Source organism: Rhyacophila brunnea, unplaced genomic scaffold (genome assembly GCF_057557595.1).
Source record: "Rhyacophila brunnea isolate RB1 unplaced genomic scaffold, BYU_Rbru_1.0 scaffold_9, whole genome shotgun sequence".
Lineage (NCBI taxonomy): Eukaryota > Metazoa > Arthropoda > Insecta > Trichoptera > Rhyacophilidae > Rhyacophila > Rhyacophila brunnea.
The window spans coordinates 20060745-20204923 of NW_028233361.1; the positions used below are offsets into that span (position 1 = coordinate 20060745).

At 31.9% G+C, this 144179-nt stretch overlaps 1 protein-coding gene and 2 long non-coding RNA genes across 3 annotated transcripts; 2 read left to right on the forward strand and 1 right to left on the reverse strand.

The window, feature by feature from the left end:
- The first annotated feature begins 17776 nt into the window (after positions 1-17776).
- LOC147063371 (uncharacterized) lies at positions 17777-29135 on the forward strand. The gene is made up of 2 exons (XM_085960035.1): positions 17777-19010; positions 29125-29135. The coding sequence occupies exons 1-2, from the start codon at positions 17777-17779 to the stop codon at positions 29133-29135; spliced, it is 1245 nt and encodes a 414-aa protein (XP_085816161.1).
- A 1577-nt stretch (positions 29136-30712) lies between these two features.
- LOC147063372 (uncharacterized) lies at positions 30713-111522 on the reverse strand. Its single transcript, XR_015072064.1, has 4 exons — positions 111360-111522; positions 33695-33775; positions 32162-32330; positions 30713-30915 (listed from the first exon to the last, which is right to left on the reverse strand). It is a non-coding gene; the product is annotated as an uncharacterized LOC147063372 (long non-coding RNA).
- LOC147063373 (uncharacterized) lies at positions 78850-81944 on the forward strand. Its single transcript, XR_015072136.1, has 4 exons — positions 78850-79124; positions 79335-79421; positions 79517-79656; positions 79789-81944. It is a non-coding gene; the product is annotated as an uncharacterized LOC147063373 (long non-coding RNA).
- Positions 111523-144179: the final 32657 nt, after the last annotated feature.

The following is a 144179-nucleotide window of genomic DNA, read 5'->3' on the forward strand; positions in this document are numbered from 1 at the left end:
CAAAATCTTGCAATATTTTGATTATCCGCATACCGATTTAGAGCAAATATATTCAAAATATAGTTTAATGGAGCAAGAATATATCTCTGATTTGGCAAACTATTAGAGTTTATTTCTTCAGTTGGCAGAGTGTGAGTTTTATATCCATTTAATAAATTGAGATCGCCTATTTTATTTTTATTTTTTTTATCCATTTCTAAGACGTACAGAGACCATTAAATTTACGTACGTACTGAATCGTCGCTATATCAATTCCCTTTCGTACCTACTTTTATTTCTTATTGTAATATGTAATTTTTCAATGACTGTATATGGGATATCAATAATTAATTTGTAATGCTTCGAAGTAGTTTCTTTGTGTGCTATATTTAATTATAGTAATGCTGTCTATTATCATTTTCATCGGCGAAGTAATTACTTGTATGCGTAAAAATAGGAAAGTACATAGGGGTAGTACAAAATAAACCATTTTTTCTCGATGCTTTCGTGGATAATATATATAAAAATGAAATGTCTGTTTATAAGAATTTTAATGGTTTTAAGCTTTGTCGTTTAAGTCTTTAAGTCGTTTTTTGCGACCCGGGTTTCGCCTTTCAGCATTTTCATTCGCCGTGTACACTCACCAAAGGTAAACACACACTGACGACGAACACTCTTATCTCTAGCTTATATAATAAATCAATACAATAAAGTAGGTAAAATCTCCATTACATACCTATCACAAACCTACCTATCACTGACCTAAGGTCACAAAAAATACCACAAACAAATTATGAATACTTCAAGCAGTAAAAAACCTAATTAGTAAAAACCCTATCTTATTAATAACAATACACTCGATAGCATATTATAATAAATCGTCAAAGCCTAATAATAGATCATTATTCTTTATATGAACAATAAAAATACTGCACTCAAGAGGTGTAAAGCATCGATTCTAAGAAAAATGGTCATATATTGGAAAATAATTAATGAAGTTAACTAATGAGATATTAGTCTTTAATAATACTCTTACATGGTACCTACTTTTTTATAACATTATTTTTAAAACTATACATATAAACTCACCTAATAATATATATATATATATATATGTATACACATATAACTAACTAAATCCTCATAAATACATATATAAATTTTAGATTTATAACATTGACTATAATCGCCTGAAGGTGCCGAAAGGCGAAACCCGGATCGCAAAAAACGACTTAAATGGAATAGTACAAAGCTTAAATCCATTAGAATTTAAATTCAAATTCCATCAAGTACCTTCAGTCGATAGTATTAATATCAATAAGAATATTATCAAACTATTGCTTAAACTGGGCTTACAGAATTTGATAACTCTTTCCTGTTGTCACTGTACATAGTACTATAAATTATGATCAATCTCACGTATACTATAAAAAAATCAATTCATTCTTCAAAAACAAGTATTCATTCTGTTTCCAATTGTTTGGGTGCTCAAGCATTCTTATAAATATTTTTTTTGAGTACTTAACTTAACTTTTAGAATTTTAAATGTATTTAAATTTTATATTTCTATTTTTTCGAAAGATAACATGGTATTTTGTTACCTACCAAACCTGTTATTATAAAGTTTATGCGCTATTTATCAATAAAGTGAGAAGAACAACTTCGTCAAAAGCAAACCATTGGTAGATTCTGTAAGTCTTTAAAAAAACCATGCCCTTGGTTTTTCGTACAAAGTGGCTCACAGAGATAATTACATTGAGTTATTTACATATTTGTTGGTTAGGATATTAAAGAAATACCTACTTGTTTTACAGTTTTTAGACGAAGTATTCATTTAATTATGTGCTTAAATTGATTTTTTTTAATGGCCAGAGTAGTATAATTTGTGTAGTGTTCTTGTGTTATTTTGTTGTTTAGTATTTTGTGAAATGTTTGGAGGTCAATTTCGTGATTATCTTATCTATACGGAGCTCCGAGAGTCTATCGCTACTTTTATAGTATTGGGCAGTCGTTGATGACATTACACACTGATTAAGACGTGTAGCCGTTACATAAATAGCAGTCATCGTCCCTCAACTTAAATCTTTTTAGATAGGCTCTCAGTGCTCCGTGGCCTGTTAGTATCTGTGTGAGTTTGTGTGATGTTTTTATGTTCCTGGCAATAGAGGTGGCAAAGATTATGTATGAAATAAATTTCCGCGCTCTTGATCATGTGGCGAATGTTGTACATCTGCTGTTCCAAAGCTCTATTGTGACTTTGTTTATATTTAGCGGGCAGTGGTGTAAGTTACAAGTATTTTGTCTGTTGTGGCGTGTTTAGCATATTTCTCAGCTTTCTCATATTCGGCTATCTTTGTATAATTTCTTATTCACTACTACCTAGATATAGGGATTGTTTCTATCAATTAGAGCGTTATTGATAGAGTTAAAATGTGTCTTATTAGTGAGTGTAAGGATGAGGGGTTTTGAAGAGCTGCCAGACTGGATTGGTTATCTGAAAAAATGTAAAAAAAACAGAGTTATATTCGTTGCTGAGTAGATAATGACTTTTTAATTAGCACCTTTAAAATGCACGTTAATTACATCGATCGGCCGCTTGGTCATTACGCGTATGTGCGTCTTCAGCGTCCAAAGTATTAATCTTTTGAGTATCTACTCGATAGACTTCTGAAAGTCAATAGTTCTACCTGGAAAATAAAGCAGTAACTTTTGAGCTTGAAATTTTGTGGGGTAATTAAGATTCCATTGTTGTAGGGTATAAAAACTGCCTCTACTTTTTCATCGATTAGACTACCATCTGTATGTACGAGTATCTCCAATTTTGTGATTGGGTGTTTTGTTTTAGTGCCTTCGTTAGTAGTTTCTATGTACTCTAAATTTTCTAGATGTCTGGTGCTGAAATGTGGAAGTTGTGTGTGGTATATTTTTTTGTACGTTTTGTTGTCGCAAAAAATACAATAGGCTGGACGTATTGAAACAATGGCGGATTACAGGCTATCAACAATACTGACCAAGGGCAAACCACGGAAGAGACGGATTGACTGTGGATAAGCCGATTGACGCTCGATGTAAAGTGAAGATTGGGAAGGGACAGGAAGCAATATAGACGACACTCGTTAATGATACAGAATCCCGTACTAGGATAAAGCTTTGGGATAGAAGACAAAAGATAATAGTGTCTTAATAATATTTATTTCATTAATTTATTATGACAAAATCTGACTATTTAACAGAGTACACCACTGTATATCGCGTAATTATATATAAGTGAATACTTCTGCTAGAATGCTGGACATATTGAAACAATGGTGAATTACAGGCTATCAACGATTCTGACCAAAAGCAAACCACCGAGGAGACGGATTGACTGTGGAGAAGCCGATTGAAGCTCGATCTAAAGTGAAGATTGGTAAAGGACATGAAGCAATATATGAAACTCGTTGATGATACAGAATCTCGCATTGGGATGGAGCTTCAGGATAGAAGACGAATAATACTAGTATCTTAATAATATTTATTTTATTAATATATTATGAAAACATCTGAATATAAACACAGTACGCCACTGTATATCACGTATAATAAATTGTCACGAGCATTAATACGTGGAGTATTATGTATAAAGTGTCTAAATATAATTACTTAATTCACTCTTCAATTTAAAGTAATCGATCACGTCATATTGCTACCTAAACCAATAAATATAATTATCGGTTATTAAATTATTTTACATTATTTTGTCGAATTAATTTATTTGAACACATCATGTACATACACAAAATAATCAGTTCAATGCATTTAGTATTTTAGATATTTAGTTTGTGTTTAAATAAACAGTAAATTAAAAATAATAAGTATTGAAGAATATGATTTCCAATTTCCTTGACTTTATCTGAAGCGAAAATCGATTTAGTTGAATTCTCAGACAAGCAGCTGTAAAAAAATATGATTATATAATAAACGTAGAGGTCAATGATTTAGTATAAGATAGAAATAAGATCGCCCTCAATGCTACTTTTTCGGGGAATTATTTACGTTTTTGGGAAATGCGACAGATTTTGACAGAATGACTAGCTAGGAGAGTAATGTAATGGCATATTATGTACAAGCCTATTGAATACAGTATTATAAGTTTGGGAGATTTTGTAGGCGTAATAATTTGAACCAATTAGCATAAAGCGTTTCTAATCTAAATATAAAATGTTTAAATTACATAATATGCATTACATTTTAGATTATATATATCATATACATACATTTTTACTACTCAATTCAATAACTTAAATTAAAAAGACTACTCGGAATATTTAGGATAGGATAATAGGATAATTTAATAAACATAAATCAAGAGATACTGAACATGTCTACCTGCATTTACATACCTCATATTAAAATATATAAACATAATCACAACTTTAGACATTCGACGCTGCAAAAACTGATATTATCGATTTCAGTTTATCTTTAAATAGTGAAAGTGTATAGTGCAAAATGTGTTTTATTGTATTGCTTATAATACAATATGGCCTCACTTGCCCAGCACTTATGTCGGGTCATACTTTTCTTAGCAATCTGGAAATATTTTCACCATTTTTTTCTGGAAACAGTGCGGCAATGTAAAATGTTTGATGCTCCTACGAAAGCTACGCAAAGCCAGTATGTTGGGATTATACTATTTCAGACTCCTCGTATAAGTTAGCTTTTGCAAAACATATTGTATGGGTGGCATCGAAATGTATATGTCAGAAGCTACATCAATACAGCCACGACAATATCTTCGCAAACTGGTTGCGTGACACGTAGGGTTTGGCAGTATGCCACCAGATTGTAGCGTTACTAATAACACTAGTAACAAAATAATTTTGACTAAGCATAGTAAACTAATGATGTGTATAATTAAATTGTCATGAAAATTGATGCGAGTCTAATTATAGTTTAATAATAAGTCATTGTTCAATTCTACCTAGACAAAGAAAATGAGTTATCGATTATTAAATAATAATTTAACATTTTTTGTTGGTTTGTTTTTTTTAACACTTTGTGTACATTGTAAATAATTTATTAAATGTGTGTTTAGTGTGATATTAAGTTTATAATATATTACAAAGGAAAATATTACAATGATCGTGACCACCTTTGAATTCTGTCATCCTTTGAGCGACCAAGACTTTTCAAGCCTAACGAACTTCTGCCTCTCTCGGGATAGAGGGAATGGTGCCCCCAGTCTCCTTCACTTGGTCGCTCTAGCGCGCTTTAAAAACCGTTAAAAAGCTACCGTTTAAAAAAAATCGGTTAGGTAAATGTTCAAACACGCATGTTAACATCATTTTACTCCCTACTTAAATTATAGTTTGTCAATTTATGGCTACGGCCGTATGTTGTAGCTTAACCACTGGGGAATGCCAAAAGAAATGGCGTATTTAAAAAAAAACACTACCTTATTCTTAGGTCAATAATTATTATAAAGCTATCATTATTTGTAGGATGTTTATCACACTTGAATGGTCAAAGACATATCTTATAATTAGTATCTTTAGAATAATTATCTTCAAACGTGTTAATCTTGCCCATTTTTTGAATAATAAAATGCCTAATTCTTGTCAAATTTGGGATCCCAGAGATTATCAATATAATTTTTTATCGTAAATATTTCACTATAATAATGTCGACATAAATTATACTGATGGTTTTATAAATGCGTTTAAAAATTAATAAATGTAAAAACTTTTAACATCACTGCACATGCATGTACTGAAATATGACTATATTCTTTTTTTCTTTCTTTATTTGGAAGCAATTGAGCTCTTCTCTGAATGGAAGGCTATTCTGCTTTACAATGGTTTACAAAAGTATACATACATTTTTTTACGACAAGCATAAATAGTTACATTATTAATGATACAGAATTACATTTTTGTTACACTATACACTAGACATTTACGTTACATTTTTGGAGAAATTCATGTACAATTTTCATAACTGAAATATTCGGTTTTGCCAGGAACGAATTAATCGTAAAAGGAGGGTATAACCTGCATTTTCCCAACTTATTCAATAACACTTCTCTCTCCTGGTCATAGGCATCACATTGCCAGACAATATGGTTAAGATCTTGAGTGGGATGTCCACACTGACACTGAGGGCTATCTACCGCTTTAATTTTGTACAATGATTCGTTGAGACTGTAATGCCCTGTCCTGCTTCTAGCTATTGTCACTATTACATCTCGCTTTATTTTACAATGTTTACTAAACCAAGTTTTAGAAGATCTACTATAAAAAGTTTGATAGTAGTGTGTTCCCTTTTCTTTCCCAATATTTTCTAAATATGTACCGTTATTTTCGCTCATTGTTTGTTTAAACTGGGCTTTAAAATCTGTGTATAGAATTCTTATATTTTCTGATGGGTATTTTACAGATTTTTTTGCCAATTGATCAGCAATTTCATTGCCATTAATTCCTTTATGTGCTGAAATCCAGTATATCAGTATATTTGTACCGTGTTCGTTACAATTGCTAAATTTGGAAATGTTGGTTCTAATATTAAAAATGTAGTCATTAGTTTTGATGCTGAAATTTGGATTTTCGAGCGAGTGAATCAGACTTAAGGAGTCAGTGAAATAGTTGATATTTTTATTTTTGTAATTAAGTGCAATTTTAGTGGCTTCGCATAAGGCTAAGCATTCTGCTGTACAGATGGAAGTGAATCTGTGGACACTTTTGGTAACCGACGTGTTGGATTGGGGGAAGAACACTACTACACCTACTGAAGGTGAATCGGGAATTTTGCTTCCATCCGTAAAAATTTTGACTACATTCTGATTGCTAAATTTGGACTTGAATAATAAGTCGGGAGAGTCGGAGTGCGATAGCTCTATTTTATTTTTGTATTAGTTAAAACCTTATATATAATATCTTCATAGGTATAATTAAAAAAGTTGTAGAAGTCTCTTTTTAAAATCAGATGATCAATACAATTTACAGCTTGAATACTTTCTTTTAAAATTTGAAATCTCTTCGGAGTACTATCTCGCATTATAGTTGTTTGTAGAAATCTGTTGACATTGTATCTTGTATTAGAAGTACGATTTGACATACATTTTACCAAGAAGTTTTTACATAGAAATTTAGATCTTTCTTCTAGTAATGTTATCTTGGCTTCGGCAAGTAGTATGTTAGTAGGGGTACTTTTCCTTAGGCCAAGAGACAATCTGATAGCTTGGTTCTGTAGTCGTTCTAACTGTAGCTTTGCTCTTTTATTTTTTGGGAAGTAAATAAAGCTTCCATAGTCCATTATGGATCTGATGTAGCTTTTATAGAAAGTTATTAGAGTAGAAGGGTGTGATCCCCACCAAGTACCTCTGAGGAACTTTATAATGTTGGTGGCTCTTTTGACTTTCTGGGCAATGTAATTGACATGTTTATCAAAAGAAAGCTTGAAGTCAAAATAAATACCTAGAAATTTGGCTGAGTCAGTTGATTTAATCATCATATCATTCAATTTAATTTGAAGTTCTCCCGGCAGTATTTTGTTTTTGTTGAAATGTACAAATACCGTTTTCTCTGGAGATAGATCCAAACCCAGTTTAAATAGATTATTTTTAATTGTTTCTAGTGCACATTCCATTATATTTTTATCCTGATTAGGTTCTTTAGTTTTAAGGAACAAAGATATATCGTCTGCAAATTGGGAGACTGTTATAGCTTTCGGTATATTGCGAACAATGTGGCTAACGTATATAATGTAAAACAACGGACTTAAAATTCCTCCTTGAGGAACGCCTTTATATAGTGTTTTCGGGAGATCTTTGATTGAATTAGTATAGATTAATCTCTCGTTGACAAGAAAAAAACAGAATTTAACGAGTTTAATGGGGCACCCTATTTGTGCTAATATTTCAACGAGAATATCTGATTGAACGTTATTGAAGGCTCCAATCACGTCCAAAAAATACCTAGCGTATGTTTTTTTTCATTAAAAAATTCTTCAATATACATTGCAACATTTGTTAGGTTATCCGCACAGGAAAAACCTTTCCTGAATCCGGTTTGTGTATCTGGGATAATTTTTTCTCTTTCCAGCCACCAGCGAAATCTATTTGCAACCATGATTTCTAAGATTTTGCAGACACATCAGGATAGTGCAATAGGTCTTAAGTTATCCGAATTAGGTTTATTAATATTATGTATAAATATGCTTTTCCATTCGTCAGGGAATTCCATGCTATGAAACATGAGGTTAAAAATGTCAAGGAATATATGTTTTATTGGAGTGGGAAGCATATCAATGACTTCATACGTTATCCCGTCCGTTCCAGGTGCGGAATTATGTTGACGAGAATTTAAAGCTATGCTGAATTCTATGAAACTAAAGTGAGTGTCGAATAGCGTGTTATTTTTGGTAAAAGGGAAAATGTTAGGGTTACTTGGAACCCACGGTGGACATAGTTTTTCAAGAGCAGCTTCAATTTTCTCTTTATTTTGCATATTTTGTTCAATACTATCGGGTCTAATTTTTATCCATTTGTTTTTAAAATTTTTTGCTTTTTCCCATGTATACCTACTTAAGGTCTGTGTTAAAATTGATGGTCTTTGCAAATTTTCAAAAGCAGTCACTCTTTTTCTTTAAAAGTTTTTAGCTATGGCAGCATTCTTTTTGTATTCAATTAAGTCTTTAAAACCTAAGGTAAATTCTCATTTTTTTAAGGCAGCTTTTCTTCTTCTCTTTGCCTTATCACACTCTGAATCCCACCATTCTACTGGATTGCTATGGCGAAATTGGGGATTATTCCCTTTTTTTGGGGTGCAGTCTATGACTGCTTGTGTGATTTTTTTAATGAGGAATTTATACTGCGAGACTGAACTTAAACTGAGAAAAAAATTTGATTTGAATTTATTAATATTTTCCGCCATTGTATTTTTAAATTTAACGTAATTGGTTTTTTTGGTCTGCAACTTGAGTCTTTTAGAAATAAATTGCTTTTTGTACAGATAAGTTAATACGCACTGGATAGTGATCCGATCCCTGGGGGTCTTCATCTTTATTTATTACTATCTGTTGTAGAAGTTATGCGAAGCAAAAACTTAATCAATATTTGTTTTTGTACCTCGTCGCAGATCAATACGGGTTTTAGTATTATTATTTATTAAAACTAAGTCGTAATCAGCTAAAGTGTAGATGATTCTAGAACCATTTATATCATTTTTATTGCAATTTCACGCGACATTGTGGGCATTGAAGCCTCCCACCAATATGGTTTTATCATTTAATAGAGTATTACTAAAAACTTGATCCCATTTCTGAAGCGACAGATTTGTATTATTTTCGCTATTGCTAGTGGGCCTATAAACTGCAATGATATTAATTTTATCTTTAAGGTAAGTCAGTGTAATGCCCAAAACCTCAGTGGATATGTACGGAATGATGAGGTTGTTAATAGCTTTGTAAGCTATAGTATTTCTAATAATGAAAATTATACCTTCTCCTCTGGCGTACGTCCTGTCTCGCTGAAGCACCATAAAATCTGGGAAGCTAATAACTATGTGAGAAATGGTGTCGTTTAACCATGTTTCCACGCCTATAAAAATACCAATTTCATCTAGCATCACTCTAAGCTCCTCTAGTCTATTAAGAATGCTCCTTGTATTCCAGAAAACAATACGTATATCAGATTGAATAAATTGGTTAACTTTGTTGCTGGAATTATGCATTATGTTATTGTTCCTCTTGTCCTTCCAACGAACTAATATCTTCACTGGAAACTTTCAATTGTGGATTACTGAGTCTTTTTTTGATTCTTGTTATTCGACTTTTAATACTGCGTTCTTTTAAATAGCTGTAAATTTCTGTGAGCATGTTATTAAAAGCTTCTATATCAGTAGTAAATTCATTCGCAATCATTTCGGTATTGGGATTTCCATGTATTTTTACGAGGAAACTGAGTAATGTTTCATAGTCCATGGGAAATCTATGACGGTTACTTTCAACATGTTCTTTCGCAGGTAACAACAGTTCATTTGTATCCTCAGTGGATACTTTTTTCGATTTTTTGGGTGTCTGTTGGAGTGCAGGAATGCTTGAGATTGCATTCCTTTTCACTGTTTCAAATCCAAATTCAACGCTGCTGATATCAGTTGGACTGGTCAACGGCCTTTTTGAACCGATTGGCGTATCCTTGTTGATAATAGAGTTGTCCGACTTTATATCTGCGGCAAGTTCATCCTCCTGGAGTGTATTTTCTCTCTCTAATGAAAGAGAGGTTAACACCTTTGGTACATTGAGAGAGTTAGGCAATTGTACAGTGTGAGGTTCATTATTTCCAGTTGTTTTACAATATTTGGCCAGATGGCCCTCTTCTTTGCATATAAAGCATGACAATTTTTCGATGGAGAAGTAAATCTAGTACAGGGTATTATCAAAATTAATTTGCATTGACTCTGGCAGTTTTATTGTGTCATGACTATATTCTAAAACATTAGAGCGAGAGGTTTAAAAGAATACTATTTTATGTAATAAAAATACTTTATGCAGTCATCAAAGATTTAAAATAAATATAAATGATAATAAGGCTTCAAAATAATATAAATAGATTATCTACAACGTTTAAGGTATGTCCAGGATCATGCTTTGAAAAAAGAAAAAAAGCTCCATTTTGACCCACGCTGAGCACGTCCGCCCTTAAGATTTATTTTATTATATTTATATATATTATTTTATATATTATATTATAATTTTTCGCAGGTGAGACACAAAAACCATTTTTTGTGGAAAAATGAAAAATAACTAAGATACTAATACTTAATTGTCTGTCATGTTATTTTATAACATAACACACTAAGTCAAGGAAGTCTTTACGAGGGCAACACTAAGCAAAAGTACGACCGGATCGCGCCTGCGCACGGAATAGTTTGTACGGAGTTCGTGACACTATTTCCGGCGCTATACGAGATAGCGGGCTTTTTACACGAAAGTGAAGCGGGAGTCGATCTCTCAGTCTTGATCGTTCGAAGGAAGCAGACGTCTTGGCCAGTTCCGAGCCTCGGACCCTGGGCACAGGGCTTTCGATTTCCTGACGTTTTGGAGACGAGGACGATGGCCATCTGAAGGACGTCCCCCCCACGCCAGGAGATCGGAGGAACTCCACGGTCCCCACACGTTTGAAGACGCACTCCTCGATTCCGTCCTGGAAGGAATCGAAGGCAGCGAAAAGGCTGGAGAGCCTTTTGTGTAATTGGTATTTATTGTTATTTTATGTTACGGTCCACCGAAGTAGTCTTTGTTTCGAATTAGCTTTTGGGTCTTTGTTCTTATTTATTTAAATATTGTATCGCATTAGGTGCTCGTGATTCACTTAAGTAATTATACATTTTTATACACTGTAGCCCGCAAGTTATCTTATTTATTAATATACATTCGTTGAAATTTCTCTACTTGCTTTTCATTTAATTATCCTTCACTATTGTCTCTATGCATCATCATAGAGTGGCGCTCAATCCGAGATACTTATATTTATTCCATCTTTATGTACTTTATTATAATACAGGAACATCCAACGAATGAGTGTAGTAACCGGACAGGTAACTGAGGTCTTAGAGGTAATAGTCAACCATCCACGACCCTGCTTCATCCTATTTCCCCGAGTCTCATGCTTATCCCCAACCTATCCCTATCCATCCCTATTCCTTACCCCCGCACAAATCATTCCATGATATGTCAAAATATATAAATATTTTAATTTATTGCATTTTCTTTTATAAAAAGTAGAATTTTTTCTTTCGAGTTGGTAGTTAGAATTATTACTGTTATATTTTTTTATTTTTCGGGATTTCGGCGTTCGAGATTTCGACCATTTGGGATTTCAGCATTCGGGATTTCGGGATTTCGGCCTTCGAAATTTCGGCTTTTGGGACATAGGCTTTCGGGATTTCGTTCGACACCCGTACGATATATTACAATATATCAAAAATTAAGATGTCGATTCTTTCGTCGCAGCGTTTGCTAACCTGAAAACACCCACTGCTCTAAAAAGTTGTAATATTTTTATTTTCTACTTTATTCGCCACCCATTATAATATGCCGCTCCTATGCAAGGTAAGGCATGTATTAATAACCCTACGTGACGTCACTGTATCTACAGCTACGAGTATTACTAGGTTTGCAATTACCTATGCCTAATAGATGACCTCTTATCAGTTAACACAGCTATAAATAGTATAATTACTATAAAGTTATTTTTTTTTTAATTTGCCCTACAGACCGATGAGGATCCTGGCCGCCTCACGAAGAGGTTTCTTAACAGATTTTGTTTTACGAAACATAGATGTTACCCACTTGCTCAACCTATTAAGGTCTATCTAATTATATTTAATGAAAAATTATAAATCATTGAGTTGCTGCCAACAGTTGGTATGTCGATAGTTTATGTATTTAAAGTTAACAACGGATTATGTGTCTATATTATATAAATATGTTTGCTAGAAAAAAATCAAGGTCATCTGATATATAGAGCATGTACACAAAGCACAAAGATTTTAAATTTATGTCTGATGTTAGAGCGGAATGCAGAAACATTTGTCATAACTAAAATTTCCTTAGCAGAAAACACTATGCAGAAACACTGTCCTTAGTTAAGATCATTTTTATTGAAAATAATACCATATTTAAAAATTCTCGTAAGGTAAATTAGGTAAATTATTTTATAATCGTTAAACGATTACAAACATATGACAACTGCATTTTATAAATGCAATAACTATAAATACATATTAATATTTAATTATACTACTCTTATGTTTCCGTTATGAGTCATTATACGTGATTCCACAGGCACCACAAGATTTTTTTTAACATGGTAACACTAGCATCAAGTGTCATTCTTCATCTGGTATTTTATATTTCTGCGGGCTGGCGTATAAAAATAAAATAATATTCTGCAAGTACATGCCAAACGAATTAACACTATCAATATCCATATTGAGATACATTGTCAAATGAATTTGAGTGTATGGACTGTGTTATAGACATGCGAATTTATTTTGACAGCAGCTGTCAGTGGTAAATGGTAATACAGAAGGGGGCGTGTTCATAACAAAAGTAGTCTATGGTTAAGGATTCCTTAACTCTATACTCAGGATTGTCTATAGTTAAGTCATCCTTTTCGGCGACTTATCCTTAGGAACGAAATCTTAGATTGTGCATTCCGCTCTTAGAGGGTATGTCAGACTTCATATTGCAATTAGTCCATAACATGATTTCATGACATACAAACCTTTGGCAGTGTATTTTTTTTTCTTTATTTGGAAGCAATTGAGCTCTTCTCTGAATGGAAGGCTATTCTGCTTTACAATGATTTACAAAAGTATACATACATTTTTTTACGACAGGCATAAATAGTTACATTATTAATGAAACAGAATTACATTTTTGTTACACTATACACTAGACATTTACGTTACATTTTTGGAAAAATTCATGTACAATTTTCATAACTGAAATATTTGGTTTTGCCAGGAATGAATTAATCGTAAAAGGAGGGTATAACCTGCATTTTCCCAACTTATTCAATAACACTTCTCTCTCCTGATCATAGGCATCACATTGCCAGACAATGTGGTTAAGATCTTGAGTGGGATGTCCACACTGACACTGAGGGCTATCTACCACTTTAATTTTGTACAATGATTCGTTGAGACTGTAATGCCCTGTCCTGCTTCTAGCTATTGTCACTATTACATCTCGCGTTATTTTACAATGTTTACTAAACCAAGTTTTAGGAGATCTACTATAAAAGGTTTGATAGTAGTGTGTTCCCTTTTCTTTCCCAATATTTTCTAAATATGTACCGTTATTTTCGCTCATTGTTTGTTTAAACTGGGCTTTAAAATCTGTGTATGGAATTCTTATATTTTCTGATGGGTATTTTACAGATTTTTTTGCCAATTGATCAGCAATTTCATTGCCATTAATTCCTTTATGTGCTGGAATCCAGTATATCTGTATATTTGTACCATGTTCGTTACTATTGCTAAATTTGGAAATGTTGGTTCTAATATTAAAAATGTAGTCATTAGTTTTGATGCTGAAATTTGGATTTTCGAGCGAGTGAATCAGACTTAAGGAGTCAGTGAAAATGTTGATATTTTTATTTTTGTAATTAAGTGCAATTTTAGTGGCTTCGTATAAGGCTAAGCACTCTGCTGTATAGATGGAATTGAATCTGTGGACACAAAAACTGTGGACATGAAAATATCATTAAGGGTATCGGCCTGATCACAAGCGATCATGTAAACCTTCGTTAACTGATGTCTCCCTTAGCGGTACTAAGTATCTTAAAAATATCTCTTATATATCTTCGCATATGTTATATTAGTAATGTAACTGTGTATTTAAAATGAGGAACTTGCTCTACAAGAAGTACATCATGAGCTTGAAATTTACAGACACTAACGTATTCATTGTCGTCAGCAAATAATTGACAGAATCAAGAATAGCGTGTGTGATATCGTAGCAAGTAGCTCACGTAAAGCAGTCATAAGCAGAGACTGTAATTAGTACAAAAAAAATACTGTACATATGATTTTGGTCACCAACTTTCTTCCACATTTGTAGTTGGTATGTCTATCAATGAAAAGTAGTTAATCTATGATGTCGAAATTTTTATAAATCATTGCATATTTTTTTCTAGAAGCAAACGAACTGTAAATAGCATTATTTATACTCATAATATTTTGATTGTCTGCTGACCGATTTAGAGCAAATATATTTAAAAGGTAGTTTAATGGAGCCAGAATATAATACCTTTGATTTGGCGAATTATTAGAGTTTACTTCTTCAGTGGGCGGAGAATGAATTATTTTATATCCATTTAACAAATTGAGATCGCCTATTTTATTTATATTTTTTGTATCCATTTCTAAGCCGTACAAAGGATATTCAATTAATAGTATACTGAATAATAATTATATTAATGTGACAAGTACATTTCCTGATGCTGAAGAACCCATGTTGGATATAGATAAGGATGCTGCTGGTTTGCAAGAGGAACAATACCCATTATAATATAGGCTTTTTTCAACCAAACAAGGACCTATCTGACTTTTGTGAAAAATATAAAAATTGCAGTAGCGAAGAGAAAAATATAATTCAAGTTAAATAATATGGGTTTGGGTCGAAATCCCGAAGGCCGAAATCCCGAAGGCCGAAATCCCGAAGGCCGAAATCGCGAATGGCCGAAATCCCGAATGGCTGAAATCCCGAATGCTGAAATCCCGAATGCCGAAATCCCGAATGCCGAAATCCCGAAAGCCGAAATCCCGAAAGCCGAGATCCCGAATAACCGAAATCCCGAATGGCCGAAATCCCGAAGGCTGAAATCCCGAAAAATAAAAAAATATAAACAGTATTAATTTTCAACCAGCGGTACCCCAAAAGGCGGCGCTTTTTCTCGATTGTACAATTTAACTAGATAATTAATATAGATAGTCGTATTAAAAACTATTATTAATTATGGAATGAAGCAAAAACATAATTTTCAACCAGCGGCACCCCAAAAAGCGGCGCTTTTTCTAGAATTGTACAATTTAACTAGATAATTAATATAGTAGTATTAAAAACTATTATTAATTATGGAATGAAGCAAAAACATAATTTTCAACCAGCGGCACCCCAAAAGGCGGCGCTTTTTCTAGAATTGTATAATTTCACTAGATATTTAATATAGAAGTAATAAAAACTATTATTAATTCTGGAATGGAGCAAAAACATAATTTTCAACCAGCGGCACCCCAAAAGGCGGCGCTTTATCTCGATTGTATAATTTTACTAGATAATTAATATAGTAGTATTAAAAACTATTATTAATTATGGAATGAAACAAAAACATAATTTTCAACCAGCGGCACCCCAAAAGGCGGCGTTTTTTCTCGATTGTGTAATTTTACTAGATAATTAATATAATAGTATTACAAACTATTATTATTTATGAAATGAAGCAAAAACATAATTTTCAACCAGCGGCACCCCAAAAGGCGGCGCTTTATCTCGATTGTATAATTTAACTAGATAATTAATAAATTAGTATTAAAAACTATTATTAATTATGAAATGAAGCAAAAACATAATTTTCAACCAGCGGCACCCCAAAAGGCGGCGCTTTATCTCGATTGTATAATTTAACTAGATAATTATTAATTAAGTATTAAAAACTATTATTAATTATGAAATGAAGTAAAAACAAAATTTTCAACCAGCGGCACCCCAAAGGGCGGCGCTTTTTCTCGATTGTATAATTTTACTATATAATTAATATAGTAGTATTAAAAACTATTATTAATTATGAAATGAAGCAAAAACATAATTTTCAACCAGCGGCACCCCAAAAGGCGGCGCTTTATCTCGATTGTATAATTTTACGAGATAATATAATATAGTAGTATTAAAAACTATTTTTAATTATGAAATGAAGCAAAAACATAATTTTCAACCAACGGCACCCCAAAGGGCGGCGCTTTTTCTCGATTGTATAATTTTACTATATAATTAATATAGTAGTATTAAAAACTATTATTAATTATGAAATGAAGCAAAAACATAATTTTCAACCAGCGGCACCCCAAAAGGCGGCGCTTTATCTCGATTGTATAATTTTACGAGATAATATAATATAGTAGTATTAAAAACTATTTTTAATTATGAAATGAAGCAAAAACATAATTTTCAACCAACGGCACCCCAAAGGGCGGCGCTTTTTCTCGATTGTATAATTTTACTAGATAATTAATATAGTAGTATTACAAACTATTATTAATTATAGAATGAAGCAAAATCCTAATTTTCAACCAGCGGCACCCCAAAAGGCGGCGTTTTTTCTAGATTGTATAATTTTACGAGATAATATAATATAGTAGTATTAAAAACTATTATTTATTGTGGAATGAAGCAAAAACTTAATTTTCAACCAGCGGCACCCCAAAAGGCGGCGCTTTTTCTCGATTGTATAATTTTACTAGATTATTAATATAGTCGTATTAAAAACTATTATTCATTAAGGAATGAAGCAAAAACATAATTTTCAACCAGCGGCTCCCCAAAAGGTGGCGCTTTTTCTAGAATGGTATAATTTCACTAGATATTTAATATAGAAGTAGGGTGACGCACCCAATTGTTGGCACTCCACCGATTATCAGCACCCTTCAAGTAAACGTAAGAATATAAGATATGTGAGCATAGTTAAGTTTGCCAAGTATAAAAAATGTGTTCAGCAATTAATATTGTTTACGACAAGCAACATTCATCACACCAGGATTAACAAAATAGCGGGAAAATAGTGCGTCAAAAGTGCTCTGTTGTGTTTTGTGATTTTTTCCGCCATTTTCTTTGTGCCACGGTAAGAAAATGTTTCAATAGCCTTGCTGTTTTGTCTACATCTAAGTGTTTATCAATAAACTGACGATTTAAATGATTGCGGGATAGAGCCAGGCATTTGAATTTAAAATTTAATTTAAGGTTAATTGTTCGTTGTCTTTGTTTAAAGGGTGCCAACATTTGGTATCGTGATTGAGTAGTTTTCCTATTATTGGCACATGTGCTAATAATTGGTTATTTTGATAAAGTATTATTTTTAACAGATTTTAATTTCTATAGCCTATATCATTAAGGCTCTAAGTAATTCCATTGATATAAATGTGTTACACTCGTTTTTTCCAAATGTTAGCCCCATGCTAATAATTGGTTTTGGCTTGTGCCAATAATAGGGTTAAATTATAGCTTGTGTCTTTATTTTCAGACTGAAGTATTCAAAATGGATCCAGTTAATAATAAAAAGAGGAAAGAGAAGAAGAAGACTCTCGACAACACAATAATAAAAAGAAAAATATACAACCATGATAACTTGGTAAAAGCACTTGAGGCTGTAAAGTGCGGTATGAGTAAAAAACTGGCCGCAAAAACCTTTCATGTGCCGAGAGGAACTATTCAGTTCAGGTTACGGAAAGTAGATCATCAAGACCTTCCAGGACCAAGTACAGTATTAACCAAAAACGAGGAAGAGACTTTGGTGAAATGGATTAAAGACTGTTGCCGCAAAGGATTCCCTAGAAGAAAACTAGATGTTCAATTGAGTGTTGCACATTTCATAAAGAAAGCAAATAGAAAGAATCCATTCAAAGATGGAATACCTGGTAATAAATGGTACCAACTCTTTTTGCATCGTCATCCCGGATTAAGTATACGTGCACCTGAGGCAGTCACAGCATCAAGTGCGGCAGTGTCAGAGCAAGATATAAGAAACTGGTTCATTGGAATTGAAACCTACTTAAAAGACAACAGTTACTTTACCATTCTCTCGGATCCAAGTCGCGTGTTCAACGGTGACGAGTCAAACTTTCAGATATGCCCGAAAAGTGGAAAGGTTATTGCAATGAGAGGTGAGAAGGATGTTTATGAAGTAGACCATGCATCTGTCAAATCTGCTCTAACAGTTCTATTCACGTTTTCTGCCAATGGAAATACCACGCCTCCAATGATCATATTTCCGAATAAAAGGTTACCTAAGGATATAACATTAAATGTGCCAGGAGACTGGGGTATTGGTTTGAGCGATTTGGGATGGATGAAGGCAGAGGTATTTTATGATTATATAAAAAACGTTTTACACCCTTATCTATTGAAAACAAAAAGACAACTCCCCGTTTTACTTTTTGTTGACGGACACAAAACGCACCTCTCTCTGGAAGTGAGTGAACTGTGTAAAAGCTTGGAAATAGTTCTGGTAGCTTTATATCCAAACGCAACAAGATTGTTGCAACCAGCCGATGTTTCAGCATTCAGGCCACTTAAGCAAGCTTGGAAAGAAAGTGTATTGAAGTGGAGGCGTGAAAACCCCTTAGCTGCACTCACAAAAACAGATTTTGTTCCTGTGCTCAAGGAAGCTGTCGTAAACGGCATTAAGCCTTCTACTGTTATAAATGGTTTTAGAACCACCGGTTTATGTCCATGGAATTGTGATGCAATCAATTTTAACAAATGCCTAGCACGTCAGAAAACTGTTGAAAATTCAAATACCGAACAGAAGAACAATGACAATTTCAAAGAAAAGTCTCTATCAAAAGATACGTTTTATAACATAGTGGGAGAGAAAAAATTGAATGCCTTACAAACTCTTACCGAAGACTTTCTAATAGAGAGTGACAAAATCCTGAAAAAGCTTTTGAACTATTTCCAACATGATGAAAAGCACCAAGAATCAGAAATATCACATGAGGACAACCTTACGAAGAGATGCCAATTTTATTTATGGATATCCTTGATAACTCACAGTTTGATTTAGTTACTGTGCAGAAATCTATTGAAGAAATGGGAAAAAACAAATTTGAAAGAAAAGAACACAAAACTTTGTTTGAAAGTGACTTAGTTACTTTAGATAAAAACGAAATGGAGATTCCAGAAAGTGATTTAATAGCAACGCAATTTAACTAGATAATTATTAATTAAGTATTAAAAACTATTATTAATTATGAAATGAAGTAAAAACATAATTTTCAACCAGCGGCACCCCAAAGGGCGGCACTTTTTCTCGATTGTACAATTTAACTAGATAATTAATATAGTAGTATTAAAAACTATTAATAATTATGGAATGAAGCAAAATCTTAATTTTCAACCAGCGGCACCCCAAAAGGCGGCGTTTTTTCTAGATTGTATTATTTTACGAGATAATATAATATAGTAGTATTAAAAACTATTTTTAATTATGAAATGAAGCAAAAACATAATTTTCAACCAGCGGCACCCCAAATGGCGGCGCTTTTTCTCGATTGTATATTTTTACTAGATAATTAATATAGCAGTATTACAAACTATTATTAATTATGGAATGAAGCAAAATCTTAATTTTCAACCAGCGGCACCACAAAAGGCGGCGTTTTTTCTAGATTGTATAATTTTACGAGATAATATAATATAGTAGTATTAAAAACTATTATTTATTGTGGAATGAAGCAAAAACTTAATTTTCAACCAGCGGCACCCCAAAAGGCGGCGCTTTTTCTCGATTGTATAATTTTACTAGATTATTAATATAGTCGTATTAAAAACTATTATTCATTAAGGAATGAAGCAAAAACATAATTTTCAACTAGCGGCTCCCCAAAAGGCGGCGCTTTTTCTAGAATGGTGTAATTTAACTAGATAATATAATAAAGTAGTATTAAAAACTATTTTTATTTATGGAATGAAGCATAAACATAATTTTCAACCAGCGGCACCACAAAAGGCAGCGCTTTTTCTCGATTGTATAATTTTACTAGAATATTAATATAGTCGTATTAAAAACTATTATTCATTAAGGAATGAAGCAAAAACATAATTTTCAACCAGCGGCTCCCCAAAAGGCGGCGCTTTTTCTAGAATGGTATAATTTAACTAGATATTATAATATAGTAGTATTAAAAACTATTTTTAATTATGGAATGAACCAAAAACATAATTTTTAACCAGCGGTTCCCCAAAAAGCGGCGCTTTTTCTAGAATTGTATAATTTAACTAGATTATTAATATAGTCGTATTAAAAACTATTATTCATTAAGGAATGAAGCGAAAACATAATTTTCAACCAGCGGCTCCCCAAAAGGCGGCGCTTTTTCTAGAATTGTATAATTTAACTAGATAATTAATATAGTCGTATTAAAAACTATTATTTATTAAGGAATGAAGCAAAAACATAATTTTTCAACCAGCGGCTCCCCAAAAGGCGGCGCTTTTTCTAGAATTGTATAATTTAACTAGATAATATAATATAGTAGTATTAAAAACTATTTTTAAATATGGAATGAAGCAAAAACATAATTTTCAACCAGCGGCACCCCAAAAGGTGGCGCTTTTTCTCGATTATATAATTTTACTGGATAATTAATATAGTAGTATTAAAAACTATTATTAATTATGCAATGAAGCAAAAACATAATTTTCAACCAGCGGCACCCCAATAGCCAGTGCTTTTTTTAAATGTGTAATTTAACAATATAATAAAGTATTTGCATCATTTGTTTAAAAGTTATTGTCAGCATGTTAAATTATTATATTATTTAATATAAAACAAATACCGCAAAGAAACGGAATTAATTTTCACTTATATAGTTACTTTAAAAAACTACTCAGTAATTAAATATATTCTAAAATTTGAAGTACTTATATTAATTTTGATTCGCTTATTTAAATTAATTCACTGCATGATAAATACCTCTTTAAGCTCTCTCTAACTTTTTTCGGTTGATTACTCTCCCACATAGATAACCAACAACACAATGAAGTAAAGTTTAAATTTGAAAATTTTATATTATTTAATAGAAAACAAATATCATATATAAAACGTTATTTATATATAATTATATTAAATTACTTTGCAGTTACTTACTTAACTTAAAATTAGTTTGTAATGTTCTAATATATAAATTTAATTTACATAAATACCCAGTAGAAAAAGACATATTTTAATTAAATATTACTATCACTATAAAAACAAATATTTTGCACCTGAAAAGGTAACTACCTAAAATATTATGTTTTAACTTCAAAATGTTATTTTATCATTAGTAGAAAATGACATTACATATTTTGGTTAAATTATTCTTGCACAAAGATAATAAAAAAATCACTATATTATGGTTCAGTTTGAAAACATTACTAATTGCGGACTATTTTTTTATGATCGAACCAAGTTAAACAATCCTTTTCATTGCGAATGCTACATTTTGCGTTTTATTAAATTAAATTAATATTACAATGCGTTTCACCATGAATTGACAGTTAACACAATAAAAGAAACACTATTTTTTAGGTTAACCAAATAAATGAAGAGGCAAATAAATGTTATTAGTATAGAATATAGATACACTTATTATACATATTTAAAACATTAGTATTTAAAACGGTACTTCATTGAAACGGCAAATAATTTTCAACTATAGGTGCGACGAAATTTCCGACTGGCTGGCAATCGGAGAGCGAAAATCAAGCTGTGAACACGACAATTTGTTTTGTGATGGCGACGGGGGAATTAATTCTTAAATTGTGTAAAGATGACTAAAAACGTTACCCATTTACTTGAAAAAGAAAGTCAATGAATATATTATAATTATTAGTAATATAACACTGAATATAACATTAAATGGACGCATGTTGACTTTTTATGACAAATTATGTTTTGTTCTGCTAGCGTCATTTGCACAATCTTCGTGTCGCGTAGTCACGATCGTTTTAGACCGTGCCCCAGCTGAAGTATAGCCTTAATAAAAACAGATATTTTTAATCCGTCTTAACCATTCTCGTCGACATAATAAACTAATGAAGTTGTTGGAATCCTGCAATCAATATATTTTTTTTTAAATTCAGCATACTCATTCGTATGTCATCGATATAGAGTTGATACACGGGTTATATTAATTATTCAATGTCACAGTATCAATATTCTCATTAACACTTTTGAAATATCTTTATCAAAGCTTAATTATTAAAGCAGAATTATTTATGAATGGCTTGCTTTGGAAATAGTATAATAATAATGAACTTCGTCTAAATATCATTAACACGTGTCTACGTAAAACATTAAATAACGAATTATTTTTAGTGAGGGAATCTATAATAGGAGATAATAAAATTTTCCTGTTCACCACAAAGTTAAATGTGGAGCGGCTATCACGTGCCCAGTATTGGATTATGGACGGTACATTTAAGACTGTCCCAACCATATTTTATCAGTTATATACAATTCACGCACCAGTCGGTTTTGAAAATTATCGATGTTTACCGTTGGTGTACGTGCTAATGACCAGCAAAAGCGAAGAATGTCATAAACGGATGTTTCAAGATTTATTTGACTTTGGCGAAGAACATGAAATAGTATTGAAGCCACCGACCATTTTAACAGATCTAGAATTGGCTGCAATCAAAGCATCAAACAGTGAATTTCCTGACACATCAAATAAAGCTTGTTTCTTCCATTTAGGACAATGTATTTGGAGAAGAATCCAAGCAAATGGTTTGGCATTTTGATACGGCACAGACGAAAAATTTAGCCTGATACTGCGCCATTTGTTTGCATTGGCATTTTTACCAACAAAAAATATTCCTGAGGCATTTGACGCCATTAGGCCTCATTTGCCACCAGAAGCTGCTGATATTGCCCAGTGGTTTGAAGAAAACTACGATCACGGGCGAATACGACGTCATTTACGTAATGGTAATGCTGTTCGCGCCCCACCATTATTTCCACCAAATCTTAGGTCAGTTTACGACTCAATGCAAGTTGGAATACCACGTATGCAAAATTTAATCGAATCTTGGCATTGAAGGTGGGAAAACTTTGTCGGACGTGCACACGTTGGTGTACATAGAATTATCGAGGAGTTTCAAAAAGAACAGTATTAAATAGAAAGCCAAGTAGAATCCATACTTCGGGGTGAACCCCCCCCCCCCCATAAATCGGAAGAAGACAACAATCGATCGGGATTGTAGAATAATGATGGTTGTAAATGATAGGAAAAATCGATCATTAATGGACTACCTCCGTGGAATTGCGCATAGTATTTCCTTTTGAAATTAGTGTGAACATTAGTTTTTATTATTATTATTATTAGTATGTTTAATAAATATTTTATATAATAGATGTGTACTGTGTATCTATCATGAATAGCTCTTGTATTTGCCAAATAAATAAGAAAAATGTTTTTATTTGATATTAATATCGTTACTGTCGGCAGAAACACTAATTCAAAAAAATATCATATTGATTTAGTACCAAAATGTTCCTTATTTCAAACTTGACTGTCTGAAAACCTTCTTAATAAATAAACAGCCTTTATTTTAAAGTCATCCTTTTTACGATAACTTAATAAACTCACATGATAGACCATTATTTCAAACATTTTAACAACTTCAAAGTCAAATTACTCAAAACTAGTATTCTCCAGTTAGTGTGTTCCGCCAGAACAGAGACGATATTCTCATATCATCTCTTTTATTTCGATAACATATTATTATTATGACTGTTATATTATACTATTATTATTACTATCCATAATTAATAATGGTTTTTAATACTACTGTAATTATATAGTTAAATTATACAATCGAGATAAAGCGCCACCTTTTGGGGTGCCGCTGGTTGAAGTTTATATTTTTGCTTCATTCCATAATTAATAAAATTTTTTATTACTACTATATTAATTATCTAGTTAAATTATACAATCGAGAAAAAGCGCCGCCTTTTGGGGTGCCGCTGGTTGAAAATTATGTTTTTGCTTCATTTCATAATTAATAAGAGTTTTTAATACTACTTTATTAATTATCTACTAAAATTATACAATCGAGAAAAAGCGCCACCTGTTAGGGTGCCGCTGGTTGAAAATTAAGTTTTTGCTTCATTCCATAATTAATAATTGTTTGTAATACTACTATATTAATTATCTAGTAAAATTATACAATCGAGAAAAAGCGCCGCCTTTTGGGGTGCCGCTGGTTGAAAATTAAGTTTTTGCTTCATTCCACAATAAATAATAGTTTTTATACTACTATATTAATTATCTAGTAAAATTATACAATCAAGAAAAAGTGCCGCCTTTTGGGGAGCTGCTGGTTGAAAATTATGTTTTTGCTTTATTTCATAATTAATAATAGTTTTTAATACTACTATATTAATTATCTACTAAAATTATACAATCGAGAAAAAGCGCCGTATTTTGGAGTGCCGCTGGTTGAAAATTATGTTTATACTTCATTCCATAATTAATAATAGTTTTTAATACTACTATATTAATTATCTAGTAAAATTATACAATCGAGAAAAAGCGCCGCCTGTTAGGGTGCCGCTGGTTGAAAATTAAGTTTTTGCTTCATTCCATAATCAATAATAGTTTTTAATACTACTATATTATTTATATAGTAAAATTATAAAATCGAGAAAAAGCCCCACCTTTTGGGGTGCCGCTGGTTGAAAATTATGGTTTTACTTCATTCCATAATTAATATTAATTATTAATACTAATATATTAATTATCTAGTAAAATTATATAATCGAGAAAAAGCGCCGCCTTTTAGGGTGCCGCTGGTTGAAAATTATGTTTTCACTTCATTCCATAATTAATAATAGTTTTTAATATTAATTATCTAGTAAAATTATACAATCGAGAAAAAGCGCCGCCCTTTGGGGTGCCGCTGGTTGAAAATTAAGTTTTTGCTTCATTCCACAATAAATAATAGTTTTTATACTACTATATTAATTATCTAGTAAAATTATACAATCAAGAAAAAGCGCCGCCTTTTGGGGAGCTGCTGGTTGAAAATTATGTTTTTGCTTCATTTCATAATTAATAATAGTTTTTAATACTACTATATTATATTATCTCGTAAAATTATACAATCTAGAAAAAGCGCCGCCTTTTGGGGTGCCGCTGGTTGAAAATTATGTTTTTGCTTCATTTCATAATTAATAATAGTTTTTAATACTACTATATTAATTATCTACTAAAATTATACAATCGAGAAAAAGCGCCGCCTGTTAGGGTGCCGCTGGTTGAAAATTAAGTTTTTGCTTCATTCCACAATAAATAATAGTTTTTATACTACTATATTAATTAACTAGTAAAATTATACAATCAAGAAAAAGCGCCGCCTTTTGGGGAGCTGCTGGTTGAAAATTATGTTTTTGCTTTATTTCATAATTAATAATAGTTTTTAATACTACTATATTAATTATCTACTAAAATTATACAATCGAGAAAAAGCGCCGCCTTTTGGAGTACCGCTGGTTGAAAATTATGTTTTTACTTCATTCCATAATTAATAATAGTTTTTAATACTACTATATTAATTATCTAGTAAAATTATACAATCGAGAAAAAGCGCCGCCTGTTAGGGTGCCGCTGGTTGAAAATTAAGTTTTTGCTTCATTCCATTATCAATAATAGTTTTTAATACTACTATATTAATTATATAGTAAAATTATATAATCGAGAAAAAGCCCCACCTTTTGGGGTGCCGCTGGTTGAAAATTATGGGTTTACTTCATTCCATAATTAATAATAATTATTAATACTAATATATTAATTATCTAGTAAAATTATATAATCGAGAAAAAGCGCCGCCTTTTAGGGTGCCGCTGGTTGAAAATTATGTTTTTACTTCATTCCATAATTAATAATAGTTTGTAATACTACTATGCTAATTATCTAGTAAAGTTATACAATCGAGAAAAAGCGCCGCCTTTTGGGGTGCCGCTGGTTGAAAATTATGTTTTTACTTCATTCCATAATTAATAATAGTTTTTAATATTAATTATCTAGTTAAATTATACAATCGAGATAAAGCGCCGCCTTTTGGGGAGCTGCTGGTTGAAAATTATGTTTTTGCTTCATTTCATAATTATTAATAGTTTTTAATACTACTATTATATATTATCTCGTAAAATTATACAATCTAGAAAAAGCGCCGCCTGTTAGGGTGCCGCTGGTTGAAAAATAAGTTTTTGCTTCATTCCATAAATAATTATAGTTTGTAATACTACTATATTAATTATCTAGTAAAATTATACAATCGAGAAAAAGCGCCGCCCTTTGGGGTGCCGCTGGTTGAAAATTAAGTTTTTGCTTTATTCCACAATAAATAATAGTTTTTAATACTACTATATTAATTATCTAGTAAAATTATACAATCTAGAAAAAGCGCTGCCTTTTTGGGTGCTGCTGGTTGAAAATTATGTTTTTGCTTCATTTCATAATTATTAATAGTTTTTAATACTACTATTATATATTATCTCGTAAAATTATACAATCTAGAAAAAGCGCCGCCTGTTAGGGTGCCGCTGGTTGAAAAATAAGTTTTTGCTTCATTCCATAAATAATTATAGTTTGTAATACTACTATATTAATTATCTAGTAAAATTATACAATCGAGAAAAAGCGCCGCCCTTTGGGGTGCCGCTGGTTGAAAATTAAGTTTTTGCTTTATTCCACAATAAATAATAGTTTTTAATACTACTATATTAATTATCTAGTAAAATTATACAATCTAGAAAAAGCGCCGCCTTTTTGGGTGCTGCTGGTTGAAAATTATGTTTTTGCTTCATTCCATAATTAATAATAGTTTTTAATACTACTTTATTAATTATCTCGTAAAATTATACAATCTAGAAAAAGCGACGCCTTTTGGGGTGCCGCTGGTTGAAAATAAATTTTTTGCTTCATTCCATAATGAATAATAGTTTTTAATACTACTATATTAATTATCTAGTAAAATTATATAATCTAGAAAAAGCGCCGCCTTTTGTGGTGCCGCTGGTTGAAAATTAAGTTTTTGCTTCATTCCATAATTAATAATAGTTTTCAATACTATTTTATTTATTATCTAGTAAAATTATACAATCGAGAAAAAGCGCCGCCTGTTAGGGTGCCGCTGGTTGAAAATTAAGTTTTTGCTTCATTCCACAATAAATAATAGTTTTTAATACTACTATATTAATTATCTAGTAAAATTATACAATCTAGAAAAAGCGCCGCCTTTTGGGGTGCTGCTGGTTGAAAATTATGTTTTTGCTTCATTCCATAATTAATAATAGTTTTTAATACTACTATATTAATTATCTAGTTAAATTATACAATCGAGAAAAAGCGCCGCCTTTTGGGGTGCCGCTGGTTGAAAATTAAGTTTTTGCTTCATTCCACAATAAATAATAGTTTTTAATACTACTATATTAATTATCTAGTAAAATTATACAATCTAGAAAAAGCGCCGCCTTTTGGGGTGCTGCTGGTTGAAAATTATGTTTTTGCTTCATTTCATAATTATTAATAGTTTTTAATACTACTATATTAATTATCTAGTTAAATTATACAATCGAGATAAAGCGCCGCCTTTTGGGGTGCCGCTGGTTGAAAATTAAGTTTTTGCTTTATTCCATAATTAATAATAGTTTGTAATACTACTATATTAATTATCTAGTAAAATTACACAATCGAGAAAAAGCGCCGCCTTTTGGGGTGCCGCTGGTTGAAAATTAAGTTTTTGCTTCATTCCACAATAAATAATAGTTTTTAATACTACTTTATTAATTATCTAGAAAAACGCCGCCTTTTGGTGTGCCGCTGGTTGAAAATTATGTTTTTGCTTCATTCCATAATTAATAATAGTTTTTAATACTACTTTATTAATTATCTCGTAAAATTATACAATCTAGAAAAAGCGACGCCTTTTGGGGTGCCGCTGGTTGAAAATATTTTTTTTGCTTCATTCTATAATGAATAATAGTTTTTAATACTACTATATTAATTATCTAGTAAAATTATACAATCTAGAAAAAGCGCCGCCTTTTGTGGTGCCGCTGGTTGAAAATTAAGTTTTTGCTTCATTCCATAATTAATAATTGTTTTTAATACTACTATATTAATTATCTAGTTAAATTATACAATCGAGAAAAAGCGCCGCCTTTTGGGGTACCGCTGGTTGAAAATTAATACTGTTTATATTTTTTTATTTTTTGGGATTTCGGCCTTCGGGATTCCGGCCATTCGGGATTTTGGCCATTCGGGATTTCGGCTTTCGGGATTTCGGCTTTCGGGATTTCGGCATTCGGGATTTCAGCATTCGGGATTTCGGCCATTCGGGATTTCGGCCATTCGGGATTTTGGCATTCGGGATTTCGGCCTTCGGGATTTTGGCCTTCGGGATTTCGTCCGGCACCCAAATAATATATGACATTCATCAAAAAAAATAAACAATTATCGAGAACACAGAAGGCGAAAGACGAATAAAATAGTATGTTGCTATAATCTGCAGGCCGTATTATCAACACCAAATGCCCAGATATCAGTGCTATATTATAAAAGAAAGCTTTCAACCTATAACTTTACCATCTTACACACATTAATAATAAAAATGGTTACTGTTTTGTTTAGCATGAAGGGACTACAAACAAAGGGGCCAATGCAATTGGTTCTTGTGTTGTAAAATTTTTGGAAGACCAATCAATTGGGAAGGAAGTCATTTTTTATTCGGATAATTGTGCCGGACAGAATAAAAATAAATTTATTACAGCAATGTATTTATACGCCGTCCAGAATTTTAATATCCCAAAAATCACACACAACTTTTTGGTCGTAGGACACACCTAGAACGAGGGTGACTCTGTAACACTCTTGCATAGAGAAACAAAAAAAATAGTCTTGAAGTTAGGTCCAATTTATATACCAATACAGTGGATTCCAGTGATTCACTGGAAATTGGCACTGACGAGATTTTTGATTTTCACAAGTTAATCAACTCAACTCAACGAAAATAGTAAAAAGGTTAGTTGGGTAGACATTCGCGTCATTGAAGTGAGGAAAAACAATCCTTATTGCCTGTTCTATAAAAATAAGTATGAAACAGAAGTGTTTGATGTAATAAATATTAGAAAACGTCAGGGCGGACGTCAATCAGTACAACCTCTACTACACAAAGCATTTATAAAACCACCTCGGATCTCCGAAGCAAAATTAAATGACTTGATTTCCCTATGTTCACCACAATTTTTATAAAAAAAAAAACTTTCATCTACACATTTAAATACAGATTGAGATAATAATTGACGTCGATAAAATTAATTATAACAACATTACAATTATTGTAATTTGCTATTTTTATTTTGGTTTAAAATTGTATGCATATATTTTAATAAATTATAGTTAGTAAGCTTAAAATATCAAAATATTATAGGTAAATATCATTCTTGATTTATTTAATAATAATATAATATATTATATTATAATGGTATTACCAAAGTTCCCAATAAAAATCTTACTGCAATTCAGGTAACTGCGAAATATTAACATTTTCTATGCATCATGAAAATGTAAAACCATAGCAACTGCTAAAACTTGTAATCTTGATAGATTTATATGAAAAAAAAAATAAAAGAACATGTCATAATGTATACATACACTAAATATTATGGTTTTATTTTAGAAACTCTATTTATCCTGACCAAATGAAAACTTCAAACCCTTATATCTCCAAACTATGTAATTTGCACATACGTTGGTTTTACACTCACGATGCGATGTTTTCGAGACTTCCAACTTTTGGCAGTAGCCTAATGATTATTTTGATACCCCGGTGTGATAATAATATGCAGTTGATCTTGAACATGCAGAGATGTGATTTCATCTAGTGCGCAGGAATTTGGGTAAGGATAAAGTGATAGTTATTTCTTTGGCATTCGTCGACTATATACGTCTTACATCAACAATAATGCATCACTACTGCAATGCTACGCTAATGCAATACTACCAAAAATATCGAGTCTTACACTCATGTGGTATGTATATAAAATTAAGTATCTCTAGCTCTATATCCTTACAATTACCCAAAGTATCACTGTGAAAGTGGATGATATGTAAAATTATGCTGAATGAGGAATCTATGACCTGCCAGTGAAAGTGGAATACTTCCACTAATGGTAAGTACACATAGTGCTTTTTTTCCTAAAATGTAATGGTGATTGGAGATTTTGACTTCTGGCCACTACACTAGTCAATTCTTGACTACGCATGATAGATTCGCTGCCATGTTCTTTGATTTTAAACCATTACCCGACCAACATTTCTATCTGGCGAAGAACTACAAGATGAAAACAACATTCTCTGGAGAATGTCATAGAATGTGCTCTGAAAGGGAGGAAATCCTCAAGTCCTATATCAAAGAATCATTTAGACATGGTCAAGTGAGAGTTTATTGAGTATATTATTAAAATAGAGTTTTATTTAAATTGTAAAATAATAATCAAGTAAGTCACAATGGTACTGAAGATATTAAATAGTAAAGAGAAATTAATTGGAAATAGAGAGCATGCGGTAAAGTATGGGGTTCGCCTGCTTGTCATCTGTGACCAGGACTCTAGCTTCCGGTGGTTTTCTGAAAGCAAAAGAGGTTTTGTACATAATAATTTAATTGCCAAGGTAATTTTAGTTTAGCTATGTTATGGCGTAGAGCAACGATATGGTCTACGCCACCTGCTACGGCGTAGGTGAAGACAGTGTATTTTGGGTTATTTATTAAAATTTATATTTTAAATACAAAATATTTAAGAACCCAATATGAAATTTGTATTTAATATAAAATATATATCAAAATAAATCAATTGTAATATACTTTTACAAGGCAAAAAGCTTACTAATTGAATTATCAGCCCATTTCTATATTACCATAAAAAACAAGGCAAACATAAACCGACATATCCAACCGGACCTGAATTACACTCGGTTATAATAATTGATTGTATCACGAGGTATTACGAGGCATTCGACCGAAGGTACTTGATGGAATTGGAAATTAAATTCTAATGGATTTAAGTTTTGTACGAGTACTATTCCATTTGATTCGTTTTTTGTAACCCGGATTTCGCCATTCAGCATCTTCAGGCACTACGTGCACTCACCAAAATGTAAATACATACTAACAACGAATACAATTAATTCTAACTTATATAATAAATTAATACAATAAAGTAGGTAAAAACTTTTTCACCCACTTATTAAGTCAACAACTTATGAACAGTTCTGTAAAAACTAATAATACAATCAATATGCGTGTACATAGACAAACGCTAATAATAGATCATCAAATAATAATCAATAAATCGTCAATACTAGGAATAGCAATAGGACTAATGAGATATACCTATCAATAATACCTATCAGTCTTTAAAAAGTTATATTAATGGAATTTAATGGAGTTAACTGATTTATAACAATAAAATCTTATTTTCTTACAGTTTACGGTTTTATACAATTTAAAAAGTGGTCTGCGGCGCAATTTTGTTTGCTTAATACATTCACTGCTGAAAATTTAATTACTTGTTAATTACCACATTTGAATATCATATTAATTATATCTAATGGACAACTAGTGCAAACGTGCCAGTCGCGCTAAATTTAAAAAACTTGGTCGATGAAAAAATAATCAACATTTATAATAATTATTCCTCGCAAAAAATAATTATGCCCATTACTAATTTTTTTATAACAAGTGTACTCTTAGTAAAATGAAATTGAGTATCCTAGCTCTAACATGTGTTGAGACGTGGTGACCGGTGGAAGGTACGAGTAATTAGATTATAGTATTATTCAGTGAATATTTTAAACTAATGCAGTATTCTCACCTCCACTGTTGCTATAGTAGATTATGGTATCTAAGATTACTGCCGTCATCTTTGCCTCCTTGACAACATGCTCACAGGCAAAAATCACAAAAAATAACAAAGCCATATCATACGAAGCAAAATTTGCCAGAGTTATCACTGGATGGTAATGAATGCCATTGTATGTCACCTAAAAGGTTAAATATTATTATTAGCAATATGTCTTTAATTAATGTTTATCAGTGCATGCATATCGAGTTGCAATAATGGATCATGTTGCATTTTTAAAAAGACGGTACCTAATGTAACGTCACACTTAACTGACAATACGTTTTGTATGCATTTTTTCTGCTGTAACATTGATTTGAGGTATGGTGAAAATGTAACTCTTTTATTTAAACGTATTACATACATCCGACTGTAGAAAGGCAAAAGAATTTAACCCTAATGTTTTTCAAAATTGTTGGGTATGTAATATAAATATAAGTAGTAATATTTTACACGGCTAGATACACGCTATGTCCAGAAGGTGTTAGCTGCAAATGCTGAATTATTTTCTAATGTTAGCTTGTAAATTTTAATAACAAAGGAAGTAAAAAAAGAAAAAAGACCCAAACATCATTTTTTATTGTTTTTTTTCTCTAACAACCTCATTAATTAATATCAGAGTAGGAAAATAAAACACTAAATTATTAATCAACGTGTATTTCAAGTTTATGTATATTTGGTATTTTGATTTCAACCAAAAATCGGAACAAAAACATTTTTGTGCTTCCTGTATGATTTAATCTGTGCGGATTAAGTCCTTTTGCCTTTTAAAAGTCGATATTATATTATTATTTAAGCGACGTATTTTATAGTATAAGATTGTGGCAGCAGAAATATTTTTAATTAATTAGAATTCGAATTAGAATTATGGACTGAAAAAATAGTTATTTATTATACATGCATTTTATAGTATACTGTGATGGTTTCTTAAAATAATGGGAAACATTTTCTAAGGATTAATTTTTTTAGAAAATTAAAGATGAATTTATGGTCGTTTTGATGACTTCATTACTTATCAATTTATTGTAGAAATAATACTTTTAAATTTAAGCGAATACATTACATGCGAGAAATGTAGTGGTAAAAAATGATAATGTCATTAAGTAGATAAAGACTGTATTCGACAAGACAATCTTTTTCTGTTATTTAACACGAAGAACGTTTCTAAAATCATTATTGTTGTCCCATGAAAATGTCTAATAATTAATAGGAGTTTATATATTTTTTCGTTTTCCTTGTATCTTATTTTTATTATATCTGAGAGACTTTTTTTAACCTAATGCTTACGGGCCGCACAAAATTGTGTTTTTGCTAATTGCTTTTCAAATGCAAATTAACACGTTAATTAAAAAAATAAAAAAAAGAGCCCGTAAACATTGGGTTATTAATATATGTAATAATACACTCATAAATGAAAAAAAAACACCTGCTGGATTTAGCTTATTACAAATCGGTGGAAAATAATTTATTATTTATCTACAAAATAATATAAATAATGATACAAACCCCTCGTTTCATCCCAAACATAATGCAAATGTGAAGAGATCTTAGGATTGATATAACCCCACACAATGATGACAATAGGTTCTGAAACAATAATACCATTGCAATTAGTATAATAATCACTTTTTATTCCATTATATTAATAACTTAATGATACTGTTGGAATAAAATTACTACTAGGTACATTGTTATATTATTGGTTACTACAGACACAATATTCGTGAGGTCGCTGTCAAAAGTTAGTAGGTCGACATTTTAGGTAGGTATTTTGAGTTTATGATAAAAAAATCATTTGTTGTCAGGTATATAATCTTCTTTCTTCTTCTTCTAAGATAAGATAATATCTATTTCTAAAAAAATTGACCTGATCTGATACTTTTTCAAGTACCTAGTCATATTTTTGATAAAAGTTTTTAACTGCTGGTGGTGAGGGAAAAGTTTGTTAGTTGACAATTACTAATATTTTTATAAGTTCAATTGTTAAACTTTTAACGAATATATTTACAGTAAAAGGTTTATAATACCAATTACGGTATTCTTATAATATGATACTTGTAGTCAAAATAATATACTTAACATTCTAATTTTCAAAAAAAATGCCAAAAGTTCGTAACTATAATACTTACAAAGTGTTTGATGTAATTATATGTTATTTTTCAATGCATGCTGTCATCCCTTATTAAGACATATTTTACTAGTTGCATAATAGTGGTTTAATTGAACTACGGGACCACAGCGATAATACTTTCGATGATTTTCTTCCGTGATTCCAAAGATACCAACTGCATAACCTTATCTGTCATTACTATTCTTACAGACTGGTAATAACAACCTATTTTATTTTGATTATTTATCCAAGTATTCCTCACAGATACAGCCTTACATTAATTTAAATGATAGAGCTGAATTCCAGACTGATATTGAAGATGTACGGTGATATGGTGATCATACCTCCTTATCATATGCAAACAAGTATTACCGGCACTATAATACTATATCGACAGATGTTAATCCACGATGGCTGAGTGGCTTACGCGTCGGCTTATAACCTCGTATGACCCAGGTTCAAATCTCGGGTCTCGCAAATATACATATTGTTTTTCAATTTGTGTTTGAGTCAGAGCATGGACCTAGTGTCCTAGTAGGTTCAACAAGTGGCTAACATCCATTTTTCATAAAAACAAACCTCCGAAATGTGGAGGCACATATTATTTTATTATGATAGGACATGATCAAAAAATAGTAATACCCCGTATCTGGCCAAAACAAAAAAATATTGCACGTCGACTGTGAAATTCCCGTATCTGTAATTATTTTAGCAAATAAGATACAGCCATAACAGTAATTAAGATAATACGAATTATTTAATTTTTTAATGTATTACATATAGGTTCTTTAAAAAGTTGAGCAATAAATATCTAGATTTAAAAAATCTCAAAAATATTTTTTTAGCTTCCTTATTTCTAAAAAGAAACATGAGCCATCGATATAGTCCGCAAAATTAACAGACGTTAAAAAATATATTTTTTTTAAATTTTGAATAAATACAAAATACAATAAACCTATAAATTTAAAAAAAAATAGCTACAAAATAATATGATTAGATTTTTATTGTAAGAGTGTTTGTGACGTATTGACAAACTATAATATTGAAGAATACAAATTATCAATACATTGTTTTAAATTGCTAGCTACGTATTATATTCCGCTAGCTTTGAACACTGAAAGTTTTTAAATAAAATTTGATTCACACAAAAAGTATAAAGAATAAAACAATTTGTTGCTGAAAGGCAACACCATGCAATAATTAAGAGTAGATAATGCTAGGATTATTGTTCGTGTATTTTTTTTACATTGAAATAATAATTGATTATTGTTTGGTGCAATAAAATAGTGATATAAATTACCTGAACGTTGAAAACATCGTTGAGGATGTTAGCCTGATCACAAGCAATCATGTAAACTTTCATTAGTTTGTCAACGCAGCATATTTTAAATTTGATTACACTTTTGGCCATATCGGTTAATCTATTTGTATCAAACAAAAAGTTTTCTAAAGACGAGCTCACCCTTACTGGTATTAAATATCTGTTAGAAATAGAACTACTTAGTTCACACAGATTATAGTAATATTGCAATTGAACGTTTAGAATCAACATCTTACTCCACAAGAAATACATCAGGATCATAAAATTTAGACACACTAACGTGTTCATAGTCATGAACAAATAATTTAAAGAATAAATTAAGGAGTGCGTGAGATTGTAAGAAAATGTCCAAGTAAAGAAATCATAGCCAGCGATTGTAATTTGCACAAAAAATAATGCACATATGATTTTTATTACTAACTTTCTTCCATGTTTATAGTTTTCATGTCTGTCGATTAAAAGAAGCTCGTCGATTGTGTCAAAATGTTTATAAATAGTCATATATTTTTTTCTACAACCAAATGAACTATAAAGTACGTGGCTTATACTCATTGAAAGCAAAACTACGATAGAAACACTATCAGAAATTGACAAGTTTAACGCAACGTAAGGGTATATGTAGATAATTCGTGCCTTCATGGTGTATACGAAACAAGTCATAATTACGGTGAGAACTAAGACGCTGTGGCAAAATCTTGCAATGTTTTGATTCGCTGACCGATTCAGAGCAAATATGTTTAAAATATAGTTTAATGGAGCAAGAATATATCTCTGATTTGGCGAACTATTAGAATTTATTTCTTCAGTTGGTAGAGTGCAAGTTTTATATTCATTTAATAAATTGAGATCGCCTATTTTATTTTTATTTTTTTTATCCATTTCTAAGACGTACAGAGACCATTAAATTTAGGAACCTACTGAATCGTCGCTATATCAATTCCCTTTCGTACCTACTTTTATTTCTTATTGTAATATGTGCTTTTTCAATGACTGTGTAGGGTTAATCAATAATTAATTTGTAATACTTCGAAGTAGTTCCTTTGTTGCCATATTTAATTATACTAATGCTGTTCATTATCATTTTCATCGGCGGAGTAATTACTATCATACGTATAAATAGGAAAATACGTAGGGGTAATATAAAATAAACCATTTTTTCGATGGTTTCGTGGATATATACATTTTATATATCCACGAAAGCATCGAAAAATTGGTTTATTAAATCATTCATCGTTCATTTTTAAAATGAAACGCCTGTCTATCATCAATAAGAATATTATCAATTCATAATATAAAACTATTGCTTAAACTGGGTATACAGCATTTGATTAGGTACTCTTTTATGTCGTCACTATACACAGTATTATAAAATAAATTATCATCCATTTCACGTACATTATAAAAAAAAATCAATTCATTCTACAAAAACAAGTATTCATTCCGTTTCTAATTGTTTAGGCGCTCAAGCAGTCTTATGAATGACTACTCAACTTATCTTTCATAATTTTAAATGTAAATTTTATTTTACTTCTTTTTTCTTAAGATAAAATGGTATCTTGTTACCTACCTAACCTGTTATTATAATGTTTATACAGTATTTATCAAAAAAGTGAGAAGAACAACTTTGTCAAAAGCAAACCGCTGGTAGATTCGGTAAGTCTATGCCAAACACTCCCTTGGTTTTTCATACAAAGTGGTTCACAGAGATAATTACATTAAGTTATTTACATATTTTGTTGCTTAGGATATTAACAAAATACTCGTTTTACAGTTTTAGACGAAGTATTCAGTTTATTATGTGCCTACATTAATTTCTTATTTAATTTCTAGAATAGTATAATTTGTGTAGTGTTTTATGTTATTTTGTTGTTATGTATTTCGTGAGATGTTTGGAGGTCACTTTCGTGATTATCTTATCTACACAGAGCTCCGAGAGTCTTTTGCTTCTTTTCTAGTATTTGGCATTCGTTGATGTCATTCCATATTAATTGAAACGTGTAGCCGTTACATAGAGAGCAGTCATTGTCCCTAAATTTAAATCTTTTTGGATGGGCTCTCAGTGCGTTATGGCCTGTAAGGATCTGTGCTAGTTTGTGTGATGTTTTTTATATTCCTTCATGAGTGGTGACAGAGATTGTGCTTGGAATAAATTTCCACGTTATTGATCATGCGGGTAATGTTGTATATCTGCTGTTCAAAAGCTCTGCTGTGTCCTCGTTTATATTTAGCGGGAAGTGTGTGTAAGTTAAAAGTATTCTGTCCGTAGTGTCGTGCTTAGCATATTTCTCAGCTTCTTCATACTCGGCTATCTTTGTATGATTTCTTATTCCCTACTACCTAGATTCTATCAATCAGAGTTTTATTGATAAAGTTAAAATGTCTCTTATTTGTGAGTGTAACGATGAGGGGTTTTGAAGAGCTACCAGACTGGATTGGTTATCTGAAAATATGTTAATAGAGTTCTAGCTGTGGGATTTTAATCTTTTAAGTATCCACTCGATAGACTTTTGATAGTGAATACTTCTGCCAGAATGCTGGATATATTGAAACAATGGTGGATTACAGGCTATCAACGATTCTGACCAAAAGCAAACCACGGAGGAGACGGATTGACTGTGGAGAAGCCGATTGAAGCTCGATGTAAAGTGAAGATTGGTAAAGGACATGAAGCAATATACGAAACTCGTTTATGATACAGAATCCCGCATTGGAATGGAGCTTCAGGATAGAAGACGAATAATACTAGTATCTTAATAATATTTATTTTATTAATATATTATGAAAAAATCTGAATATAAACACAGTACGCCACTGTATGTTGCGTATAATAAATTGTCACCATCATTAATACGTGAAATATTAGGTGTTAGGTGTCTTAATATAATTACTTAATTCACTTTTCAATTTAAAGAAATCGATTACATATTGCTCCTAAACCAATAAATATAATTATCGGTTATTAAATTATTTTACATTATTTTGTCGAATTACTTTATTTTTAACACATCATGTACATGTACCTATACAAAAAAAATCAGTTCAATGCTTTTAGTGTCTTAGATACTTGTTTAGATTTTGTGTAAATAAAAAGTAAATGTTTAAAAAAAATCGGTGTGTGTACTTATGTACGCGCATTAGAAGTTATTCTTCTTTGGCATAACAAAACAAAAACAAAACTTGTGATAACCTAGATTCTTCGACTAACTCTGGTGTGGTGATTTAGAATCAGGTTCACAAAATAAATAAAAGTGTTTCTTTGGTTCATCGAACTATCCAAATTATTTGTTTTTCTTATTGGTAGGAAGTTAAAATGGAGTGCCGCTGGTTTAAAATTATCTTGTTGCTTCATTCCGTATTTATTAATATTATTTACTATTAGTATTTTATATATCTTGTTTAGTTACACACTCAGGAAAAGAGCCTTTTATTGGAGCGCCGCTGGCTTAACATGTACCCTTGAGACCGAAATGAATATGGTTTGTGGATCAAAAATACTGCAGTTCTGCCCATATATTTACTTCTCCCTCAGCTTTATGTGCTTGTCTATTATTTAACCTGCACCTATCTCACCCCTAAAAAAACAACAACATCCCAGTGACAACCAACTCGACAATATTATAATTGTTCATTGTGTCGTTATTAATAATATTATGGTGTCATTACTAACCGTCAATTCACACTTCGTACAATGAATAAAGGGACAACCGACAGGGTATTGGAACTTATTAATGAGGTTCATTTACGTTTAGAGCTATAGAACAGAGCAACTGTCAAATATGCACAAACTTCTACTTCTGGAACGATGTGAGCAATGGAAGAGTCAAACACCCTGAAAAAATAAATTTAACTCCTGTATGAGTTTCCAGTTGCAAAAATCGAAGAGTGATTGGAAGTTTTGTAGTTTTCGGTAATAACTATTCTCTTTACATTTGCACTAATAATATTAAATTTAACATAATATACTCAAAATGAATTTTTGTAAAGTTATTAAATAAATATTTATCAAGATCTAATTCCTAGCTTATTTTGGCAAGACGCCACCAGATTGTAACGTTACTAATAACAATAGTAACGAAATAATTTTGAATAAACATTGTAAACTAATTTAATTTTTAGATTTAATTAGATTTTGTAGGAATTTTATAAGCACAATGCCATTTTACATTTTTTAACCACTCATGAAAAATCAGTAAATTAAAATGATGACCTGATAGCTTGCCAACTTTCTGAATACTCAAAACATATAATAAAAAATACAGTCTTGGAAATAATAAATTTTGCAAACCTTTGATTCTAAACATAGTGATGTTTAAATACTCTGAGCTTTATGGATTCAGTGAAAAATTACTATGGTTTCATTTAGACAGCTCTTAATTGATTTTTAAAAACTACCACCATCTGAAAATTGTATTCTTAGTTCAGTGAAAACAAATAAGTGTGACTGACAAAGTTTATTACGCAATATTTATATCAGATCTTAATAGCCTACCTCCACCCCTCGCCACTCCATGAAAACTTATTGGTATTATTAGTGCTTTGTACAATATGCATTTGAAGTGTTTTTCCTGGCACAATACATTATACTTTTACTTTCAATTTATATGATACCCTCAATATTAATGGAGAACCCAAAGTACACGAAATTCTTGACCTTCTCAAAAACGCTGTTGGACGCCCTGAAAGTATCACAAGGTCTGTCTGGCCCTCTTGATACAATCATATCGTGGTGTTACTGCCGAAAGTTGGAAAGTCTTGAAATCATGTTATGGAGGAATTGAAATTTGAAGTTTGACATGCCCTCTAAAGTCAGGCATAATGCTAATTTCTTTATGCTTTGTGTGCATGTTATATATTGGATAACCTTGATTATTTTTTCTAGCAAACATATATTTATATACTTAATACATTACACACACAATCCGTTGTTAACTCTGAATACCTAAATTATCGATTTCCCATCTTTTGGAAGCGACCCACGATATTTGGTTTTCTCAACATTAACAGTGAGTCACAAAGGCCATCCATATACTGAAACCGTATGCGGCTTAAAACCGTATACCATACTAAACTTATGATTTTTGTGCATACAAATATATTTTCACTTTGGTACCCTCCTTTCATACTATACGGTTTTGGCCGTGACGCCAAGTCAAAATTTAAAATATCAGTAGATTTTTAAAATATGGAGAGAACTCTCATTGTGCAGATAACAACTTTCATGCACTATATAATATGCTCGTATTTTAATTATGAAAAATAACAATAATAAAACTATTCAGTAGACATGAGTCCTTTGTCCTTTGAATAACGCCTCTTGTTATAATTGTTCAACATCGTTAAATTTTATATGTAAATATGTTATAGATTTAGTATATTGTTATGTATAAAATAATACTTATTAAATAACATTATTTTATTCTAAACAATGATGATATCAGTGAGTAGACTTACAATGCTATTAATATTAACTATTATAAATAGAGATTTCAATATAATAATAAGATAACATACATAGAGAAAACATATATTGGGGTTCAAACAGACATCACTGCAGTTGCAGCGTATCGAGACACAAGCCTTACTTGATGCCAAATGCATTTTATTAGAATCTCCAATTGGACATAAAATCCAATTTGAGATTCAAATATGATATATTTGGAATCAAGTAAGTTTTGCGTCGATGCGCTGCAACTGCAAGCCCTTAGATGTTATTACCTATAGTTTTTAATTTATATCTTTATTTTATTGTGTCAACGAATTTGTATTCAACTCCGTTTTATTTTCATAGCGGGGGTAATGACCGTGATTTTTTTTGTCTAATAAGTAGTTATTGTCCTAGAGCCAAGACTTTTTAAAAGTGAAAAAAAACGAAAATAAATTCTTAATACTATTGTGAAACATGCCTACTCTATTAGACTGATTTTATAACCAATAAATTAATGAATTATTTGTAAATAGAGGTTTAAAGATATTCCGGTTTTATAACATATATTATACATACATGAATACCATATGTGTCGCATAAGATATCTCTACTGTCAGCCAAAATATCATACACTCTTATTAAATGCATAATCTGGAAATATTTTGATGATGATATTAAATTTAGAGTCACATTTAAGGTGACGCATCAGTGAAACGCCAAATAATTTTCAACTGTAGGCGCGACGAAATTTTGGACTCGCTGCCATTCACTGAGAGAATGTCGAGCCAGGAACACGTCACTTTGCTGCGTGATGGCGACGGGTCAATTAATTCTAAAATCGTGTAAAGATGACTAAAAACGTTACCCATTTACTTTAAAAAGAAAACATGTCAATGAAAATATTAATATTGTTACTAATAGAACAATAAACAGAACATAAAATGGACGTATGTTGGATTAAAATGTCGTTTGTTTAACGCGTGCGTGCTACCTGTGCTCCTGTATGGCTGTGAGACATGGCATCTTACTAAGCTTCAAGAGTCTCGGCTTTTGAGCTTTGAGAATCGATGTCTCCGCAGAATCTTAGGGGTACATTGGTAAGACCGCGTTACAAACATCCGAGTTCGTGAGCAGACACAACAGCCTTCGGTGATTGAAGTTATCACGAAGAGACGATTCACGTGGCTGGGACATGTATTCCGGATGCCGCCAAAGAGTGCGGCACTTCGTACCCTTGTGACACAGCCTCAAGGGTTCCGTTGCCGTGGCCGGCCCTCCCTCACCCTGCAGCGATGCTAAAAAAGTGACCTACGTGCTGCAGGTCTGACATGGCGGGAGGCACAGGAGTTGGCGATGGACCGAGGGAAGTGGCGCCAACTTGTGCTTGCCCTATGCCCCAATGTTGGGACGTGACAGGGTGAAAGAAGAAGAAGAATGTTGGATTTATATGACAAATAATATTTCGTTTGACAGGCGTCATTTGCACCCACGACCCGCAATCCGCGCATCGCCTAGCGACGATCTTTTTAGACCGAGCCTCAACTAATGCATGGCCTTAAGAGGCCGCTGAAGAGCTCGACGTTCAAATATAATTCAGTATAAAAAGGACCTCGGCGTCGTAACTACGTTAATTTAAATCGATCTTTTCGCAAAAATCACTGATCAACGGAGATTTTATTTCAAGAAACATTATTATTATTACTGATAATTTCTGCCGCGGAGCATTATTATTTTTTTAATGAACACCTGCGAGATGTAAAGCCGATCAGAAAACAGGGCTGTCAAAATAATATTAAGCATTCATATTTTTAAAATGTTAATTTCATCATAGTTTTTAATCAAACCTGTGCAAGTACGTACTGATAACTTGGGTGGATTTTGTAGCAAACATATTATTATAACCCAATTCAAATTGAACATAGGTTGATACTCAAATACTATTATAGTATGTTTATGATTTCGAGAAAATAATACGATGGTATAATTAATCCATATCAATTATTTGAAAACATTACATTCGCACTTTGCACAAAATTACAAACACATTCGAAGTTTGCCGCACACGTACAGACCACGTGATATTTGTTTACGCAAAATCGTCGCTTTTCAAAATGGCGAATTTGATTACCAGATTTTACTGCGATGAATCAGCATGTTCCTTTTTGTCTTTTTTTATTTGTAGGTTTGTTTACTATGTACACCGAGAAATTTCCATTTATAAACTCGGAAACGATTTTAACAGAAGAGTTTTGGAATATAATGCAACCAAAACTGGAAAAAATTCTATCATGGGTGTTGACTTCCTGAATTAGCTAACCCCAGGTCCATGCCACTACGTGAACCACAGTGGATATTAAGCCATTTCCACACTGGCAACAAGTTGCTGGCAACCTCATAAAATTTTACGATACTTACCATAATTGCTTAAGAAATTTTACGATAATCATCATAATTATCGTAAAATCTAACGAAGTTGCCAGCAAATTAACTTGTTGCCAGTGTGAACCCGGCATAAGATGCACAAAACTTAAATAATATATATTATAAATAAAAATTTAAAATTATAAATATATATGATTTATGTCTTCGACAGCCCTGATAAAATAAATGTGAAATATGAGTCGGATCAGTCATAGAGCAAATTTATTAACACAAACAACTTTGACACGACCTTTTTATATTAACTAGTAGACCAGATATTATGGACCACAATATGTTAAAAAATCATATTTTCAATTCTCAAGGCCAATTCTGTAGAACGTCCTCTTAAGCAATTCTCATGCACTATTATTTTGTTATATTCTCTGGGAATTTGTGCCAAGATGGCTAATCCCCTGACTGTTGGAGGCTCAGTAATATTCGATAGTCTTTTCAAATGTCCATTTATCTCTGCCAACTGATTGTCGAGTACGTGGACGAATAATATCTGTACCTCAGAGGCAGACGGATGCAACTCCGTTTTTGGGGAAAATGAGTTTTTTTAAGAATCGTCATGCTAAAGGCTTTATCTATTAGTGGCAGAAAGATGAAAGTCCTAGTCCAAGATATGCATAGAATAAAGATGCAAGTGCCATACCTACCTTAGAGGCAGAAGGATGCAAATCCAACAATACACAAAGATAAAATTCTCTCAAACCGTCTGCAATATGTACTACACGAGAACCAGCCAGGAGAACGAGCTTTAGAGGAGGATACAGCACTATGGACCATATTATCCAAGTCATCAGAGAAATCAGAGCGGTAACAGGAATACAATCTGCCGCTATCCATGGGTTTTATAGACCATGAGAAAGCGTTCGATTCATAAAGAAATTTTCAATACTCGATGCACTCAGAAATCGAGGAATCCCCGGGCGCTATATAAATATTTTCAATAATATATACAGTAGCGCAACAACAACTCCATAAACCATCGCGCATTTCCTATCAGCAAAGGAGTCCGACAGGGTGATACAATCTCACCTAAAATATTTACAGCTACTTATTTACTACACTAACTAACACGGCGTGATAGTCCAACGCTTAAGCCGCGCGGCCACCGTGGGTGTTATCTTATACACATTTTAAAAATTTCCATGTTTTGTTTACTTCCGTGGAATCTGAAGTACCCATTTATTTTTTTGTATGTCAAGCTACTTTCTATATTGCAAGGTTAGTTCTCACTAATAACAATAGGCATACGATGTAATTATATCGTACTTTGTTTGATGTATTTTTGTCAATCCTCATAATGAACTGTTTAAAAAATATATATTTTATTTATTTACATATTTATTATTATTATTATAAAATATTCATAAAACATTTATCGATTAACCGATTAAAACGCCCTAATTTTTGATTATTAAAAAAACAATTATTAGCAAGTTAACCGGTTTTGGTTTAAATCTTTTTAAACACCCTATTGTTTACAAATAAATCTTAAAGAAATAACAGGTGTTTTTTTATTTATCCAAATAACAGCTCGGTGAAATGCCCTTCGAAACATTATACCTTGTAATAAACGTATTCGAACAATTTATACCTTGTGAAGACCCAAATGTTCTATCTCTGAACAGAAAAAAATATTTATTGGAGTGAAAATGGTAACAAGAAGTATCGATAATTTAATTAAAATATGTACCAATTTGTAATAGAAGATACCAAATTTCTTATTCTCTATATTCTACTTTCATCGCCAGAGGATTGTAAAAAGAAATATCTGTGTAGTTTTGTAATTTTAAACGACTAATACGTAAAATAAATGACTAATAGGTAATTAAAAAAAAAACTTTGACGATTTTATTATTAGATACTTCATGCCGGAAGCTTATTAATTTAAAGCAAATAATTTAATTAATTAACAACTTAGTTCGAATAATACACTTAAAGTAAATCTGCATAAATGCGTTATACACATCAACGTAATGGAGGTTGACATACGTCGTATTCTGAGTCCCATATCGTTGTTATCTCTAGCTCTTGATTTGAGAAAAATAACAGTTCGCGATGGAAAACTTCAAACTCTGAAATGTTCATTCTCTGCCAAAATCCATTCAATATTCATTTACTTAATAATGTCCAGTTATAAATTGTATATAACTTTAAAGATGTTATACATAATCGTAGAAGAATTTGGTAAAGGCAAAGGATTCATATATTTTATAATATCTGCGCCGACTTTTCTGACGTCTTTAATATCGGCGATTATATTCGTTCATTTTGTGCCTGAAAATATATTGAAACTTTTAACAAAGATTGAGTTTATTGATCAATCATTGAGAATTAACTCTGAAGAGTTTTACATTCCGAAGAGAAAAAAGGTCATATGAAGCGCCTAGTTTCAAAAGCCCCTAAAACGACTTTATGTAGTTCTGAGAAAAATGAGAAAAACGGTTTTAGGTAGTTTTGAGAAAAATGAGAAAAAATCATTTCTATTAAATTTGTGAATTTTATGTATTTATTTTGTAATTCATTACATTCTAAAGAGTATTTTGGTTTTCCATTTTAGGGGTATTTGGAAAGCACACCCAACCATTTTAGCTGGTTTTGAAAAGAACCCTTATTTTTGATCATACGTATTGACGGTTTTTGGCGTTTTTTCAAGCTCAATCTTTGGCCATCATATAAGTAATAAAAATATCCATCTAAATACATATTATCTAACTCAAAAATTTTCAAAAACCATTTTAGGGGCTTTTGAAACTAGGCGCTTCTTATTTTTTTTTTTTTTTCTACTTTTACTTTTAACTGAGATCTTGTGAGGTCTGAGAGGCAGACCTCGGTTTCCTGACTATTATTTCTAGGGTTGGGTCTTGTAAATACATTAATGCTCTTTTCCGCATGTAATCTGGCTTAGTATTGAGCTCTTGAATGTACATTTACCTTCGCTTTTCAAACAAGTCTTTCGAGAGAAAACAGTTAAGAAAAATCCTCTTCTGAATATTGTCATTATGGGTCCAACAAACAAAAAGTTCATCCTTTAGCGGGATGTTCTGTTCGGCTTGAAATTAAGATCTTGTATGGATCATTTTATAACTTCAAAGATGTTCGCCCAGTCCCTAGGGGGTATACCCCGTTTTCTGTTTTCTACAAGTTTAGCTCTCATATGGGCTTTGAGCCCGAGTCTCATTCTGATGTACATTCTAAAGCTACCTAGTTTAACTCTTAGGGCTTCCAAACATTCTTTTACCTCTACCGCTAGACCCTGGAAGGGGTCCGGCGGGGTCAGAGTGCTGCCGGCCGCATCCGCTGTGGAAGAGGTACCTGTAATTGAGTGAGGAGGGGGTGGATCATCAGGATTTGGAGAGTCAGGGGGCATCATCTTATGACGGAGTCTAGCTTCCTTGCGCTTGTGCTTAAAATTTTGAATTTTGTTGGCAAATAGTGTAGGTTTTTTATGAGGCCCTTCTGTCAGTCTAATCAAGAAGGTCTCTCTGTATTTAGTTATGGTTTCGGCAATGTCGATTCCATCGTGTTTTGCATTGATGTGTTTGATGCTATGGTGAGGCTTGAGTTCGTAGACGATTCAAAGGCATCTGTTTTCTATTGTTTGCAGCATCTTTTAATTGGATTTGGTGATGTCAGTAGGCCAAATAGGGGATGCATACAGCATGGTTGGTTTACTAACCATGCTATATAGTGCTTTTTTATTTTCTTCTGAGAGGCAACTTCTACGGTTGAAGATGGGTGTAAGAACCCCCATCTCCATAAAGGCTCTTCGCCTGGCTTCTAATAGGCGAGGTGTCCAGTTCAATCTATGGTGAAGCTATACCCCGAGGTATTTCACAGTGTTACTGAATGAGCGGGCACTAGAATAACTTATAGTGATAGTAATAATAAAATTATAAATGCATGCCAGATCGCTACTGGTAGCAAGTGCACCCTGAAATTATATTCAAATAAATTGAGTACCTTGGTATCAAAGTGGGACAAACGCCACCTCCCACTAAATTCATGTTTTAATTGATTATGGTAGTGCAAGTGATGCTCCTTTCAAAATATCTATCAAAAGTATGAAAAACGGTAATTTTCATAGAGATTTTTGAGTTTAAAGTTGGTATGTTATATGAAAAACGGACACTTTTCACACATGTTTGTCAGTCTCCTGTAAAATTTTGTAAATGGCTTATGTCCCACTTTGATACCAAGGTACTCAATTATCGCCGTCACACTATAAATATAAATTTAGTTAGGATTTTCAACTGTATATTGGATCAGTGGATCAGCACCTTTTAAAATAGGTACTACTACATTTACTAGGCATATAATTATGTAGCATGAAATTCAATTGTGAAATTACATTAAATATTATTAGTGGCTTTTTGGGACAACAATCCTAATATAGGAGTCTAATCTTGGCCTTGCTAGCTAAACCTATACTCTATAAATTTCTTGTTTATACTCATATTAGGACCCGTGTCATTGAAGATTCAAGATATTAACCACTGAAATCGGTTCAGTGGTTTTTGCAAAGGTTCGCGTAGCACATGGACTTATATTATAAGATATTACATACCGGAAAATGAATAGAGAGTGTCTAATTTCAATATATTATAAAATAAAAAAAATCAAAGATTATTATTTGCTCGTTTTTGTTTCGTTGTTTATTGTATTTAATTAAAATTAATAACACTTACCCAAAATTTAAGAATACTGCATTGTATGCACATAATAATATATTACATGAATCATTCGTAAGTTTAAAAAATTGACAACAAATTTTTATTGGTTTGTACGTATATTATGTTGCCATTATTTTATTTATATTTTTTAAATTTGGGTGGCGAGTATTATATACCATTTAATTGTATTTCGTATTCTGTTATTATTAATTTCTTGCCGTCTTCCATTTTGAAATGAACTTTCCCACGAAGTAACCCGATATTGTGACGTTTACTGAAATTTCAATAGATCTACAGATATTATCTTATATTATCTGAAGATAGGTACTTGCGAGATGAAGACAATAGCATGCTTTATTGAGTATTATAATATATTTTTGTCAATTAACTAAATTTTGTAAACCTGAAGATCTTTTACAGTTTAACATCGGTCAAATACATGCGGAACAAAACGCGATTTGTATGGTGACGTAGCCGCATTTCTCGTTTTCATAAGCTTAATGCATAAAGCCCACCACAAAAGCGTTCGGTGCGCTCACTACTGAGTAGGCCCCCTCCCACCCGCGCATTACCCTTCACCTATGTAATAAGGGGCCCAAGAAGCACAAAATAATAATTATTATCAGCGTCCTCATAACAAAGCAATAAAAATAATATATTATTTCTCGGGGCTTGTAATTACGCAATAACTAAACAACGAGTTATCTGTTATTAAATAGTGACTTCTCGCTCATCTATCGACGATGCTTCGAGGAGCGTTATTTTGCTTACAGTGTTCAATGAATGGACTACGTTGTATTTTCGTTAATCGTATTGTTGAGAAGCCAAAAACGGTGACTCATGGGGCAGGCGGGCACAAGGCGTCGTCAAATCCAATGTGCGCTGGCGTATTTGATTACGTTGTATTTTTGATGATTCACATAGAAAATGCGCGAGTACCCCGTAAGCCTGCTTTAGTTGACTTTATGCCTAAGGATTAGACACGTTATGCGTTTCTGGCGCTTTTAAACGGATCCTAAAATCGCACATGTGCAAGAGCGCTTGTAAATTTGCGTTAAGTATTTGATTTTAAATAAAAAAAACAATGAAATTAAATTTAGAGTAATATAATGCAGAATCTACCAGTTCATTTTCGACGTACTGTGATTGTATAATAGCATTCATCCCAGAGAGAACAGATGTAAAGCAAAAAGTAACTGCGAATAAAATCTGAAAAAATCTATGCATTTATATTATTAATATTTTAGTACCTATATAATAAATGTAGTATCGGATTTTCAGTTGAACGGCAGTTACATGTTTTATCAATGAAGCAACGTATTTTTAAATATTTTTATATAAGATATAATTTCCTCATCAAATCCGTTTCAGACTATTATAGCTACCCGTACGCGATCAGTATTACTGACTGTACCATGAAATATTGACAGTAATATTGATTGTGTAATAGGTGAAATGATTTTGATATTTGACAATCAGTATAAGTAATACCATAAATAATAATTACTTATGTGATAATTTGCGATCAAAGATAATATTGTAGTGAGATGGGTATATACATTTTAGTTCACACGACTAAATAAAATTGATAATTCTAAAATTATAGAAAAATGCTTTTTAACGAATGTTTATTTTGATGGATGGTAAACGACAGTATAAAAAATACACTGACAGTGCTACCCAATGACATTATTAATGGACGACGCACTCAATACAATAGCTAGCAAGTAAATTCGCGCATTCGCATGTACAGGTAGACGTCACGCACTTTTCCATTATGCGATATCACGCATCGGGAATTTATAGCAATATGACCTTTATTGTAATGGCGTTAGAGCAGTGTTTCTAATGTCAATGTTCATTTGAGCGAACCCGTTCGAACCAAACCATTCGGCAGACCCAACAAAAAGCATCAGGAATTTATAGCAATATCACCTTTATTGTAATGGCGTTAAAACAAATTATTCCATTCGGCAGACCCGACAATAAAGTGAGTGTCATTTTCTTTTCCAGATGATTCGTCCATATTAATGTCATTGGTGCTACCGGATAAAATTATTCCATTATTACAAAATATCTGTAAAATTGACAAAACTTGATAAAAATTGAAAGAGTAGTTTCTAAAAATCAGTAGATAGTGGTAGTAATACTAAACGTGTAAAGTCATTAAAACATGAATGCCATTTTCATTAGTACTGTCAATATAACTATCAGTAGGCGGCTCTCGTGGTGCAGTGCACAAGGCGCTGGTCTTTCATCCGGGAGCTCTGGGTTCGATCCCGCTGAGGACACAATATATTTATGTGATTTTCTCAAAGCCTGGGTGTTTATATATATATTACTGTCAGTAATATTGACCACGTAAGGTTTGCTTTAGAATGCCACAATTGGTTAGCATGTAAAAGTGTTATGATGTCTATATTATCACGCTATATGCAGCCCGTCTCAATTGCGACTCAAGATTGGGTCACTAACATATTATGTTTTTTAATGTATACAAAAAGCATACGAATATAAAAATCGACAACAAAACATTTTAAAAACCTTTGAAAGTTTTTGGAACAACGACCTAAAAGTCACCGAAATCTGAGAAGTAAATTGAAATATTTTTGTTTTATTAAATTTAAAAAATAATGTAAGAAATGATGATTAAAAACAGTTAGATAGATACCTGTAAACCACTTGTGGAATTTATTATACCAATATTATCAGCAATTACATCAAATATATTTATAAAACGATGGAACGTAATATTATTACAGTGAGTTGTTTCCCCCCATATAGTTTTATATTGCAGGGCGTAGTTTTTTATATGTTCACAATTTGTAATAGGTCGAATAATAATATCATTGCTGTCATAATCTATAGAATTATGGTTCAAACTTATAATTTCTGAAGATATAAATTTTAGTTGCTCATTCAAAATATGAGTTTGAAGAATTGTTATCGTAACTTCGACGATGTATTGCAAAATAAATACATCAAAAAAGAGCACGAAATAGTATTTAACTAAATCGGAAAATTTTGTTTAGTTATACCAGTGTATTATAATCCGTAGAAATTACTAGAATTGAAGTTAAAAATAAAAAGATTGCAACGAAAATGTAATACTTGATAATTTTTTTATAGAAATCAATGTCTATGTATGGTTTTTTATTTATTTCGTTGAAGCTCACAAACAATTTGAGGTTTAATTTGATATTAAAAATTGCGGACATGGTCAGTGCGCTTACATTGACTTAACACAATGAAATATCTGCAAGAATTTCAGTGGTTGCCATGGATAAATTAAAAGTGTTATAATATCCACTTGATACGTTATCAATTGTGCAAATCAAATACATGACAATGCTTATCGTTAGAATAATAATTGAATAACATCTTTGAAGTTTTTTTAACAGTACACATTGGTCGTTTAAATAATTAATATTGTAAAGTCCAATGATTGAAAAATAAATATACATCGGTTTTAATACGGTATGCATGCAACTGGTAGATAACATACAAGTTCTAATACTTAAGATAGTTCTACCATTTTATTTTATAAATTTATTTAGTATATTATTTATTATGTTTCTATAGCGACAGCTTTTAGCTACAGTTCGACAAATTAGGCTACTTAAATAAATTACCAAATTTGTGGTAAACTTAATAACATGACTTGGATTATGTATTTAGGTAGAAAGCTAATCCACGAGAATTCTTAACACGTGTCTCGTAATAAATGTAAATTAGTAAAACAAACCTGATAGGAAACCATTTTTTGTTATTTTTACAAAATTAATTAAAAGAATGTATTAAAAAGATACTTTTTAATGTTAAGTAATACAATACCTATTATAATATAAATTAGCATCCATTAATTACATGGGTTAGAACTAGGGATTGCAATGCCGGTAAGTATATCGAAACCGGGATTTCAGTATTTTTATTGATACCGAATTACTGGTGTTAAATATTATAAAAAACACCGGTATTTTCGGTATTAAGAAATCATGCATTTACGTTCACTCGCAACATTTACGCACAATACACTAATAATCAACTAATTAATAAAATAAGTATACAAAGACTTGGATTAATATTTCAAATGTCTTACAATACGTCATGTTCAGACTCAGAATATACAGACTTTTACGTATTTTCAGAAATATTTAAACCGATCACAAAACCAATTTCTAGTTACCTATTTGTAAAAATCAGCATTGTACGACTATCATAATATTGTTATAATACATATTTTTAAAGGCCAACAGAATATTATGTAGTAATACCTTGAAGACGAAGAACTCACGTGTGAAGGTCGGCTTCGTTCCTGGTACTTTGGTGATGAAGGAGAAGCATCGGGAATTGATCACATTATATTGGGCAAGAGCATAATAAGAACACAGTAATTTAATTTGATAGCGCACCGCGTAGAGGTGGGTTTATTCATTGTAAAATATTGGCCATTTACACATGGGGGATGAAGATTCCGTATAACTAAGATAATTGCAATCATTGTGGGGCGCGTTTTTGCGCTAAAAAGTCTTTGTTTGTCGCGAATAATGAACGTCAGTTATTTAAGGGCACGTGATAATTAATTGGATTGCACAGCACTGTCACTGAGGGGTTGATTAACCTTTGGGCATGACACTGGGCCGCACTTTTTTATCACTAAGGGATTGGTTAATTTTTATTAGGTTACACGAGTCGCTGATTGTGATTATTATCAACACCGTAACGTTAAGGGGTATCGCTTTTATTAGGATAGCATAACTTTTGTTTGATTATTTTTTTAACGCGAGAATCTTATTTGAAACGCGTCTCGTGTGTCCGCCACGCCATGGGCCGACGAGGGGTCGTTTCTGTCGAATTAACTATCGTTTCGGTACTGACTACTGACTCTACTCCTTGTTATTTTTCGGAAGGACTAGATAAGGGAAGTAATTTGAGAGGGGTGCGGGGGGTTAATTGAGAAATTTTTGAAACTCTGAACGGTAAATTCGGCCGAAGCATTCAATGTTGAATGTATTTTCTAAGAAAGGAGTTCAGGTACGTAGCCCTGTGTGAGGAAACGCTGTCAAAATGCGTGTTCGTTTGCGAAATATTTATGTTATAATATTTATCGGGGGTTGGAAACTTGCGGGGGGCAATCGTTATTTTATGTAAGGTTTCTGATACGGAGTTGGCGACGTCTCTTCGCGAGAGGTTAGGTACTTATATTGAAAATATGAATGTTTTAAAAAGTCTTTCATAGCTTTATTATTTATTGATAGATACTTCTGTTTTTTCGTATAAGTTTTAACGAATACCGATATTGATATTTTCATTCAGTATTGAAATTCGTTACAACATCCGCGATATAGATATTGTTGAAGTCAGTATCGATTTTCATGGTCGCAGTACGGATATCACAGTTAATATATTTTTATTAAAATATTAAACTGAGTGCATTGAATAATTAATTTTCTTATATTTTTATTATTTCAATTTTCTTGTTGCCTAATCATTTATATTCTAACTGTTTTTCAATAATTATTGTTTCATATTTCTCGTCATTAGTAACCTAATATTTTTTTGTTTATTTCATACTGTCAACTTAAATAATTGCATAATAAAATTTATCGAATATACATTGCTTTAAAACACTTTTTAGAAAATATGTAACCAATTTTTGTTGACTAATAAAAAATAGCATAATTATTTATCTTTTCACTATGGCGTATTGAGCATTGAATGTTATGTCATTCTTGTTTTTACGAATAAATAAGTGAATCTCTAAATTTTAAATTTAATGATATTACAGATTATGAAACACTGTATTTATAATATAAAAGTTGATTACTAAGGTGAATTAAAAATATAATTGACGTTTTAATAATTTTAAGTATACTTACATAATTATTCTAATTTATTATTTGTGAAATTAGATTCTTTTACCTTATTAATAAAATAAATAATAAACTAGTAAGATTATGAAGTCTAAAATGTCTACTCAGAACGATATCACAATAATAGTAAAGACATGAAAATTTATCACCTGTAAACATTTTTCACACACTTTATCTGTAGTCGCCATATTGTTAATTGCTATATACATAATGTGCGTGTTGATGATAGATGTATGTTTAAATATTATATAAGTAGTAAAATTATCTCAATTCTTGGCATTATAAAAATAACTTTTCCGAGCTTAAAACTTCGTTTATAATATCTTAGTCATTATTATTTTTCACTGACAATTCAAAGTACAAATAAAGCAGACATACTAAGTTCGCGAAAAAATTTATGTACTATATTACTTAGCTTTGATATCGCTTAATGATAATTACAATCAGAATTTAATATACACTATTGTTGTGTAGGGTTAAGAAATATTCTTCGTAAATATAAACTATATAAAGATTTTAGGCTACTTTAAAATGAATCTTGGTGGATGGCTACAAAGTTGTCGAAAAGTACTAACAATTTTATTTTCAAAAGAAAAATTATTTTATCAAAATATATTATATATTATGTAGGTATGCCGCGATGGCCAATGCAAAAAAGTTTGCAAAGACTCGCATAAAAGGCATATCTAGTTAAAATCTGTAAATAATTTCATAAATCATTATTAATTGCACAGTTAAAAATGGTTAAATAATAATTAATAAATTAAACGTAGCATGGATGCATACTTAAATGCATACTTAAACTGCATGTCCATGGATACTTAAAATATTTTATATGGGCGAAAAAATAGCATATAATATAAGGACCACCTCACTATTGTGAAACATATATTAACATATTATACACCTCCTTGCTCTATTACGATTTTTCGGAATCGGAATAAGGTTATCCAAATCATCAACACCAGTAATTATTATAATAATTGACCGTTCCGAAGATGGGCTCATAGCCCAAAACAACTGTCAACATCAATAATTCAGATATCGTAAATTTAACAGAAAAACTTTTTTCAAACCATTGTAATGGAGTTCTACCACGTAACCACCAGCACTATTAATAATAGTCAGCCATCTAAAATGAATGAAACTATCTTATTATAATATTACTAGATAGGTAGATATTTCTATTTTACATTACAATTTATTGTAACTAGGTACTTAACTACTTTCTAGAATATTAATTTTATTAAATTATACGTACAAAAATCTGTAGATATTATGTTTTTATGATGTATTATATTATTATACTGGTGACCGGACAAACAAAACAAAGAGTGGAAAAATAAAACATTCACTTTTGTCGTATCTATTTATTAATTAAATACTTAATAAAACTCAAGTTTATGAAATAAATATTATATAATCACTACATGTTGGCCATTCGGGGTAAAAACCTCAATTTATCTGCTTGATTTTAATAATCATGCACTACTCCACAGAATTAGTAAAGATATTAGAAACCGTATTGAAAACATTTATTATTAAAAATATCACGAAAATTTCAATATTTCCTAACGTTGTATTTTTCCTGTAATGTCATAGTTCTGTTCATCGGTATTCTGTTTTGTCACCGTTCTGCTTATTCATGGAATCTATTATATTATGGACAAGTAATAAGACTACTCACTACCAATGGTACAAATAGTTCAATAAATTGAAATAGCTATCAACTAATAATACTAATTTATAATTTAACCCAATGGTTACGGGCCGCACAAAATTGTGTTTTTGCTTTTCAAATGCAAATTAACACGTTAATTAAAAAAATAATTGAAAGAGCCCGTAAACATTTGTATTATGTTTTTGTAAAATGAAATTATACTATGAAAATACTAACTTAATTAATAATTGGTAATAGTCCTTACATAACTAACTATTTTAATAATAATTCACGTTTTGTGACAATTAAACACGATTACTTTATATTTTTGTTGTTTAAATGGTTATTATTTTCATTTGAATTCGTATAATATCGTAGGTGGCTATGGCACTAATAAGTCCGCATAGAAAGCTGTAGTCCAGGTTGAAAAATCGAGATGCTGTCAGCTGCAATGGCCTCCTTTCCACGCAGTCTGATATCTGCATCAACTGATATCGTAATTGAATATCTAAATAAAAAATATCCGATATTAAAAATTATATTAAATATTTTTTCATAATAATATAATGAAAATAATCATTGGGCATGACTTGCGTCCAGAGTCCAAGGTAGTTGTTCACATTAGCCAGATGCAACGTAGTGAATTACCAATTGACTGCTTAATCCGCAAACCAGCCAACTGCTTTTGGCCAAATGCCATTTTGATATTATAAAGCATTATTTGCTATGTTCACACAAAATTTCAAACTCTTAAACTATAAATAAATGCGTTATCGCTATTCACACAAAACAGCCAATTGCAGGTGCTAAGGAAGTGTATTAATTCATAGTGAAGCTTATTTGAAAAAAATAGTGGTTCACTAGCAAAGTGAGTCGGAGAATTTATGGAAATATAACTATCTTTATCAGCGAGACCGGTTCTGTGTGAAATTAACGAAAGAAATGGTTTTTGAATGTATGTTGTTTATTGGATGAAGGAATGGTTTACTAAGTACAATGTTAACTTTCAGATCGGTTAATTGCTTACTGAGATGCTTACTAAAATGACCGTCGGAACGCCGTTATCGAAGCATGTTTCTCTCCGTCCGTATCACCAACCTTTGGGTATATTAGTTGTAACGTAATATTTATTGCCAGAGAACTTTTTTTTTCTATATATGTAGTAGTATGTTTTTTTGTTTATTTTTTAAAATTTGTAATCCATTATAACAATATACCAAACTCCTTTTTTTAACATCATTACCGAGTGGTTGACGATAATATACTTTGTTGAATACAAAAAATATATTATTTTTTCATAAAAACGTAACTTTTCATAAAAACGTAAATAGATTTCTATATACATAGTGTGTATTTATTTGTTTGCAAATGGAGAAATGGAACTAAGAATAAGAATAATTAGAGTTTTACGGTAAAAATTAGATTGGAATATCGTAAACCTAAACAAAAATTACCTAAAAAAATATATTACAATAATAAGGTAAAGCAAAATACAAGATATAAGTCGTAAAAAATGTTAATTAAAAATAATATAAACACTTAAAAAAATATATTACAGTAATGTGGGATAATGAGTTTAGCCCTAGGCAAATTATTGGCCCAAAATCGGACCCATATTGAAATAGCATGTTATTTAAATGCGGTAATTAAATGCTCCGCGGTGAATAAGTTAATAAAAAAAGTCTCTTAACAAATTTCGTTTACATCTACGAAGTGATCGCCCATAAACAGGCACATATGTTAGACGTTTCTAATCATAGAATATATTCTTGATAAACAATTTTACGATTTTTTAAGAGAAAATAGTATGTTTCTTAAAAAATTGGGGATACTTTGGCACAACTTTGGCCCAAGCTAAAGTATTCTCATACGGACCTCGGATGTTTTAATCTTCTGAACTGCCATCATAATATCTGAAAAAAGTGGGCTTTTCCCAGGTATTATAACTGATAAAAATAATATTTACTCCTAATAAATGCTTTCAATTTTGTAGCGGAAATGCCTTAAAATTACATCAGCAAAAAACGCACGTATGCAGATTAGACGAATGAACGGCTTTAGAAATGTATAAAAACGATTAAAAATAGTAAATTCACAGAGGAAAGCGGCTGAAATGTATAACAAATCGCGAAGTACCATAAAAAAGCCTAAAGAACTACGTGTGAATAAACCTGTATAACCTCCAATATTATCCATGGTGAGGAGATCGTGTTTGTGGATTGATGTAATACCGTAGGCGAATATGGGCTTCCTGTGGATCCGTAGGAGTTTTTCAAGTGGATGAAGTGAGTGAAGTGGATGAAGTGGGTTAAGTTGATCGAGTGGGTCAAGTGGATGAAGTGGATCACGTGGATCAAGTGGATAAAGTGGGTAAAGTGTGTGAAGTGGGTCAAGTAAATAAAGTAGGTGAAGTGGGTTAAGTGGATGATGTCGGTCAAGTGAATAAAGTGGATGAAGTGGGTCAAGCGGATGAAGTGGGTTAAATGGTTGAAGTGGATTAAGTCAGTCAAGTGAATGAAGTGAATCAAGTGGATGAAGTAGGTCAAGTGGATGAAGTGTGCCAAGTGGATTAAGTGAAATAATACAATAGAAGAATCCTTCTTAAAATAGTCATTTTTTATGCATTTTTACTATATAGCCTTATTTTATATAATTAATAAAAAATTACATACCTGTAAACCACTTGTTGAATTAATTATGTCAATATTATTAGCCAGAACATCAAATATGTTTATAAAACTATGTAATATATTATAGTCAGATATTTCCCCCCGTGCAGTTTTATATTGTAGTGCGTATTTTTTTATATGTTCACAATTTGTAATAAATTTAATGATTAAATTGTTGCTATCAAAATTTACACAATTATAGTTTGAACACATTTGAGTTTATAGAATTGTTACAGTAACTTCAACAACGTATTGTGAGATAAAGGCATCCACAAATAGAAGGGAAAGATACTTTATTGTTTCTGCAATAGAAGTAGTCTCGAACCAAATTATATAGTCCATGCAAATGATTAGAATAGAAAGTGAAGACAAAAAGATTGCTGTAGCAACATAATACTTGATAAATTTCTCATAGAAGTCAATGTCAATGTAAAGTTTTTTTATTTATTTCATTGAAATTGGCAAATAACTTAAGATTTAAATTGACGTTAAAAATTGCAGACATTCCCAACGCAATTGCTGTTACCAAACATAAGGAAAAGTTTAGGAAATTTTTAGTAGTTAACAAAGATGTACAAAAACCAAGAAAGTATTCACTTAATATGCTTTCAACTATGGAATACAAAAAAATAACAACACTCAATATAAAAATACCAGTTGTGTGATATCTTAGAAGTTTTTTAAACAATGGATTTTTTGCGTTCAAATAATTAATATTGTATATTCCAAAGAATGAAAAATAAATATACATTGGTTTTAATACAGTATGCATATCGGCCATTTAACCGATTTCATTACATACTAAATAATGGTCTGTATTATGAATGAAATCAAATTATATAACAAGCTATTATAGTATTTACTACATAGTATGTGCAAGGCCATAAAAAAGTAACTTTCAGTTATTCTAAACATTATGAAAGAAAGGAAAAAAGTTCTTTATTTTCACGAAATATTGTGTGTGGGTTCATGAGAATACTCATTTTGGTGAGAAAACTTTGGAACAAGATACCTTGAAAGAATGATTGTCTTATGCATCGTACACACTCTTTTATTTGATATTACTATAAAACATAATTTATGAAAGCTTTATACGGCGAAGGAGTGAAGATAGTAGTGATTTTAGATACTTGGAGGTACAAACCACTTTCTGATTTTGAGGCCCGCCACAATAAATAACATAATAACCATATATTTCACTTACCATTGTGCCTAGTAAAAATAACAATTCATCTCTTCCTTATTCAATTATTATTGAAGATGTTAGTGATGATTAAAGGCCGGATCTTTCAAGTTTTTAACCGTCAACCCATAAAAAAACACATTAAAATGGTGGACGAATCCAATATCTTAAGGAGACTTTTGCCCAAATGATTCTTAGTATGGATTTCTACAATTTTTCAGTTGTTTTTTCTGGCAGCTCAGGTGCGATGGTAATTATTGTTATTAAAATAATCGTCTTGCCAATATTATAACGCGACTTGCGGCCACGACAAACGAATTCAAATTCGCAAAATGCAATTAAAAAGGTCGCATTACAAAATTGATGGTTTGTTTTATTGCAGGTAAGTAATGGTAAACCATTTTTATAAAATGCGCGTAGAATATGTTTTTTCATAATTAAATATCGAATAGCTTTTGCGTACCTACCACTAATATAAATACAAATATTGGAAGATTTTGTCCACTGACCCGTTTTATGTTCTAAATGTATCATATTGATACCTATTATTACCAAGCAACAATACCGTAACTACATATCGATAAAAAAGTCACATACCTACTTGTTTATTTCTTTAGATATTTAAGTATTTTGAGGATGCTCTGCCCAAATTGGTCTATTTGATCATAAACTACTGACATTGAAGAATTTCATCAAATCGATCGTAAGAAATTTCATCTTCAAAATACCAGTGGCGTACATCTGTAGATGCGAGACATCCCTAAAAATATTCGTTTGAATCTACTATTATAATATTATGTATTGCGTAAACCGTAATTGCATTTTTTTAAAGGTTTTGCAATATAATATTGCTTCAGATTTTCACTTAGTCATTGTATTACGTTAATATTTATTGTTGCTTAATTTAATAAAACGCATTTTTTTGTAGTACTTATTCCACTTTTAATCAATAAATTAGGACCGGTTTCGTTCGCATCAGAGGGACATTTTCAACTAAACAAGGGAAGATTCAGTTGAAAATGTCCCTCTGAGGCGGACGAAACCGGTCCTAATTTATTGATTAAAAGTGGGATAAGTACTACAAAAAAAATGGAGCCATTGTCGAAAACTACCCAATCAAGACTCGTAACTGGACAAAATCTGACATTCGAATGAAATTTTCAAAATGGCGTTTTATGGTAATTCGTAGTTTCATTTTTGGCCATTCTACAGGTAAGTTTGTAGGTGTGTAACGTTACTTTCGTACTTTTTCCACATTTATTCCATAATGTTGATATTCAACCGATTTTATCCTAATGGACATTTTCAATTGAATAACAGTACAAAATATAGGTAGGTACATATTATTGCATAAAAAGTCAATTAAGTGTAGAGGACGTGGGAGTCAATTGTTTACTTGAACTAACTTGTTGGTGATATTTGTCCTTATTTATTAAATGACTGATTTATATACATTAAGAAATAGCGTAACTTCATAACTGTGAAAAATTTGCTGTGTTTAAAATTCACCTGCCGTAGGTGTATGTATCAAAAAAGGTTCCCGACCAATGACAAAAACTTGAAGATGATTTTATTGCTTTCGTTGCATGATACGTACAAGAAGTCCACAACTTAAAAGTGAATTATATTCCATACGATAGTATGTATCATCATCAGCTGTAGTATATACCAATATTGTATATAAATTTATGTTTATATTTTAGATATAATAGTGCAACCATCTATAGTACCGTGGATTTACAAGAATAAAATTACAAAGCAAAGGATAATCTTAAAAAAATAACAATGCAATGTGCTTTTAAAACAATATGAACGGCAGGTTTACATAGGTCGTAAGTGCATTTGCTAGTCACGCAGCCTTCGCTATCGAGGCTTGATAATTATATATTATATACTTACACAATATTATATATGTGACATATTATAATATTTAGGAATATTATATTTCATCCATTGTTGTTATTTTTAATTTAATAAGTCAAAAGAATAATATCAACTAAGATTTAATAACAATAAACAACAATGCAAAATGTACAAAGTGTTTAAAAGTACCTTATATACCTTCTTGAGGAAAGTGGTATAATGGTCCCTATATCTAACGGGTACGAGTGGCAAAAATATTAATCAATAAATTCTAATTGATTTATGTTTTGTACTAGGTATTCTATTAGTCATTATTTACGACCCGGATTATGCCTTCTGGCTTCTTCGTGCACTATGCGCACTCACCGATCGTAAATGCACATTGACATAATAAAAGATTCTTAAAACCTTCTTACCTATTAGTAAAGGATCAAGTAAAAAACAAATTTTGATTATCTGAAGTGTTTGTGAAAACCCGTAATGAATATATTACATACTATTAATACATTCAATATTTCCCGTAAACAATGGAACCAGCTAATGTGAAATATCACGAAATATACCTACTCACTAAATAAAAACAAATAAACAATTTTAAGCTATAATGCATAATCGTCAAAACTGAAGTGATCTCGGATTTTAAGAAAATACGTAGAACAGTTAACAAACGCGCAGGTTAAGTTTTTTTTGTTTTTTCTACTATATTACTATAACATCAAATTATAGTTTCATGTGTGAACTCCCAGATTGGATAAAGCAATGAACTATTAGAACCAAGGTCAACTTGTTAAGGCAAATGGTAGGCACTGCAACTGTGTTATACCTATTTATATCTAATATTTTCTTGATAAAATAATTTATTATCAATGGTATTAGGTACTATATATACACATGTATCAATGTCGACTAATTATGATTGTAACATTTTGATAACTTCCGAAATAAATAATTATATCGGGTTTATATATTTCATTGAAATACTACTATGATATATAATTTATAGTATTAGGGAGTAGCAAATAACAGAAAACGCATGTACTTACATAGTTTGCATGATGAATATAAAGTGTTTGAAAATGGCCTATAAAATGTCAAAAAAAACATTACAACATCAGTACCTATATATTAAAATTGAATATCTCAATATGTCCAACCACTTGGATGAAACACAAAAGTACGATTTGAAGTATCTTTCGTACGAAACTTTTTCTAAAGGGTTTCATTAACCACGTAGGTCCGATATTCCCCATTTTACCTATCCATAAATCCATATAATATAATAATATGTTTTCATATTACATATTTTCGTAGTATCAACATCATATACGAAATCATTCAGATTTGGTACGATTTTAATAATACACTAGCTGTCAGGTCCTTCTCATTATGGGAGCAAGTGTGATTTGTTATTTGATAGTGAAAATAAAAGTAGTTTAGTAGAAATTTTAAACTTTGATTTCAATAATAGGTATATAAAAAGTGGAATATTATTAAATATTATAGATATTACTATTAACAACTAATTTTTCCACTCTATACGTAAGCGCTTCATTAATTTCTCTAAATAGTATAGTATATCTACTAATAGCAGCGTTTCTATATTATTAAGTATCGATAAAGTCTCTTGCACATATTATCAATATCATTTATTTCATATTTAATTGTACCTACTACATCGTACAACTTATTTTTCTGAAAAACATAGGTTCCATAAATTATTAACGCATTTTTTAATTAAAAAATGTTATAATATTCAAGTCCGTCCCAAAAAAAAAGGACTTGAGATGTCCGGTGTCTAGTGATGATACATTAACTCTTTAGTGCCAGACCCAATTGCTCACGTTAGTGTCACCCGTGTCCATATGGACACGCAATTATTGTAGTACAGTTTACCTTGGCTAATTGTTATTTTAAAATAATAATTTGGTTTATAAACGTTAATCAGTTGAAATAAGTACACTGGTTCAATTGTTCGTCATTTGAATGATCCAGCTGACATAATAAAATTAATATCAAGTGTCAAAGTGGCCATTCATTTAATAATCATAAAATGATGGACTTATGTTAACGGTAACCGTGGTTTTCTGATTATATTGTTTCAAAGAATAATATTTCTGTCATTGAATGCATTATAAACGTGTTCAGTTTCATGATATGTAATTACGAAATGGAATTATTTTTGTTTATGTGGTGTTATTGAATAATGAATTAATGCGTGTCCACATGGACACGCGTGCCACTTAACACTACAAATTTAAATTATGATTTGTTATCAGTGTTATCACTATATTTTTTATAAAATATATTATTCTCATTTTGTCAAAGTATTTAGTTTCTGGGAAATGTCTAAGATTGAAGAAAGAGAAATGCTGGTAAACAATGCATTGCATACACTTTATGAAGCTCGTGATGATGATAATGTTGACGAATATAATATTATTGTTTATCTCACCACCGACCAGATCCTGCGGTTTTAACAGATGAGGATGGTGGTGGAACAATCGATAATTTAAATCATAGACAATTAAAAGCAAATACACAAGTGAAATCTAGGAATGCAAGAACAAAGATAGACCAACCTGATATTTTATACTATAACTGGAGATTCTACACGCAATTACACCTAGCTGCACAAAATATCAATTTTACGGGAAAAATGTGGAAAACAAAAACGCTGATGGATCTTGATAGGATGGATATTCAAAACTATGTACATCAAAATCAATGGTTCAAGCAGATATACGATTTAATGGGTTAAATTAATTTATTAAAAAAAATTGAAAAAATCGACGCTGTGACTGATTTTTTGAAAGAAAAAGAAACATCTGAAATCAGAACGCAGTGAAGAAAATGCAATATTAGCTTGTGTGTAATGTGTATTGAAAACTATCATACTTTATAATAATTCTACTAATAAACCATACAATCCAAAAAAAAAATGATAACATAAATGTCACGCGTGTCCATAATATGGACACGGCTATCATCTCAAAACTTAAAAACAATATGAAAATTTTATTTTCACTATTCATTCTCTGTTATATTACAGATACATAAAAAATGTAAATAAACAATTTTTAAAACAAATAAAAATTCATGTCACACCATCAACAAAATTGATGTGTCCATATGAACACCTGTGCCACTAATGAGTTAATACGATAATATTAATGGTTTATTTTTTGTATACTCGTCGTCCTAGGTATCTGTTTAACTTAATATGTTATAGACACTCTTATTTAATATTAGTGACTAGAGTTTTGTTATGCTTTGGGTAATATTGTTTTACTCGTTTTTTTAGAAATATGTATGTTATATTATTTAAGATTTTGGTATAAGTTAATAAATGTAATATGACTGATTTGAACTGTTTCTAGGCCCATTTAAAACCGATTGCGTCATATACATGAATGAAAATCGTGACTGAATGAAGGGTATAATGGTAGAAGGAAAATTCGCACATGTTCGAACAATCGTGCACCTCAATAAAGCACGTTATAGTGAGGGAAATTCTCAAGCAAAAACTCACGTTGTTAAGGGTACAATGACAATGTTTCGTTCTTGATGCAATATTTATTTACAGTGTTTACAGCTATTTGCTAAAATATGTAAGGTAAAAAACGCACGAAAAAGAGTAAATAATTAACACTATTTGTGGAAATTTGTCTACTTTCTCTTTTCGTATTTCACATGTAAAAAGTCATAGACTATCGTTAGTGATTGTTAAAAATGAAATGATATGTTAAATCATAAAATCTTACTCCGTAACAGTCGTTCATATCTCTGATATCTGAAATCTATACGGCACTAAATGCATTATCATATTGGTAATGCACGTATTTTTATCTGATTATCAATCATTTATTACAATATATTATTCACAATAATATATCCAAGGTGGTAACTAAAACTTAATAGCAGTTAATAAAATATGTCACACTCATTTGTTATTTTGTTAAATCTTTTAGTATTACACTTTACGAAACACTGCGTATTAAACATACTAATATTATAATGTATGGGCATAAAATAATTGAAATTTTAATCAATTATGTACGTGAAATAAGATTCATATCTTTATTACAGTAACACTATATTAAATAAAATGTCGTAAATTTATGTAAATTTGGGTAACTATAATATTATTAGGGATGTAATATGAAGCAATCGATAATAAACAAATGAATAATTCTCCACCGAAAGTGTTCTTTATTTAATTTTTTTGGTATTATGTAATCTTACATCGATACCGTTTCTTGGGAGAATATTATGCATATTTTTTAAATAATGTTATTGCTAAAACACACATAGGTATATTAAATTAAGTAACAATTACATATTCTCATAAAACCGCAATCATCTCGTCTAGTAATTAAAAAGTATCCACGAAACCAATAACAATAATATTTAATTTTTCTCCGATACTTGTAAGTAGCATTTTCATAATACATTTTATTTATCGTAGCATAATTTGGATCCATAGACCCTTACCAATAATTATTACTTTTAAAGATATTTAGCTGTTTGGATAAAATCCACCACCCAGTACTCTAGTCCAGTGCTTCTTGAACTTTTTTATAACACGGCCCCTATCAGAAAAAATCCAAGGTTCCCCTCCCCAAAAAATTTTGTCTTTAGTGACCGACAGTACTTTATTTACCATTAATTATTATTATACTCGTAGGTATATTTTTATTAAACAATTTAATGAGAGGAGTGTGATTGCATATTTTGACATAATACATAATTATCCGGTTTAAAATGATAATTCGCAGGGTTTGCTCTAAAGCCACCGTTGAAATAAACGACCTGTGTTTATTTTTTACTACCAGTACTAAATGATTAAAATGCTGTTGGGCATAGGTATGTTGTCGCAAAAGGTATCATGATTAACAATGCTGTTTTTGCGACTGACGGATATTCTTGCTGCCGCCTTATCTAAAATAATGCAAGACTTATTTCATTAAATTCGACTTTAAGGGGACGCTCTACAGAAATGCTCTTGAGAATTGAAAATATGATTTTTTTACATGTGGTCCGGAATTGTTGATATACTGGTAATATTCAAAGGTCGCCGACAATGCTTTGGTCTAAAGTAAATAATGTTCTCTTAACTAAATTTAATTCATAAACACTGTCGAAGTGAATAAAGTATGGGGTGTTACCCCCAGATTATTTTTTTATTCAAAGCTAGCGGATCACTGAGAATATAAGAAAGGTACCGACAGTATTGAACCACGCCAGGGCTGTCGAAGACGTCTTACTTATTCTTATGATAAGTTGTTTTTAATTGTGTGCAATTTGGCAAAAAAATATAATATATACAGTTGCTTACCATTCGGTTATCCAATGAGCTGGGTTTGTTTAATCTTCTGCCGACATCCTACAGTTTTATTTTATATCTTGCCCATCTCGCGTAAGGCTATCTGATATTATAAAAGTCACACAGTACAACAGTGTTTAAATCTAATATGATACAAGATACATAACGATATACTCAAAATACATATTACGATATACTCGATATACACATCATCAGATAATATGTGAAATATTTTGATAAGCAAAAAAATAAGAACAATACAAAAATAACATAATCAGCTAGTCTTTTCATACTTATTTTAGATGAATGTTGTATACCGTTTCACACTTGGAAATATGTGTCGCTAGATTTCAAAATCAGCCAAGTCCATAATTGATGAATAGGAGAAAAACAGCTTTTTGTTTTCTTAAATTTACAGTCACAAGGGTGAACGTTTATATTATTTCGAGTAAAAAATATTTAAAATTAATAAAGCAATTTACAAAAACGTCAAAAATACCTAAAGGTGGACTTGGCTGATTTTGAAATGTAGCGACACATATGTAATTATTCCATCTGTACAGTAAGCTATTTTTAACTTTAAATTTGTAACTCTATTAAAACGTACCATTAGATTGATATTATTTTGACAGCCCTGTATTCCTTCGGCCGGCATCAGTTTACGTCGCATACATGTTATGTTTGAAGGTTATAATAATAATAATAATAATGATTATTCATTCGACCGAGAATTGTAATAAGTAATTATTGCGTTTCTTAAAATAAATCCCCGATGGTTAGAGGTTTTTGAGGTTAGACTGAATTAAAATGACCTTTGATCCTTTCAACGCTGAGATTACTTTCTGACTGAACTATGAATGACCTTATTCCTGTTCAGCTCGCTCTTAAGTGAATTATTATCTGATCTACAATCAATCAATTATTGTTGAGCTAGCCACGTTATACAATCATATTTTAAGGATTTAGCAAATGGTGTTCTTATCAAATTGTATTTTGATCATCATCTAAGTTTGGGAAATATTATCGTCCAGTGATCACGATTTTATGTTTTTTTTTAAAATACTGAAATATTTCGCGGCTCCCTGGCAGGAGCTTGAGGGTCCCCTAGGGAGCCACGCCCCCCAGTTTGAGAAGTACTGCTCTAGTCCATATATCAATATGGCCCGGCTGAAGGTTTTATACAACTTTATTTTGGTTATATTTGAGAGGAATCTTTATCTGAAGTGTCTTTGTGAACCGACGTAAGGTTTCAACAGAAAATTTAATTATGTACTATTTACAATGTTATTGTCCCGGTCTCGGAAAGAAAATCGTCTTAACCGGAATATTATGACCACCGAATATGTCATAAATCACGTCCACCGGCAATGTTGAAACTCTCTTCCATGCGAACAGGTGAGACCATTCCAGGATAGTGACTTCACACGGCTAGCCAAAACGATTTGAAAGTAGCTTTTATACATACCACAATGCAACATTTTGCTGATAATTATTTAACAGTTATCATTATTTCAGTAGGAGCTTGACGTCTTCAATATATTGCTCTTTCTACGAAGCGTTTTTCTGTTGCCAATTTCTTCATAACTGATCCCTTTAAAGCAGTGCCATTTAGAGCGGTTTGATCATTTAATACCTACGGAGTCCGGACTATCACAAGATAGTGACATTTGTCCAACTATTGTTACAATAAATATTTTTCTCTTACAGATGATGCTTATCAGAAAATTAAGAAATTGTAAATATGTATCTTAATTTTAGACTTTTCCTTCATAGAATTCGGTGGTTACAAATGATGTATTTGAACTACTAAAATATCCACTTAATACGCTATCAACTGTAGAATACGTAAAAACGACAACACTGAATATAAGAATACAAATTGTGTAATATTTGTGAAGTTTTTTCAGCAATAAATCTTCTCTGCTTAAATAATTAATATTATAAATTCCAAAAACTGAAAAATATATATACATAGGTTTTAATACAGTATGCATATTGATAATCAATATCAAAATTAAAAATTACTTATTATTCAAATAACTTGCGCGATTGTATTTTATAATGTGATCATTTCGGGGCATGAAATACTAATTAATAAAAAAACGTTTGTATTTTTATAACAAGCATAATATTGTTAACGTTTGTGAACATTACAGTTATTCTAAATATTTTTGCATTTATTGAAAAAAAAAAACTTATTAGGTTATGAGGCTATGATACTATCCCACACACAAAATCACAATTTAAACAAGCTTCAATATTAGGATAATACCGTAATAAGATTTGATATACATAAAAATGATTTCGAGTTATACACATTTATATTTTTTAAAAATCGATGTTTTTTAAAATAAATATAAAAAAATATTAAAACTATGAATTAATCAAAAATCTATTCGACAGAATAAAGAATGCTTAATAAATTAAATTTTGATAGTAAACATGACTTTAAAATAAATATTTAATATTAACATGGTATCACCGGCCTTCTTCGCGCTTAGGCGGAGATGGCAGACCATGATAATGTCATGGCCAAAGAAGCGGGGGTGGGAGACAGAAACGCACGGTGTATGCTGTTGTTGCTGGTTTATTATAAGTCGTTGTTGCAGGGTATTGTCGTTAGACGGTGGGTTGGTAATGGCGATTTGGCGGCCTGTCGCGGGCTGGGCTGCTGATGCTTGGCATCCGAGGCGAGAGTCAGTGCTTGCGGCTTGGCGATGCGGTCTTTTTGGCTGGAGATGCTTTTATCTTCGCGTCTGAGGCGAGAGAGAGATGCTGGCTGTTCGGCGGCCGAGGCAAGAGAACCAGGGCTTGCGGCTTGGGATGCTAGCTGTTGCCCATTCGGCGTCCGATGCGAGAGAGTTTTTTCGCGCGCGTCCAACTGTCACGAATACCTCTATTGTAATATATGTGGTGTTTATTTTTTACTCATCCTCCTCATGATGTTATCCCATATTGATGGTCGAACACCATTTGACTGATCTTTGCTTTATACTTATAATTTATATTAAGTACTTTTTTTGAAAACTAAAATAGATCAGCGGCCCAATTACAGTGGGTAAATGGGTCAGGTCAGTTCACAAGTGACATGATATAACAAATTGACTATATTGTAATAATGTTATGAAATTCATATCAATATTTTTTCATCAAACTGCGTACTTATTTAAAAATGTTATCAAATGTAAAAAAAATAATAGACAAGGTGGCTTTACCAAATAACATCACTAACAATTTTAACAAAGACAGGAATCTATCATTATTATAGATTATGAAACACTGTAAAAGTACATAAAATGAGAGTTGATAATGACATGTATGAAAATAATAGAATTGACATATTTGTAATCATATTAAATTTGTAACTGTCGTGATGTTATATTGTGCCATACATTATATTATTATATTACGTCAAAACCCCGATGACAGTAATATACTATTAAAATTAATAAAAGTGAAGTATCTCCAATGACGTCCCTTGGCAAAATTCTGCCCTAAAGCATTTCCACAAAAACTAATCCCAAATACTGGTGGTTTTAGGTAGGTGCATGGAGATATGTAGCGCTGACTGGTTTGTAGGGACCCTTGTAATTTTTTTTCCTGCGTGATTAACCATCATCACTCTTACAATGGAGACAGGTATCTTTCCGGAAACATGGAAGATGTCGAAGGTTACTCCAATCCATAAGAGTGGTACAGAGTCATCAGTGGAGAATTACAGGCCGGTAGCTGTTCTCTCTGCACCGGCAAAAGTTCTTGAGTTGATCATGAACAACATGATTTCTCCAAAAATTGAGTCATTTATAATAAATGAACAGCATGGATTTAGAGCAGGCCGATCAACGGAAACTAACCTGATGGTATTAACCAATTATGTGTCATCGGCACTGGATAGAGGCCACCAGGTTGACTGTTCTTACAATGACTTCTCGAAAGCATTTGACAAAGTCGAACATGATGTCATGATGGAAAAACTCCAACTTATTGGATTGTCTGATCGATTTTTGAAGGTATTCGAGAGTTATTTTAGGAACCGTCAACAATACGTGTCGTACGGTCTTTATCGGTCACAGACCTTTTACACATTTTCTGGTGTCCCTCAGGGCTCAAACTTAGGGCCGTTGCTATTCACGATTTTTATAAATGACATAGCATTGGTCATAAAAAATGCTATGTTTTTGTTGTTCGCTGATGACTTGAAACTCTTTTTGGAAGTTGTCACCTTGGACGATTGTCGTCAGCTTCAACTTGATATAGATAATATATTAGATTGGGGCAGGCGTAACAAACTAGAATTCAATATTGATAAATGCAATCTTTTGTCGTTTACCAGAGCCTCAAAAATGTGCTTTTTCCAATACTCGATGTATGGCAGAGTTCAGTCACGAATATCATCTGTAAGGGATCTTGGCATTACGTTTGAGAGTAAACTGACATTTACTAGCCATACCTATAGTTACCATTTGTAACAAAGCGCTTAAAATGTTCGTCATGCGTACTTCCCGGGTCTTTTCGGATATTACGGTATTAAAACTTTTATTTAATTCTTTAGTTCGAAGCAGACTTGAGAGTGGATCTATTGTTTGGGCACCGCATCACTTGAAGTATATCCTTATGGTGGAGAGGGTTCAGAAGAAATTCTTGAGACTCCTTTATTTCAGGTTGTATGGATACTATCCGTGGCTTTATCCAACTGACTTTCTCTTAGGCATGCTTACATACAGCAGTTTGCAATTTAGAAGAAGTCTTTATTTAGCTATGTATTTTTTTCGACTTATACGAGGCATAAATAAGAACTCTGCTATTCTGGGCAGTGTTGACCTGTGTGTCTTTGATAACTATCTTAGAAATAGAGAACATCAGTTGTTTATTCTCCCAAGGTGCAGAACTAACCTGCCACTGGTAATGCCATTTGGGAGGGCGATAACTATGTTCAACGAAATTGCTTCGGGTGTTGATATATTCCACCTACGTGAGGATGAGTATAGGTGGAAGTTATTTTATAAATTCTTAAAATAGGGTTTGCTTAACTCATCCGGTGTACTTCCTTGTACCTATCTAATTAATATTTTTGTATGTACATATTTCTACTGTTTAATAACATACTATCTATCTCTTTTTGTATGTAACACTTACTGTTTTAAGTATATTTATTTGTTTTTATATGTCATTTTGTGAACGTCTTAAACTTATAATTTGTAATGTCCAGAATATGTTAAAAATAAATAAATTGAATTGAATTGAATTGAATGGTTAATATATGGATTACAATACAACTATGTTTATGATTATTTATATTATATTGTACTCTCACAAGACCCGAAAGACCTCCAAGGTAGAACTCCAGTCAAACGGTCGGTCTAAAGATAAATGTCTCAAGGACAAAAGTGATGAGGAACTGTTTTTCGGACCCTGCGATTATCTGTATTTCTGGCACCCAACTCGAGCAAGTCAGCAGCTACGTCTATCTCGGACAGCAGGTGTCCATAGACGGAAGCATGCACGATGAAATTGCTCGAAGAACAAAGCTGGGATGGAGTGCTTTCGGACGTCTGAATAGTATCTTCAAGAGTGACCTACCATTATGTCTTAGGCGTAGGGTGTTCAACCAATGTGTGCTACCCGTGCTCACGTATGGCTGCGAGACGTGGACCCTCAACACGAGAGATGTCCAAATGCTAAGAGTCATACAGCGAGGCATGGAGAGGTGCATGTTGGGCATCACGCAAAAGGACCGTAAGAGAAACGAATAGGTTAGGAAGCAGACAAGAGTACGCGATGTAATAGACAATGCCAAACAGCTGAAATGGAGATGGGCGGGGCACATTGCTCGCCGAAAGGACGGCCGCTGGACAAATGCCGTCATCCAATGGTACCTAAGAGGTACAAAACGGCCACAGGGTCGCCCTAAAAGCCGCTGGATTGACGAACTGGTAAAGTTCGGCGGAAATACGTGGCAGCGAACGACACAGGACCGAGAGAGTTGGAGAAAGCTTGGGGTGGCCTTCATCCAGCAGTGGATTAACCCCGGCTGATGATGATAATATTATATTATGTTGATTATTTTTTAAACTAAGATGTTGACATTTTATAATGAAATGCTTGATTGAAAAGCGCCACTGCTCTTAAAAATATGTGTTCGTTCCTTCATTTGCCGTCCTTTATAAATGGCCAGCCCTACGCAACGTATAACCTGCCTACCCCCATGGGACGTCACTGAGTAGCTCACTTAAATAACACCAATAACATCTTTGGCGATATGTTATAACAAATATTCAATACATGACATACCTCAGTGGCGCACCCAGGATTTAATATTGGGGGGGGGGGCAAGGAGGAGAATGTAAATTAGTCCCATAGGATCTTTATCTTCTTGACAGCCTAATTTCTCGTTTATCTATTGCACTCGATGTACCTACACCATGGTCCCCACATCCTGAAACGGGCCCTCAGGCTAGGATATTTGGCAGGCCTCCTACCTACCACCAAGATTAAAGGCAGTGTGAAACACTACATTAACCTTTTTTCAAATTGTGTTTTAGTTCAAATTAAGGGTACTCATACAGTGAATTATTGGCGTTTGTTAATATATCTACTTTGATAATGGAGCTGTCGAGTATCGACACATAATAATCAAAAAATATATTGCATAATTATATAATTGAAAATGTTCATGGCTATGAAGTATAATAGCGCCGCGACTTTTTTTTGCTATTAAAGCTAATTTATGATGTGTGTTTATCCCACTTATATGGTCAACCCGACACGCCGGGCCCCCCATAGCCCGGGCCCCCAGGCTAGAGCCCTGTCAGCCCTCCCCAGCCATGACCTACACCACTCCGGAATTTGGGTGGACACCGAAAAATTTTTGACAGTTCCATTAGGGATTGGTTTCTAAAAAAAACCTGACATTAGTGTTTCGAAATTTTTGTGTTAGAAATTAAAATCTAAGAAATTTTTCTAAAAAGGGTGCTGGAGAGTTATTACAAATCATTTTTTTGCCGTGTTTTTAATTGTCTAAGCCCAAAGGTATGGTTTATCGGTTTTCAATTTCAATGTTTAAAATCATTCTGATAATAATTTTGGGGGGTGCCAGGGCCCCTTGCCCCCCCACCTGGGTGCGCCACTGACATACCTACTTGTATATATTGAAATAATGCAAGTCCTACGCGTCGATTGCAGGATGGATTTTGTCGATTGCGCCATAGTCCCATAGGAATTGAGCCTAGAACATGTTACCATCGTAGGTATACATAGAGCAGGATTTCATTTAGATTTTAAAGAGAAAGCCTTAACAATTATTTCTTTCATTATTTTATTAACCAGCTTACTTAAAAGTAATTTTGTGATCTCGGTGTACCACTTGATTCGTAATGCGCCACTCACGGCCTGACGTTGGAGTGAGAGAAAGATATGTGAATATCCATGCTTTAAATTGAGAGGTAGTATGAGAATTTGGCACAGTATGAGAATTGTTTGACTATGGGTACATGAGTGTCCCAAAGAAGACCAAAATAAAACATTGTAATGGAGTATTTCTCTGTGATGGTCAAATACAAGACAAGTGTTTTCATTAAATTTGTGATAATCTACGAGTCCTGTGAGAACAACCTGTTTTAGCACAAATCCGTGATAATATATGAGTCTTCTTAAATTAATATGATTTTTATATAGACTTTTCACAGGCCGTCAACGTATCAGTAAAGTTTACTCAGTGAGAAACGCCGAAGATGAAAAATAAGATTATCTATCACATGAATTTCAAACGAATGTACTTAAAAGTTACAAATAATAATTTTTCATCAAATAATATAAATATTGATTATTATGCATTTCTCAGTACGTCAGTCAATGCTATATTAATTGGATGAGCGAAATTCATGGGATATTTAGTGTCATCAAAATTCAATCGTGAGGGGCTCAGTTAATAGTTTATCACTATTGAATTAAAATGTTACTCCATATCGGTCACTCCGGATCGCCGCGTCAAAGGCTGAATATCTCACTCCGCTTTTCATTAATTTGTATTGTATAACAATCACTCACGTGCTTTGGGCTAACGTACGAGTATATTCCTCGCTGTTATCTTTCCGTTAAACCGTCTTAACCGTCAAATAAACATGCAACTGCTCTCAACTAATCGTTATTCACTCATCTCCTTATCTCACCATCACCCACCTACCTCCAAAAATTGTAAAGCTTTAGCGTACTCAGCCAAATATAAAACGTATATTCTTGTTTAATAGTAGTAATAGGGTAGTGTGATAGATCACTGCCAGTTTTGATACTGGATATCACAGCTTATTTGAAGTTCGACATACGTGAGTATAATATTATAATTGCCTCCGTTGTAATAAAATAAAAAATTGACTTCTGGTAAGCGTAGTTTTTATATTGTGGCCTTATATCTTTGGAGAAAAAAGCAGTTTTACCTGTGAATCTTTTCTAGGGCGGTATTAGACTATAAAAGATCTATGACAGATATCTTTTATGAAGAATATTTTACAACATAGTAGTTTATATTTTATAAAAAAATCTTTTATTAATGTAATAGCACGACAATATTATCTTTTATCAAAGAATAATCTACATCAAAGAGTTGCAGTGTTGCTAGATAAAAAAATTAAATTCAGTAAATTGATAAAAATATTAAATTTAAAAAAAATCAGCAATTTTATTTGATTAAAAGTAGATTGGTGGCTTTCAATCTATGCACAAGTATCTCCTAAAAATCACGCAAATTTGACATTTAATCCAATATTAAATATCAGTAGATCTGCTGAAATTGTAGTAAACGTACGTAAGTCACTGTTGTGAAAAATATAAATTAACCAACAAAATTATGAATTATAATTACGAAAAATATGAAATGCCGTCTTATTAATCGCTAGTCAGATTACAAAAAATCAAAATTACAAACTAGAAACATAAACATATAGTCCAACATAAATTCGTTGTTAATTTTATCCGTGAACTTGTGTAAAATAATTTATGCTGTGTAATTAATTATCAGGGTTTCGAACTGTTATTTTTTTAGTTTCGGTTTTCGTTCCGGTTCAAGTAAAATAATATATATATCGGTTTGGTTCCGGCTTATGGTTTTTGGTTCAGCTCCGAGTGATTATTTTTTTAGTTGTATTAAAAAAATATTTTTTATAGTTATTTAGAACACTTTATGCTACTTGTATGAGAGCCCGGCGCCATGCTCCGAAACCAATGGTTATGCTGCAATAATATATTATAACTTATGAGAATTATGTTGAGATGTGTCACAGATCATTAATGGTTTCTTTGTGCCTTGAATTTGACACACATATTATTACGAATAGAAAAATCGATATTTTTTTCTGTTCGGTTCCAGTTTTCGTTCCGACAAAAATAACGGTTTATCGGTTTTCAGTTCAGTTCCGGTTCGAAGCGCTGGTAATTATGCTCTCTCGTGTTTTATAAAAGAATAGGTTTTTTAATTCTATAAAACGTTTGATAAAACATATTCGCCAAAAATCTTTTATATTCTAATACAAGTAAATAGTATAGTTGTTATCTTTCCAAGAGCCAATGAACGATAGAAAGCTATGAGTGATTATTTTTTGAAATCAGTATAAGGTAAGTAAATGATATTTAATTTATACAAGATCACTGCAGACGTTTTTATTATATATATAAACTTTTTACATTAAACAATACAACAGGATTGGTTTACATTATTAAAGAAAGTCTATATTCTATTTTCTATCAGTGGTGACGCGGGCTTGTACCTGAGGTTTTTTTCTTGTCAACTCACGAAAAACAGTTCAAGTATTCTGACGATCCAAAACTCTGTAATTAGAGAGGCGTCTATTGGTTTTTAGTCGAACCGTGGTTGAATCAAAACTAAAAAATCAAAGGGATTGTCTTGGTCTTCCCAAACATCTTCATAGTCTTATAGGTTTTTTACAGTACATTATTATATTGGAAATAATAGGTAAATGTAGTAATATTATAAAATCAGCACTTTACTATTTTTTAACTTATTTTTCACATATCTCCGTGGGTTTTTGCCGATCGATTATCGTCTCTAGGTTTATGCGATTTCTTTGACTTGTATGAGAATAATCGCATAGGTGGTTATGGCACCGACGAATGTGCAGACAAGTGCATAGTCCACTTTAAAAAAGTTGCATGCTGTGATGGTAAGTGGTCGCCTACTCACCAGCTGTAAAAATTGCACTAGTTGGTCTCGTGACTGTGTATCTAGAAAAATCATAATAGTTTATTTGTTGTATTCAAAGAGAGTACCACTTGTATCCGGAGCTCTCTTTGGGATTTTAAAGCTAATACAACGATTTTTTTAACATATCACTGCAGCCATGGTAAAAAATTGAATACAGCTATATATAAAACGGCAATGTAAAATTATTTGCAAATATTTCGATCGTTACCTTTAGTATCCTTATTGACCGTTTTCTTTTAATATAATTCTATTCTTTCGTTTCTATGGAAAAATGTATTTCTAATTATTAAACATAATAACGTAATATTTCAAATTATTATCCATTTTATCCCAGGTTCAAATCATAGGTCTGGCTAATATACGTAAGTATAATTTTTTTTTGAGTCAGAGTCTGGACCTAAGATGAGAAAGTGACTAACATCCATTTCTCGTTAAGAGCGGACGTGCTCAGCGTGGGTCAAAATGGAGCTTTTTTTCTATTTTCAAAGCATGATCCTGGACATACCTTAAACATTGTAGATAATCTATTTATATAATTTTGAAGCCTTATTATCCTTTATATTTATTATAAACATTTGATGACTGCATAAAGTATTTTTATTACATAACATAGTATTCTTTTAAACCTCTCGCTCTAATGTTTTAGAATATAGTCATATTTCAGCACATAAATGTTCAGTGGTGTTAAGATTTTATATTTTTATTAATTTTTAAACGCATTTATAAAACCATCAGTATAATTTATATCGAGATTATTTTAGTGAAATATTTACGATAAAAAATTATATTAAAATCTCTGTCATCACAAATTTGACAAGAATTAGGCATTTTATTATTCAAAAAATGGGCAAGATTAACGCATTTGAAGATAATTCTAAAGATACTAATTATAAGCTATGTCTTTGACCATTCAAGTGTGATAAACATCCTACGAATAATGATTGCTTTATAATAATTATTGACCTAAGAATAAGGTAGTGTTTTTTTGAAATACACCATTTCTTTTGTCATTCCCCAGTGGTTAAGCTACAACATACGGCCGTAGCCATAAATTGACAAACTATAATTGAAGTAGGGAATAAAATGATGTTGAACATGTTCTAACCGATTTTTTTAAACGGTACATGTTCAAACACGCGCGTTAACATCATTTTACTCCCTACTTCAATTATAGTTTGTCAATTTATGGCTACGGCCGTATGTTGTAGCTTAACCACTGGGGAATGCCAAAAGAAATAGCGTATTTCAAAAAAACACTACCTTATTCTTAGGTCAATAATTATTATAAAGCAATCATTATTCGTAGAATGTTTATCACACTTGAACTGTCAAAAACATAGCTTATAATTAATATCTTTAGAATTATCTTCAAATGTATTGATCTTGCATATTTTTTGAATAATAAAAAGCCTAATTCTTGTCAAATTTGGGATCACAAAGATTATCAATATAATTTTTTATCGTAAATATTTCACTATAATAATGTCGACATAAATTATACTGATGGATTTATAAATGCGTTTAAAATTAATAAATCTAAAAAATCTTAACACCACTGCACATTTATGTAGGTACTGAAATATGACTATATTCTAAAACATTAGAGCGAGAGGTTTAAAGGAATACTCTGTACCCGAGAAGCATATGGATGCAAGTCCAAAATTTGAAGAAATGAGTTAATGATGACAACTTATAATCAATGATCATGTTTTTCAGTGGCAGAGAGATGCAAGTCCTATCTTAAATAATAAAGGAGTTTCAATGTTGTATACGGATGCAACAACCATAACTCATTAGAAGCAGAAGGGTGTACAAGGACTTGCATCCCTATGAATCAGTAAAATCAGTTGCATTCAGACTCAAGTCCAATGTACATCCGTCTGCTTCTATGGTTGCTGTCTATGCTTTTGACTTACGCATCATTACTTGTCGCGACACGCACGGAGCTGCCAGATAAATAACCTCAAAATAGTGACAGTTTACTTAAAATTTCAATTATTTACCATATTTTTTGGCATAGTTAAGTTTAAAACATAAACGATTTTACCTGGTGTCTAATATTATTACTTAATTTTACCTCATTATCAATCAGTTTAGCTGTAATGTCATCCAGAGCAAATAAAATTCTTGAAATGGCGCGGCGTATGCATGATCAAAACAATTCACCGATTACGGAAATACCATTACATAACTGTAAGTTAACAAAGTTATTTTTATTTTGTATTATATTTTAAAGTATTGTTAATAGAATTATGCTCAAGCAGATTGTATAATTACCTCGAAAAAATGAAAACAATTCGTTCACATAATGTCAATATTTTCATCGTTTTATTTTTACAAAAATTCAATTGTTACCTCAAAGAATAATAATTTATGAATTAATTATAATGTTATCCTTTTCAGCAACTTCAATCAATTGCCCCGATGACATTGATGCAAACATTATTGGCGTACTATCAACAAATGACATCAATATTGAAGATCTTACACGTAAGCTATTCAAATAGATAAAAAATAACACAATAATAGTATTATTTGTTTCGAATAAGGATAGCAATGAATAAATATGTTTTTTTTTCTTATAGAATACAATAATTCCTTTTATTATGACGAAATTCAAAAAAAACTGACAATTCATTACCACTGCCAATATTATTATCCGAAGAAGACACAACAATTATTATTGATTCTCAAAGAGGAAACGCAATACAAAGTATGTTCCAGGGTGAGTACATTTTTCATTTATAAATTTTGAAAAAATTATGTTGGCATATGTTGGCATCTTTATAGTGTTTTATCCTTAGAACGTACAATCTTCAATCCATACAATACTAAAAATATTGTTATTTATTTACAGAATATTCAACAGCATACGATGGCAATATTTTGACTGAAATTGAATTGCCTTCAACGTGAAAGAAATCCCCTGAACAAAATTCAGCAAGGCTTACATTAGTTGATCCAATATACAACTCCGACTCTGACAAAGATCCTGAATGGACCATTAACAGCTCTACCGAATTAGACAATGAACACTTTATTATTCCCCCGGTTCATTTAGAAGAATTCCCCATTTGTTTAGAAGAAACTGACAATCTTATTTTGGAAGAATCATCAGCTCAAAAGAAATCAGTTGGGAGAAAACGTGTGATTAATCAGACTGAATGGAAAAGACAGCAGGCAAAAACCAAACGCCTTACAGGAGTTCAATACAACTCTGCTGTTAGCAGTAAGTGGATACCGGCCAAAGCATTGAAAAGTAGACGCAATCAGCGTTGTCAGAGAGATTGTAATTTGATAACAAACCAACAAAGAATTGATATACACGAGAGGTCTTGGAAAACGGAAAGTTGGGATTTACGTCGTCAACTTATTGTGTCATTGATAGATATTGAAATCATTGAACGATTACGGCCAAATAATAATTTAAAGCCGTTTATCAGAAAATACACAAGGTGCTATTTTTTGGCTGTAGGGATGAATCAAAATAAGATAAGAGTGTGCAAGACAATGTTTCTCAACACTTTTAATGTCAGTGACAAATAAGTCACCCTCGCAATTAATAAAAAGCTTCAGTGCACGGGATCGGTTCTGCCTCCAGATGGTAGGGGTCGGCACCACCCAGCAACTAAGCTGGATGATAATATAATCAAATCTATAGTGAGTCATATTGCATCATTTCCCAATTATGAGTGTCATTATTCTCGTAAGAGAAGCAGCAGAAAATATCTGGGCACTCATTTATACGTAAGCGTGATGTTCCAACTGTACACAGAAATGCATCCTGAAAATCATGCAAAAGAATGGCTCTACCGCAAAACTTTTAATGAAAAATTCAACTTGAGTATTCATCCACCAGCTAACGATACCTATAATGTTTGTGACCACTTTATCGTAAAATTAAAAAATGCAAATGAGACGGACAAACAAAAGCTCCAGGAAGAAAAAAATGAACATATCAACGAAGCAAAGTTACGATACGATTTGAAAAAAACGGACAAGTTTCGAGCAAAGACATCATCTTCTGAAGTCATATTAATGGTTGATATGTAAAAATGTCTTCCTTGTCCGTTTTTGACAAATGCCCAATCATTTTATTTAAGAAAATTGTGGGTTTTGAACGAAACCATTCTTGACAGCACAAATGAAAAAGCATATTGCTGTATGTGGAATGAGACAGTTGGTGCCAGGGGGTCAAATGAAGTAGCGTTTTGTATCATTAAATGGATATATGATGACATGGGAGATGATGTGGAAGAAATAACTATCTGGTCGGATAACTGTGCAGGCCAGAACAGAAATATTACTGTGGCCATTTCATATGTGTGGTTGGTACTTCAAAAGATAAAAAAACTCAAAATAATCAACCACAAGTTTTTACTGCGAGGCCACACTCATTTGGAGGTAGATTCAGTTCATTCAGTGATTGAAAGGGCGAAAAAAAAATCAAAACAGTTCTAAATATTTTCCCCCGTGACTGGGAACAATTTATAAGGATCTGTAAAAAGGACAATCAATATTCTGTTCATTCCATGAACTTGGAAAATTTCAAGAATATGGGATTACTTTATACCGGTTCCCAATCACCTTTTGTGGCACGAAAAAAGAATGTTGATGGTGAGGATTTCCTATTATCCACGGTGGTCTGGCTGCGAGCTGACGCTAATATGCTGGGGGTATTATTATATTATAAAAACACTTTTCAGCAAAATTGCTTCAAACAACTTGACGTAAGAAGAAAAATGAGAGGTGTTTTGACAACTCCAAGTGTAATACCCCAAGTGAATAACAATTCATAACCTTTAAGTACCGCTAAGTTTGCAGATCTGCAAAAAATATTGAAGTGGGTTCCGGAACCACTGCACTTTTTTTTTTACAAAAACTTAAGTCACAAGAATAATATGCCGGAGTATCCTCAATCGGATGATGAAAACATGGAGAGTTAAATTTTATTTTTTATGTACCACTGTATTTTTTTGATTTTTTAATGTTAATAAAAAAAAATTATAACTGTATCGGAGTTCTTAATAACCTGTAATGATTGTTTTCTAACTTTTCATTAAATCATAAAATGTTTAAACAACTACTACTTAGGTACAGTCCTGGACTGCCAGTCAATTCAGTCAAATTTTCAATTTAATTTTGAAGCATAAGGACTCAAGTCCATATTATCTTTTTTAATATTTTTTTTCTATGTCTTATACATATACAAAAAAAAAACACAATTATTCTTATTCAAAATTAATTGAATTTCATAACTTATTTTTTTTATCAATCTGTATAAATATTTATAAAAGTTATAAGAGCTTAACATATTATAAAATAGTTTTTTGGCTCTCCTGAACATTTCATGTTTTGGACTTGCATCCGTTTGCTTCTCGGGTACAGCTATTTTATGTAATAAAAATACTTTATGCAGTCATCAATTAATGTTTAAAATAAATATAAAAGATAATAAGGCTTCAAAATTATTTAAATAGATTATCTACAACGTTTAAGGTATGCCCAGTGTCACGCTTTGAAAATAGAAAAAAGCTCCATTTTGACCTACGCTGAGCATGTCCCCCCTTAAAACAAAAAATCTGTTTATAAAAAACTCGATCATTTGGAGGTCCATATTATGATCTTATTTGGAACGGACATGGTCAAATAAATAATAATACTACTTACAACTTCAAGAAATCTATTAAATTATTGAATTTGTTTTGTTTACCTAAAGTTTCGTTCATAATCAGTTTGGTGGCAGTGTTACTAATTCTTTTTGCTTCACTAATCAGTCCTTCGCACGCAGTTGATAATATTATGAGTGTTAATATGAAATGAAAGAACCAAAAACCGATGCTCATCAATGCCATTACGTTCTGTAAAAAAGTATATTATGTATTAATACCTAGTGGGTAGGTACCAATTTTCACCCCTTGAGATCTAGTGATTAACTTACACGTACGTCGTCGCTGTATTCAATAAAATTACATGCAACCAGTTTAGAAATATTATAATATAATGCCTAGTACAAGAAGGCGGTAGAATTTGCGGAGTGTTTGCAGGTGTGGACGGTGCAGCGTACACACCGCTAAATCCACCTCAAATCTTGGCGCATTCGCTGATGTACGCTGTTCGCTGCCTATGTTCCTTGTTCGGCTCGCCTGATGTAAATACAGCTGCATTTTATTGCATCCGTAAATCATAATTAGTATTCCATAATGAAGGTATCACTACCATTATTAATGCACTACTAAACTTATAATTTATAACTTTTTAAACATTTATAATTGTAATAAAACAGACCATTAAATTAATTTGAAATGAAAGGCGAAATATTTACCATCATATTATATACTTATGGCAATATTTTATGAAAACCATAAATTCATAAAATTAATTTCCATTACGTACCTACACCTCTACAGATCTTATAGTTCACTCTTTAGATTGTGATATTATTGTTGTGTAGTTATTTTTGAGATACAAATTATAATTAATTCTAGTTCTAAACATTGATATCGACATTGTAGAACAAAATACGAAATATGTATAAACATACTAACTCCTTCGATTTTGAGGATGTTTGCTTGGATATACGCATTGATTCCTGACAAAGCAGATGTAACTGAACACAATAACGTAAAGAGAATCTGAAATAAATTGAAAACAATCCAATATTAATTATTTATTTATTTATTTTGAGACATTGCAATTTTAGTAGTTATAGTTCTTTTGGTGCGTTTGGGAAAACAGATCATAGTGTATTTTTGGCGTTTGACAAAGTTGCGCGCGCTGATGTAACGCATTTGGCGTGTGACGCCGATGTAACGCGATTGGCGTGTAAAGGAATTTGCAACACAATTTATTATTTTTATGATTATTCATTCTTAGAACTATTATAACATTCTACACCGTTAATTTATATTCATAAAACTTTATTTATATTATAGTTTATATTTATTTTTCATTGTAAAGATTGGGTATCAAGAATTGAGGCTATATTTATGTAAGTATTATTTAATATATACAATATGTAATAATATATGTATATATATATATTTAATAACAATGGTATGTTGTGAATTTACAATATTTAGATACTTCATACACAAAATACATATTTTTACAGTTTATGATAATATTTGTCGTATATCCCATGTCAATTTATTTATTAGCGGTTTATAATAATTGAAGACAATAATAATTATTATGTATCTTCACAAAAGCCAATATCACATTTCAGTTAAACCATTAAATAGACTATGTTTTACTTTTGCACCCAGGGAATAATAGTGGCACAACTCTAAATTGTTGTTTTTGCAGGATAGCAGTTTGAATATTTTATGTTGGTGTGTTAAATCAGTTTTTTTAATTACTTTACAATAGCGTGAAGTTGGCACACTGGAGTCATCTCATTTTGAATGTTATCCGCAATAACAATGGCACAATGATCATTTTGCCATTATTTCTGCTTGAATTCAAGTAAAATGTTATAATATGATAATGACAAAAATGCTTTTAAGGTCACCATTATATTTTTAAAAATTATGCCGCTATTTGTACGGATAGAAATGATATCTTGGAACATTTCTGCATACTTAACTCAAAAATTACAAATTTGGACTTGTGCCACTATTATTGGGTGCGTTTAAATTTGTAATAAATTGTTATTGTTAAAGAAAATAGTTGTTTAAGCAAAGATGGTCGAAATAGCGGTTTGTTAAATTTTTCAAACACAGGTTTTGAGATTTTTTTCTACCAAAGTAGGTTCATTTTGCAATAATATTATTTATTCGCATACATAATATAATTGCTGATGGTACCTACATCGATAAAATATCCTTGAGACCGAAATGAATATAATCATAATATCACGCCAATAAAATTTGTTTTTTTATTAATTCATCATGGGTACTTCTGAATCGATTATAACCTCTGTATGGCAAAGATGATTTTTTGTTTTGTTACGCCAAATAGGTATAACTTCTAACGCGCGTACAAAAGTACACACACCGATTTTTTTTGTATCTCACTGATTGAATTGACTTACTTGAAGACCATTTGTTGAATTTATTATGTCAATATTATCAGCGATCCTGTCATAAATACGCATCATCCAAACATTGTTGCTTTTTCCATTTTCCCATTTTTCTTTATGTCTTCTCACAAATATTTTTATATTTTCCGAGTTTGAGAAATTTCTCATAATAACATTGTTATTATTGAAATCAAACATCGAGTCAGGTGTCCATGTTAATTTTTCATTATTCTCATATTCCAGTCGTTGATTTAGAAACTGAAGTTGTCGTATGCTAATGATAATTTCGATCGAAAGTTGTATGATAATCCCATCACTAAGCATCATATGAAAATTGTTTAAAAACTGAAAAATACTGTAGGTATTAAACCATATTACAAAATCTAAATTAAAAAATACAATGTAGTAAACAAGGCATAAAATTAAACATGCCAACCCATACTGTCTGATGGTTTTATAAAAGTCAGTTTCAATGCATAATTCACGATTTATATTATCAAATTCTGTAAAAAGCTTCGTATGCAGGGGTCCATTAAAAACTATTGACATAAATAATCCTATAAATGCGAGTAAAAATAGTGAAACGTTGAAAATAGTTTCCACTATCAGAATTGATAATCTTAATTCGGTGTAATAATTTGTGATATTTTCCCAGAGACAATATGCAAACACACATAAATCCACGATTAAAATGCACAGTGAATAAGTCTGGCGAACATTAATACATTTTGAATATTTTATAAGACGAAATTTTAAATTATTTATCCCGAATATGGATACATAAACGTAAAAAGGCTTTACGACTGAAAACATTTTCAGCGTTGCGGCGGTAGAAACAACAATAAATTTACATATTACGTTTCTGATGTTATAGGCGTTTTAATTTAGGTAAAGTGATTATATGAAGTGCTTTCTACCTACCTAAATATTTTCTATTACAATAATTTGTGTTGGTAAACAAATAAAACGATGATTAATTCTATTGAAATGGACTCTTACTTGTAATGAAAATTATGTGAAAATAAACATTATACTATGAGTAATTACTATATTATTAATATTATATGGATGGTAGATTATAATTTTACTATAGTATAAAAAAAATTTAAGCTCAATACCTATATTATAAAAAAGCTCGATCTCTCAGTTTCTATTTGTTATAAATACTGTAATTTTAAATAGGTTATTTCCTTAATACTTTTAGCATTTTATATTGATCTTAGAATGTACATTATTTTTTTATATAACATGTTATATTTAATACTTATATCATATAGAGTATTTTAATTTTTTTAGCATTTTAGGCCGTGAGGTTCAATGACAGTAGTGTAGTCATAGTGAAACAGTTTTTAACAGTAGCAGTGAGAAAAACAGAAACACCTGGGCTTTGATAGCTTTCTATAAATATATTGAACATCCATAATTTTGAAAAAAACTTTCTGAGAAAATATATTATAACCAATAGAAATAATCTTTTTTGAAAAAAGGAAGGCAGGGAATCGTACCTGTATCTCCTGGGTTTACGCCCCACCCGCCATTACCTCTATGCTACGCGGTGACATACTAATTGCGACAAATTTTATTGCCCACTTTTAAAACCCACTCATCAGCGCTCTTCTAAACAAGCTACTTTGGCAATCGCTTTTTGTTTTATTAAATCAAAGTAGATACCTATTATTTCAATTACTAACCGACGTCGTGAATTTCTCCAATATTTTTTTATGATGTAACTTGCTTGAACTTGGTAATAATTTATAATTAACTATTTCTTTTATTCAACGAACAATTCACAAGATTTAAGAATGTACCTTATTTCCTTTTATACTTTCATTGTTTTCTTATACTTTTTTCAAAAAAGATTTTTTCTATTGGTTATAATATATTTTCTCAGAAAGTGTTTTTCAAAATTATGTATGTTCAATAATTAGAATGATACATTCTTAAATCTTGTGAATTACATTTTATTAGACTTAAGATTACAATTAGACTTTTACAGCGCTTTACGGTTTGCGCGAGCTTCCGTTTTCCCATCCATATGCACGGGCTTTCCGATACAAACCGGTTTGCGCAGGTAAGCTTGTCGTAAAGCATGAGAGTCTAGCCGGCGCTTAAGGCCAGTCTTTATATTATATTAATCACCAGTAATGCGCCGGCTACACGGCAGCGACTTGCCTGCGCGGTCTTGCCTATGCAAAAAAGACGGAACACTCTCGCGTGGCCACACGGCACAGGTAAAACTGCGCAAACCTCATTACGTTTACAACAGAAGTCGTCGTCGTGAAAACACTGTTATTCGGAATCGCAGCAATGTCGTGTCAAGTGATGATTTGTTTTTGTCACAAGCGCTTTTATATTGTTTATTGGTTAATAAAAGAGAAATAATCCTCCTGATCCAAGTGGACCGAATAATGGCTATTTAGAAGAAACATACACTCGCATATAAATCAGCATTTTTTGCTTAAATATAATATATACCAGTGGTAGTGACGTCCCGTGGGGGGTGTGCCATGGCCCCCACATCCTGAAGCGGGGCCCCCAGGCCAAGATTTTTGGCGGGTCCTCCTACCCATAGCGTTTCCCAAATGTTGTTCCGCGAGGTAAAAAATAGTATTCAGCGTATTGTTGAGTACCTACCTACATCTACTCGAAGTATTTAATATCGACAAACTATAATCAAAAATTTGTAGGTATTCTACAACCATATAAGTAATTTACACTTTTAATAATCTTGAAGTAAACTTCCACCGCAGGCGATTTTTTTTACTATTAGAGCAAATTGTTGATGCGTGTATATAGTGTAGTACGTGGACCAAAATTATAGTAGGTACGTGGTCCCAAAAATTATAGTATTTGATCAAAAAATAAAATAGTAGTTAGCTACCTACTCATTATTTTGGGTTGAAAATGTATAGGTTTTTAATCATATCATATCATATCATATCATTTCAGGTTAAAGTACCACAACGATGGTGTATATATGTCGTCAGTGGCAGTGACTGATCTTTCAGATTCTTTCACCTTTTTCATTTCTTTGCGGTATGAGCTTCGCAAAGAGTTAATTTTTTTATCACCATGTCTCTATGAGCATCTGGTTCAACCTGTAACGATATGATAATATTAGTAATATGTAATTGCAGTACCTACATACACTACGTCATGGCCCCCACAAGTAGGGGAGCTGATAGGGCTTTAGCCTGGGGGCCCGGGGTTAGGGGGGCCCGGTGTGGCGACTAGTTAAATGAGATGGACAGAAAACAAAGAGACTTTAAAAAATAGTCCGGGTTCAGCAAACCGGTGAGCGAGGGGATCCTGCTCATCTTGGCTTGCTTTGACGAACTGGTGCACAAATACCGGTAATAATAACTGAATGTGATTATTGGCGCTGTGCTACGGGTCTGTTCCCCGCTATGAAGGCTTCAGAAGAGTTCTAAATCATTCGGCCGTCGATAACTATCTTAAAAACGACTATTAGTGGCGGCAGAAGTTCGTCAGGAATCCTTCGGATGGGCGATAATAACGGTGATGCAGTGTCTTTAGGTGGCAGGTTGAAACGGCGAAAATGGCGAAATCGTTTCAACGAAGGTCGCAGGATCGTATTAAAATTGAATCGGCGAGGGTGGCGGAGCAAGGTGGCGGAATACAGTGACGGAGAAAAGTGGCGGAATTGTATCGGAATTATTTACTAGTATCAGAGCGCGAGTATGACTGTTCGCGACGAGTGCCAGTCGTGGAAAAAAAGGCCAAAATACTATACTTTAGAACAGCGTTTTCCAACCTTTTTTGGCTCGCGTACCACTTGGTAGTACATCACGCTTAATTGTACCACTTCGTAAAAATGATTGTATTTCGAGAAATTTGTAATTCTATTTGTATTATAAATTTTATAGGGTGACTATATTTCCCAGAATTCAATTTAAGTTAAAAAAAATGCAAAAGGTTTTATTTTTTCTGATAAAAATGAAACATTTGAACTTTACATATCACAATGTTTTTTTTTTTAAAAAGGTGCCGAAGCTCATTTCTTGTCGAAATTCAAAACCAGGACATTTAAAGAGGTTTTTTTAACAACTAATTTTTATTCAAAAAAATTACATAGAATTAAATTTAATTATATGTATTAAAAAAAATTAAGATATTAATAGAAAATATATGTATATAAAATTAATTAATCACGGTAAATGTAAAAATTCTTCTGATGAAAACGAAACAATTCACACTTTCATTTTTACAAATTTACAGCAACGCCGCAGGCAAAATTTTTGTTTGAAATATTATAATATTAATAAAATTGTATTTAAAAATATTTTTATTACCTAAATTTTCTATTTATTATCGAAAATAATAGTAATGAAAGTGTTGCTTAAGATTATAATACATTATCAAGTTATAAGTTTAATTTTTAAACAAATTTTACGAAAATATAAGCACAGTAATATAAGCCAAATAAATTTAATGAGATCCTTGTGCTTGTTTCGAAGAACATAATTTTTTGAAATTTGGTTCAAAAGATATGAGATAATACCCTTAAATCTACACCTGCGTCCAATTTGTTTCGATACTTATTTTTTAAAAAAACATATGAAGAAAAAGCTCTTTCTACTGATTCCGTACTAGTGAATGGTAATAAGAATTTGTTAACAACTGTACTGCATATTATTAATTAAAATCGCATAAATCGCATAAAACTGCATATTATTAATTAAAAAATTTTAACTGATTGTTATTTTGTTATTTATTACTAATACTTATGATAACTTTATCAGTTAGGGTAGTGTTGTCATTTTATAAAGTTAGTTTCCCGATTTTCCAATATCACCGATCTTATTCCGTGTTTAGAAAAATACTACATAAAAATGTTGTACGCCAATATATATAAAATATCAATATCATATCTACGGAGCATTTTTAGAGCAAGTTGGCGTCTACGTCACAGCGGTAGTTTGAGGAAGTGGACATTTGCAAATGCACGCACACACCATGTTGATCCAGCGGATCAGGCAGTGAAGTCCGACCTTATTATTACAATAAATTTAGTAAATACTTACATATTGGTGGGTCGCATCCAAGTTCTTGGACTATTACACCTGACTTGGTGACAGTACGAGGTATCTATGGTGACTGGTAACAGGACAAAAAAGAACAGCCAGTAGAAAAAATAAAACATTAATTTTTGTCGTGTCTATTTATTAATTAAATACTTATAAAACTTAAGTTTATAAAAGAAATATATATAAATATGTAATATATAATATTATAATCTCTGCAAGTTGGTCATTCGGCGTAAAAACCCCAATTTACCTCCTTGATTTTGATAATCATGCACAACTCCACATAATTATTAAACTCATTATTTCGTTGCACTTACACTTAGTCACCCAAGCATTTTGAACATATTATTTGAGATTGATTAAGACAAGATATACCTACTCGTAGCTTGCCGGCAACATTTGAGTTAAGTCCCGTTTAATTGACGCTTTCCAGCGATTAGGATTGCAGAAATTATATAACATGATTTTTTACGGCGTATTGAAAACCTGTGTTATTAAAAATCTACACAACATAATATAGAGTATAGACTATAGAGATACGACAATTTCAATATTAAATGTTATATTTTTCCTGAAATGTCATAGTTCTGTTTATCGGTGTTCCGTTTTGTCATCGTTCTGTTTATTCATGGAACTGTTATATACATTAATAATACATCACACCTATTTAATTTACAATGCTATTTGATTATAGCATCATATAAACTTTAAGTTTTTAAAGTAAACAATATAATATAATATAAACATTTATGCACCCACTTGAATGTGTCAAACTTAAGAAATATTCAGAGTGATCTCACAGCATTCAAATCACCATTTAAAAGCAGTAAATTAACTAAAATAACGCATTAAACCAAAAGCGCATCTGCAGTAATAAATAGAGTGATATATTCAATTCATTCAATTCATTTATTTTTTAACATATTGTGGACATTACAAATTATAAGTTTAAGACGTTCACAACATGACATTTAGAAACAAAGATATATAAATATAACAGTATTACATAAAAAAAGAGATATATCAGTAGATGAATTAGATAGGTACAAGGAAGTACACCGGATGAGCTAAGCAGACCCTATTTTAAGATTTTATAAAACAACATCCACCTAAACTCATTCTCACGTAGGTGGAATATATCAACACCCGAAGCAATTTCGTTGAACATAGTTATCACTCTCCCAATTGGCATTACCAGTGGCAGGTTGGTTCTGCACCTTGGGAGAATAAACAACTGGTGGTCTCTATTTCTAAGATAGTTATCAGGGACACACAGGTCAACACTGCCCAGAATGGCAGAGTTCTCATTTATACCTTGTATAAGTCGAAAAAAATACGTAGCTAAATAAAGATTTCTTCTAAATTGCAGACTGCAGTATGTAAGCATGCCTAAGAGAAAGTCAGTTGGATAAAGCCACGGATAGTATCCATACAACCTCAAGTAAAGGAGTCTCAAGAATTTCTTCTGTACCCTCTCCACCATAAGGCCATACTTCAACTGGTGCGGTGCCCAAACAATAGACCCACTCTCAAGTCTGCTTCGAACTAAAGAATTAAATAAAAGTTTTAATACCGTAACATCTGAAAAGACCCGGGAAGTACGCATGACGAAGCCCAACATTTTAAGCGCTTTGTTACAAATGGTAACTATATGGCTAATAAATGTCAGTTTACTCTCAAACGTAATGCCAAGATCCCTTACAGATGATATTCGTGACAGAACTCTGCCATGCATCGAGTATTGGAAAAACAACACTTTTGAGGCTCTGGTAAACGATAAAAGATTGCATTTATCAATATTGAATTCTAGTTTGTTACGCCTGCCCCAATTTAATACATTATCTATATCAAGTTGGAGCTGACGACAATCGTCCAAGGTGACAACTTCCAAAAAGAGTTTCAAGTCATCAGCGAACAACAAAAACATAGCATTTTTTATTACCAATGCTATGTCATTTATAAAAATCGTGAACAGCAACGGCCCTAAGTTTGAGCCCTGGGGGACACCAGAAAATGTGTAAAAGGTCTGTGACTGATAAAGGCCGTACGATACGTATTGTTGACGGTTCCTAAAATAACTCCCGAATAGTTTCAAAAATCGATCCGACAATCCAATAAGTTGGAGTTTTTCCATCAGGATGTCATGATCGACCTTGTCAAATGCTTTCGAGAAGTCATTGTAAGAACAGTCAACCTGGTGGCCTCTATCCAGAGCCGATGACACATAATCGGTAAATACCATCAGGTTAGTTTCCGTTGATCGGCCTGCTCTAAATCCATGCTGTTCATTTATTATGAATGACTCAATTTTTGGATAAATCATGTTGTGCATAATCATCTCAAGAACTTTTGCTGGTGCAGAGAGAACAGCTACCGGCCTGTAATTCTCCACTGATGACTCTGTACCACTCTTATGGATTGGAGTAACCTTCGACATCTTCCACGTTTCCGGGAAGATACCTGTCTCCATTGCGAGATTAAATATATATGAAAGCGGGCCTTTAACGAAGTCAATACAACCCTTTAAAAAAAATGTAGGAACATAATCAGGTCCCAAAGAGCGAGTATTCTTCAGTTTTTTAATAAACTGAAGTACATAGCCCTCATTAATTGAAAAAATATCGACGGATTGGGCACCACATGACGGTTTTCCTGACGTTGAGGCAACATCCAGATTTGGAATACTACTTGCGTAGACAGACTTGAAATGACCAGCAAATGCTTCTGCCACTCCATGTCCGGTCACCTCTTCGCCTTTCCAACTCATCCTATCAGTAAACCCACCATCTCTTCTTAACGATTTTACGTAATTCCAAAACAATTTAGGATTTTCGCGAATGGAATCTCCTACCGTTTCCATATATGTTCGATAGGCCCGTCGAACAGCTTGTCTCACTTTCGAACGATAGATGCTAAACATGATATAGTCAGTCTGATCATGCCCAGCCTTCCATACTGTATGATATTTATGCTTGACCTTAATGTCCCCAATAATCTCCCGAGAAAACCACCTCGGGTATCGCCTTCCACCACGACATGGCGACTTCCTCGAAAAACATTGATCAAAAATATTATACACAATATTGTAAAAACATTGTACCGCCTCATTCACATCACAAATTTCGAGCAACTCACTCCAGTCCACTTCACTCATCAATGAGTAAAGTAGCTTGAAGTTTCCGCCTTCAAACCTCCACCCGCCGAATTGGTTGGTTTTGTAAGAGGGAATTGGAGTCTGAAGCGGACGAGTCGACCGAAACCTGAGCAGAAAAACTAAAGTTGGATGATACACATCTTCGCGTACAAGAGGAGATATGCATCGTGAAAGCGATAAGTCGATATTGCTAAATACCCTATCCAAAAGTCCATTGCTAGAGTTAGAGACATCATTGTGCTGAGAAAATCCAAAAACAGAAGATAGAAATTCAAGGTCATCGCTGACTCTTTTACCACTACGTGCTGAGTTTAGATTAAAATCTCCCATTACAATAATCTTTCTATCTCCAATTAAGTTGATATTAGATAGCATACTCTCAATAAAACACTTATACACCTCCAAGTCACTTGCTGGTGGAAAATAAATGACGCAAACGTAAATAGTGTCTCCGTCGTAGGTCAGTTTCACCCAAAGGTCCTCATTTTGAGTCTCCAAAGCACGGAAACGTTCGGCCTGTAACCCTTCCATACTTCTAACCCCCAAAAGACAACCCCCACCCTGCCTGTGGCCTGCGCCGGAGTCTCGATCCCTCCTAAAGACTGAGTACTCACTTCCAAAATATTCACGACTAAAAACACTATCATTGAGCCATGTTTCAGTTAACCCTATGATGTCATAGTCATCAGCCAAAACATTGCTCAAAAAATCGACAGATTTTGTTTTCAAGCCCCGAACATTCTGGTAGTAGAATAATAATTGCTTAGGGCAATTCTTATTTTTATTGTTATTATTAAGTCAGCTACTCGGTAGCCGTGGTGTTTCCATCCTGGCAACCCATTCTTTAATAAATGAATGGCGGGGCCAATTTTCCGCCTTCAAAACCAACGTACTTAGCTTAGTAGGGATCCCTACCTTAAATGAAGCGTAATCACCTTTTGACTTCAGTTTAACTACTGTGAAATCAGCAGTACAATTAGTAATTTTTTTAATATAGTCGTTCAAGTTCGCAACTGTGGTGTCGCGATGAAAGGGGTAGAAGTGGTAATTTTTAACCACCTCCGCCCCCCCCACCGCCCCACCAAAGCTACCACGAATCGCAATGGCTGCCCTCTTCCTCTTCACTACCGTTGACCATTCTTCACCGGTAGTGGAGTTTCCAAGAGACACATCATTTGCTGATACCGGTGTCCCATCAGATTTCTGAGACGTCGAGGCCTTGGGAGTGACATCTCGCTTTCCCGCTGAAGTCTCCTTTGCACGAGTTGTGTCCTTCAAATCTCCGGCAATTTTTTGTGATCTTGTTATTATAGTTGTTGCACGGGTCTTTGAGTGTTTTTGAGCTGTCAGTGGTTTGGGCTCATTAACAGCTGCATTAACGTCGATTACGCCGATTAGCGTCGGTGCAATTAGTGGCTTCGGTTTTAACTGCGGAGTGGCAGGCGGTAGCGGGGGAAGACGTACGCACTGACACAAACACGAATAATTATTAATTTTTTCTTCCAGCTGTTCCACTTTTTTCATTAATAATTCCACCAAAAGCAATGTTCTCTCAGGAACCGACACATCCTCACACTGAACATATTTGTCATTAGTTGGCATTGTTGACTGACTGTTAATACCAACAAATGATAATACGTATTCTTTAAAAATGCTGAGAGCGCAAAAAAGACGTTGTTACAACGAAGCGGTCGGTACAATATTCTATTATATATATGTACCTTTTTACACAAATGACACTTCAAAGTGCTATTAAGGAAATCTGTCAACAGGTGCATCTTTCTCACCCCCTTTTAAAATACTGACACGAGTTAAGACATACACTTAACTGTTATTATTTACGAGTTCATGCAATCTGTTCCCACCTATTTGGAGTAAACAGCTGCAATCACCCTTATTCTAACTATGTTGATTTAAAACAAGTACATCATTATGAAATAGATCTCACGCTTTCGCAAGCTTAGAGATGAACCAGAAAAAGCACTCAACTGGTAATTATCAGTTTTATTTACGAGCTTATGTTTTATATTTGAAGTAAAGCAATTTGTTATCTATATTAATTACACAAATGTGCATCCCTTTTTTGGATTAGTTTAGACACTTATGAACACCTGCATAGTCAAATAATGTCATAAATGTTATTTCTTGTTAATGTAAAAGCATATATCATAATGCACACGTGCAGTCTGTTCAAGTCAAAAACCCATTAAAGAGAATAGTATAAAACCTCAGGGAATGTCACTCCTGTTGTCTTTAGTCTCCAACCATAGTACTGTACGTAATTTATGTCTGCCAAACACTTTGTACTAAAATTATTACTGAAATAAATAGTAATGTTTTACTTCGCGTAAAACCCTATTCTTTATCGTGTTCATAATCAATTATAAACGCCCACCGCTCAAGCATCCTAAGAAGGTAAATCCCCTGACAAAACTACCTTCAAGACGTACCGTCTATAACCGTACAAGAAAACTGTGAAGAATTACATCAAGGAGATTCACAGAGTGTCCCAATTCTGGTAAGAAACTTAAGGAAGGTTAATATCATCAAACCATACAGGACCTGCCAATCCAGATCTCCTACTCCATTAAGCTACTCATCACTGGGACATAACAGAACCATAGTGATTTTACTAGGATATAATATGCCTGGACAGCGCGCTCACCATTTCGGTTAGACTGGGCTAAGGATAATAACGCAATCCTGTCACATTTAGTTAAAACTGTCAATATTATTAATATCTAAAATCAGAATCATAAAACATGATTTTACATACTGAAAATCACGTTTCGTAATAATGTTATACCATGACTGATTTTAATCGTGTATCGCAATTGCATTCTCACTTACTTCAAATTAACCGTGACTGCAATAACAATTAACATAACGTCGACGAATGATCAAAATTATAACGTACCTACTAATGAGCTAACCGATATAGTATTATCTTTTCTCGAAATGCGTACACTTAGTAACTACGTTATAAATGACAAATGACCACCACATTTCTGTGGGGAATTTTGTTTTCTTCATTTACTAGATAAACAATATTTTCATGATGTTAACCATTTTCCGCGTTACAAAATCTACAATTTCACAGTTCTCGGTCATCTCTATAATAGCACTGAGATGAAAAAATATGCGTTGTTCATGGAGCATTGCAACAATAATGTTCCTTCAAGAATGAAAACCTAACCCAACATAACAAATAATCCAGTATATCGGCTATTTTCAAAATTTGTTTGCCGCTGACTTCCTGTAAAACGACAAGAAACGTGTTTTATTTAGACATGAATTTTATCTCAGTACCTACTATACGACCAAAAGAGGTTGGACGTCTTTAATATACGACCATATATTTCCGATACAACATTTCACGGTGAAGTGAATACGGCGAACTGCATACGTGCACATTTCCGAACACGACACTGTGGATGAAAAACAGACAATCGTATGCAGCATTGACAATAAATTATTAAATTTAGGGGGAAAAATAATGATGTAGGTACTTAACATTTTCCTGTCGAAAATTCAACTAAAAGATTTCACAATAACACAGCTTCATAATTAAAACCACAGTAAAATTGCACTTGTATGAATTACAAATGATTGAAATTTCCGCGCAATAATACGAAGCATGAGAAAATAATCTGCCGTTCAGGATATGACGGTTTTTGCAACGATTGTGAGATATTTGACTGCCAAAAAAACAGATTTATAGCAAAAAATTTACAATAATAATGTAGTGTCTAAAGTTTCTGAATATTATAACGTATAGGTATAATAAATGTGTTATATCTCACAAGCCGTGTTTGATTAGAAATTAAACTATAGTTAAAATATAAAAAGTAAAGATTCATTTATAATAATTTATTTACTTTGTAGCATGATATAGAATTTAGATATACATAGTTGGTGTCCCATGGGGGCGGCGGTACCTTCTATAATACGGTAAATTTAAAAAAGGAATGCAAATGTGACAACTTTTGAGTGGAATTTATCAATCAATATCCGAAGAAATTTGGTTGAACACAGCCATTGCTTCTGAATTAGAATCACAAACGGTGGAATAGTTGTATACAATGGAAGAAAAAAGAATGCTCACGATGTGTCATGGTCATGTACCTACCTTGTTATCGGGGCAAGCAAATTAGACAGAATACTTTTGAATAGAAAGAAGAAGAATATTTAGCAATGATAATTAATGACTTAGCGCCTTGAAAATGTGCTGATGCTAATGGTAATGAGTAAAGGCCGGATCTTTCGAGTCTTTAACCGTCAACCCATAAAAAAACACATTAAAATGGTGGACGAATCCAATATCCTAAGGAGACTTTTGCCCAAATGATTCTTAGTATGGATTTCTACAATTAGTCAGTTGTTTTTTCTGGCAGCTCAGGTGCGATGATAATTATTGTAATTAAAATAATCGTCTTGCCAATATTATAATGCGAAGTGTGGCCACTTCAAACGAATTCAAATTCGCAAATCGCAATTAAAAAGATCGCATTACAAAATTGATGTTTTGTTTTATTGCAGGTAAGTAATGGTAAACCATTTTTATAAACTGCGTGTAGAATATGTTTTTCATAATTAAATATCGAATAGCTTTTGCGTACCTACCATTAATATAAATACAAATATTGAAAGATTTTGTCCGCTGACCCGTTTTATGTTCTAAATGTATCATATTGATACCTATTAGTATTACCAAGTGACAATACCGATATCGCAAAAGTACCTATATATCTTTTATTTTGTTAACTGTTAATTCATGGTGGAACTGCATTGTATAATTGTTTAATTTAATAAAACGCAATTTTTTGTAGTACTTGTACCACTTTTAATCAATAAATTAGGACCGGTTTCGTCCGCCTCAGAGGGAAATGAGTTCAGCCTTTATGCCTTCAGTTGAAAATGTCCCTCTGAGGCGGACGAAACCGGTCCTAATTTATTGATTAAAAATGGAATAAGTACTACAAAAAAATGCGTTTTATTAAATTAAACAACAATAATTTTTCAATATCACTGCCCAGCACAACCTCACCTGTGCGCATGAAAGAGGGTTGCAACATTGCACCAGTTTTTTATTTATATCCATATTCCAGTCGAGATAACTTTCAACGTACGTCAGGGCTCAAGGCTTTATTTGAATGAGAATGATGACGTATGTGGTAAGGGTACCAATAATTGCCCATAAACATGAAAAGTCGACGTGGAAGAAATTGCAAGCTGTTATGCGAAGAGGCCTCTTGTTCACCAAATCCAGGAATTTTGTATACTCTTCGCTCTGATATGGAACTAATAAAAATGAAGAGCAGAATAATATATTATATTATTATACATAATTAATGTAATAGACCATGATATGAAAAAAAAGAGGAACTTTGATAATAATAGCTGCTTCCGATTTTGAAGTATCTGAAGAAAAACAAATAAAATGTCCTGACGTACAATGAGAGCGATGTATGAATCTTATAATCACTGTAGTATATAGTATGTAGGAAGAATATTAATTAATGCAATATCATTACCTACATACATTAAATTAAATGGTAAATCGAAGAACATTATACATAACAAACTATTTGAGAAGATAACTGTCATTTGACCGCATTTTGTAGAAATGTTAACGCGAGATTCACGTTTCAGGTACGTCATGGTGGATTCTTGTGGCAATGGAGGTAACTCATTTAGGTGTTTATATCGTAACTTTCAAATGACATTAACATCATTGCAAAGTGATTTTTTATGGTCACAATGCGAGAACAATAATATGTCCTTCCTTTACCTACATTTTAACCTTTTCATTACTAGGGAAATTTTACTAGGCAATCTATTGTGTGTAGCCCAGTTATTTTTAGAATAAATTTGTGAAATTTATTAAATCTACGTATTTATCGGTTTTTCATTAATATTTTTATACTAAAATGTTAAATATTGTTTTGAAAATATACATGATGTCGAAAAGCGACTAAAACTTGCTAATGACACCTACAGTAAAAAGGATTTGTTGAATTACTTTGACCTAAGGTATTCTCACTGAAAACTGTCATATTATAATTATATTATGCAGAGTGATAGAATTTTAATCGATTCGTGTAAGTCAAAGGTCTATCTAACCCTATTGCAGTAACCTTGAACAGTCGGTGAGAAAATGCGCGTAGGTAACGCTAGCTGTGAGTTTGGATTTATGTAGACTCTGATGTCATGTGTTTCCCCAAATTTATCGCGGCAGCGTAATCAAAATTAAAGCCTTCACGCTAGTTGCAGTACGTAGAAGGCTTTTTCTAATATGGCCCAATATAGCAATTTAACTTTGAGACCGAGATATTGACCTGAAATAAAGGAATATTTTTCACACGTAGTAAAAGGCGAAGTGCCACTTTTACAAATGTCATGACTTTCAGCCAAATTTAATATCGTTGGTTGTCAAAACTGACAAAATACATAATCATCCCATTTTTTAATCTGAGAAACGTTTGCTCTCATGTAAATATAGCACCTACCCTTATTTAATATATTTTAGTAGGTACATTTCAATACATTATTTCTTGAGAATGACCTCTGAATCGAGCCAGAAACATTCGGTAAACATGGAAAAAAAACATAGTGACTATTTTAAAAAGTTTCAAATAATATGTTCATAGGATAATACGAGTATGTTGTAATAACGGTACGGCTGTATAATTCATTTTCTTAAGAAACCTTCATAAGAAGAATGAATGCATAACAATTAATAGTGTAATACATTAAAAAATTAGCTATTGATAAATTTTGTAAGGTGTAAATTACTTTTTGGTATAATTTCAGTGTTTTTGCTGATTTGGTCTCTCTTCAATTAATATGCATTACCATATTTATCAATTGGCTTAAATCTTTTCTACCTATAATTCTACTTTCTACAATATTGTATGAAATAAGATTGGATTCAACTCCAAGCCCAATAAAATAAAAACTAAGAAAATGTATTTACAAGTTAGAACTGGGGTAGCGAGTTACCTGGACACTTGTTTATCATCGACTTAGTTATGTTGACGGAGACTCGTTTTGCTTCACTTAATAATGCTTCACATGCACCTGTAGTTATTATTAATGTCAATGCAAAATGGATGCACCAATTTGCCATACTGATAATAGCTGCAATGTTCTGCAATTTCAAATTTTATTAATATTATCCTTAATAGTTATGTAGTTCAATACATTTGACTGTCTTTCTCTTCAATGCACAGAACGGTTTTGTTTCTGAGTTTTTATGATTGTTTATCTAAATACTCTAAAAAAAATAATATATAAGTATTGCTTCATCGTATCGGTATATAAAACTAAATCTTATATTAATTATATAAGTATGTTAATTGTATTAAATTAAGTAAAATAAACTATGTTACATATTAAAATAAATAACAGAACGCACTCTCTCTTTCTACCATGACTTGTCTGAGTCTCAAGCGATCAGGTAAAGTTTTTGAAATATACTTAACATCTTATTATCGTTCATAAGATACATAAGTTTACAGCCCACAGTGAAGCTACATGTGGAATGTCTTGCGGTTAATATAATGTTAATTATTTTGTAGCATATTACGCAATATACATCTGATAGCATTAGCATGTATATATTAGAATATATTTTTCATACATTTTTTTTAAGTTTACCTAAGTATAAACTTCTTATACTCACGTCACGCATATATCCAAAACATTAATGTGGATTAAAATATTGAGTCCTGATAATGAAGAAGAAATTGAACACACCAGAGAAAGGAGGAGCTAAAAATATAATACATTTATAATGTTATTAAAAATATTCAATTGGAAAATTTAATTGAAAATGTCCGCCAGGATGATATCTATATTAGGTTAAAATTAAATAATTCGTCAAACGATTATTTTCTGACTGCCAATCTACAACGCGTGCTCGCTTTTCACTCTATTGACTCTCGTAGGTCACATTTTTGCCTGATATAACGATGGATGGTTTCCAATCCTGGCGTCCTAAAAGAATTTAAATTTATATGCACCTATCAATTACGGGTGTTGGACGAAATCCCGAAAAATAATTAAAAGATTCAAAGAGATGAAAAAATGTTTTTTTGTCTCTCCTGCAAAAAATTGCGCAATCGTACCATCGTACCACTTATTTTGAATTGCGCAGAAAAGAGAGACAAAAAACCATTTTTTGCAAAAAAATTTTCGGTACTGTTTGGTTATCAGGAATACAGCGGAAAACACATTTTGAAAATACCCGATATACTGGATTATTTGTTAGTTTGGGTTAGTTTAGGCTAGGTTAGGTTAATTAAGGTTAGGTTTGGTTATGTTAACCTAACAAAAAATCCAGTTTATCGGCTATTTTCAAAATGTGTTTTCCGCTGTATTCCTGATAACCGAACAGTACCAAATTTTCCAATTATTGCTTTCGCCAAGCATCTTGCCATCTCAGTTTTGGCCGTTCAGGTATATACAATAATTTGTTGAATTAAGCCATGTGTTGCATCTAATGACATTTTCAATATATAATGACACAATAGTCAATAAATACTTTCACTATTTTCTTAGGAGTAAAGTATAATATTATCTAAAATCTTACCCCACCGAACCTACCTTCAAAAGTTGTAATATTCGGAATTCTTGGGTTATTTTCCACCTATGTACATAATGTACCGCATATGTGCGTTGAATGATCTTTCTAACCTTACCCAAGTTAATGTTAATAGCCCGGTATTTTTAAAAATTTATATTCTATTTGGTTGAAACTAATCAGCCATGAAATATGCGCGCTTCGAATCGAAGGTAGATTAAAAGGTAGAAAGTAATTAGATTGGTGATAAAATAAATAACCTATTAATACAACAAAGAAAATAAGGCAGGCTCCAAATGACGCATTGATTCATCTTATGAATATTAATTATTAGTTAATAATTATTGTTTTAGACATTTTTTATTAAGTACGTCCTCCCACGAAAGTCGCAAGATGATTATTAGGATCTTCCTATATTGGAAAAGAAAATCTGCATGACACAACAAACGAAAACATGCTTCTTCAGTGCATAACACTGGATTGCACCTTTTTTCCCTTTTAAAAGCATTAATATAAAGCGACCTGGGACCTAATGAATGGCAGAACTTATAACTATTTTCTTATTGGAAGTCCACGCTATAAGGCTATAGATAAAATATATTCAACGCTACATAGGTACTTACTGATTTATCGATAGCAATTTTCAGAAAACAAGGTTAAACAAGGTAGGTAAAAGATATTCAACGCTACATAGGCACTGATTGTGATACCGATCACATTCTATCCATATCAATTTTTCGGGAAAACTCAGAAAACAAGGTTAAGTACCGGACGGAAATCAATAATCACTTTAAACAACTGGCGGAATGCTTAGAATCTTGAAGTGTTGATTAGAGGTGGTGGAGGTTAAAGGAAAATATCGAAACAGGAGAGATGTCAGAATAATTGATTTTTAACGAGAATATGTTTAATATGGGTGTACGATCTTCGTAGTTATAAAGTCATGCATAATTTTGTGAGAAGTTTTACAGGCACATATTATTTATGGTATAATATTTTTAGATTTACCTGTATTCCATTTTTTGAATTAATTATATCCACATTGTCAGCAATCATTTCATATGTAAGCATCATTCTATGTACATTATCATTTCTATCAACACATAGTTTTCTATATTGTATCGCAAATTGTTTAATAAAATCTGTATGTGTTATAATTTTCATAATTATATCGTTGTTGCAGTAATCTATATTGTCAGTTAGTTTTGACTTGGCACTCAATCCTAGTTGCACATTAAGAATCTGGACTTGATGTATAGTTATCAACAATTCAACTAACAATTGCATTAAGATTACATCCACTAATAACAAATTAGACATAATCAATAGTTCCATAACAGTCGTTACTCCGTACCACAAATAAAAATCCCACATGATAAATAATAAAGTATAAAAACAAGCCACGATATGTATATTACTTTAATATACCTGACAAGTTTTGTAAACTATTGAATTTCCAGATATAATTTAATATTTATTTTGTCAAAAGTTAAAAAAAGTCTAGAATGTAAATCACTTTTGAATATTGTCGACACAATTTGACCACTGGTGGCAAATAAATAGAAACTAAAATTGAAAAACATTTCTGTAGTTATTAACGAAAATGACATCGTTTTGTAATTGCTCCTTATAATTTGTAACTGGCCATATATAAAAGCTATCGTTATGCATAATAAAACGCATAGGGAATACGCCCTTCTGCAGTATGAACGCATTGGTTTTTTTATCATTGTTAAAATTAATATTGTTCAGTCCATACAATGAAATGTAATTATAGATTGTTTTCACATACAAATATACCCTAGAATATTCTTCCACAATTAACATTTTATTGCTATATGTCTGTCAATACGTTCTAAAAAATGTAATGAAATTCATTCTTTACACGTTGTTACTTTTAAATACTATATGCTAACGGAGAACAGCAGCGGAGAACCGTTTTTTGCTTACTGTGTAATGTAATGTAAGTAATGTGTGACAAGTTTCTCGTCTTGTGAAAATATTAATTTGCGACATCATTACCATATTTTTTTAGTTTTTTCTAAAAGAAAAATTTCCTTTACTTTGCGAAAAAATGGTGATTAATCCAAGTGATTTTCTCCAAAAGAAAATTGGGGAGAAAGACAACCAGGTCTTCGGCTTTTTTTACCAAAAATTTATTTCCGTCTAGAATTCGAGCCACGACATTTTCATTTTGGTTTTTTGCCTTTAGAAGCGCTTATTTTACAAAATGGCTAAACAGAATATATTTATCAAAATATATATCCAACTCAAAATACTCGTAACACCGTTTTAGCCGCATTTTAAAGTAAGCGCTTCCTATTTTATTTTTCATACGGAAAGCTTTTTCAGTCCATACCGTATTTCAAAATTTAAAATAAATTATTGGAGTCTTATCTAGGACGATTCCACTTATATATTGTTCTTCCGTGTACCAAATATGGCACGTCTGTCATTGGTTTGCCACTCCTACCCTAGATTTTTATTACAGTTTAAGCTATTGAAGAAGTAGGTAAAACTAATGATGATAGAAATGATGCAGATATTTTATTTTAGAATTTTTTACTAATAATCGCTATTGAATAAGTGACATTTTTAATATTGAAGTGTGCTATTATTTTACACGACAATTTATTAAATATTGAAAATCCATTACCAATATTAAATGGTATGCTTCTACGTTTTAATTGAAAAATAATAAGTTTCTGTCCCGTTCAAAAAGCGTATCTCCCATATTTGTCCATTTATATTTCTTTTAATAACCAAATATTAAACTCTTACTCCTCTTTTAGTGCCTTCTACTATAAAAAGTAAGTGACCAACTTGCAGTTCACCTCCATAATCTGAGTAGTGATTTTAGGTTCCCCATCTCCACCCGTCATATTAATATATGTATGGCCATGGATACGAAGGGCCGCTTTCCATGATGATTAAAACGTATCTGAAAGAAAAGATAATATTATGAAGGGTGTGATGAGGGTATAGGTAGGTGAGTTGATTGAGGCAGCAGCAATGTAGATGGATGTAGATGTTTATTGTCTTGATACAGAATCCAGAGAGTTACAATGGTCGGAGTAAGATAACGGCACAGAGTATCGCAGTTTGCTTAGTTGCTCAGACTGATCCGCGATCCGGTTGTGTTGATGATTGGGTAACGGAGTCTATGTTTGAGAGACGAATGTCGAATGACGAGTATCAAGAGCAAGTGACTGAGTCGAGTGACTGGACTCGAATGGAGTGACGAGTTATGGATCGTCTTCGCTATTTATACAGACGATATAAAAACTTTTTACTACTGTCATTATTACAATTAAATAAATCATAATAGACATCTAAGTTATTATTGAGGAAACTGCTTACAATCGCTTCCATTACTCCAATTTGGTTTGAAAACAAAACATGAATATCAACGTGTGTCACACTTGTAAAGCTGAGAATGGTATGATTAATTAATACAAATATTACCCACTCACCCTGCTATCCCGATACGGGACTGCACGGGACTGATGTAACAACCATACAGCGCGATGCTTAAAGAAAGAATTTAGAGAGAAAAGAAAAGGGTCGGACTGACTAGTCTTGGTGACATTAAGTGTCTTCTACATCCGCATATTGAATATTAAGATTGGAATTCGATGATGATTCTACAGTGAAATCAGGATCAACCACATTAATCTGCCCTCCATACGACGCTGCAAAAGTTTCCAATTCCTCAAAGGGGCCTCGGTGGATATCAAGTCTGCGTAACCAATTAGGCAGTTTGTTTACTATTACAGCATTTTTTTATGATGTTTGTTTAGTTTATCGTACTTAGCTGGTTAAACCACCACGCGGGCCCTCCTTAAATCCGGGGCCCTAGAGTAGAGCCCACAGAGCTGCCAGAACAGAGCAGCCAATTTATTGTAACGTATGAAAATATTGTAATTGTGCTTAGTGAGGCACAATTACAAAATTAAATCAAAATACTTGAATGTTGTGATATATAAATTACAACCGCGTTGCAACTCGACATTCTGTCATGTGAAACTACAGTGGATAGCCAGAGATAAAAAGCCGAGAGCATAGAGACAATAATCGACCTGTACTGTTTAAAAATTTTTTTTAAAAAAATCAGTCAGGTACATGTTCAAACACGCGCGTTTACATAATTTTACTCCCTACTTTATTTATAGTTTGTCAATTTATGACTACGGCTGTATGTTGTAGCTTAACCACTAGGGAATGATAAAAGAAATGGCGTATTTCAAAAAAACACTACCTTATTCTTAGGTCAATAATTATTATAAATCAATCATTATTTATAAGATGTTTATCACACTTGAATGGTCAAAAACATAGCTTATAATAAATATCTTTAGAATTATCTTCAAATGTGTTAATATTGCCGATTTTTTGAATAATAAACTGCCTAATTCTTGTCAAATTTGGGATCACAGAGATTATCAATATAATTTTTTATCGTGAATATTTTACAAAAATTATCTCTTAGTAAACTATACTGATGGTTTTATAAATGCGTTTAAAAATTAATAAACGTAAAAAATCTTAACACCACTGCACAGTTATGTTTCGAAATATGACTTTATTCTAAAACATTAGAGCGAGAGGTTTAAAAGAATACTATTTTATGTAACAAAAATACTTAATGCAGTCATCAAATGTTTAAAATAACTATAAACGATAAAAAGGCTTCAAAAATATATAAATAGATTATCTACAACGTTTAAGGAGTGTCCAGGATCATGGTTTGAAAATACAATAAAAACTCAATTTTGACCTTCGACGAGCATGTCCCCCCTTAATGTCAAATAGGAATCTTATTTAAACAAATATGTTTTGCGGGCGCCATCTTGGTAATAACGACCAAGCTCGTTTAAACTGAAATCAAAACATTTATGAAATGTCACAGCAAGAAAAATAAAAGTCCATTTAAATTCAACAAATAAATATATTGAATTTTCGGAAAATGAAAATATTTTTGCTTCAATATTTAAATTTTCTATAATCATTAATTTATAGCCGTGTAATGTATTCGTTATGAGTTGTACATAATAGATTTATTAAAGTCAATGGATGAATGAGGTAATAATAATATGAAAATATAAATACAGTAAATAATGTTAATGCGAACATTGGTTTTAATGTTTTTTCAACACCACAATATAACAATATGTATAGAAAGCGAGCTACTGTGATACTATTTAAATAATACAATAAACATTTTTTTATTCAATGAATATTTCACAAAATTTAATATTGTAACATTCTTAATTAAACATACTGATATCAAATAAACATTAATTAATGCCTAAACCACCATCAGAACCTATATCAGAATCAAACCAAAAACATCTAATATACTAAACAGTAAATTAATTCAACTTCTTAAAAGTGCTGCCCAAGTAGACAAGTCTAACATCCCATCCATTTTCAAAAAAAAAAAAATATTCAACCTTCTACGAGTATTCTTACATAAATTCAAAAACGGGAGAAGTTACAAAATCCTAACGGTAAACGTCATGTATGAAAGACAAGTATTTTTTTTAAATATTGGTCAGTTGAAAACACACACCGAACCTTAGATTATAGAAAAATATAGAAGGAGCTATTATGAGTGTTTGTCCCTGAACAGATGACGATTTTTTTTCGCGCTTGGGTCGCCCCCACCACGCGTCCTTCACGCCCCTTTTAAGGGTTTTCGGAAATACATGACAATGTGCGTGAACATTTGCTTGGCGTAGTGTTGCCAGATTTCGAATGATTTTACAAGCGATTTATTTTTATATTATATTAATAAATATTAGCAGAGTGAATTTTGGTAACAAGAAATATATTTAGGTAACACACAATCTCAAAAATACGATTTATATTTATTACATTCCTAAAAGTGTTATAATGTTTTCATAAAATTTTATTTTTTATTAATCAAATAATACATTCAATTACGATTCAAACATTTTTGCTATATAAATTATGTAGCAGGTACCTACCCACTTAGAAGTATAAGTAAAGAAAAATATAAAGCATCAATTACATTGAGCTACTTTACGAGCTATTTGTGAACTGCGATTGTGATGATGACACACTAAACTTTCCATTCGCTGAGAAGTCACAAGCCAGCGACTATTTTGACAGAACGTAGCTCGGTTTTTTACCGGGAGGTTGCTACTGCGCAGACGCAGTAGGTCCACTCGCCGGCGTGTAGCGTGTAAAGTTGACCGGCTTTCAACTTTTCTCGGTAGATTGTTTACAATCTGCTTGTTCGATGATGACACTAAGCGACTATACAGGCAGATTGTAAATTCGGCAACAAGCAGCTCGTAAAGTAGCTCAATGTAATTGACGCATAAGTTAACACAAAAATACCACAATTTATAAAGATTTAAAAAATAGACCCATTATGATAAAAATCGGTTTATTCTGAATTTTAAATATCGAAACATTAGGTAATGATTATATTAGAAAAAAAAAGAATTACAAATCTATGGATACATGCTTTCCCCTCCACCACCCGCCACGTCTCAACACCCTTGCAGGCATATACCATGGCGTAACGAACGAGAAGCGTCCTTCAAAATTGTGCTGGGAACATTCCCTTTCAACCGATGAATGGGAACACTACCAAAGGATGTGATTGGCACCCTGTTATTTGCCACATAAGCATGTATCGAATTCTATTAAGCCAAGCTGACATAGCTCGTTGACGAAGCCACCGTGACTGGTTAAGAACTAGGAAGTCCAATGGTCTGGAGTCTTTTGGTTATCTCCATGCGCCAGATACTATTCGGAAATAACAAAGACGTTTACACAAATCAATAATTCACATTTACGTAAATTTACAATCATATAGTAAGTACATCGGAGATGGCACGTTTTAAAGAGGCAAGTGTCGCATTCGATTAATGCTGGAGAACACGTTATGAGTAGTTAACACTAAAAATGAGACATAATTATTTAGTTTAAATGCGAATAAAATATGTACTGGAATTGCTAGGAAAATAATTCTGAAAATTAAACATGAATTTTAATATAAAACGAAAATTCATATAGACATTCAAGGAATAAGAAATTATAGCCCTTGGTTTTGGACTATTTTTTTTTTTAAATTGTCGTTTTGTATACAAGTTTTTCAACAAACTCTGACGTTTCGAAATATAGTGTGGTACTTACTTATGGTGATACGAATCCGATAAATAAATGATATTTAAAAACTACCGCTATATTTAATACACCAGCAGCCGTAGCTGATTTATTCATACAACAGATAAGCTTTAATACGAAATATTAAAATATGTGTATAAAATCGTAAAATGTGCAATTTTATTTTAAAACAGATGAAATCAAAAATCACAAATCTGGCAACATTTTTACCCACACTTGCAGAATTCTGGCGTGTACGCAACGAAATGTAAGCTAAGCAAGGAAATGATTTCAGATTACAGAATAATATAGAATAATCACTGTTTATGAAGTACTTATAAGTGTAAAGTAATCCCACGTTCCTTTTTTTGGTTTCTAGATATGTTTTGACATCGTTTTATAGAACAAGACGGCATATTTTTCGATTTTCGTGTAGATGTTGTCGGCACAATGTCAGTTTATTGACTGACTGCTGTTTTCGTGGCGTGTTGGCTATGCACTTGCTAAAACATGACTCACTAAAATCGGCTATTGCGGAGGGCTTGCACCGAACCGAGAGAGATTTATATTTATTTATATCGTCTCCCGTCAAGTAACCACTCGAGTTTAGTTTGTGCAAAGCTAAAGATAATCCTACTTACTAAGTGGCGTATAATTTATAATAACCAAACAAACAAGTCCAATAATAAGTGTTATATTATGCCACCGTGCTTAAAACCGTTGATATACACAAAAATTCGGTGCATTTTATGATATTTGTATAAGGATTACCAAGTAGGTCACAATCGTACTGAATAAACCAAACATTAGAGAGAAATTAATTGGAAATAGAGAACAAGCGCTGAAGTATGGACATCGTCTGTTTGTCATTTGCGACCAGGACTGAAGCTTCTGGTTATTTTCTGAAAAATAATATTTATATTAATTCAATCATGGTATGTATTTTTTTCATCAAAACAATAAGGGAATACCTATTAGGCTTATTCTTAATGATGCCTATGCTTTTGTAATGCCGTAGACCTGTTGTAATCATCTACGCCCTACGACAAACAGGGCGACTTCTACATTATCATATCTTCTACATTACCATGGTCGTTTCTTGAACTAAAACATAACATTCTCAGCGCCCATAATTAAGTACGACGTGTTCAATATTGCGTAAAGTTTTATTAACATTATCTACTAATCCTTTGTAGAAGCAAGCAAAGTGCATTGTTGGTGACACCAAAAGTGTATGAAGGAGAAACATAAAATAAAGCATTTAATTTCTCTCAATACGGTTGATAAGTCAACGTTCAAAGAGCACGTGAGGTAATAGTATTTGCGCGCAAAAAATGTATATAGACGTAAAAGTGTCAGCGCATGCAGCGGTCTGATGTAGAAGACTTGATATAAAAGTCGCACTGTACTTAACCTGCTAAGATGTAGTTCAGAGATAAGAAACCTGCTGCCTTTCAACCTATTAATTCCGTCATTTTGAGTGAATACAAAGTTTGCGGGCGAATAATTTTGTTTTTAATGTATTTCAGTTATTATATCTTATTGTTTTATTCCTAAAATGAAAATATTATTTAAAGCACCGATAAGTAAACAAAATTACAAAAATGTATTTATAACTAAATAATAATATTATAAAATTGTTAGTTTTCGACTTCTTTTGGGAACTCATTGTACATATTGTTAAACTATATTATCCTACTGTGCTAAAGGTCGACTACGCGGCAGTTACGAAAAACTACGCCTTAGTTTAAAGCATATTTATTACATTATATTCCATTTCTTTCACTACTGCGGCAGGCTGTGGGTAATGTAATATGAATCAACAGATACAACGAGGTCACGCGGGCTTCGTTGTGGTTAATTTAAAACAAACCGTCATGTTACTTGGTTAAGGGAATAAAAATATGAATGGTTAATGCTTAATGGTTAATGGTTATCCTCATAATATACACTTTTTTCTTTTATTATGTAAACTGTCAATTCATGGTAGAACTGCATTGTATTATTGATAAATTTAATAAAACGCATTTATTTTGGTAGTTATTCTACTTTGAATTAATAAAACTGGACTGTGATGAATTAATTGTTGAAAATGTCTCTCTGAGGTGGACAAAACCAGTCCAGATTTATTTATTAAAAGTGGAATAACTACTAAAAAAAAATTCGTTTTATTAAATTAATCAATAATACACACTTTTTTTCACGACTCAACTCCTATGGCCATATTATGGTGAGATCGAACAAAATCCATCCTGCTATCGATATGTTGCACATATTTAATAGGAAACATCGATAAAATAATTAAAATTTTGAAATGTCTTCACAATTACTGACGTTTAGAGTAGGCAACATGTGTCAGCGTCAGTATTTGTTCTTTCATTTCATGCCTTATAGAATGTGCCTTAAGCAGCACATGGCCTGCCTACCCTCTCGGAATATTATTGTATTTTTGTTATTAAAATTAATACAGTGTTCTCACCACCGTTACTTCTGTAGTAAATAATGGTGTCCAAGGTAAACGCTGTCTTCTTCGCTTCGTAGACGACGTACTCACAGGCGAAAATCACAAAAAATAGCATTGCGATATCATACAGAGCGGAATTGGTCAGAGTTATTATTGGATGGTATTGGAACCCATTGAATGTGCCCTGAAACCCAAACAATTTATTTTTCAATTAATAAATGAGTTTTTAGGCCGCAATAATAGTTATATGTTATATGAAATCAATTTTAATAAAAAAAGTAATACGATTTTCGATTTTGACATTTGAAATATATATATTCTCTAAACTCATATTTTTATTTACAACAAAATAGTTAAGTGGGCTTAAAATAATTCCTATTAAAAAAAAGTTTTCTTCGGTTTCACAACATTTTGAAAATTATTGGGAATTTTTATGACTGAGTTTGTAAAAATGCGAGACAACTATTGTAGCTAACTTAACTGGGAGACGAGGTATGCCTTTTTTAACTTCACTTTCATTCAATTAGGCTCCATCTTTTTTGAAAAATGTTTTGTTAAATAATATCTTTGATAATTTTCGATGTGGTAATAGTACAATATTAAATTTAAACAAACCCCTTCCTTCGTCGCATACAAAATGCCGATGTGAAGTGATCTGATGATTGATATAATACCGCATAATGATGCCAAAAGATTCTGAAACAAATTACCATTATATAAATATATCAACTGTATCTTTAAATAATATGTAGGTATATCAATGATTATATTATTTTGTAATATAAATATCTGTCAGATTCTTTTTCCACCATGTCCGGACCTAAGAAGATAATAATATGGGCCTCCACGTGGTGGAGGTTTGTGATAACAGATTTTTGATTTTACGAGGAATAGAAGTTGGTCATTTGCTCAACCTATTGGATCCATAGACTCCAAATACACATTGAAAAACAATATGCGTATTTTCCTGATACAGGATTCGAGATTGGGTCCAACACCATTATAAGCCAACGTGGTAGCCGCTCGGCCATTGTGGGATTTTAGTGTGAATCAAATAGTTTACTATTGTCTTGTAAGCCAAGCTTATTACTAGGTATGTAGGTAAAAACCAATCACATAAATTGACAAATTCTTGTATTATACTGTATATATAACAAATAAATAACAAATACCGCCGCACAACATATTAATATGTAGACCAATCAACACACATTACATATTCGTAGTGTTATGTCATCGAGCATAGGGATTGCAATACCGGTATTTCAAAACCAGTATTCCAGTATTTATCAATACCGAAATACTGGTTTTAAAAATTAAAAATACCGAAATTTTTGGTATTAAGAAATCACACTCGTTTACGTTTTTGATAAGTTGTGTGCTGCTAAAATTCAAATATATTGACTGAATCCTACAGAGATGAAATAATAATAAAACAAAATTCATAAATAATTGTCACGATGAATTATCATTACATTATTTCGATATAGAAAATATTCGTGACAAAAATGTTCAATTAATCTATAATTATTATTGATGACTGTGCAGGCGTTGAATTTGAGACGCTTTTCCTGCAGCCGGACTTATTTGAACATGACGAAATAGACGTCTTTTTGCAGGCTTTAGTTAAAATTATCAATATATTCAAATTATTTGTAAAAATCACTAGTTGTACAATATTATGACTAATACATATTTTTAGATGTCAACATAATTAATGCAGGTAGGAGGGTTTTAGGCTAAAATAATGTTTTAAAGAGATTTTAATAGCTATACATATTCATTGATAAGTACTTCTGTGTTTTAATGTTTTAACGAATACCGGTATTCAATAAGAAATACCGAAAAACCGGTATTGACATTTTCATTCGGTATTGCAATCCCTAATCGAGCACTCATTTTATTATAAAGTTGTATAAGATGCGAGGTACTGTCTACCAAAATATTATATTGAAATCATGTCGAAAATTATGTACTTAGGTTTTTTTTTCTAGATAACTATGGATACCCAACTTTTATTATCCGTGTTTCTTTAAGTTTTCAATTTGTTAATTACTATACATTTTAAACGCATCACTCAATTTTATATAATATTTTCCGTGAGCTTATGCAATTTTATCGATTTTAAAAGTAATACGTTATATTATTTTAATTCACTTTTTATATTTCGTTACTTTTTCGGATTCCTGAAGCTTATGTTCTTCCAAAAGTTATTCTTTGCCACTGATAAATTTCCCACATTTTTAATTCTATCTAGCAATTATAGATATCGTTAAATTGGCATACACTATAACTAAATGATAATTGGACATTCATAATAATTAATCGTCATCAAATTTAAAAGCGCCGGGAAGGCGACAATTGTGAGTTCAAGTCCCGTTCGGTGAATATAATTATATGACATTTTGTATTATAAAAATATGTATTTTTGAGGCTTAATGAAAAAATATTAATCAACGTGTTACTGCCAAAAGTTGGTAAGTCGATAGTAAGGTATTTAGAGTTAACAACAAATTATGTGTCTATATAAATTTGTATGCTAAAAAAAATCAAGGTTATCATATATATAGAACATTACCTACATAAATTACAAAGAAATTAGCATTATGTCTGAATTTAGAGGGCATGTCAAACTTCAAATTGCAATTACTCCATAACATAGAGACTTACGAACTTTTGGCAGTATATTATAACATGTAGATATCTATATAAAATAAATTACCTGGACGCTGAAAATATCATTAAGGATGTCGGCCTGATCACAAGCGATCATGTAAACCTTCATTAACTGATCAATGCAGCATATTTTAAATTTGATCACACTTTTGGCCAAATCAGTTAATCTTCTTGAATCAAACAACACATTTTCCAGAAACGATGTCTCCGTTATCGGTACTAAATATCTGTTAGAAAATAAAGTATTTTCTTCGCACGTATTATAGTAATGTTGTAACTGTGTATTTAAAATGAGGAACTTACTCCATAAGAAGTACATCAAGAGCATGAAATTTACAGACACTAACGTATTCATTGTCGTCAGCAAATAATTGACAGAATAAAGAATCGCGTGTGTGATATCGTAGCAAGTAGCCCACGTAAAGAAGTCATATGCAGAGACTGTAATTAGTACAAAAAATACTGTACATATGATTTTGGTCACCAACTTTCTTCCACATTTGTAGTTGGCATGTCTGTCAATGAAAAGTAGTTCATCTATGATGTCGAAATTTTTATAAATCATTGCATATTTTTTTCTAGAACCAAATGAACTGTAAATAACATTACTTATACTCATTGATAGTATAACCACGATGGAAATACTATCAGACAGTGTCATGTTTTGGGTAACATGAACGTATACGTAGATTAATCGTCCGTTAAGAGTGTATATGACGCAACTTATAATTACGACAAGGACCAATACACTGTGACAAAATCCTGCAATGTTTTGATTGTTTGCCGACCGATTTAGAGCAAATATATTTAAAAGGTAGTTTAATGTAGCCAGACTATATCTTTGATTTGGCGAATTATTAGAGTTCACTTCTTCAGTGGGCGGAGAATAAATTATTTTATGTCCATTTAACAAATTGAGATCGCCTATTTTATTTATATTTTTTGTATCCATTACTAAGCGGTCCACAGGATATTCAATAGTATACTGAATAATTATATTAATGTTCTGTCTCACCGTGTATTGTTCACTACTTTTCATGTAGTGTTTTATGACAATGTATAACTAATTAATTTAGTTACTTTGACGCAGTGTTGGCTTTTATGTCAATTAAATGATAATCTATTACCAGTATTAAATAAATATCAATCACATTTTATATATTGTAGTCCATTAATTTTGAGTTTGTTTTTATTGCTCAAGTAAATATTATAAACCTCGTAAATACCAGGGATTGTTTACATTTCGTATAGAAAGTTTGTGTTTTTCTTATTTTTTTTTTTAAATCTATTAAAAAAGAAAAGTAGTTCTATCATAAGTTATGACAACGATATTATGTTTTTTTGGATACACATAAGCTAGGGATTGCAAAACCGGTATTTTAAAATCGGTATTCCAGTATTTATCAATTAAGAATCCAAAATACCGGAATTTTTGGTATTAAGAAGCACAGTTGTTTATGTTTTTGAAATTGAATTATACGTTATGTGCTGCTAAAATGCAAATATATTGACTGAATCCAACAGAAGTGAAATAATAATGAAACAAAACCCAACAAATATATTAACATAATTGTTGCGATGAATAAAATTATCATGATAGTATTTCGAAATATAAGAAATTCGTGACAATTGTTCCATTATGCTATAATTATTATTGATAACTGTGCACGCGTTGAATTTAAGAAGCTTTTCCTGCAGCCGAACTTATTTGTATTTGAATTGAAGGCTTTAGATAAAATTATCAATATATTGAAATTATTTGTAAAAATCACCATTTCTCCAATCACCAATATTATGATCAATACAATTTTTTAAATGTCAACATTTAATGCAAGTAGATAGGTTTTTGGTATGAAATAATGCCTTCCAGAGATTTGATTAGCTATAAATTGACTGATAATTACTGTTTTTTAATGTTTTAACGAATACCGGTATTCAATAATAAATACCGAAAAACCGGTATTGAGATTTTCATTCGGTATTGAAATCCCTACCATAAATCTACTGAATTATTGAAATCATAAAAATAATTATAAATCAAAAATTAAAAAAAAATCGTAAATAAAAATAAATGTTTACTTACCTATAATATATATGTGCAAATTATTGAAGTACTTTGATATATAAAATAATACAATGAAGTAATAGATATAAAATAAATAATTACCTACTATTAAAGCCAATGTGTTACAACGTTGTAAAACATATCAAAGCCATAATAACAAGATATAATATATTTTGATAACCCAGTGTGAGAATATTATGCAGTTGACCTTGAACATGCGCATATGTGATTTCATCTAGTGCGCAGGAATTAGGTAAAGATAAAGTGATTGTTATTTCGTTAGCTTTCGTCGACTATAAATATATGTCTTGCATCAACAAAAATGTGTCGCTTTCTTTCGCTCGTCGTCCTTCCAATTATGCCTTGTTTTCTACCAAAAGTATCGAGTCTCAAGCTCATGTGGTATGTATATAAGATTATGTATATCTAGCTCTACACCCTTACAATTACCCAAAGTATCACTGAGAAAGTGGAAGATATATCAAATTATCCTGGATGAGGAATCTATGACCTGCCAGTGAAGGTGGGTTGCTTCCCACATAGTACACATAGTGGTTTTCCCCCCTAAAGTGAAGGTTATGGTGATCGGAGACTTTGACTCCTTGCCACTACACTAGTCAATTCGAGACTGGGCACGGTGGATTTGCTGCCAAGCTTTTTGAGTTTGGAAATGTCACCCGACCAACATGTCCGTGTAATCGAAAACTACAGGATGCAAACTACATTTTCTAGAAATTCCAAAGAATCATTTAGATATGGTCAAGTGAGAGTTTATTGAGCATATTATTAAAATAGAGTTTTATTTAAATTGTAAAATAATTATCAAGTAAGTCACAATGATACTGAAGATATTAAATAGTAAAGAGAAATTAATTGGAAATAGAGAGCATGCGGTAAAGTATGGGGTTCGCCTGCTTGCCATCTGTGACCAGGACTCTAGCTTCCGGTTGTTTTCTGAAAGCAAAGGAGGTTCTTGTACATAATAATTTATTTGTCACTTAAAAGTTTTAAAAAATAAATTAATACAATTATAATAATATGTGAAGGTAATTTAAGTATAGCTACGCTATGGCGTAGAGCTACGATATGGTCTACGCCACCTGCTACGGCGTAGGTGAAGACAGTGTATTTTGGGTTTTTTAATAAAATTAATATTTTAAATAAAAAATATTTAAGAACCCACTATGAAATGTGTATTCAATATAAAATATGTATCAAAATAAATCAGTGTTAATACACCGCGTGCTAAATTTACTAGGCAAGAAGATTAACAATAAATTGTATCATCAGCCCATTTCTATATTACCATAAAGACAACACAAACATAAACTGACCAAACCATCCGGGACCGAATTACACTTGTTTTTAATTGAGTGTATCACGAGGCATTACGTTTTGATGTGAAGCATCAGCAGTTTTTTTACGCCTGGGAATGTCTCAGGAGTAGTTATCCACCACGCATTCAAGTATGCAAAATGTGTATATGGAAGGAGAGCATGAGAACTAACAAAAATATTTTGTATATAAATTACGAGTAAGTATATTATAAAAAAATAGTATAAAATGAAAATCAGACTTTTCCGAATAAATACTATAAGTTATTAGATATGTGCGTAGTTTTCGTATCTACGAGTATATCTGAAACAAGAGTTTAGAACAGCGTGCTTGTAGATCAAGAATACTCTATTTGAGTGCATTCACATTCAAACTTAATTTTATAATGACAATTTAATGAATGAAAAGTATATTGGTGTTTTGACATTTTTGTAACCTATTATTTGGTAAGTATGTTTAATTTTCGGTGTCTATGTTACGGCTGTCTCAATTAATGCAATAGGGTTCAACAGTCGAATAAATGAAATTTAAGCCAAAAAAGTTGTAAAAAAAAGAAACTCTCCAGAATGTTTTTTTCCCCACTAAACCATATATAGTTTAATAAAAAAAATCGTATTTTCTTACAGTTTCCGGTTTTATGCAATTTTAAAAGTGGTCTGCGGCGCAATTTTGCTTGCTTAAGATTAATATTAATATTAAATCCGAAAAAACTTCATCCAATCTTCACTTCACTTCACTTCAATCATTTATAATAGTAGTAGGTATTATTAAAAAATATCGTAGCATCCTTGCAAAAATTAATTCCCACTACTCATGTTTTGATAATAATCATCAGCTGAATGCAGAACTATTCTAACTCACATTTGAAATATTTGAGAAGGGACTTCTTTGAAACAACCTATTTTAATTATTTATTACTTGTGTAGATAATGTATACATCATATTTTAGTGAGGCTATATTGATGAACATAATGATGCATCCAAAAAACACTTCTGTAAAATATTTCAAATGTGAGTTAGAATAGTTAGAATAATATTTAATGTTCTTTTAGTAGAACAATATTGAGAATCCTAGCTCTGATATGTGTTCAGACGTGGTGACCGGTGGTAATTAATTAAATTATATTAGTGAATATAAACTAATACAGTATTCTCACCTCCACTGCTTCTATAGTAGATAATGGTATCCAAGATTACTGCTGTCATCTTTGCCTCCTTGACCACATACTCACAGGCGAAAATCACCAAAAATAACAAGGCCATATCAAACAAAGCGAAGTTTGCCAGTGTTATCATTGGATGGTAATGAAAGCCATTATACGTCTTCTAAAAGATAAATTATAACTATTAGCAATATGTACTTGATTAATGTTTATGAGTGAATGCATATCGCGTCGCATTAATGCATCTTGTTGCATTTTTAAAATGACGGCAATATAACGCCACACTAAACTGACAATACGTTTCGTATGCATTTTTCTGCTGTAGGTAACATTGATTGAGGAATGGTGAACATGCAACTATTTTATGAAAACGTATTACATCCATCCGACTGTAGAAAGAAAAAAGGGTTTAACCCTCAATTAAAAAAAAATGTTTTATTAGGTATATTAAAATATATAAGTAGTAACATTGTACACGGCTAAATACTTTCAAAGGGTGTTAGCTGCAAATGCCGAATTATTTTCAAATTTTTGGTTGTAATTTTTAATAACGAAGGAAGTAAAGAAGGAAAAAATACCTAATTGCGATTTTTATTGGTTTTTATCTAATAACCTAATTAATTAATATCAGACTAGGAAAATAAAACACCAACTTATTAGTCAACATGTACTTTAAGTTAATGTATATTTTGTATTTTGACTTTGACTGAAAATCGTAATAAAAACGTTTTTGTGCCTCCTATATAATTTAATATGTGTGGGTTAACTCTTTTTGCTTTTTAATAGTCGATATCATATAATTGGCGACGTATTTTCAGTCTAGTATACAATTACGACAGCAGAAATAATGTCAGTTATCTGTAAGTATTTTTTTTTTAAATAATTATAATTTGAATTCAAATTATGCACTGAAAAAACAGTAAATAAATATATTATTTACATGCATAATATTATAATATAATGTGATGGTTTCTTAAAATAATGGGGAAAATTTTTCTAAGGATAAATTTTTTTTTTAGAAAAATATAGAAGGTTTTGATTATTTCATTACTTATTAAAAATGTAGAAATAATACTTTTACATGTGCAATAAATTATCCTTGGTAGTGGTTAAAAATAATAATGGGGTTAAGTAGGTAACTAGGTACCATATTTATAGAGAGGCTTTAGTTAGACAATATTTTTATGTCATTTAACACGACGAACGTTTCTAAAATTATTGATGTCCCATTAAAATATTTATTAATTAATAGGAGTTTATATATTTTTTCGTTTTCCTTATATTTTTCTTGGCATGTCTATCTAGCATTATAATGAAACTGAATTATACCTAATATCCAAGGGACTTTTTTATTATATGTAATAATACTAAACTCATAAATAAAAAAACCAACGCCTGCTGGATTTAGCTTATTATAAAATCGCTGGAAAATAATTTATTATTAATCTACAAAATAATATAAACAAATAAACTATAATATAGCTATCTATAATAAACTATACTATATCGATATATGTTAATACAAACCTCTCTTTTTATCCCAAACATAATGCAAATGTGTAGGGATCTTATGATTGATATAATCCCACACAATGATGCCAATAGGTTCTGAAACAATAATGCCATTGTGATGAGTATAATAATCTTTTTATATTAATAACTTTACTGTTGGAATAACATTACTACGTGCATTGGGATATTAATAGCTACCACACACACATACTATTTCGTCAGGTTGCTGTCAAAAGTTGGTAAGTCAACATTTTAGTTATTTTGAGTTTATGATAAATCATGTGTAGTCAGGAAATATATAATATTTCTAAAAAATGGACCTGATCAGATCACGGGAAGGTACTTTTTCAGGTAGTGATGTTTTTTTGATAAACGTTTTTAACTGTTAATTTTTTTAATATGTGGTCAGGGAAAAGTTTGTTAATTGACACTTACTAATATTTTTAAAAGTTCAATTGTTAAACTTTTAACGAATATCTGTACAACAAAAGGTTTATAATACCAATTACGGTATTCTTATAATAATAATGATACTTGTTGTAAAATTATAAGATTCTAATTATTCAACAAAAAAATAAATATGCCAAAGGTTCGTAACCCGAATTACAAAGTGTTTAATGTAATAAATGTTATCTTTTCAATGCATTTTGCCATTCCTGTAAAACATAACTTTATAGTTGCATTATAATGGAAAAATTGAAGCATTATAAAATGACTGATGAAACTTTGACCTTAATAAATGAAATAAATAAACTGACCACAGTGATAAGACTTTCGATGATTTTCTTCCGTAATTCGAAAGATCCAACGCAGAAAAACTGTCTGCCAAAAGTTAGTATGTATAACCGTTTCTTAATAAATAACCTTTCATGTATAATTATTATATATTGTGGGCTATTACATAATTAAATAACAAAATATCGTCACACCTATCTAAAAAAATCTAAATTCATTTATATTTGGACTAATGCTGATTTTATAGAAAATGTCAACTTACAAACTATTGGCAGTAACCCCACGATTTACACTTAAACCATAAACAGTTTATAAGTATAATATTGTGTCTATGAACACCAGTTCTATCAACTGAATGTTATCTGTCTTTACTATTCTTATAGACTGATAATATATATATTACACATACCTAACACATATTCCTCACAGATACAGTCATACATTAATTTTAATAATGAAACTGAGTTCCAGACTGATATTAAAAATGTACATGCTGAAAATGAACATATTATTATCTCCCTATCTAATGCAAAAAAGCATTACCGGCACCAGGAAATAATCTGTTCTGTGACCGGAACTATAGTATATCGATATATGTTAATATATAGACGGCCCCACGATGGCCTAATAGCTTACGCGTCGGTTTGTAACGTCGTATATCTCAGATTCGAATCCTGGGTCTGGCAAATACAAATATTGTTTATAAATTTGTGTTGGAGTCAAAACATGGACCTAATTCTTATTCTTCTTCTTCTTTCACGCTTTCACGACCCAGCATTGGGGCATAGGGCAAGCACAAGTTTGCGCCAATTCCCTCGGTCCATCGTGAACTCTTGCGCCTCCCGCCATGTCAGACCTGCAGCACGTAGGTCGCTCTTGTAGCACCACTGCAGAGTAAGGGAGGGCCGGCCACGGTGATAGAACCCATGAGACTGTGCTACAAGGGTACGACGTGTCGCACTCTTTGGCGGCATCCGGAACACGTGTCCCAGCCAAGTAAAGCATCTCTTCGTGAAAACCTCAATCACTGAAAGCTGCTGTATCTGCTCACGAACTCGGGTGTTTGTAACGCGGTCGTACCAATGTACCCCTAAGATTCGGCGGAGACATCGATTCTCAAGGCTCAAAAGCCGAGTCTCTTGTCATACAGGGGCACAGGTAGCACGCACGCGTTAAATAAACTACATTTGGTCCTCACAGAATACAGCCTTGACCTCCATACGACGGAGGTGTATATCACTGAAATGTTGGTGCCATTGCTCCCGAACCTTTGCAGATACAGTGACAGTCACTCCATCAGAGTTTTGTAAGGCAGTGACCACCGGACGTTTCTTACCGCAAATCGCTCAGGTGATGCGGAAGAGAGCACTTGGATTATTCTTGCAAGCAGCAGATTCCGCATCCCGAATGAGGTCATCCAGGCATCGGCGTTTATTGCGGCGGAAAGAACGCTTTACCATGCGGTCCATTGTCTGGTATTCTGCGCTGCGCTGTGAGTCGTATGCACCATTGTGCACAAATCTTTCAAGATCTACCTCTTCTCAATCATCTCCCATGTATGAGGTCCAGCTTGTGCGCATGCTGCTCCCCTAAGGCAGCAGTTGCAGAGTTCATTATGGCATCACGGAATAATGTCCACTTTCCTTCCATAGGCTCCGAGTCGATGAAAGGCGTACCAAAAAGAGTTCGAGAATCATGTAAGCGCCTCTGCAGGTCCAACTCGTAGGTGGCATGCATACGGGTACTTCTAAGTCTTTCCACATCAAATCTAACCGTACCTTTGGGTTTTAGGACTCGGTTAAGATCTATACGAAGTTTCCTCACTAAGAGTTCATGGTCACTGTGGATGTCTGCACCTCTATATGTCCGCACGTCTAGCAGTTCATGCCAATACTTTGCTTTGACTAAGATGTGGTCGATCTGCTTTCTTGTATAACCGTCTGGCGATGTTCATGTATATTTGTGGATGGTCTTATGGGGGAAAAGACTACCACCCATCACAAGACCGTTCATGGAGGCAAAATCTACCAGACGGGAACCATTATCGTTCATTTGACTAAGGCCATATTTTCCCAGCACAAAGGGTCCATGCGAGGGATGGGATGGACCTAATAGGTTGAGCAAATGACTAACATCCATTTCTCGTATAAACATAAATCTGTTAATACAAACCTCTACCTTATGGAGGCATATAAGATACAGCCCTAATAATAATTATTACACATACTTAAAGATACATAATACCTAGATTTAAGAAATCTAAAATATTATATTAACAAAAATATATTTTTTAGTTTCCTTAAAAATTTGTAAAATAATCATTAGACCGAAAAACAGAACTTTAAAAACAGACGTTGTTCCGTCAAAAACTGCACTCCCAAAGATTTTTTTTAAATTTCGAATTAATATAAAATACATTAAAACTATGCATTATTAAAAAAATAGCCATACAATAATATGTAATAACTAGAATTTTATTCTAAGATTATCTTTAACGTATTGACAAGCTAAAATATTAAAGAATATGAATCATCAATACATTGTTTTAAATTGCAAGCTGCGTTTTGTTTTTCGCTATGTACTTCTGGTCGACGAAGTTTTCAACTTAACCATTGAATGCATGATGGAAACCCTCTAATACACATATCACTAATTTTCTAATTGATCATATTAAATGTTAAATTTAATATTACTATAACATATTAGTAGCGTCACATGAGAATAGAAACTATAACTATTTTGTCAGCACACTTTGTTTATTTTGTCCACCGCAGAGAACTGAAAGCTTTAAAATAAAATTTCATTAACACAAAAAAGTATAAATAATAATACAGTTTGTTGCTGAAAGGCAACATCACGCAATGATTAATGGTTAAGTGGATAATTCAAAAAAATTAATTAATAAAATTATTCTTTGAGACCTAATAATATGTTGTTGTTGGTGCATTTTTGTTTTACATTAAAATAAGAATTGATTATAGTTGGGTGTATTAAAATACGTGGCATGAATTACCTGAACGTTGAAAACATCGTTGAGGATGTTAGCCTGATCACAAGCAATCATGTAAACTTTCATTAGTTTGTCAACGCAGCATATTTTAAATTTGATTACACTTTTGGCCATATCGGTTAATCTTTTTGTATCAAACAAAAAGTTTTCTAAAGACGAGCTCACCCTTACTGGTAATAAATATCTGTTAGAAATAGAACTACTTTCTTCACAGAGATTATAATAATATTGCAATTGAACGTTTAAAACTAACAGCTTACTCCACAAGAAATACATTAGGATTATAAAATTTAGACACACTAAAGTGTTCATAGTCATGAACAAGTAATTTAAAGAATATACTAAGGAGTGTGTGACATCGTAAGAAATTGTCCACGTAAAGAAATCATAGCCAGCGATTGTAATTAGCACAAAAAATAATTCACATATGATTTTTATTACTAATTTTCTTTCGTGTTTATAGTTTTCATGTCTGTCGATTAAAAGAAGCTCGTCGATTGTGTCAAAATGTTTATAAGTAGTCATATATTTTTTTCTACAACCAAATGAACTATAAAGCACGTGGCTTATACTAATTGAAAGCAAAACTACGATAGAAACAGCATCTGATATTGACAAGTTTGCCGGAACGTGATTGTATACGTAGATAATTCGTCCCTTTATGCTGTATACGAAACAAATCATAATTACGACGAGAACTAGGATGCTGTGGCAAAATCTTGCAATATTTTGATTATCCGCATACCGATTTAGAGCAAATATATTCAAAATATAGTTTAATGGAGCAAGAATATATCTCTGATTTGGCAAACTATTAGAGTTTATTTCTTCAGTTGGCAGAGTGTGAGTTTTATATCCATTTAATAAATTGAGATCGCCTATTTTATTTTTATTTTTTTTATCCATTTCTAAGACGTACAGAGACCATTAAATTTACGTACGTACTGAATCGTCGCTATATCAATTCCCTTTCGTACCTACTTTTATTTCTTATTGTAATATGTAATTTTTCAATGACTGTATATGGGATATCAATAATTAATTTGTAATGCTTCGAAGTAGTTTCTTTGTGTGCTATATTTAATTATAGTAATGCTGTCTATTATCATTTTCATCGGCGAAGTAATTACTTGTATGCGTAAAAATAGGAAAGTACATAGGGGTAGTACAAAATAAACCATTTTTTCTCGATGCTTTCGTGGATAATATATATAAAAATGAAATGTCTGTTTATAAGAATTTTAATGGTTTTAAGCTTTGTCGTTTAAGTCTTTAAGTCGTTTTTTGCGACCCGGGTTTCGCCTTTCAGCATTTTCATTCGCCGTGTACACTCACCAAAGGTAAACACACACTGACGACGAACACTCTTATCTCTAGCTTATATAATAAATCAATACAATAAAGTAGGTAAAATCTCCATTACATACCTATCACAAACCTACCTATCACTGACCTAAGGTCACAAAAAATACCACAAACAAATTATGAATACTTCAAGCAGTAAAAAACCTAATTAGTAAAAACCCTATCTTATTAATAACAATACACTCGATAGCATATTATAATAAATCGTCAAAGCCTAATAATAGATCATTATTCTTTATATGAACAATAAAAATACTGCACTCAAGAGGTGTAAAGCATCGATTCTAAGAAAAATGGTCATATATTGGAAAATAATTAATGAAGTTAACTAATGAGATATTAGTCTTTAATAATACTCTTACATGGTACCTACTTTTTTATAACATTATTTTTAAAACTATACATATAAACTCACCTAATAATATATATATATATATATATATGTATACACATATAACTAACTAAATCCTCATAAATACATATATAAATTTTAGATTTATAACATTGACTATAATCGCCTGAAGGTGCCGAAAGGCGAAACCCGGATCGCAAAAAACGACTTAAATGGAATAGTACAAAGCTTAAATCCATTAGAATTTAAATTCAAATTCCATCAAGTACCTTCAGTCGATAGTATTAATATCAATAAGAATATTATCAAACTATTGCTTAAACTGGGCTTACAGAATTTGATAACTCTTTCCTGTTGTCACTGTACATAGTACTATAAATTATGATCAATCTCAACAAGTATTCATTCTGTTTCCAATTGTTTGGGTGCTCAAGCATTCTTATAAATATTTTTTTTGAGTACTTAACTTAACTTTTAGAATTTTAAATGTATTTAAATTTTATATTTCTATTTTTTCGAAAGATAACATGGTATTTTGTTACCTACCAAACCTGTTATTATAAAGTTTATGCGCTATTTATCAATAAAGTGAGAAGAACAACTTCGTCAAAAGCAAACCATTGGTAGATTCTGTAAGTCTTTAAAAAAACCATGCCCTTGGTTTTTCGTACAAAGTGGCTCACAGAGATAATTACATTGAGTTATTTACATATTTGTTGGTTAGGATATTAAAGAAATACCTACTTGTTTTACAGTTTTTAGACGAAGTATTCATTTAATTATGTGCTTAAATTGATTTTTTTTAATGGCCAGAGTAGTATAATTTGTGTAGTGTTCTTGTGTTATTTTGTTGTTTAGTATTTTGTGAAATGTTTGGAGGTCAATTTCGTGATTATCTTATCTATACGGAGCTCCGAGAGTCTATCGCTACTTTTATAGTATTGGGCAGTCGTTGATGACATTACACACTGATTAAGACGTGTAGCCGTTACATAAATAGCAGTCATCGTCCCTCAACTTAAATCTTTTTAGATAGGCTCTCAGTGCTCCGTGGCCTGTTAGTATCTGTGTGAGTTTGTGTGATGTTTTTATGTTCCTGGCAATAGAGGTGGCAAAGATTATGTATGAAATAAATTTCCGCGCTCTTGATCATGTGGCGAATGTTGTACATCTGCTGTTCCAAAGCTCTATTGTGACTTTGTTTATATTTAGCGGGCAGTGGTGTAAGTTACAAGTATTTTGTCTGTTGTGGCGTGTTTAGCATATTTCTCAGCTTTCTCATATTCGGCTATCTTTGTATAATTTCTTATTCACTACTACCTAGATATAGGGATTGTTTCTATCAATTAGAGCGTTATTGATAGAGTTAAAATGTGTCTTATTAGTGAGTGTAAGGATGAGGGGTTTTGAAGAGCTGCCAGACTGGATTGGTTATCTGAAAAAATGTAAAAAAAACAGAGTTATATTCGTTGCTGAGTAGATAATGACTTTTTAATTAGCACCTTTAAAATGCACGTTAATTACATCGATCGGCCGCCTGGTCATTACGCGTATGTGCGTCTTCAGCGTCCAAAGTATTAATCTTTTGAGTATCTACTCGATAGACTTCTGAAAGTCAATAGTTCTACCTGGAAAATAAAGCAGTAACTTTTGAGCTTGAAATTTTGTGGGGTAATTAAGATTCCATTGTTGTAGGGTATAAAAACTGCCTCTACTTTTTCATCGATTAGACTGCCATCTGTATGTACGAGTATCTCCAATTTTGTGATTGGGTGTTTTGTTTTAGTGCCTTCGTTAGTAGTTTCTATGTACTCTAAATTTTCTAGATGTCTGGTGCTGAAATGTGGAAGTTGTGTGTGGTATATTTTTTTGTACGTTTTGTTGTCGCAAAAAATACAATAGGCTGGACGTATTGAAACAATGGCGGATTACAGGCTATCAACAATACTGACCAAGGGCAAACCACGGAAGAGACGGATTGACTGTGGATAAGCCGATTGACGCTCGATGTAAAGTGAAGATTGGGAAGGGACAGGAAGCAATATAGACGACACTCGTTAATGATACAGAATCCCGTACTAGGATAAAGCTTTGGGATAGAAGACAAAAGATAATAGTGTCTTAATAATATTTATTTCATTAATTTATTATGACAAAATCTGACTATTTAACAGAGTACACCACTGTATATCGCGTAATTATATATAAGTGAATACTTCTGCTAGAATGCTGGACATATTGAAACAATGGTGAATTACAGGCTATCAACGATTCTGACCAAAAGCAAACCACCGAGGAGACGGATTGACTGTGGAGAAGCCGATTGAAGCTCGATCTAAAGTGAAGATTGGTAAAGGACATGAAGCAATATATGAAACTCGTTGATGATACAGAATCTCGCATTGGGATGGAGCTTCAGGATAGAAGACGAATAATACTAGTATCTTAATAATATTTATTTTATTAATATATTATGAAAACATCTGAATATAAACACAGTACGCCACTGTATATCACGTATAATAAATTGTCACGAGCATTAATACGTGGAGTATTATGTATAAAGTGTCTAAATATAATTACTTAATTCACTCTTCAATTTAAAGTAATCGATCACGTCATATTGCTACCTAAACCAATAAATATAATTATCGGTTATTAAATTATTTTACATTATTTTGTCGAATTAATTTATTTGAACACATCATGTACATACACAAAATAATCAGTTCAATGCATTTAGTATTTTAGATATTTAGTTTGTGTTTAAATAAACAGTAAATTAAAAATAATAAGTATTGAAGAATATGATTTCCAATTTCCTTGACTTTATCTGAAGCGAAAATCGATTTAGTTGAATTCTCAGACAAGCAGCTGTAAAAAAATATGATTATATAATAAACGTAGAGGTCAATGATTTAGTATAAGATAGAAATAAGATCGCCCTCAATGCTACTTTTTCGGGGAATTATTTACGTTTTTGGGAAATGCGACAGATTTTGACAGAATGACTAGCTAGGAGAGTAATGTAATGGCATATTATGTACAAGCCTATTGAATACAGTATTATAAGTTTGGGAGATTTTGTAGGCGTAATAATTTGAACCAATTAGCATAAAGCGTTTCTAATCTAAATATAAAATGTTTAAATTACATATTATGCATTACATTTTAGATTATATATATCATATACATACATTTTCACTACTCAATTCAATAACTTAAATTAAAAAGACTACTCGGAATATTTAGGATAGGATAATAGGATAATTTTATAAACATAAATCAAGAGATACTGAACATGTCTACCTGCATTTACATACCTCATATTATAATATATAAACATAATCACAACTTTAGACATTCGACGCTGCAAAAACTGATATTATCGATTTCAGTTTATCTTTAAATAGTGAAAGTGTATAGTGCAAAATGTGTTTTATTGTATTGCTTATAATACAATATGGCCTCACTTGCCCAGCACTTATGTCGGGTCATACTTTTCTTAGCAATCTGGAAATATTTTCACCATTTTTTCTGGAAACAGTGCGGCAATGTAAAATGTTTGATGCTCCTACGAAAGCTACGCAAAGCCAGTATGTTGGGATTATACTATGTCAGACTCCTCGTATAAGTTAGCTTTTGCAAAACATATTGTATGGGTGGCATCGAAATGTATATGTCAGAAGCTACATCAATACAGCCACGACAATATCTTCGCAAACTGGTTGCGTGACACGTAGGGTTTGGCAGTATGCCACCAAATTGTAGCGTTACTAATAACACTAGTAACAAAATAATTTTGACTAAGCATAGTAAACTAATGATGTGTATAATTAAATTGTCATGAAAATTGATGCGAGTCTAATTATAGTTTAATAATAAGTCATTGTTCAATTCTACCTAGACAAAGAAAATGAGTTATCGATTATTAAATAATAATTTAACATTTTTTGTTGGTTTGTTTTTTTTAACACTTTGTGTACATTGTAAATAATTTATTAAATGTGTGTTTAGTGTGATATTAAGTTTATAATATAATACAAAGGAAAATATTACAATGATCGTGACCACCTTTGAATTCTGTCATCCTTTGAGCGACCAAGACTTTTCAAGCCTAACGAACTTCTGCCTCTCTCGGGATAGAGGGAATGGTGCCCCCAGTCTCCTTCACTTGGTCGCTCTAGCGCGCTTTAAAAACCGTTAAAAAGCTACCGTTTAAAAAAATCGGTTAGGTAAATGTTCAAACACGCACGTTAACATCATTTTACTCCCTACTTAAATTATAGTTTGTCAATTTATGGCTACGGCCGTATGTTGTAGCTTAACCACTGGGGAATGCCAAAAGAAATGGCGTATTTAAAAAAAACACTACCTTATTCTTAGGTCAATAATTATTATAAAGCTATCATTATTTGTAGGATGTTTATCACACTTGAATGGTCAAAGACATATCTTATAATTAGTATCTTTAGAATAATTATCTTCAAACGTGTTAATCTTGCCCATTTTTTGAATAATAAAATGCCTAATTCTTGTCAAATTTGGGATCCCAGAGATTATCAATATAATTTTTTATCGTAAATATTTCACTATAATAATGTCGACATAAATTATACTGATGGTTTTATAAATGCGTTTAAAAATTAATAAATGTAAAAACTCTTAACATCACTGCACATGCATGTACTGAAATATGACTATATTCTTTTTTTCTTTCTTTATTTGGAAGCAATTGAGCTCTTCTCTGAATGGAAGGCTATTCTGCTTTACAATGGTTTACAAAAGTATACATACATTTTTTTACGACAGGCATAAATAGTTACATTATTAATGATACAGAATTACATTTTTGTTACACTATACACTAGACATTTACGTTACATTTTTGGAGAAATTCATGTACAATTTTCATAACTGAAATATTCGGTTTTGCCAGGAACGAATTAATCGTAAAAGGAGGGTATAACCTGCATTTTCCCAACTTATTCAATAACACTTCTCTCTCCTGATCATAGGCATCACATTGCCAGACAATGTGGTTAAGATCTTGAGTGGGATGTCCACACTGACACTGAGGGCTATCTACCACTTTAATTTTGTACAATGATTCGTTGAGACTGTAATGCCCTGTCCTGCTTCTAGCTATTGTCACTATTACATCTCGCTTTATTTTACAATGTTTACTAAACCAAGTTTTAGGAGATCTACTATAAAAGGTTTGATAGTAGTGTGTTCCCTTTTCTTTCCCAATATTTTCTAAATATGTACCGTTATTTTCGCTCATTGTTTGTTTAAACTGGGCTTTAAAATCTGTGTATGGAATTCTTATATTTTCTGATGGGTATTTTACAGATTTTTTTGCCAATTGATCAGCAATTTCATTGCCATTAATTCCTTTATGTGCTGAAATCCAGTATATCAGTATATTTGTACCGTGTTCGTTACTATTGCTAAATTTGGAAATGTTGGTTCTAATATTAAGAATGTAGTCATTAGTTTTGATGCTGAAATTTGGATTTTCGAGCGAGTGAATCAGACTTAAGGAGTCAGTGAAAATGTTGATATTTTTATTTTTGTAATTAAGTGCAATTTTAGTGGCTTCGCATAAGGCTAAGCACTCTGCTGTACAGATGGAAGTGAATCTGTGGACACTTTTGGTAACCGACTTGTTGGATTGGGGGAAGAACACTACTACACCTACTGAAGGTGAATCGGGAATTTTGCTTCCATCCGTAAAAATTTGGACTACATTCTGATTGCTAAATTTGGACTTGAATAATAAGTCGGGAGAGTCGGAGTGCGATAGCTCTATTTCTATTTTTGTATTAGTTAAAACCTTATATATAATATCTTCATAGGTATAATTAAAAAAGTTGTAGAAGTCTCTTTTTAAAATCAGATGATCAATACAATTTACAGCTTGAATACTTTCTTTTAAAATTTGAAATCTCTTCGGAGTACTATCTCGCATTATAGTTGTTTGTAGAAATCTGTTGACATTGTATCTTGTATTAGAAGTACGATTTGACATACATTTTACCAAGAAGTTTTTACATAGAAATAATTTAGATCTTTCTTCTAGTAATGTTATCTTGGTTTCGGCAAGTAGTATGTTAATAGGGGTACTTTTCCTTAGGCCAAGAGACAATCTAATAGCTTGGTTCTGTAGTCGTTCTAACTGTAGCTTTGCTCTTTTATTTTTTGGGAAGTAAATAAAGCTTCCATAGTCCATTATGGATCTGATGTAGCTTTTATAGAAAGTTATTAGAGTAGAAGGGTGTGATCCCCACCAAGTACCTCTGAGGAACTTTATAATGTTGGTGGCTCTTTTGACTTTCTGGGCAATGTAATTGACATGTTTATCAAAAGAAAGCTTGAAGTCAAAATAAATACCTAGAAATTTGGCTGAGTCAGTTGATTTAATCATCATATCATTCAATTTAATTTGAAGTTCTCCCGGCAGTATTTTGTTTTTGTTGAAATGTACAAATACCGTTTTCTCCGGAGATAGATCCAAACCCAGTTTAAATAGATTATTTTTAATTGTTTCTAGTGCACATTCCATTATATTTTTATCCTGATTAGGGTCTTTAGTTTTAAGGAACAAAGATATATCGCCTGCAAATTGGGAGACTGTTATAGCTTTCGGTATATTGCGAACAATGTGGCTAACGTATATAATGTAAAACAGCGGACTTAAAATTCCTCCTTGAGGAACGCCTTTATATAGTGTTTTCGGGAGATCTTTGATTGAATTAGTATAGATTAATCTCTCGTAGACAAGAAAAAAACAGAATTTAACGAGTTTAATGGGGCACCCTATTTGTGCTAATATTTCAACGAGAATATCTGATTGAACGTTATTGAAGGCTCCAATCACGTCCAAAAAAATACCTAGCGTATGTTTTTTTTCATTAAAAAATTCTTCAATATACATTGCAACATTTGTTAGGTTATCCGCACAGGAAAAATCTTTCCTGAATCCGGTTTGTGTATCTGGGATAATTTTTTCTCTTTTCAGCCACCAGCGAAATCTATTTGCAACCATGATTTCTAAGATTTTGCAGACACATCAGGACAGTGCAATAGGTCTTAAGTTATCCGAATTAGGTTTATTAATAAAATGTATAAATATGATTTTCCATTCGTCAGTGAATTCCATGCTATGAAACATGAGGTTAAAAATGTCAAGGAATATATGTTTTATTGGAGTGGGAAGCATATCAATGACTTCATACGTTATCCCGTCCGTTCCAGGTGCGGAATTATGTTGACGAGAATTTAAAGCTATGCTGAATTCTATGAAACTAAAGTGAGTGTCGAATAGCGTGTTATTTTTGGTAAAAGGGAAAATGTTAGGGTTACTTGGAACCCACGGTGGACATAGTTTTTCAAGAGCAGCTTCAATTTTCTCTTTATTTTGCATATTTTGTTCATTACTATCGGGTCTAATTTTTATCCATTTGTTTTTAAATTTTTTTGCTTTTTCCCATGTATACCTACTTAAGGTCTGTGTTTAAATTGATGGTCTTTGCAAATTTTCGAAAGCAGTCACTCTTTTTCTTTAAAAGTTTTTTTAGCTATGGCAGCATTCTTTTTGTATTCAATTAAGTCTTTAAAATCTAAGGTAAATTCTCATTTTTTTAAGGCAGCTTTTCTTTTTCTCTTTACCTTATCACACTCTGAATCCCACCATTCTACTGGATTGCTATGGCGAAATTGGGGATTATTCCCTTTTTTTTGGGGTGCAGTCTATGACTGCTTGTATGATTTTTTTAATGAGGAATTTATACTGCGAGACTGAGTTTAAACTGAGAAAAAAATTTGATTTGAATTTATTAATATTTTCCGCCATTGTATTTTTAAATTTAACCTAATTGGTTTTTTTGGTCTGCAACTTGAGTCTTTTAGAAATAAATTGCTTTTTGTACAGATAAGTTAATACGCACTTGATAGTGATCCGATTCTTGGGGGTCTTCATCTTTATTTAATACTATCTGTTGTAGAAGTTATGCGAAGCAAAAACTTAATCAATATTTGTTTTTGTACCTCGTCGCAGATCAATACGGGTTTTAGTATTATTATTTATTAAAACTAAGTCGTAATCAGCTAAAGTGTAGATGATTCTAAAACCATTTATATCATTTTTATTGCAATTCCACGCGACATTGTGGGCATTGAAGCCTCCCACCAATATGGTTTTATCATCTAATAGAGTATTACTAAAAACTTGATCCCATTTCTGAAGCGACAGATTTGTATTATTTCCGCTATTGCTAGTGGGCCTATAAACTGCAATGATATTAATTTTATCTTTAAGGTTAGTCAGTGTAATGCCCAAAACTTCAGTGGATATGTACGGAATGATGAGGTTGTTAATAGCTTTGTAAGCTATAGTATTTCTAATAATGAAAATTATACCTTCTCCTCTGGCGTACGTCCTGTCTCGCCGAAGCACCATAAAATCTGGGAAGCTAATAACTATGTGAGAAATGGTGTCGTTTAACCATGTTTCCACGCCTATAAAAATACCAATTTCATCTAGCATCACTCTAAGCTCCTCTAGTCTATTAAGAATGCTTCTTGTATTCCAGAAAACAATACGTATATCAGATTGAATAAATTGGTTAACTTTATTGCTGGAATTATGCAATATGTTATTGTTCCTCTTGTCCTTCCAACGAACTAATATCTTCACTGGAAACTTTTAATTGTGGATTACTGAGTCTTTTTTTGATTCTTGTTATTCGACTTTTAATACTGCGTTCTTTTAAATAGCTGTAAATTTCTGTGAGCATGTTATTAAAAGCTTCTATATCAGTAGTAAATTCATTCGCAATCATTTCGGTATTGGGATTTCTATGTGTTTTTACGAGGAAACTGAGTAATGTTTCATAGTCCATGGGAAATCTATGACGGTTACTTTCAACATGTTCCTTCGCAGGTAACAACAGTTCATTTGTATCCTCAGTGGATACTTTTTTCGATTTTTTGGGTGTCTGTTGGAGTGCATGAATGCTTGAGATTGCATTCCTTTTCACTGTTTCAAATCCAAATTCTACGCTGCTGATATCAGTTGGACTGGTCAATGGCCTTTTTGAACCGATTGGCGTATCCTTGTTGATTATAGAGTTGTCCGACTCTATATCTGCGGCAAGTTCATCCTCCTGTAGTGTATTTTCTCTCTCTAACGAAAGAGAGGTTAACACCTTTGGTACATTGAGAGAGTTAGGCAATTGTACATGTGTGAGGTTCATTATTTCCAGTTGTTTTACAATATTTGGCCAGATGGCCCTCTTCTTTGCATATAAAGTATGAAATTTTTTCGGTGGAGAAGTAAATTCAGTACAGGGTATTATCAAAATTAATTTGCATTGACTCTGGCAGTTTTATTGTGTCATGACTATATTCTAAAACATTAGAGCGAGAGGTTTAAAAGAATACTATTTTATGTAATAAAAATACTTTATGCAGTCATCAAAGATTTAAAATAAATATAAATGATAATAAGGCTTCAAAATGATATAAATAGATTATCTACAACGTTTAAGGTATGTCCAGGATCATGCTTTGAATAAAGAAAAAAAGCTCCATTTTGACCCACGCTGAGCACGTCCGCCCTTAAGATTTATTTTATTATATTTATATATATTATTATATATATTATATTATAATTTTTCGCAGGTGAGACAAAAAAACCATTTTTTGTGGAAAAATGAAAAATAACTAAGATATTAATACTTAATTGTCAAAATATATAAATATTTTAATTTATTGCATTTTCTTTTATAAAAAGTAGAATTTTTTCTTTCGAGTTGGTAGTTAGAATTATTACTGTTATATTTTTTTATTTTTCGGGATTTCGGCGTTCGGGATTTCGACCATTTGGGATTTCAGCATTCGGGATTTCGGGATTTCGGCCTTCGAAATTTCTGCTTTAGGGACATAGGCTTTCGGGATATCATTCGGCACCCGTACGATATATTACAATATATCAAAAATTAAGATGTCGATTCTTTCGTCGCAGCGTTTGCTAACCTGAAAACACCCACTGCTCTAAAAAGTTGTAATATTTTTATTTTCTACTTTATTCGCCACCCATTATAATATGCCGCTCCTATGCAAAGTAAGGCATGTATTAATAACCCTACGTGACGTCACTGTATCTACAGCTACGAGTATTACTAGGTTTGCAATTACCTATGCCTAATAGATGACCTCTTATCAGTTAACACAGCTATAAATAGTATAATTACTATAAAGTTATTTTTTTTTTAATTTTCCCCACAGACCGATGAGGATCCTGGCCGCCTCACGAAGAGGTTTCTTAACAGATTTTTTTTTACGAAAAATAGATGTTACCTACTTGCTCAACCTATTAAGGTCTATCTAATTATATTTAATGAAAAATTATAAATCATTGAGTTGCTGCCAACAGTTGGTATGTCGATAGCTTATGTATTTAAAGTTAACAACGGATTATGTGTCTATATTATATAAATATGTTTGCTAGAAAAAAATCAAGGTCATCTGATATATAGAGCATGTACACAAAGCACAAAGATTTTAACTTTATGTCTGATGTTAGAGCGGAATGCAGAAACATTTGTCATAACTAAAATTTCCTTAGCAGAAAACACTATGCAGAAACACTGTCCTTAGTTAAGATCATTTTTATTGAAAATAATACCATATTTAAAAATTCTCGTAAGGTAAATTAGGTAAATTATTTTATAATCGTTAAACGATTACAAAAATATGACAACTGCATTTTATAAATGCAATAACTATAAATACATATTAATATTTAATTATAATACTCTTATGTTTCCGTTATAAGTCATTATACGTGATTCCACAGGCACCACAAGATTTTTTTTTAACATGGTAACACTAGCATCAAGTGTCATTCTTCATCTGGTATTTTATATTTCTGCGGGCTGGCGTATAAAAATAAAATAATATTCTGCAAGTACATGCCAAACGAATTAACACTATCAATATCCATATTGAGATACATTGTCAAATGAATTTGAGTGTATGGACTGTGTTATAGACATGCGAATTTATTTTGACAGCAGCTGTCAGTGGTTAATGGTAATACAGAAGGGGGCGTGTTCATAACAAAAGTAGTCTATGGTTAAGGATTCCTTAACTCTATACTCAGGATTGTCTATAGTTAAGTCATCCTTTTCGGCGACTTATCCTTAGGAACGAAATCTTAGATTGTGCATTCCGCTCTTAGAGGGTATGTCAGACTTCATATTGCAATTAGTCCATAACATGATTTCATGACATACGAACCTTTGGCAGTGTATTTTTTTTTCTTTATTTGGAAGCAATTGAGCTCTTCTCTGAATGGAAGGCTATTCTGCTTTACAATGATTTACAAAAGTATACATACATTTTTTTACGACAAGCATAAATAGTTACATTATTAATGATACAGAATTACATTTTTGTTACACTATACACTAGACATATACGTTACATTTTTGGAGAAATTCATGTACAATTTTCATAACTGAAATATTTGGTTTTGCCAGGAATGAATTAATCGTAAAAGGAGGGTATAACCTGCATTTTCCCAACTTATTCAATAACACTTCTCTCTCCTGATCATAGGCATCACATTGCCAGACAATGTGGTTAAGATCTTGAGTGGGATGTCCACACTGACACTGAGGGCTATCTACCACTTTAATTTTGTACAATGATTCGTTGAGACTGTAATGCCCTGTCCTGCTTCTAGCTATTGTCACTATTACATCTCGCTTTATTTTACAATGTTTACTAAACCAAGTTTTAGGAGATCTACTATAAAAGGTTTGATAGTAGTGTGTTCCCTTTTCTTTCCCAATATTTTCTAAATATGTACCGTTATTTTCGCTCATTGTTTGTTTAAACTGGGCTTTAAAATCTGTGTATGGAATTCTTATATTTTCTGATGGGTATTTTACAGATTTTTTTGCCAATTGATCAGCAATTTCATTGCCATTAATTCCTTTATGTGCTGAAATCCAGTATATCAGTATATTTGTACCGTGTTCGTTACTATTGCTAAATTTGGAAATGTTGGTTCTAATATTAAGAATGTAGTCATTAGTTTTGATGCTGAAATTTGGATTTTCGAGCGAGTGAATCAGACTTAAGGAGTCAGTGAAAATGTTGATATTTTTATTTTTGTAATTAAGTGCAATTTTAGTGGCTTCGCATAAGGCTAAGCACTCTGCTGTATAGATGGAATTGAATCTGTGGACACAAAAACTGTGGACATGAAAATATCATTAAGGGTATCGGCCTGATCACAAGCGATCATGTAAACCTTCGTTAACTGATGTCTCCCTTAGCGGTACTAAGTATCTTAAAAATATCTCTTATATATCTTTGCATATGTTATAATAGTAATGTAACTGTGTATTTAAAATGAGGAACTTGCTCTACAAGAAGTACATCATGAGCATGAAATTTACAGACACTAACGTATTCATTGTCGTCAGCAAATAATTGACAGAATCAAGAATAGCGTGTGTGATATCGTAGCAAGTAGCTCACGTAAAGCAGTCATAAGCAGAGACTGTAATTAGTACAAAAAAATACTGTACATATGATTTTGGTCACCAACTTTCTTCCACATTTGTAGTTGGTATGTCTATCAATGAAAAGTAGTTCATCTGATGTCGAATTTTTTATAAATCATTGCATATTTTTTTCTAGAAGCAAACGAACTGTAAATAGCATTATTTATACTCATAATATTTTGATTGTCTGCTGACCGATTTAGAGCAAATATATTTAAAAGGTAGTTTAATGGAGCCAGAATATAAAATCTTTGATTTGGCGAATTATTAGAGTTTACTTCTTCAGTGGGCGGAGAATGAATTATTTTATATCCATTTAACAAATTGAGATCGCCTATTTTATTTATATTTTTTGTATCCATTTCTAAGCCGTACATAGGATATTTAATTAATAGTATACTGAATAATTATATTAATGTTCTGTCTCACCGTGCATTGTTCACTACTTTTCATGTTGTGTTTTATGACTATATATAATTAATTTATTTAATTACTTCGACGCAGTGCTGGCTTTTATGTCAATTAAACGATAATCCATTACCTGTATTAAATAAATATCAATACCATGTTATATTATATGTAGTCCATTAATTTTGAGTTTGTTTACCGGGGATGGTTTCCATTTCGTTTAGAAAGTTTGTGTTTTTCTTCCTTTTTTTTAAATCTATTAAAGTTCTGTCATAAGATATAACAGTTCATGTTCTTTTAGATACCCATAAATCTACTGCATTATTTAAATCATAAAAATAATTATCATTTAAATATTTACCTATATTTGAATATGCAAATTATTGAAGTACTTTTGTAGATAAAATGATACAGTGAACTTTTAGATATGAAATAAATAATTAGCTACTGTTAAAGCCAATAATATAACGTAATACATTTAATATTAAAAAAATATCAAAGCCATAATAACAAGATAAAAATTTAATATAGTGACTACTACCAAAAGTTGTTTAGTCCATAATATAGGTATTTAGCGTTAACAATGGATTATGTGTCTACATATAAATATGTTTGCTAGGAAAAAATCAAGATCATCCGATACAATTTAGAACATGCACATAAAGCATAAATAAATTAGCATCATGCCTGATTTCAGAGTGCATGTCAAACTTCAAATTGGAACTACTCTATAACATGAGCACCGTGAGTGTAAAACCATAGCAAGTGCAAATTTTTCAATTTCGAGATTTAAATGCAAAACAACTGCAAAAGTCATTAACTTGATAATGTAAAATTCAAGTTACTGCAAACTTAAAAATTTTCATTAAAAAAGACAGATATTTGGGTTTTACAATACAAAGATTTACTTTCATTGTTAATGTAAAACCATAGTATCTGCAAATGATTATCCATGACTAATTGTGAAACCCGAGCATCAGATCCATTCTTTTGGTGTATGCAATGTGGCATTGTTTTTATTATTGTGATTGCAGGCAATTATTGAAATGATTAAGTGTCAAGACTTTGATAACGCATCCAGACGTATTCTACAACACATTATTGTTTCCTTTGATTCAAGTAATGTAGTGCAGTGTATTTTGTTTTTATCAAATATGAGTTTAAGGATTCGAATGATGTGGAGTTAGCTTTAAAAGCTGAAAAACTTCTAAAAAGGTAAGACTGTGATAAATATTATACTAAAATGATATACAAAACTAACCTTAATATTATTATTGTTATAAAACTTATTATTATCGACTTATCTTATGTACCTATGTATTTATTTTATGCACCTACAATAATAAACTCTTTCAATTAACACAACAGTATATCAATCAGATCTATGATATTTTTGTTTTTGCAATGTACAGATTTTCAAAAATGTGACAAGTACGAGAACATAATTAAACCTAATATTTGTGTGCAAAAGGAAAATTTAGATAAGTACCTACATAATATAAATATCTTGAAAAGTACCTAGTTGAATATAGAAAACTACCAATAGCTCATGCGTACATTTCCTGATACTGAAGAACCCATGTTGGATATAGATAAGGATGCTGCTAGTTTGCAAGAGGAACAATACCCATTATAATATAGGCTTTTTTCAACCAAACAAGGACCTATGTGACTTTTGTGAAAAATATAAAAATTGCAGTAGCGAAGAGAAAAATATAATTCAAGTTAAATAATATATGACATTCATCAAAAAAAATAAACAATTATCGAGAACACAGAAGGCGAAAGACGAATAAAATAGTATGTTGCTATAATCTGCAGGCCGTATTATCAACACCAAATGCCCAGATATCAGTGCTATATTATAAAAGAAAGCTTTCAACCTATAATTTTACCATCTTACACACATTAATAATACAAATGGTTACTGTTTTGTTTAGCATGAAGGGACTACAAACAAAGGGGCCAATGCAATTGGTTCTTGTGTCGTAAAATTTTTGGAAGACCAATCAATTGGGAAGGAAGTCATTTTTTATTCGGATAATTGTGCCGGACAGAATAAAAATAAATTTATTACAGCAATGTATTTCTTCGCCGTCCAGAATTTTAATATCCCAAAAATCACACACAACTTTTTGGTCGTAGGACACACCTAGAACGAGGGTGACTCTGTAACACTCTTGCATAGAGAAACAAAAAAAATAGTCTTGAAGTTAGGTCCAATTTATATACCAATACAGTAGATTCCAGTGATTCACTGGATATTGGCACTGACGAGATTTTTGATTTTCACAAGTTAATCAACTCAACTCAACGAAAATAGTAAAAAGGTTAGTTGGGTAGACATTCGCGTCATTGAAGTGAGGAAAAACAATCCTTATTGCCTGTTCTATAAAAATAAGTATGAAATAGAAGTGTTTGATGTAATAAATATTAGAAAACGTCAGGTCGGACGTCAATCAGTACAACCTTTACTACACAAAGCATTTATAAAACCACCTCGGATCTCCAAAGCAAAATTAAATGACTTGATTTCCCTATGTTCATCAAAAGTGATACCAAAAATACACCACAATTTTTATAAAAAAAAAAAACTTTCATCTACACATTTAAATACAGATTGAGATAATAATTGACGTCGATAAAATTAATTATAAAAACATTACAATTATTGTAATTTGCTATTTTTATTTTGGTTTAAAATTGTATGCATATATTTTAATAAATTATAGTTAGTAAGCTTAAAATATCAAAATATTATAGGTAAATATCATTCTTGATTTATTTAATAATAATATAATATATTATATTATAATGGTATTACCAAAGTTCCCAATAAAAATCTTACTGCAATTCAGGTAACTGCGAAATATCAACATTTTCTATGCATCATGAAAGTGTTAAACCATAGCAACTGCTAAAACTTGTAATCTTGATAGATTTATATGAAAAAAAAAAAAAAAAAAAAAAAGAACATGTCATAATGTATACATACACCAAATATTATGGTTTTATTTTAGAAACTCTATTTATCCTGACCAAATGAAAACTTCAAACCCTTATATCTCCAAACTATGTAATTTGCACATACGTTGGTTTTACACTCACGATGCGATGATTTCGAGACTTTCAACTTTTGGCAGTAGCCTAATGATTATTTTGATACCCCGGTGTGATAATAATATGCAGTTGATCTTGAACATGCAGAGATGTGATTTCATCTAGTGCGCAGGAATTTGGGTAAGGATAAAGTGATAGTTATTTCTTTGGCATTCGTCGACTATATACGTCTTACATCAACAATAATGCATCACTACTGCAATGCTACGCTAATGCAATACTACCAAAAATATCGAGTCTTACACTCATGTGGTATGTATATAAAATTAAGTATCTCTAGCTCTATATCCTTACAATTACCCAAAGTATCACTGTGAAAGTGGATGATATGTAAAATTATGCTGGATGAGGAATCTATGACCTGCCAGTGAAAGTGGAATACTTCCACTAATGGCAAGTACACATAGTGCTTTTTTTCCTAAAATGTAATGGTGATTGGAGATTTTGACTTCTGGCCACTACACTAGTCAATTCTTGACTACGACGCATGATAGATTCGCTGCCATGTTCTTTGATTTTAAACCATTACCCGACCAACGTTTCTATCTGGCGAAGAACTACAAGATGAAAACAACATTCTCTGGAGAATGTCATAGAATGTGCTCTGAAAGGGAGGAAATTCTCAAGTCCTATATCAAAGAATCATTTAGACATGGTCAAGTGAGAGTTTATTGAGTATATTATTAAAATAGAGTTTTATTTAAATTGTAAAATAATAATCAAGTAAGTCACAATGGTACTGAAGATATTAAATAGTAAAGAGAAATTAATTGGAAATAGAGAGCATGCGGTAAAGTATGGGGTTCGCCTGCTTGTCATCTGTGACCAGGACTCTAGCTTCCGGTTGTTTTCTGAAAGCAAAAGAGGTTTTGTACATAATAATTTAATTGCCAAGGTAATTTTAGTTTAGCTATGTTATGGCGTAGAGCAACGATATGGTCTACGCCACCTGCTACGGCGTAGGTGAAGACAGTGTATTTTGGGTTATTTATTAAAATTTATATTTTAAATACAAAATATTTAAGAACCCAATATGAAATTTGTATTTAATATAAAATATATATCAAAATAAATCAATTGTAATATACTTTTACAAGGCAAAAAGCTTACTAATTGAATTATCAGCCCATTTCTATATTACCATAAAAAACAAGGCAAACATAAACCGACATATCCAACCGGACCTGAATTACACTCGGTTATAATAATTGATTGTATCACGAGGTATTACAAGACATTCGACCGAAGGTACTTGATGGAATTGGAAATTAAATTCTAATGGATTTAAGTTTTGTACTATTCCATTTGATTCGTTTTTTGTAACCCGGATTTTGCCATTCAGCATCTTCAGGCACTACGTGCACTCACCAAAATGTAAATACATACTAACAACGAATACAATTAATTCTAACTTATATAATAAATTAATACAATAAAGTAGGTAAAAACTTTTTCACCCACTTATTAAGTCAACAACTTATGAACAGTTCTGTAAAAACTAATAATACAATCAATATGCGTGTACATAGACAAACGCTAATAATAAATCATCAAATAATAATCAATAAATCGTCAATACTAGGAATAGCAATAGGACTAATGAGATATACCTATCAATAATACCTATCAGTCTTTAAAAAGTTATGTTAATGGAATTTATTGGAGTTAACTGATTTATAACAATAAAATCTTATTTTCTTACAGTTTACGGTTTTATACAATTTAAAAAGTGGTCTGCGGCGCAATTTTGTTTGCTTAATACATTCACTGCTGAAAATTTAATTACTTGTTAATTACCACATTTGAATATCATATTAATTATATCTAATGGACAACTAGTGCAAACGTGCCAGTCGCGCTAAATTTAAAAAACTTGGTCGATGAAAAAATAATCAACATTTATAATAATTATTCCTCGCAAAAAATAATTATGCCCATTACTAATTTTTTTATAACAAGTGTACTCTTAGTAAAATGAAATTGAGTATCCTAGCTCTAACATGTGTTGAGACGTGGTGACCGGTGGAAGGTAATTAGATTATAATATTATTCAGTGAATATTTTAAACTAATGCAGTATTCTCACCTCCACTGTTGCTATAGTAGATTATGGTATCTAAGATTACTGCCGTCATCTTTGCCTCCTTGACAACATACTCACAGGCAAAAATCACAAAAAATAACAAAGCCATATCATACGAAGCAAAATTTGCCAGAGTTATCACTGGATGGTAATGAATGCCATTGTATGTCACCTAAAAGGTTAAATATTATTATTAGCAATATGTCTTTAATTAATGTTTATCAGTGCATGCATATCGAGTCGCAATAATGGATCATGTTGCATTTTTAAAAAGACGGTACCTAATGTAACGTCACACTTAACTGACAATACGTTTTGTATGCATTTTTTCTGCTGTAACATTGAATTGAGGTATGGTGAAAATGTAACTCTTTTATTAAAACGTATTACATACATCCGACTGTAGAAAGGCAAAAGAATTTAACCCT

What these genes read in the sequence shown, in the direction of transcription:
- LOC147063371 (XM_085960035.1), top strand. Translation starts at nt 17,777, where the DNA reads ATGGATCCAGTTAATAATAAAAAGAGGAAAGAGAAGAAGAAGACTCTC.